Source organism: Saccostrea cucullata, unplaced genomic scaffold (genome assembly GCF_032062105.1).
Source record: "Saccostrea cucullata isolate Sc308-1 unplaced genomic scaffold, CSIRO_AGI_Scuc_v1 ctg17, whole genome shotgun sequence".
NCBI classification, from domain to species: domain Eukaryota; kingdom Metazoa; phylum Mollusca; class Bivalvia; order Ostreida; family Ostreidae; genus Saccostrea; species Saccostrea cuccullata.
Genome location: NW_026932411.1, coordinates 350934 through 495112, shown reverse-complemented (window position 1 = coordinate 495112; position 144179 = coordinate 350934). Strand labels below are relative to the sequence as shown.

Genomic DNA, 144179 nt, shown 5'->3' with positions numbered 1-144179 from the left:
TGTTTTCGGTCACATTTCGCCTTCGTGCAGCTTTTTCAGATGTGGAGAACCCAGGGACATAATATTTAACGATGAGCATCATCATAATAACAGAAATACCACATATAATGATGAATATACTGTACATAATGTGAGAAGTACATAATATATCGTTTTTTTCCACTTCATATAATGTTAGATCTACCGCATATAATGTCAAAAGCACTTCATATTATGATAAAAACACTTCGTATAATGATAGATGTATATAATATTATTACATATCTACATCAAACATCAAATAATGAAAAAAGGTATTGTATATTATGGATATTGCACTAGAAAAACTGTGAAGATATCACGTAGTGAATTATAATATTCAACGTGTCACAGTCCTTGATTACAACAGAGAAAAGGAGTGTAAGGGCCAATATACACGGTAAGGCTTGCCTTATACGTCATGGAACTTAATTTCTAGTCTTATCGTGTATACTCCCTTAATACACGTTTTTCGAGCCTAACAAGTCTGACTTGCGAATAGAGCTCGGCTCTGTTTTTTAATACAAGACTTAGCTGACATTTATTTCTTAACCAATGGAAACGCTTCACCCAAATTTCAATCTATTTTCATAAAGCCATGCGAGTTGGTGTATTGAAGAAAACAAGAAGTATTCAAATAACGTAATGAAAATATCCACAAATACTTCAGTTGACTTCCTCTTCTTTGTTAAGAAGTGTGGATGCACTGGTCGGTAAAACTATTTCAAAGTCACGGCTAGTAATCTCTTATTCCTTTTAATAATGCACACTGTTTATAGCTCAAAAAACACATTAAATTTATGTAAATGTTGCTGATAATATTGTAAGTCTTGCCTTAGCGTGTGGACATCAAGAGTCGCACGTCCTGCAAAACGTAAGGTTTTAGACTTATAAGACAAGCCTTACCGTGTGATGTCCCCCGCCTCAGAAATCAGATTCGCACATCGTATTTTCATACTTTTCTTTATTATTATTAAGTAAAGTTGTATATTAGATTTTGATCATTCCTACAATTAAAAGAAAAATGTCTGTTTTTAAGTTCATTTTGACGCACATATCCTTAAGTTCAGTCATCCTTTCAAACTTCAATTATTATTGAAATAGTTTATTATGACATCAAAGTAGATAAATAATAAACCAGGTAGAGATAAAAGGTTTATAAAAGATAAATGTTTGTTTTTAAAGTTTATTTTGACGCACATTTCACATATCCTTAAGTTCAGTCATGCTTTCCAACCATAGGCGTCGGAAGCAAATTGTAATGGACAAATCAACAAATGAACGATAATGATATCCTTTTGCAGAATGAGCATGGTGACCACCAAAACCCAAGTCCTCTGTCTTTTGAGCGTCGTTTATTTCATGTGGATAAAGTATAGGTGCCTTCACTTTATCATATCTGATATGTTTAAAGTCTAAAGTAAACGATATTTTAGGGGTTTGATAATTATATTATTGTAAAGATATTCATCTATTTTTCTAACTGTAAGTTGGCGATCTTTCAAATTAAATTGCTTAACAAAGGACACGTCTCTCTCCCAGTTTGCTTTCACCGGGCAACAGAACAAACATCATTTTTAAACATCTCCCTTCCTTCACTTAAACAATCAATCCAATTAATGACAAAACTTATGGCAAGTCTTTTGTCTTCATAAACCGTGTACAAATTATTATAAACTTCTACAAAGGAATTTCTAAGATATACGTTTAACTTTACAGCCGTTCGTTTCTCGAATACGACTGGGTCAACCATTTTTTGTCACAAGTGATCTACCTTATGACGTCATTTTCATATTGTGACGTCACAAACATGGGGCAAAACATTCCATTACATATGCTATTTATAGAACATGTGTATGACTCTATGTGTGCCAAATTTCATTCTGATCTGAATTGCAGTTTTGTAAATAAAGAGATAGTTCGCGAACTTCTTTATCACCCCTCGTATTTTGTATTGTTTTATGGACCTTAATTTGGTCTTGAAAACTGTTCGTTATCTCCATATGTTTAATCTAGTGAAATATCCAACTGAACCATTAAAATGAGTTTGTCATCAAGGATATTGTATCGACTTTTATTTGTGTAATTTTATTCAAACGAGAATGTAAATCTTGTATTATCAACTTATTTGTCAATAGCTTACCTCGATCCAGATATTCTACTTACGAAGGATATGCTCTTGTATATTCAATAAAATAGAAGACATAAACTCAATATCCTGATGATATTGATATATCGTCACTTTACTAAGAATGAAACATATGGAAATAGCGAACAGTAATCAAGATCAAAAGTCTACAAATAATTTACAAAATATAGGAGAAGAGCAAACACGGACCTCCAAAATATCAGAGGTTGGATCAGATACCATGGAGGAGTGAGCATCCCCTGCCGACCGGTCACACCCGCCGTGTGCTCCCCGTCATGACTGGGAAATTATGGAAAAATATGTCGTCACTTTAGGTATAAGTAATGGGCAAACAATTAGTATGAAAAACCTGAGTCAGCAATTGACCCAATGATAAATTTCATTTGCTGACAAGGTCATTGTATCGACCATAGTACTTTCGAAATGATGACTTTAAACAAATTGATATTATTCTTTCATCAACATGTTTGTCAATAATTTATCTTGTTTAAGAAATTGTTCATAAGCAGAGCGTTACGACTGAAGGGTAGCTGGCGTTAGAAAAAAATTAAGTCATCACTTTCATCATACATGTATCACTGTATATTTAACCAGCCATTAATGTCTTTCTCTAGCAAAAGATCCAAATATAAAACAGATGTGTCATGCTCTGAAGTGCGTTTTATCGAATCAATGATTGATTAATTGTATCTTGTTTTATGTCCCTCTCGAGAATATTGCACTCGTATATGGAGACGTCACCACATGCCGGTGGAGAGCTGAATTTTTTTTCCAATACTCGGCACTCAGGACCATTGAGCAGGGAGGGATCTTTTTCAACCCAGTACCTACTGCGACACGGGGCATGGGTTTATACGGTCTCATTCAAAGAACCGGTTGCAACGTCTCACAGGGGGATTAGAATCCGCAACGGAAGGATCAACTCCTAACTTTGCGACTCTAGAACAATAGCTCTCACCATTGGGTCACACTGGCGATTCAAATCAATAAATGAATCTAAAAGTATGATTATTCAAGATATACATAATTAAATGGCTAAACCCCACGTTAAATTTTTCTTATCAAACATGATTTCATTATAATTAATCTTTCTCTTCCTATTGAAATCCGTCGATGGAACTTTACTGATAACATTATAATGTCTACAACCTTCCAATTTTCTGTCGAGTTAGCATTGAAAGTGTCGTATACATGTTGTCTGCAATACACATTAATTATTGGTTAATGATTATAAATATGAGGGTGGTTTCAACCTTTCTATCTTCATTATCACCTTTTTCTACCATAAAATGTACTCACTTCTCTTTGCACATTGACAAAGGTATAAAAATTCGTGTTCTTGCAAGAAATATCACAACTAAAGAAAACCTCTACTACATACAATCGTAAGTATCAAACTCTGGTATAAATTGCCTAATATGGAACTTGTTAGAAATTGTTTTGCAAGGTTTTTTCAAAATCCAATTTTTAAATGCTTCTATTATGTTTTACTTGCAGAAGGTGACAGTGCAGAAAAGTGCTGAAGGAAGATGAAATATTTAGAAATCGCAATAATGCTCACGTTATTCATTCAAACATGTTCTTCTCATACTTTGTTTTTTAAAGAACATAAATATCCTATTTCAAAAGAAGCAGCACCAAATATTAAAAATAAACATATTTCAAAACTGACAAACTCTAGCAAGACAAACGTGATCCAGATGAGCAAAAGAAGCGGGATACATTATCAGTCCGTTTGTGGAAAATGTGAGGAGATTCTCGGACTGTCGTGGTCACAGCGATGTCAACACGACTGCTTGAGATGGGGTGTTCCATTCCGCGTGTGCCTGAAACTTACCTCATATAGAGGTCTTCAATGATAAGAAATATTGTTTTCTTCCCCACTTTAAAACATTGGAGAGGACCAAGCTGGAGGGAATATTTCAGCTCACAACTGTAAGAGCTTTACAGTGAAATCTTGATGTGAATCACTCCACTCACCTTTTTAACCTATCTTGATGACTGTTGCCAAATCACGAGACCTGATTCTACCTCAGGAATTTCCAGGCGTCCATGTTGTATGACTTCTTCACAGCTTTGTATTGTTTACAGATTCTTGGGAGGTCGATTGCTGTTTATTATTTTCACCTTTTCCACAGTTGCACAGGTGATAAATATGCATGTATGTTAAACCAGAAATTCTTGCCTTGATTAGTTGCGTCTGCAATTAATATATGTGTAATAAAAGATTGAAATGAAAATTTGTTAGTTTTGTACTAATTAAAATATTTCATTATAAAATTTCTTGGAACAAGAGATGCAGCATTTAAGAGTTTTAATAATTGAAAAGTAAAAATCATCTAGGCTTACACATACTGAAGAAATAAAGTCAGCGTTTTCGTGAATGTTGCAGAATAACCTCCGAGGTCTAGAAATGTTGTTTGAAAGATAAAGGTCGAGGCTTTTATATTTCAAACAACATTTCGATTTCATTTCTATTCTACTGAGCAACTTCATTTCTATTCTACTAAGCATCTCTAGAGTACGACCTATAGAGAGAAGAATTAGGTAATCATTTTGCGATAACGTTGTTCCATTTAGCACCAGAGTGTAAATTTGTTTGTTTACCGGTGAATGGAATGCAGACGATTTCGCCGCATTAAAATTAGCCTTTTATTGTCCCCCGCTTTCGCGAAAGCGAGGGGACATTAAATCTCATTCGTCTGTCCGTCTGTCTGTCCGTCAGTCTGTCCGTCCGTCACAAAAACTTTAACCTTGCCCATAACTTTTGATTCAGTGGAGCTATGACTTTCATATTTCATATGTGTATTCCTTGTGACAATACCTTTCTTTGGGTACCACCAAAGTTGACCTTTTGACCTTGACCTTGGAGTTTGACCCACTTTTACACAAAAATTCCAAACTTGTACTTTGGCCCTAACTTTTGAATGGTAGGTACTAGGATTTTCATATTTCACATATGTATTCTTTGTTTCTTTGTAGCAAGACATTTTATTGGATACCAACAACTTTGACCTTTTGACCTTGACCTTGGAGATTTCCGTACTTATGAAAAAACTTTAACCTTGACCATAACTTTTGAATGGTAAGAGCTAGGGCTTTCAAACTTCATATATATAATTCTTGTGAAAAGACCTTTCATTGAGTACCAAGAACTTTGCCCCTTGGACCTTGACCTTGGAGTTTGACCTACTTTTCAAAAACTTTGAACTTGGCCACAACTTTTGAACAGTAGATACCAGGACTTTCATATTTCACATATGTATTTTTTTGTTGTTGCAAAATCTTTCATTTGATAATAACAACCTTGGTCTTCTGACCTTGACCTTGGAGATTTTTTTGTACTTATGAGAAAACTTTAACCTTGACCATAACTTTTGAATGGTAAGGGCTAGGGCTTTTCTACTTCACATATGTAATGATTTTGAGAAGACTTTTCATTGGATACCAAGAACGTTAACCCTTTGACCTTGACCTTGGAGTTCAGTGATAATTTCTAAATAGATGACTTATGATAGGGCGTTCATATTAGAACAAAATGTCATAAATAAATGACATTTCACCCAAAAAGACACCGAAAGCGGGGGACCACAATTCTTTGAATTTTTTGCTTGTTAATTATAATTCTGCCTGTAGCTTCTAAAGATAACTCTTTTTAAATATACAAAAGCAAAATCAGTTTCCCATTCTACCTCTTTATCACTAAAATCACGTTTAAATATGGCGTTGGGAGGTCCGTTAAACAGACCCGCCTAGTTTTAAAAATCTATACTCATCAGTTACTTTCTGCAATATACAGTGTTTAAATTGCAAAAGACGACACGTCGATGTGGTCTAAATATATATTTCCTCCTTATGTCAACTGTAAATTTCAACTGCACAGGTTTGATACGTGTTTTTGATCCGATAATTTTTCGATGACGTTCGTGATTTATTGGAGAATCATGTCCGAGGCATTTCTTTGATCTCGGCAATAATCGTTGTAGAATGTTTTACAAATTTCATGAAATTTACAATTGTTCTTTCCATTTACATGTCTACACTATAAATCCAAACTTGAAAACAAATATACCATAGAGTCTGACACATCTGTTTCATAACTGGGGTTTTTATGAAAAAAAAACAACTTATATGGTAACCAAACAACAAACCTTTATGATCTTGATTTTACCTTTTCAATCGTCAACTCTCCTTTAATAAGCAGCAATATACTCTTAATAACCTGCAAATGGGGTTTTTCTGTAATTTTAAATCACATATTTTCCAGGGGTCAAATTTTCGAAGTTGATGAAAAAAATATTGGTTTGTTAGGATTTACCATTGAGTCAAGTGCTGACTGACTACTACTACTAATCACCGTCTACCAGTTGAGCTGGGAAGATGGGCATGTATACCACTAAATGAAAGAATATGTACACTTTGTATTGCTAAACATGTTGCTGATGATTTTCATTTTATACTTGAATGTAATGCACTGTCAAATATTAGGAAAAAGTATATTAATGAATATTACTTTACTAGACCAAATATTTTGAAATTTTCCCAACTGATGACAAAATAAGATGCTATGTCACTTATAAAACCTTGTATGTTTATATTAAAAATATATGATTTAGTCTGTCCTCCATAATTTTTTCTCCTCATTTATTTCATTTTGTACACGTATCATACGTGTTTTTTCTCTTTTATCTTTTTCCCACATTGCCATTTTCTGATTATGTATATCATTAACTTATACCTCTGACCTGAATATATATATGCTGTAAATATTTTTCATTGTCCTCATGTACCATGTATTTTAAATGGTTTTGAGAGAATAAATGAACTTGAACTTGAACTTGACGTTTTTCATACTAATTGTTAATCCATTATTCAAACACTGAATTAATGACGGATTTTCCCGTTATTTCCTATTCAGGACAAGGAGCACACGGCGGGTGTGAGCGCTCGGCAGGGGATGCCCACTCCTCCATGGCACCTGATCCCATGTCTGATGTTTTGGAGGTCTGCTCCAGTTTTACACTTTATACAATATATCCTCACGATAAATTAAAATATTTTTTCATAGATCGTATACCACTGCTTCTTATTGCATCTTGTATCAGGTCATCAGCGAAATCGTTTGTTAAAAACCTCTCTGATTGAAAACACAAGCACTGAGAAGTTGATATTAAAAGAATGCTTTACTTCAACATTCAGAACATAGAACTGTAGATCACGCAGTACACTAGACAAAACTGCTAACGCACCACAAAAGATGACGCACGATACAAAGAATAAATATTTTACTTTTAAAACCATGTTTATGATGTTTTTGATATATAAATATGTTATAATAAAAAATAAGGCATATTAATGTCAAACCTTATACATAAATACAATGTTTACTGAAGTGTGACCAATTCATAGAAAAAATAAAATCGTGTCTATTCCATTTTCGAAGAAAAAAATCAATTTTTTTTTTGTATTTGTGTTCTTTATCTTTGTTTTGATTAAAAACTCAGAAAAGAAGTTACACCGTATGCGGCGTTTGACGCCAGAAGAGCGTGCTAAAGCAGACAGTATGGCGTCTGCAGGGGGTTCCTTTGTGATATCTGTAAAAAATGAAAACAGTGAAAAGCTTATGAATTCCACTAATGAAAAATTGTTGCAAATAGAGTAACAGACATAGAAAAGTTTACTATAGATAGCAACGGCATTAAGTTAGAAGCCTACATTAAGTTGAAAATTGATCCACAAAACTTGGTCAACCGGAAGTTGAGTGGATTTGGTATGGAAACTAAGGCACCGGATGATAACTAGACAATATGAGAGTCAATGACTGTCTTATTTGATTTAAAACTGGGGGACCCCTCCTGTGGCAACCTCAAAGATCACCTTTAGTGATCAAGAATTTCATATCTGAGAAAAATGTTGCGCAGTGCACCGCTGGAAATTGGTTTTCGGACAAGAAGGTCATTTAAGAGTCCTGTCATGACATCAACACATTTGTCAATCCCACTGTTTTGGAAATTGTAGCATATTTTATACACTAGTAACAATCTGGAAAATGTTTAATTCAAAAATAAGAATTAACAAGCGGTGCGCTATCAATTTTGTCTAGTGTATATTTTCCCGACAACTATTTTTCGCGGCTTTTTTTATTCGCGATTCTTCAGTTTGAAATAAATCCTCGGCGATTAATTTTCACGAATAAGAAAACATTTTCTACAAAAACAAAGCAAAATAAATGATTCGTGGCGATTAATATTAGCGACTAAAAGTAGGTAGCGAAACTCGCGAATATTTTTCGCACGCGAATAAAAGTTGCTTTACAGTAATAGCGATACAAAGTTTTCGAGAGCTGTGGTTATTGTGACATATAATTCTTTATATTACAAATATTCGCGAGAATAAATTTCTCGAGAGGACAAGCTCGCGTTAATTACACTAAAATTAAGTAATTGCGTGAAAATTAAATTGATGTACAATCTGTAATCTTCGGAGACCAAGGCTTTCTAACAAACTGTTGGGTACTTATTATACGCCTTTATTAACTGACATGTTTTATATTAATTGATTTATGTTATTTGCGTAATGTTATTTAAACGAAAATGAAATAGTGTATTTTAAACTTATTTGTCAATAGCTTGCCGCGATCGAGAAATTCAACTTACGAAGAAAATGTCCTTACATATTCAATCAAATAGAAGACAAATACAGATACAAAGATACAAATATTTTATTGGCACAAGCACAGTTACAACAATTGGCATAGGCACATTGAAATCATTAAATAATATTTCCATTATTTTTATGAAGTATCAAATTATTGACTTCTATGTTCAAAACAGTCTCTAATAAGTTTCCCAATAACTTTCAAAACTTTATGTATATCACTGTTTATATATTATTGTTATATATATTTTTCATTGTCAAGATTTATATTTTTCTTTATTATATTATAAATATTACTAAGGTATCTGTTTCTTAGCTTAGAATAAGATTTACAGTGAAAAAGAAAATGAATTTCATTCTCAATCACATCAGTATTGCAAACATTACAACATCTTACATATCTTGATGCAGAAATATATCTACCACTTTTTGTTGAAAGTTTATGTGCACTTAGTCTAATTCTTCTAAAAGAGGATTTCTCAGATCTTTTTCTGAGTAAATCAACATATGGACTTTCTTAAAGAATTTAAGTTTTTCTGAGCTAAAGATTTTGATCTTTGCTCCTGAGTGCACTGGTCAATTATTCTTTGTTTGATGTTTGGTAAAAGATGTTGAATGGAACCTTTATATTTTGCAATTTTTTTTTCCGTATTCTGGTGATTTTTGTATTTCGCCACATTGCTAAGGGTAGTTGAAGATAGAAAAAGAATGAAGTCATTAATGTCATTATAACACTTTGTTTTTAATTAGCCATTAACGTCTTTCTCAAGCAAAACCACCAAATATGAAACAGGTTTCAGGCTCTGTAGTGCGTTTTATTTCACAAGTAAGGGGATATCGAATCAATAATTGTTTGATTGTATATTGTTTAACGTCCCTCTTCAATATTTTTCACTCAAATGGAGACGCCACCACTTGCCTGTGGAGAGCTGCAAATTTTTTCCAATACTCGGCACTTTAGGCCATTTAGCAGTGAGGGATGCCAGCACCTACTGCAGCACGGTCCCATCCGAAGTACCAGTCTCCGCGTCCAACAGTGGGATTCGAACCCGTGACGTAAAGATCAACTCCATACTTTTCGACTCTAGAACAGAAGCTCTAACCACTGCGCCACAAGGGCGATTCGAATCAATGAAGGAATAATTGAAATAAAGTTATGATTATTCAATACTAGTTTATACATAATCAAATGGCTAAACCCCACGTTTTATTTTTTTCTTATTAAACATGATTTCGTTATATTCAATCTTTCTCTTCCTATTGAAATTCGTCGATGAAACTTTACTGATAACATTATAATGTATACAACCTTCCAATTTTCTGTCGAGTTAGCATTGAAAGTGTCGTATACATATTCTCTGCAATACACATTAATTATTGGTTAATCATTATAAATATGAGGGCGGTTTCAACCTTTCTATCTTCATTATCACCTTTTTCTACCATAAGATGTACTCACTTCTCTTAACACATTGACAAAGGTATAAAAATTCGTGTTCTTGCAAGAAATATCACAAATGAAGAAAACCTCTACTACATACAATCGTAAGTATCAAAGTCTAGTTTAAAATGCCCGATATGGAACTTGTTAGAAATTGCTTTGCAAGGTTTTTTCAAAATCCAATTTTTAAATGCTTCTATTATGTTTTACTTTCAGAAGTTGAGAGTGCAGAAAAGTGCTGAAGGAAGATGAAATATTTAGAAATGGCGATAATGTTCACCTTATTTATTCAAACATGTTCTTCTCATACGTTGTTTTTTAAAGAACACAAATACCCTATTTCAAAAGAAGAAGCACCAAATATTAAATTTAAACATATTTCAAAACTGACAAACTCTAGCAAGACAAATGTGATCCAGATGAGCAAAAGAAGCGGGATACATTGTCAATCCGTTTGTGGAAAATGTGAGGAGATTCTCGGACTGTCCTGGTCACAGCGATGTCAGCACGACTGCTTGAGATGGGGTGTTCCATTCCGCGTGTGCCTGAAACTTACCTCATATAGAGGTCTTCAATGATAAGACATATCTTCCCCGCTTTCAAACATTGCAGAGGGCCAAGCTGGAGGGAATCTTTTAACTCACAACTGTAAGAGCTTTACAGTGAAATCTTGATGTGAATCACTCCATTCACCTTTTTAACCATCTTGATGCAGTGACTGTTGCCAAATCACGAGACCTGATCCTACCTCTGGTATTTCCATGCGTCCATGTTGTATGACCTCTTCACAGCTTCGTATTGTTTACAGATTCTTGGGAGGTCGATTGCTGTTTATTATTTTCACCTGATCCACAGTTGGACAGGTGATAAATGTGCATGTATGTTAAACCAGAAATTCTTGCCTTGATTAATTGCGTCTGCAATTAATATATGTGTAATAAAAGATTGAAATGAAAATTTGTTAGTTTTGTACTAAATACATCATTTTAAAATTTCTTGAAACAAGCTGCGTTCAAGATTCTTATTAAATGACGAGAAAGAATGCATTTAGACTAGCACAGTTTTATGAAATCAACAATACTTCTTTCCATTTACATGTCAACATGATAAATCCCAGCGAACTTGAAAATCATATATCGCAGAGTCTGGCACATCTGTTTCATATTTGGATATTTCACCAGAAAAGATGTTAATGGTTACCTAACAACAAAGCTTTCTGATATACTTGATGATTTAACCTTTTCAATCGTCAACTCTCCCTACTTAAGCAGCAATATAATCTTTATCATCTGCAAATGGGGTTTATAATGTAAATTTAAATAATATGTCAAAATTGTTAGGTTTGAGGGAAAAATATTGGTTAGTGGGTATTTGATTTCGAGGTTGGAAAATGTTAAGTCGTAATTCATATGAAAGTTAATCTTTCGTGGTGGTCATAGATTCATGGGTCTCTCCATATCTCCATAACAACGAAAATTAATCCCTTACGAAAATTATTGATTTCAATTGATTTGATTTCAGTTTGATTTCAGTCCATCAGTAGATTCGATCAAAAGAGCATGGAATACATATGAACAATTAGTAAAACGAGGTAAGTTATGAATTATTAATAAAGCTCTATCATAATGGTTGATACAATCACCCTCTGATTAGCAGATGCAATCAGTCTATCATTTAGTCAAATGCTGACTAACGTTTTTTCATAATTATTGTTAGAGCATTATTTAAACACCAAAATGTCGACTGATTTTTCCGTTATTTCCCATCATGATTATTAGCAAAGGGCGGGTAAATCCGATCTGCAGAGGGTGCACATGCTTTCTCCTCGATGGCACCTGATCCTACCTCTGATGTTTTAGATCCCTGTTTGCTTTGCTTCGTATTGTTTGCATGAGCTTTTGGACTTAAAATACTATTCATTTTTTCCATATATAAATTTCATTCAGAACTTTGAAACTATAAAACAAGTGCGTCATCGCAAACATGACGCAGTGATTAGAGCGTTTACTAGTACTCTTGCGTGGCGTAGAAAGGAGATGATAATTATGTGGTGGGATCGAATCCCACTGAATGGCATGGGGATCGGTCCTTCGGATGAAACCGTATAAACCAAGCTCTCTTGTTCCTTTAGGTACTGGTACAAAAGATATATCCCTTACGGCTCAATGGCCGTTAATCCATATATAGGTCTAAATTTGCAGCCAATAATGCAAATTGTCCCACTTTTCCAACTTTAATTGGTGCTTCTGGCATTCTGTACTCTAACTAGATCCTTAAATGATAACGTTCAGAGCTAATGTTTTGTTTTTTCTCGTTTTATGCACGCTTAAATAATTAAAATTCATATTAATTTCGGTGTTAAAAACGAGGATTTTGAAATTATTTTTGTATCTCTAATTTGAAATATTGGAGTGTGATTCATAAACAAGTTCACTGGATACAATATCAACATTTAAATCGGGATTTATTTAAAGTTTACATCTTTGAATTCTATTAAAAATTTTATTCTTATAGAAAGAAGCAAGATCAAAACAATTTACGAGTACGTTAAAATTAAGTCAGGGCTGAAACCAAAGCTGCAAATTAAAGTCTGTTAAATTGTACCTTTTTAAACGTTTGTTACACAAACAAGTTCACTTTTAATAAAAAAAATATACCCATACCTAATAATTAGGTATGGATATATTTTTTATTAAAAGAAAAATAAGTAACGTCAGGTGCCTGTGGTTTGTTAACATTTTTTGTTAGTCGAGAGTTTTGTCATACAAAAAAATTAAAGGGCAAAGCCGTTTTTGATATTTTTTTTAACACGCAGTCAAATGATTAACTTTAAAGTCAAAAGATTTCTTACCGGCCCAAAACCTTATAATTTCAAAAAGCCGTTGAATACCAAAGCTTATGTTTTATGATTTCTTATAATGAGGTGCCGTTTCGATATTTCATTAAGTGAATTTTTTTGAGTGACCAGATGTTACTAGTATACTCACTTGAATGATAAATCATATTTATCGGGTAACTCCCTCATTTACTGCAGGTTCGATAGAAAACTACTAGTATTTAAAATCTCAAAAACAGCGACGCCATTATTAAGTAAGTTATATTTATTTTGAGACATATATCCTCGGGTGAGGTAGATTTATTTGTTCTAATCATGACACCCTGGATGTAGGATACTGGGGCACGTTGGAGGATCAATGTTTTACATAAGAATACATAGGAAAACTATTTTTAAATCTCTAAAACAGCAAAGCTATGATAAGTTTATATTTTTCTGAAACCGTTCTCATGTAGAATATATTTAATTAAATTTGTTGAAATCATGTCCCAGAGAGATAGGTAGGGAGCAGGGAGAGGCGATAATGGAAGATCAAACATGTAGGAGAATCTTGAAAAATCTTCTGAAGCCCTGATTAGTCCAGGAAACACGGAAACTTCTTAAGTTAGTGTACATTAAATTTTTGTTTATATCAGTTTTGATGTATAATAGGACAGGTGGAATAATTCAATAAGAAATACTCAGGAAAAAACATTGAAATGAAATACCAATTTAATGTTCTTTGATTTAAAAATGATAAATATATTTTTCAAGAACGAAGTTTAAAATTAGGAACTGGCAAGTAAACAAACTAATTATCACACTTAAGGTAGACATTGTAAATGTAGAATGGAAATTTTAAAGGTAAAAAGGGATTCGTACAAAGATAACAAAGCGTAATTAAGTTCAAAAGTCCATGAAAACTAATCACAAATACCTCTAAAAGAGCGAATGTCGGATCCGGTGCCTCGGAGGACTAAACATCCCTGGTCAATCGTTCAATAAATCATTATATACGGAAAGAAAGAAGAAATGTACGTTTTGCTTTAATTCAATTGCTTTTTATCACGATTAAAATGGGTATTGAATTATTTCACCTTCCATGAGGTCAACATTTAGTCCCGAATTGTCTTCAGCTGAGCATTTGTTTGAGGTATGAATCAACAAATTTGACTTTCTAATTCCATTTAAAAAGCTACGAAAGAGCTTTTAATACCTTTTCGAAGAATCAACTATATTTTATGCCGACAATGATACGAGCGACTGTAAATGTTAAATTAGGACACGTAATTACTTGATACCATATACTGACTTTTTAAAAAAAAATTATGTTTTTTAGAATTCAGACCAATCCTCATATTCAAAACGAGCGTTGCTAAAAATCCGTTCATTATGCCTGGAAAATTACAACTGATGAATGAAATATTGCATAAAAGTGTATTTGACTACAAGTATTATAGAATAACATTTTAAATGCTAGGTAATTTTCATTTCAGTAGATTTTTTTTTTACATGTATTTCTTCCCAGTGTTTTCAATTTCCGAAAGTTCTTATAAAATAGAAAAAAAAACTGTGACACTAACTTTATTAAGCAAACTTAATGAACTTTTTTTTACCAAAAGTGGGGGGAATTTTGACTTTTAAAACTTCAAATTTACTTGGAACAAATAGCCAATGCAAGTTCAAGTCGTATGTGCTTGGTTTCAGGACGGTGTAGTTTGTGCACTATTTTTATATTATTTTTTCTAGGTGGATCTAAATACACTCATTTAAATAAAAATTAAAAATCGCTGAAATTAGCACTTTTTTAATTATCACCTTTTACATAAAATATTTGTACAAAGTGCTAATTTCAGAGACTTTTATTTTTATTTTAATGATTGTCTTCAGAAATACCCAGAAAAACATATAGTACATCCTGAAACCAAGCGCCAATAACATTAAATTAAAATTCTAATAAAGGTCAACTCCTAATGAATTCAACGTTTTATAATAAACAACATTATATGGAAACACATACTACATATTACAAAGAATAAATACTTGTAATTCGTTTCATTGCTTAAACTGAAACATCTTTAATTTTTATAGCGACCTTAGTTGTTAGCAAATATAATCAATCAGAGTCGTATATTTCAGCTGACATATTTTAAACTAATTGTTAGCTAGGTCTTTGTTTTGATACCGAACTTGATTACAATATTTCTTCTACTTGATTAATACCAAGGGCTCACGGCAGATGTGACCGGTCGACAGGGGATGTTTACTCCTGTTAAGGACCTGATCCCACCTCTGGAATCTCCAAGGCTCCGTATTTTATGACATTTTTACAGATTTGTATTGTTTATAGATTTATGTTTTGGAAAATGAAAAAAGAGAATTAACATCATGACATGTCGGAATAAAATGTATAAAGGTATGAACGGGTTCTCGGACAAAATGCGTTTTTCACCCCCCCCCCCCCCCAGTTTGCCTGAGGCCGTTCTACAATGCATACAAAAGGAATCCTTCAGTGGTCAATTAGGTCTTTAAAGAAAGTTTATTGGAAGACTACCTGAATCAAAATGTAGATGTGTCATCCCTGCACAGCAGTAACCCCAAGTTGATTTATAATTAACAAATAATTTAAACTCCTAATCCCACCTCTGATGTTTTGGAGGTCCTTGATTGCTCTGCTCTGGATTTGTATTGTTTTATGGACTTTGAGATTGAATACTGTTCGTTATCTCCATATTTCATGTAATACTTGAAAAAATATGGCTGACTCTATAATTGAGAGTACAAGTGCCCAAATACTTCTGCTGGTTGATATCATAAACATATAATTTTTGTCAATTTCAAAAGAAAAAAAAAGTTTCTATGATTTATTTTTACCTTCCTTCTTATTAACTATCAATAATAAATCTAAATTCATTTTGTAACTAAATTTTATTATCATCAAATATATATCTTACAAATTTCGCATCACCAACATATAACAACAATAAGTAACAACATTGGGGCAATTCTAACACCTGTCACCTAATATATCTTCTTCTTCATTTTTCCAATTCAATTGATCAATACAATATTTAAAGACATGATGAAACAATTCCACATAACATACATTATATTAGGATTTAATATACATGCGATTGCTGAAAATGCTTTAATTACTCTCCTTTTAGAAAACAGTCTTTCAATTTTAGAATAGGAGTATTTTACCCTATCTTTGGACTTTATATTGGCGAATAGTAGAGATTCTTTAATTAACAACATACTTAAAATTGTTGTTGATAACGATTTATGCCCCACCTCTGTGCCGTGAGAGAACTTTTAATTGCTTTACTACACCAGTTACTCTCCGCATTTCTATCATATGTATATTTCAACAGTGAGGGGAAGCTGTGTCAATTTTAGAATAATGAAAGTCCAAAGTGAATTCTTCTAATGAATAAAGTGACTAAAATTGTCTGATTTTTTATCATTGACAAGTTTTCAGTGGTAGTACATGTTGATCAGTGTGTAATATTTTTAAGTCTAAAACTAAGTGACTAGTCAGGAAACTGAGTAAAGTTCCTTCAGAGGGATAGAAATCTAAGGCTACAACTTTTTAAAAAATGAAAATTTGACATACAGAAGAGAAAAGGGAAATTTAAGAATATGAGAACATGCATATGAAACAACAACTTTCTTTACGAAATTAGGAGATACTTCCTATAAATAATAGCAAATAAAATTATCAAGCTACCTGTTAGAATATAAAAGTTTCCTCAACTTTAAAGAGGGCATCAAAACATCATTAAACTAATCAAAATTTGAATACATGTACATTTAAATCAAAAAGAAATGCATGTCTCATAACTTTTACTGCAGACCTTGTCTAAGCATGAAAAACATTCTATTTTTTTACCATACCTTGCAGACACAATAAATCATACTTAAAAATTTCAATTTGCAGCAGAAGGATGATGTATTTAGATCTATGATATACTTAAAATAAATGGCACTCAGGGTCAACAACTGTTTAAAGGAATTTGTTAAAAAACAATGTTGCTTTCTCTCATTTTGTCTCACAATAAACCAGTCATCTTTAAAGAATACATTTCTCATATACATGGATCCATTTTACATAAAAAAACTCTGAAATGGACAAAAAAAAAAAGAAAATGAATAGTCAACTATGGATTCATAAAACAAATACTGACACTGGGTGTACAAGGATCAGAAAAAAAATTAACCAGACCTTTGGTTCTGTGTACATGATTCATGGCTTCCAATAAGACCTTGAGCTTGCTACACTTTCTACCGTGCATGGACGGTTTCTGGTGCTCGCAGGTCGCCTCCCTTGTCTTGAAGGTGGCCTCCCATCCAGAGAAAATGGTTCATTACTATTGTTAGCATTAGCTTGAGTCATTTGCCTTGATGAAGAGAAGTCTTGAGGTGCCCAGTTTAGTGGGGCGGGCTTCCTTTTCTTTTCTGCCCATGGAGCTTCAAACGATGGCTCTTCCAGCTTATGACCAAAGAGAGTTTCATCAACAAATGTGGGTTTGTGGTTGTGAAATCTGTACCTCTGTGACTCACTTGTGTGATTGATGCGAGGTTTAAAATTATGGTAATTACTAGGTTTTTGCTCAGATGGGCTAGGAGCCCAGAGCAAGGGTGGGCCTCTCTTCTTTTCCTTTGGAGTTTTTGTTTGGAATGGGAATGTACCACTCTGACTGTCGTGTACCTGTGTAAAATTGTGAGATCTAAACAGAGTTTCGTCCACTTCCGCTGTGTTGCTCACTTTACGGTAGCCGCTGCGAGGCCGACTTCCTGAAGAAGAAGAAGGAGGTCGAGTTCCAGTGATGACAAAAGTGTCTGCCATCTTCCTTGTGTAGTATCTGGTAATCAAGATTAAACAATGACATTCATTTACAATTGTACAAGTGAAAGCAAATGCATTTATGTTTTTTATTAAAAAAAATGAATAAATCATTTTGGACCTGTTAAGAAGGTCCATCACATTCTCCATTCTAAGCTTCAAAACTAAATTATCGATGCAATAATTTGTATTAACTTCATAAATATGCTTGAATTTATGTTTTAATTGGCTATACATGTGAAACAAATAATTTATTTGCATTCATGAACTAGAGGTGATCTATACAAAACTGCTAGCCTGGTTCAGTATGCTCTTATGAAAAGGTTTACAAACGCAAAAAAGGTGTTATGATCAACTGCACAGATGTAGTATAAATAGTAAGCTAATACAATGATTTAAATTAGTTCTCTAGATTAATTTTAGCAAAATTAATTACTTGATATGGAATCTTTTATCTGAAATCTAAAGTCTTGTCATTGCTGCTTGGCTGCATGTCAACAAAAGATCATGGTTCATAAGACGCTTGCTTTGGGTAACAGTAGAACTCGGTACTATATTTAACTCATTTGACTTTTCTAAAGCGAGTCTGCAGGTTCAAAAGATTATTACAAAAAATTCACAGTTTCATTCAAATATTTTACATATGAAAAATATTATCCTCATCTACAAAATATGTCATTTTATTTTTATTATACTGTGGAAAATACATTATTACTAAAATTACACACACCATCTTCCCATGATGCATTGAGTGCAAGATAAGAAAATGGCGTCGGGCATGTGTTGAAGGAGAGTCAGTCGAAAGAGAAAGTGATGTCTTTGTTTTGTAAGTATGCTGTGGTAAAGTAATGTTAAATAACAGGTAGAGAAAAACTTGAATATACAATCCTCTTAATGATTTGAAAGAAATGTTGGCGTCGAGCCATTGTTGAAACGTACAGATAACGATTTTTCCCGGTTAGGTCACGTGTGCTCAAACGTATGCTATTCGTTATTGAAGATTATATATATGTGTTAGGAAGAAACAAGTCATGCTTTTACATTTTTGGAAATTTCTCAGGTCAACATGAATCTCTCAGAGTTCTGCCATGTATGTGCGGCAGCTGGGAAATCCAACCGACTGCGAGTGTATCAAATAAACTTTGATGAGGCTGTGCGATTTTGTGAGGATGACAAGGTATTTATTTATTATTAATTAATTTATTATTATAACTTGGACAATCTCAAGAAAAGAGAAAAATAGATTTTTTTCATCTATGACTCTCTTGGCCCATGCAAAATTTCTTTAGGATATGTATTTCCTTTTTGCTGCTTAAAAATATTTTGAACAGACAATGATGAATGAACAGTTATTTTTAATACAGAATTAACATTTTACCCCCTCCCCCTCTTTTTAAAAAGACTGTCTACCATTTATTTAATCTTAACACTTAAAATTTCTAATAATTTCAGTGTACCTACCCTATTGGCCAGTCCTCCCCAGGGAGTATTATTGTCAACAGAAAGTACACCGAAATATCACCAAGAAAAAGAACTCCTTCCCAAACACCACAGAGAGCACAACCTGTCACTGCCAGTACGAAACACAGAGATGTCATTCCCTGCTCAGCAAATGTAAGGAAAATACTTACTTCTTCAACCAAGCCTTCAACTGTAGAAAAACCTCATACACCATATATACCAGGAAAATTAGGGAAAAATGAGGAGAAGTTTACAAGTAATGGAGCAACTGTTTGCAAGGAGGCCAGGAGTATCAAAACCAAAACACTTTTATTCCCACAGTGGCAGAATAAAGAGGCATTATGCTGGCTTGACGTAGTAATGTGTTTATTTGTTCATTGTAAAAAGCTTCAAGAGCATGTGAAATCTTTTAATAACGATACAGACAAATCAGTACTCACTACCCTACTCACTGCATACAACCAGGCCTGCAACATTCTTAATGCCTCACAGGAATCAATCCCATCTGTAAGAAAGCAACCCATCTCTTTGATGGACCGTAAAGTTCAACCAATGCCTGGACAGGATTTATCTGCAGTACCAAAATCATCTGACATTGTTAACGAGTTCCAGCATCTTTCTGTGATTGATAACGGCATAAAAACAGGTGCAGGGATGAAACTCTGTTCAGAGCTTGTTTCAGAACATTATCCTGTTGAAGATCGATATCATAATGCATTTTGCATTTTACAAAATGTTCGAGAGGCTGTTTTCCAGAAGCTCCAACCAAGTTTGCAGTGTGAGAAGGGTAAAAATGACAGCCCTTTGTTTGCCATTCCTCTATTGATAAAGGGAGACTTTGATGCCCAGAAGCTGATGATGATGAAGTACAGGTTTGATTTTCACTGTAGGGCTTGTGGGTATGAACAGAGTGACTCATATCAACAGGTACTTCCTACCATTCCTAAACCTCCGGAGAACATAGAATCCGCAGAACCGAGTGTGGAACGATCCTGCTTCAAATGTAGGGCACCATGGCAACAACGCAAAATGGTATTTGAAGAGTAAGTAGTTTTCTTGCTCAAGCAACAAAGGCTTTAGCATTCAAGAGAAGTAACTCCTAAAGTACACTGAAGAGAATATGATAAAAATAAATGTAAATTGTTTCTTGATGTGTATTCACATTTAAAACCATAATTAATTCATTATGTATGTAGTCTTTAATATTTACTCTTTTTTTAATTGGATAATTATATTTAATATTATCGTATCTTTCAGGTTATCAGATGTAGTCATCCTCCATTTTGTAGAGGGTCTCAGAAGTAACAGTCTGGAGAAGTTGACTTTTTCCTTTGGAGGGAAACTTTACAAAGTGAGGGGCCTGATCCAATACCTTAATAACCCTGATCATTTTGTTACCTGGATATATGACAGTCAAGGTAAGTGTGTAATGCTCAAATAAATGATATATAAAGGTGGTTCTTTGTTGTTTAATAGACATCTTTTTTTATTTAAAAAACATGCACAGAATTGACTAGAGGCAAATCTATTAAGTATATATGTGATGTATGATGTATTACTCACTGATTCATTTAATTTCTTTAGGTAAGATATTTTTCATACATTTTTAGAGAGAGCTTAGCTGATGTTGAAAAACTTAATTTCCAAAATTGTTAAAACTTGTATCTTTCTTTTTAAGAGTCACTTTGGATGGAATGCGATGATTTAAAATCTCCAGTTTGTCAATTCCATAAACGTCCCTTCAGCGTTCCTGCAGAACAAATTCACATGGTCCTGTGGGAAAGCTCCCTCCAGATGGACACAGATAAGACTTTCAGCAATAAAACAAAACAGAGGATGAAGCTTTCAGAAAAACAGCCAGCTGAAATTGGAGAAAAACATAAGGAAGAGGATTGTCAGCATATATCTGGTAGGAAGTCTCTCACAGCCAATATAGCAGCTTCGCAGATGAAGGATAAAGAGAAGTCGGCAGATGCTGGTTCTAGGGGCACTACAGAGAAGTTTTTATCCCCAGCAGCTCTGAAGCCTTACATGATGGTCAAATTGACCAATACTGGACAAATAGTTCAGGTGCCATCTGAGGTCAAAGGTCAACAACTCCAGTCACCTGGTTTATTGTCAAACACTGGGAAATTCTCTAGAAACAATTGCAAAAGTGGCAGTGAGATATCTAATGTTTGTAACCAAGCTACCATGCAAAACCAAACTGAAATGAAAACTCAGCCACCAGCTTTATCCAGATCTACAAGTGTGTATACACCAGCCTTTCTAAAGTCACTGATTCAAAGGAAATCCAAAAACTCTCTAGTCTTACAAGCAGAAAAGAGGACAGGAAAATCCATTTCTGCTGTATGTGGTGCTAATAATATGACTAAGCCTACTGGATCCAATAGGTCAAACTTTAGAACTCCATTCATAGGGAAAAAGAAATTTGAGGGCTATTTTTCCACCAAGAATTTAAAGTCTGATATGTCCCAATCTTCTAGACTTGTGAGAAGTGCTAGCGTTTATTCAATGTCGGGAGATTCCTCTCGCCCCAACAGCCCAGCTTTAAGTTCCTACAGTGATACGTTTACAATACAGAAGCGGAAGTTGAAGGCAGTGGCAGAAAAAAACACCAAGCGAAGGAAATCCATGTGCAGCGACTCCAGTGTCAGTTCTCCGGAGTCCTTACCTCAGAAAGAAATGATGGATGTGCAAGCTTCTGAAGGATGTGATGTTCTTCAAAGTCTCTACAGTGCTTTAAATCTTACAATGCCTGAAAGTTTAGAGTTACCGAGGGGCACAAATAGTACAAAGACCTCCAGCTTAGATCTAAATGAGGATGAATTAATCCCAGACGTCCAGGATTTAGCCGATTTTATTACCAATCCTGAAAATGAGGCTTCATCTAGTTTAGATGAATTTTTGGCTCAATTGTGAAATTCAGTCTAAAAAAATTTTCCATTTAAAAAAGCCAAGAGTTTTGGTTATGATTTGGTGAATTATTGCTTTCATTGATCATTTTTGATGTGCATTTAGCATGTTTAAGAACTTATTGTTTTCCTTCACTAAAATTTTTATGATGAGATGGCAACAGTTGTGGATGAATGATAATATAATTATTTTTCTTATTTGCTCATACATTAATAATGTCATAAAGATGTGTGTGATATACAGAGTGATTGATCCGAGACCACAAATGTGTTCTTTAAAGTTCTATACATATATTTTGTACCATTGTTAATTTACACTTGTTATCTATACCTTTTGTTTAAATATTACAATTTGTTTTCCAGAAAAAACCCAACATGCAGTAGTTTTCTTTTATATTTTTGAGAAACAAAATATGATTTTGAAATGAGACGGTAGAAATTTCTACTAAAGATTTATTTGCATAGATTTTTAGCATACTCATTTTAAGTCAAATTATAGTCTGTCTTTATCAACACCATGTAATATAAAAATATAATTTGTTAAGTCAAGCATTTAAAGAGCGAAAGATTATCTTATCAGAATCAAACTCTGTAATAGGTCAAGGTATGGTCTCTCACAATCACACATTTTTATGGGTTGAATACTTGTCTGTCTGAACATGATGAATCAAACTGTTATAGATGACATTTGTTTTGTCTGTCTGTTTTATTTTTGATTGTGGTTAAGGTCATTTTTGTATTGCGTGAGAAGGTCTAATTCAATATTGTCTGTCAGTCTGTTGTTTTAAGGTCAATTATTGTTAGTAATATTTATAAATGAGGTCATTACTTTCTCTAGAATTCACTGGAGAGACACTTATGTTTTTTGATATTTTGTAAATAATTGGTTTGAAAGAAACTGGATTATTTAAACCAAACTTATCTGAATGATTGTGTGAAAGAAAAATTGGAAATGTTCGTCATTTGCAATAGTGACTCCCCAGAAAAAATACGACCAGAAACGGGAAAAAAACTTTCTGTCGTCGTGATGTCCGTAGTTAGCATAAGAGTGGTGAACAATGTCCGTTATTAAAAAAAGGGAAACATTGAAGTCTGTCATCAAAAAATGGTACTCGGTGATGTCCGTCGTCAAAAAAAGGAATAAATCGAAGTCTGTCATCCAAAAATGGTGTTATTTGATGTCCGTCGTCAAAAAAGGAATAAAAGGAAGTTTGTCATTCAAAAATGGTGTTATATGATGTCCGTCGTCAAAAAAGGAATAAATCGAAGTCTGTCATCCAAAAATGGTGTTATATGATGTCCGTCGTCAAAAAAGGAATAAATCGAAGTCTGTCATCCAAAAATGGTGTTGTATGATGTCTGTCGTCAAGAAAAGAGGTTTAATTTTGTCTGTCGTCAAGAAAAGGTTGGGTAGAGAACGGTGGAAGGCCCAATCAATGAGACAAATAAGATTTGTAGAGGAGGCTGCCACTGTTGAAAAGATTGGCTTGTAAACAGCTGAGAGCTTGGAAGAGCTTTTCATCAATCTACACATTCCTGATGCTTGCAATTACAGAAAAGAAAATCTGCCTTGTGTAATGTGCGATCTAGGTGTAATATTCAATATTGCAACAAAGGAATTCTACAGTGAACTTGTCAAAAGAATTATCTGTGGTTTTTAACATGCAAAATGAAGGTCTGTCATGATATAATAAGAACCGATAACAATTAAAAAAACCCAGATGTGTTGCAGGTATAACCTCTTTGTGAAAGTAGAAACGAAAGTGAACCAAACTTAAGACATGGAAGAGATATCATTTATGTTCATTTGCTTAATTGTAATAAAATTCATTTTTCTTCATGTGTAATAAGTGAGCATTAGAAGGGTTGTTCCAAAATTAAATTGTAATGAGCATTAAGCCCTCTAGCAAAATTATGAAATGCATGGCCTCGGGATATTTTTGTCCCCCACTTGAAAAGTGGGGGATATTAATTTGGGTCTGTCCGTCCGTCCATCTGTCCTTCATTCTTCTGTCTGTAACGCTTTCATTTTCACACGATATCTCGACCCTTTTTTTGCAAAAAATAGCAACTCCCTATGGACATATTGATTTTGGGGTCAAAAGGTCGAAAAAATTTATATCTGAGAACCCTTTGAGCTTTTGCAATGAAATTTGGCATAACAATCATCCCTATTGATTTTGAGGTCAAAAGGTGTTCAAGGTCATAAATTTATACATTCTGTCATAACACTATCCCTTCTGGGTATATATCAAGAGGATTTTGAGCTTTTGCTATGTAATTTTATGCACAACTCCCTAATACCCCTTTCAAGATTAGTATTTATTGTATTACATGTCACTATTTTTAGCAAATATTAATAAAACAGGTCCTTATAACATCTATTAGAACTGTTTGATAAAGGTTAAATTAGACACCATCCATGCATTGTGTAAAATTTTGACAATATCGAACGTGAATATATACATGTATGTGACTTCAATTTTACCATTTAATTTTCTTTTACGTCAAGCATTTCTGTGGTCTAGTGGTATGTCTCTCGCTTCACATGTGAGGGGTGACGGGTTCAAATCCCGGACGAACCATTTCTTTTTTTTTCGAAATACTTTTTAAAAAATAAATGGTAGCATGTGAAATGAAAAATTTATGAGGACTGGCTTGCATAAACTCATTAAATCATCAATACAGTGTGATAAATATTCCATATACCAGTAAAAAGGATCTTCTATACACATAATAAAGAATAAGCAACCAAATATTTATATCCATATTGGCATATATTTTATTTGCTTCCTTATAGATGTATACATTTAATACTTCTACAATAATGGCATAATAATTCAGTCAGGAGGACCCGCGGGGGAAAATTCTCTGAATTAGCTTGTTAGAAAATGAAAAAGGTGCATAATTATAAACAATTTGGGTGTCTATTCTGAAACTATGGCCCAAGGGACAGGAAATATTTGAAGTACACCAGTAAGATCTGCATACGGTAGTTAGGATTGGAAGATGTGCTTCTTCCAAAAGATGTAATTCTTCCAATAATAAGAAAGTATGAAAGACTTATTCTCGTAGTGCTGTAGCATTTTTATTAGTTCACCAGAGCTGAAGGCTAGAGTGAGCTTTTCTGATAAAAATTAATATGTTAAATGTCTGTTGTGATAAACTTTTCACATATGTTCATCTTCTTCACAAGAACCACTTTTGCTATATCCATATTCATACTAAGTGAGTTTTATTGTATCTTCAAAAAATCTAAATGCTAGTTCAAATGAAGGGCCACACCCTCTTCCAAGGGGAGAAAGTTATGAATAAGTGAAAAATTGATGACAAATTTTTAAAAATCTCATGAACCACTGGACCAAGAAAGATGAAACTTGTGGAGTCATCCTCATATAGTGTAGATTCAAGTATGTTCAAATCATGACCCTTCAGGGGTATAGGATGGTGCCAAATTGGGTAATTGAAGTATTTCACAGAAATCTCAAGAACAGGAAAGCCATTGTTGGTGATGTTAATATGGAAGCATCCTTGAGAAGTGACTAGATTGAAGTTCCTTCATATCATAAGTTCATAACCCCAGGGAAAAGTTGAGGCCATAATGGATGATCAAAGTTTTGCATAGAAATATATAGGAAAATTCTTCTCCAGAACAGCAACCCCAAGATTGGTGATATATGACTGTAATAAGGAAGTATTTCTAGATAGTGAATATTCAAGTTTTCTATTATCAAGACCCCCCGGGGTAGTGGGGCCATAAGTGGCAATATCGATATGGGTAAGGTGTGGCGGCTGTGGCCACAATGAGGAATCGAAGTGTTCAATATTTATAATAAAAAAAATCTCATGAACAGAAAAGCTGTGTTTAGTCATATTGACATGTAAGAAAAGAGTCTTCATGTAGAGAAGTTTCAAATTTGTTTAAATCATGACCTGGGAGAGAGGGTTTGGGAGGTACTACTATGGGAATCAATTTTGTACAGAGTAATAAGTAGAGAAGAAAAATCTTTGAAAATCTTTTCAAGAACAGCAAAGTTATATTAAAAACAGGATTGGTCTCACTTGCTCTGAGGTTAGCTTTGTACCTAATGAGCTTCATATTTAATTTCCCATGCTATCTTTTAAAAAATTGCCCTCTCCCAATGGACATTCTAAAAATAAAATTGGCCCACTCATTTTTTTTAACATCAAGGAATTTAAGCAATTTTTTAATGTACAGCATGCATTCTTAAGGCTGGATAATAGATTCTTATTGCTGTCTGTTTTCATCCTGCGTCATGCATTAACATTTGAACATTTTCAGCCTCTTCTCTGCAACCCCCGAACCAATTTTGGCACAAAGCTTCACTGGTGAAAGGGAACAAAATTTGTGAATTTCATGGTCCCTGCCCTCCCTGGGGCCTGAGGGGTGGGGCCAAAACCACTAAAATTAATTCAATCTTTAAAAATCTTGTCTACTCCTGGACATCAAGCAGGCAAACTGTTGGCATGATTGAAATCAGCATTGAGTCCTCTACCAAAATTTTGAAATTCATGGCCCAGGGGTTAGGGGTTGTAGTGCTAGGGCGGGGCTAAATAGATTATATAGTGATCAAAAATGCTTGAATTCTTTGAAAATTTTCTTCTTTGCTCCTGGGCATTAAATAAACATTTCCCAAGTACATAGTAATATGTTGAATAAGGCTGCCTCTTTCAAAATTGTGATTTCATGGCCCTAAGGGTCAGGGGTTCTGGTGCAAGGGCTAGGCTAAATAGGTTATATAGTGAAATTGCATAAATTCTTTGAAAATCTTCTCTGCTCCTGGGTCTTAAATAAACTAAGTACAAAGTTATGATGAACAAGAATATCTCTTCAAATATTGTGAATTTTATGGCCCTTAGGTCAGGGGTTCTGGTGTAAGGGTGGGGCTCTATTGATGATATTGTACAGTGAAAATACGTTAAAACTTTAAAAATCTTCTTCTCTGCTGTGAGGTATTAAATAGACTAACAAAGTACATGATTATGTTGAATAATTATAAGGCTGCATCTTCTAAAATTGTGAATTTCAGGGCCCCTGGGTCAGGGGTTCTGGTGTTTGGGTGGGGCTCTAATGATTTTACAGGGAAAATGCATGAATTCTTTGAAAATCTTTACCTTTGCTCCTGGGTAATATATATGCCAAGGATCTAAGTACATATTTTTGATGAAGATTGGTGCCTCTTCCAAATTGGTTATTTTTAGGGCCCTCGGGTCAGGGGTAGGGGGAGGGGGGTGTACTTAGTCTGAAAATAAATTAATGCTTTGAAATCTGCTCTTTGGTACATGTATTAATCAATCATTAATGCTGAAATAAAATTTATGATAAATTTTCCAAAATTTTGAAATATTTGCCCCAGGGTCAGTGGTTCCTGTGGGGTGGGGTGCACAACTGGTGGTTATAAAGTGGAAATGCATTTCTCTTTGTTACTCTGATCTACCCCTGGGTATTAAGTAACCAAAGTAAATATGCTAAGTGTATAAATATGATAAACAATGGTGCCTCTTTCAAAATTGTGAATTTTATGGCTTTTGCTTTAAAACAGGAACCAAATACATTGCTTTAAAGTTGTTAAATGATACTCAGGTGACCATAATGAAAGTAGTGAAATAAAAATTTTGATAAAATTTCCAGCATCTTGAAATATTTGCCCCAGGGTCAGTGGTTCCTGTGGGGTGGGGTGCACAACTGGTGGTTATATAGTGGAAATGCATTTCTCTTTGTTACTTTGATCTACCCTCTAGGTATTAAGTAACCAAAATAAGCATGCTAATTAATGATTATGATAAACAATGGTGCCTCTTTCAAAATTGTAAATTTCATGGCTTTTGCTGTAAAACAGGTAACAAATACAATTGCTTTAAAGTTGTTAGATGATACTCAGGTGTCCACAAGGCCCATGGGCCTCCTGTAAAATTAAGCACTAAAATTTTTTTGAGAACAAAATTTTTTCTCATTAACCTATCGACAATTTATTTAATCTTGAGTAGGGGTAATGGTAATGGAACTTACATTATTTTAAAGATGGTCCACTTGTTTTTTTAAACGATCACCTGAGTTGACTCAGGTGACCTACTGCTATATGTTTTCATCCGTTGTTGTTCATCAGTCGTAAACTTTTGAACATTTTTAGCTTCTTCTCTGGAACCACTGAACCAATTTCAGCCAAATTTAGTATACAGCATCTATAGGTGAAAGGGAACAAAATTTTTGAATTTCATGGTCCCCCCCTCTCCTGGGGCCTGAGGGGTGGGGCCAAAACCACTAAAATTAATGCAGTCTTTTAAACTCTTCTTTACTCCTGGACATTAAGCAGGCAAGCTGTTGGCATGATTGAAATCAGCATTGAGTCCTCTACCAAAATTTTGAAATTCATGGGCCCAGGGTAAGAGGTTCTAGTGCCTAGGTAGGGCTATATAAATCATATATAGTAAAAGTGCATTATTTCTTTGAAAATCTTTTCCTCTGCTCCTGTGTATTAAACAAACTAACTAATTATAAGAACATAGTTATGAAAACGGAGAGTGCCCGTCTTCCAAAATTGTGAATTTCATGGTCCTTGGATTAGGGGTTATGGTGTTAGAGCGGGGCTAAATAGATTACATTAATCCTTTGAAAATATTCTCCTCTGCTCCTTGGTATTAAACTAAGTACATACGCACGTAGTTATGATGAACAAGAGTGTGCATGCCTCTTCCAAAATTGTGAATTTCATGGCCCCTGGGTCAGGGTTTTGGTGTAAGGGGGGTGGAGCATACTGACATAGCTAGTAATAATATAGCAGTGACAGACAATGCTGACATGGCCATAGAAATTAATATATAAAAGTGACAGATTGATAGATAGATTGTATGTTGTTTAACGTCCCTGTCGAAAATTTTTCACTCATAATTTTAGTGCGTACTTGATTTGGACTGACAAAGTTTCTAATTCTGTTTTGTTACTAGTGTAAGATTGGTTGTTTGAGAGTTTTTAAAATACAAAAAAAACACACACACAATTCCACCTACGAGCAAGAAAGACACTGGCCAGTAAAAAATTCAGCGCCGATGACCTGGATACAAATTGTTTAGAGGACGTACAAAGTCAAGCTTTACATGCAAATCGTTTGAAAACTCTGTTAGGGTATTTCGCGTGTTGGCATGAGCGTTAGTGTCAAGTGCCTGTATAGAGCGACAAACATAGTTCATGTGTATGGCACGCCAAATTCACAAAAATGAGCTAAACATGTTTCACAGTCGATAAACTAGGTTTATCGAGCGACTGTAAACATAGTTAACAACGTGTGTGTTAATGCGATAATCTATGTTTCACAACCGTAAACTCTTAACACTAAAACAATCATTTGCAATTGCAAAACATTTATCTGACAGTTGAAAAGTAAACATATTTATTGCTGAAATTAAACTATATAGTTTACAAACGTGAATCTATGTTTATCAACAAAATCTGTTGTTAACGCTTATTACAGACAGATAAACTTAAGCTAGATTATCATTCGTAAACTATATAGTTAACAAAAGCAGAATCAGTTAACTTGGTTTGTTGTTTGTAATGTCTCTCTAGTTTATCAAATGAATTTTTCACTCACTGATCAGAGACCAGAAGAGCTTCTGCGATAGTAATGCGTCCGTCGTCTGTCTGTCTTAGTACGTCTGTAAACAATTTTTCAAAATGCTACTCCTCCTACAGTTTTGGTCTGATTTCAGTATAACTTGGCACACAAGTAGACTACACTAAGATAATTTGTTTATCGGTTTTTGATTTCGATGAACGGTGTTGCCGTGGTTATTTTCTTGAAATTCTTTCACAGTTTTGGTCGATTTCAATATAACTTGGTACACAAGTAGACTACACTGAGATACATAATTCTCTATATCGGTTTTTGATTTCGATGAACCGTGTTTTTCGAAATTTCTGTGAAATTCTTTCAAAATGCTACTTCTCCTACAGTTTTGGTCTGATTTCAATATAACTTGGCACACAAGTAGACTACACTAAGATGCATAATTCTATATATCGGTTTTTGATTTCGATGAACGGTGTTGCTGTTGTTATAAAAATAGAAATTTCTATGAAATTCTTTCAAAATGCTACTCCGCCTACAGTTTTGGTCTGATTTCAATATAACTTGGCACACAAGTAATTACATAATTTTATCGGTTTTTGATTTCGATGAACGGTGTTGTTGTTGTTACTAAAAATAGAAATTTCTGTGAAATTCTTTCAAAATGCTACACCTCCTACAGTTTTGGTCTGATTTCAATATAAGTTGGCACACAAGTAGACTACACTTAGGTACATAATTCTGTTTATCAGTTTTTCATTTCAATGAATGGTTATTAAAAATGAAAATTTCTGTTTAATACTCTCAAAATGCTTCTCATATATATATATATATATATATATATATATATATATATATATATATATATATATATATATATATATATATAGATTGATTTGTTGTTTAATGTCTCTCTAGTGAATTTTTCACTCATATGGAGACGCCACCACTTGCCGGTGTAGAGCTGCAAATTTGGCCTATTCTTGACACTCGGGGCCATTGAGAAGTGATGGATATTTTTCGCGCCAGCACCTACTGCGACACGGACCTCGGTTTATACGGTCTCATCCGAAGGACAGTCTCCACGTCCCATGTGTGCAGTGGAATTTGAACCCGCGGCGTAAGACAAAAGCAAGTCCGAGAGCAACTGTCAGACATTTCTAATATGAAACATTACTGAAGGTATATTTATAATTTCTCCTGCATTACTAATTAAGACATTATTTTCGAAAATATATATATATATATATATATATATATATATATATATATATATATATATATATATATATATATATATATATATATATATCCTTTGAAAATTCCAAATAGCAACACAGCGTTAGCGCTTTCATTAATGAAAGCTAACGTTTTAATCTTGGACAATTTTCGAATATAATAAGTTCCTAGAAGAAAACCTGTTCAAAAGCAGCAAGAAGTAGATGTCACGTTGGAAGGCGATAGGTGATGGAGCCATCTAGTCGAATGGGCATCCAACATCTTTTTAGAGTGGACGAAAAAAGCACAAGATTTTGTATTGACTTTCCGATTTGAACATGCAGTGGATGGAAACAGAAAGACGCCCATCATGTACGAATAATCACGATGGTACATTTCATATTATAACTACCGTGAATTTATATTACATAGATCTTCAAACATACCACATTATAATTATAATGTGATTGATCTGTAAATCTTTCGGTGCATGGTTTAGTCAGGATTACTGGTGCATAATCCAAGGTCAAATAAATGAATATAATTAGTTAATCCATTTGGATTGTGGGAGTGGTATTATTGACAAAGTTACTGTACGCACCGTAAACGTGTACTCTTTTGGGGTTAAAATCAACGTCGGTGGGCTTTAAAGTTAATTATTTAATTCAGTTTGAGTGCTTTTTGTTTAAACGGAGGGTAGACACTTATAAATAACTATAATAGTTTATTTTCTGGTAGGTCTTAAGTTTCCAAGTACAGGAATGAGTCTGAATGACCATATACAAGATAATTAGGTTGCCTATAATAATGATTATAAATCATTTAATTTCGTAGGTTATTTTTAATTGTAAACTAAGGACTTAACCATGATAAACCTTTAAATGCTTTGTAAAGTATGGTGATTTATGATAATGTCGTCACCCCACTCCCAACTTCTCACTTTTTTAAACCCTGTGGTAAAACGTTCCTTAACACCGAGATGTTTTGATCAGAATTTCATCCAACGTGAGATGTAGGAGAAGGTTATGATCAGAGTTTCTTACAAAGTGAGATGTGGGAGAAGGTTATGATCAGAGTTTCTTACAAAGTGAGATGTGGGAGAAGGTTATGATCAGAGTTTCTTACAAAGTGAGATGTGGGAGAAGGTTATGATCAGAGTTTCTTACAAAGTGAGATGTGGGAGAAGGTTATGATCAGAGTTTCTTACAAAGTGAGATGTGGAAATAAGAATGATCAGGCTTCCTTTTGATTCAGTGAGATGATAGGATGAACAGAGAGATGTGGAGAATTCAGATCGACCTGAGACTATATCTTACCTCTCGGCATTCTCAGCTTCCGTTTCACTAAGTAATCCCCATAACTTGAACTTCTCATAAATACTAGCTCTAGCATTACCAACAGGGGCTTTGTCATTCTCTTTGTCACTTGTCAACCAAGACAGACGATCGCTGTTTCTTCCCGCCATTGTGTCATAGCTAAGTGCAAGTGTAATCCATCATAGCAAACTAGTAATATTTTGTTAGGGTAGACGACTTTTGGTAATGTGTTAATTTGTAAACACAATCATTCTAATCTTTAGCTGTTTAGGCATTTAATGAAGTAGAGCTCGATTGCACCAAGGAGGCAGGACAACAGATTAAATGTCCCAATCTCTTGTATTAATCTTATATACTTTATTTATACAGTGCAATCATGCAGAATTTACTACTTATGACAAGTCATTATTATTAACTACTCTTCTATTTTTATCTTATATGTTCAGGTTAATGGTTTACAGATTATGAAACTGTTTCCAATGTTGAAGATTTTTATTTCTCGTGTCGTTGGTCATTTTTAGTGCTTTTTATAAATTTCCATCCGTGGCCTTATGTATCTACTTAATAGATCCGACACTAAGGAAATAGATTGTTGCTGGTTTTTAGGATATACTTCAACAATAAACAAACGTGACAAAGACTAAACAGAACTGAGTTGAAGTAAGACGTGACAATTCGCCAGAAATACCAGATTTCTTTTCTATAAAATGATTGAAATGCTTGTTTTATTGGAATGAGGTTTGTTTGCATGGTACATGTAATCATTTAACAAGAGGCCCATGGGCCTTATAGGTCACCTGAGCATTATGCAACAACTTTCCAGTGATTTAATTTGATTCATGTTTTAAGCCAGATGCTATGGCGTTCACAATTTTGAAAGATCATAACAATACACTTAGCAGTTGCTTAGTTTGTTTACTTAATACCCATAGGCAGGGTGGTGGAACAAAAAATGCATTTCAAGCAATCAGTAATATTCAGCAATAATCAGTAATGCCCCTATCACACATGAACCCCTGACCCTTAGGCCTAGATCCACACATTGCACAATTTTTGAAAAGGCACCCTTGCTTTTCAAAAATATTTGATTAATACCAAGGAGCAGATCTCAAACAATTCATCCAGTTTCAGTATATAAGTACACCACCCCCTATGGTAACAAGGAGCAGATCTCAAACAATTCATCCAGTTTCAGTATATAAGTACAATCCCCCCCCCAATGGTACCCCTGACCCTGGGGCCTTGAAATTCACAATTCTAGAAGATTAAGGTCCTTGCTCATCATAACTACATAGGTAGTTCATCTGCTTAATACCCAAGAGCAGAGAAGAAAATTTTCAAAGATTTAATGTATTTTCACTATATGATCAATAGAGCCCTGCCCTATCACTAGAACCCCTGACCCTAGGGCCATAAAATTCACAATTTTGGTAGAGGCACTCTTGCTCATCATAACTATGTACTTAGTTTATTTAATTCCTAGGAGCAGAAAAGAAATTTTTTCAAAGAATTCATGTATTTTCATTATATAATCAATAGAGCCCCGCCCTAACACCCGAACCCTGACCCTGGGGCCATAAAATTCACAATTTTGGTAGAGGTACTCTTGCACATCATAACTATGCACTTAGGCCAAAAAAAAATTAATCAATAGTTTCTCAGGCACCGCCGCATCAGTTCAAAAACGGCCGCATTGATCAATTTTATGGACAGATTGAAAAGGGAAATAACTCAATTTTCTATTTTTCCAAGTTGAAAAAGAAAATCGAGTTATTCCCCTTCTCATGAATGCTAAGATAGACGTTTTTATTAGAAAAACAATATATTTCTTCTAAATTTACAGTGTTTTATGAATTAACTTTTAAATAAATGTTTAGAATAACATTATTTAAAGATGAATACATATTATAACTAATTTCAGAGAACAAAAATTAAGAATTAGAAGATATTATCATTTTATTGAACAAATGGCTTTAAAAAGTTGTAAAACCTGCTACAAAAAAAAAAAAAAAAAAAAAAAAAAAAAAAAAAGCCTGCCTGCCGCATTGAATTTTGATTTTTTTGGCCCGAGAAACTATTAGTTAATTTTTTATTTAATACCCAGGAGCAGAGAAGAAGAATTTCAAAGAATTCATGTATTTTCACTATATAATCTATAGAGCCCCACCCTAACACCAGAACCTCTGATCCTGGGGCCATAAAATTCACAATTTTGGTAGAGGTACTCTTGCTCATCATAACTATGCACTTAGTTAGTTTATTTAATACCCAGGAGCAGAGAAGAAGATTTTCAAAGAATTCATGTATTTTCACTATATAATCTATAGAGCCCCACCCTAACACCAGAACCTCTGACCCTGGGGCCATAAAATTCACAATTTTGGTAGAGGTACTCTTGCTCATCATAACTATGCACTTAGTTAGTTTATTTAATACCCAGGTGCAGAGAAGAAGATTTTCATAAAATTCATGTATTTTCACTATATAATCAATAGAGCCCCGCCCTAACACCAGAACCACAGACCCTAGGGCCATAAAATTCACAATTTTGGTAGAGGTACTCTTGCTCATTATAACTATGCACTTAGTTAGTTTATTTAATACCCAGGAGCAGAGAAGAAGACTTTCAAAGAATTCATGTATTTTCACTATATAAACTATAGAGCCCCACCGTAACACCAGAACCTCTGATCATGGGGCCATAAAATTCACAATTTTGGTAGAGGTACTTTTGCTCATCATAACTATGCACTTAGTTAGTTTATTTAATACCCAGGAGCAGAGAAGAAGATTTTCAAAGAAATAATGCATTTTCACTATATACTTATTTAGCCCCGCCCTAGCTATAGAACCCTTGACCCCAGGGCCATGAATTTCACAATTTTAGTAGAGGACTCAATGCTGATTACAATCATGCAAACAGTTTGACTGCTTGATGTCCAGGAGTAAAGAAGAAGATTTTTAAAGATTGCATTAATATAGTGGTTTTGCCCCCCCCCAAGGCCCCAGGAGGGCAGGGACCATGAAATTCACGATTTTTGTTCCCCTTCATCCATAGATGCTTTGTACCAAATTTGGTTGAAATTGGTTCACTGGCTGCAGAGAAGAAGCTGAAAATGTTCAAATGTTAACGGACAATGCACAACGCACGACGCACAACGCACGACGACGGACGAAAACAGATAGCAATAGGTCACCTGAGTTTACTCAGGTGACCTAAAAATGAACATAATTCGTATAAACAACGTTTCTGCCATTTTTGATCGGCTTCTCACTATCTTTGAGGACCCCTACATATTTATAGGGCCTGATTTAGTCTCTGTTCATTGTGATCAGTCGATACTGGTGTAGACGGATGCATGCTATGCAACATTCGGTAGCGACAAAAACAAGAGGCCCATGGGCCACATCGCTCACCTGAGAAGCTTTGACCATTCTGTTCTTTACCAGATTTTCCCCTTTTAATACATATTGCGACCTCACCCTACCCCACTGATCATGATTTAGACATTTTTAAATCTACAATACCCCAGGATGCTTCGATGTGCACATAAATTTCAGCTTTTCTGGCCAAGTGGTTCTTGAGGAGAAGATTTTCAAAGAATTTTTCTATATATTTCTATGTAAAACTTTGATTCCCCATTGTGGCCCCGCCCTACCCTCGTGGGTCATGATTTGAACAATTTAGAATCTACACCACCCCTGGATGCTTCCACATAAGTTTCAGCTATTCTGGCCCAGTGGTTCTTGAGAAGAAGATTTTCAAAGATTTTTCCTTTATATTTCTATGTAAAACTTTGATTCCGCATTGTGGCCCCGCCCTACCCCCGGGGGTCATGATTTGAACAATTTAGAATCTACTATTTACCCTAGGATGCTTTCACATAAGTTTCAGCTTTTCTTGCCCAGTGGTTCTTGAGGAGAAGATTTTCAAAGAATTTTCCTATATATTTCTATGTAAAACTTTGATTCCCCATTGTGGCCCCGCCCTACCCTCGTGGGTCATAATTTGAACAATTTAGAATCTACACTACCCCTGGATGCTTCCACATAAGTTTCAGCTTTTCTTGCCCAGAGGTTATTGAAAAGAAGATTTTTTAATGACCCCACCCTATTTTTGTCTTTTCTTGATTATCTCCCCTTGTGAGGGGACTTGGCCCTTCATTTTTAACAATTTAAATTTCCCTTCACCCAAGGATACTTCGTACCAAGTTTGGTCAAAATTGGTCCAGTGGTTCTTGAAAAGAAGTCGAAAATGTGAAAAGTTTACAGACGGACGGACGGACGACGGACAAAATGTGATCAGAAAAGCTCACTTGAGCCTTCGGCTCAGGTGAGCTAAAAACTGTAATACTTCGTATAATGCAGGAAAGTAAAATACTGAAGAATGAAACATACGAAGATAACGAACAGTATTCTAGCTCAAAAGTCCATTAAACAATACAAATTAGGAGCAGATCAATCACGGACCTCCAAAACATCTGATTGGATCAGGTGCCATGGAGAAGTGAGCATCCCCTGTCGACCGGTCTGACCCACCTTGTACACCTTGTCATGATCGTGAAATAGGGGAAAATCCGTCAACAATTCAGTGTGTAAATAATGGCCTAACAATTAGTATATGGAAAAGTCAGTCAGCATTTGACTTAATGATAAATTGTAATTCCTGACAAGGTCTTTGTATCGACCATAGAAATTACCATAGAAATTACGAAATGACTTTAAACGATGATTTGAACAATTTAGAATCTACACCACCCCTGGATGCTTCCACATAAGTTTCAGCTATTCTGGCCCAGTGGTTCTTGAGAAGAAGATTTTCAAAGATTTTTCCTTTATATTTCTATGTAAAACTTTGATTCCGCATTGTGGCCCCGCCCTACCCCCGGGGGTCATGATTTGAACAATTTAGAATCTACTATTTACCCTAGGATGCTTTCACATAAGTTTCAGCTTTTCTTGCCCAGTGGTTCTTGAGGAGAAGATTTTCAAAGAATTTTCCTATATATTTCTATGTAAAACTTTGATTCCCCATTGTGGCCCCGCCCTACCCTCGTGGGTCATAATTTGAACAATTTAGAATCTACACTACCCCTGGATGCTTCCACATAAGTTTCAGCTTTTCTTGCCCAGAGGTTATTGAAAAGAAGATTTTTTAATGACCCCACCCTATTTTTGTCTTTTCTTGATTATCTCCCCTTGTGAGGGGTCTTGGCCCTTCATTTTAACAATTTAAATTTCCCTTCACCCAAGGATACTTCGTACCAAGTTTGGTCAAAATTGGTCCAGTGGTTCTTGAAAAGAAGTCGAAAATGTGAAAAGTTTACAGACGGACGGACGGACGACGGACAAAATGTGATCAGAAAAGCTCACTTGAGCCTTCGGCTCAGGTGAGCTAAAAACTGTAATACTTCGTATAATGCAGGAAAGTAAAATACTGAAGAATGAAACATACGAAGATAAGGAACAGTATTCAAGCTCAAAAGTCCATTAAACAATACAAATTATGAGGAGATCAATCACGGACCTCCAAAACATCTGATTGGATCAGGTGCCATGGAGAAGTGAGCATCCCCTGTCGACCGGTCTGACCCTCCTTGTACACCTTGTCATGATCGTGAAATAGGGGAAAATCCGTCAACAATTCAGTGTGTAAATAATGGCCTAACAATTAGTATATGGAAAAGTCAGTCAGCATTTGACTCAATGATAAATTGTAATTCCTGACAAGGTCTTTGTATCGACCATAGAAATTACCATAGAAATTACGAAATGACTTTAAACGAGACTGCTGAAATTCCTATTTCATCAACTCGTTTGCCAATAACTTACCTGTTTTTAGAAATTATACATACGTAGAGCATGATCTTGCATATCGAATCAATTGAGAGATATAAATCCCGTGTGCAGGTAATGATTGATTGTATGTTAGTTTACGTCCAATTCGAGAACTTTTCACTGATGTAGAGACGTCACCATATATCGGTGAAGGGCTTCAAACTTTACTCGGCACTCGGGGCCATTTAGCAGATTTTAAGGTCTCATCCAAAGGACCCGTGACCTTCACTTCAAGTGCCGAGCGCGTGGCGAAGAAAAAGTTGAACTTTTTTATTGACTTCGGTCAGTCGCGGCCGAGATTCGAACGCACGACCTCCCGATCATGGAGCGAGCGCTCTACCGACTAAACTGCTATGAACGGTGTGCAGATGATGAAGGCATGTTGCTGCGTATGTAAGGGAAGTTGACGATTGAAAGGTTAAAATCATCACGTTTATCATACAGCATGGCTGTTAGATTACCATTGACGTTTTCGTCAAGTAAAATATCCAAATATGAAACAGAAGTGTCAGACTCCGTGGTATATTTTTTATCTCAAGCTCACCAGGATCCATCGTATCGACATAAGAATGGAACTGACTATTGTTAATTGACAGTACGTCGTCTATAAATATCGAGTTGAAGGCTACAGCAAATCAGCAAACGTTTTCTTCTTTTTACATACCGATGTTTAAGATTTTGAGCAAATTCTGCTTCATAGAAACTAACATTTGTTATGTAGTGCAGTATACATATAAAGAATTTTAAAATAGTTGAATGTAATGATCTTTGCATTATACAAACAAACACATATATAACTGCAATAAAATTTAAACAAAGGTTATGCAAGATAACCAGCGCGAACACGTGTCACCTTTGCACAGCGATGCACGTGACAATTAAGCAGTCATGCAGGTGTTACGAATGTGAAGAGTATACCCAGAGGCCTGTTCAACATTCGCGAGCGCTCGCTAAAATTACTTATACCTACAACAGAAATGTTTGCGATCGCTCGCTCTGTTCAACAGGCCTCTCTTGTTGATATGGTTTATAATAATATCGAAAATTTCGTATGCCTATTTACGAGTTGTGTTCAGCTTTAAGTAATGTATTACAATTAATATATAAATTCAGAAAGTGCGTTTATAAAAATATGCAAGGATAAAAAGCATAAGAAGTCTTCAAGACTTTAAAATGTAATGCATAATTTACACAAACGTTTTAACCATTTCTTCATGTTATTTAACTGTACAGAAACTGACAACTGTGTAAAAATATAAGGAGATAACGAACAGTATTCAAGATCAAAAGACCATAAAACAATCCAAAATAGGAGCAGAGCAAATACAGACCTTCAAAACACCAGAGGTGGGATTAGGTGCCATTTTCCCAATTTGATAAAAGATTTTTGCTTAGACACAGATTTGATGTGAATTATTCCCAAATTTTCTGTATAATTTCATGACCTAATACAAAACAAAATTGCCCTTTTTTTAAGTATGAAGGAGAAAGTAAAAAATTGTGAAGGTGCAAGGAAGTGTCAATCAAACGCGTCTAGAGATTCAAAGTTTAAGGAGGCTGGAGGGTCAACAAATTAATCACAAATTAACCACCAGATTTAACTTATTTTTTTTAGATACGGTATCTAAAGCTGTCAACTATCATTTAGCAAAGAAAAAATTCATACGTTTTAGTTTTAAAATTTGATCATTTTTATATATCTTCATCATATGGAGCTTTTCTTTTAAAGGATATCGAAATAGTCTGAAAATGGCTGCCACCCCCAGCCTCTTTAAATAACTTCCATCACTTGAATCCATGATCATTTTCGCTTTCATCCCACTTTAACCCTAACCCTGACACTAGCCCTAACCCTAACCCCGCAATCCCGCATCCGCAACACGTCAAGTTGTCTATACCCTAACACTAGCCCTAACCCTAACCCTAACCCTAACCCTCACAATAACCCTAACGCTAACCCCTAACCCTAACCCCAATCCTAATCCTAACACTAACCTTAACCTTAACCCTGATCCTGACACTAACCCTGACTTCAACCCCCTGCAAACACTTACTTTTCCTTTTTTGTTCATATCTTTTGAATGACTGCTCCGATGTCAACGTTCTTGGTGTCGTTGGAAAGGTCTTGAAAATCTTTTTACGGTCATATCATGAACCTGTCTTTCCAAAAGAATAAAAGGAGGATCATAAGCAATTTTTTTCATGGGCTTGCAAACGGCAGAAGATCTTTATTTCGTTATGGATTTTCAAGTTCTTACTCTCGTCAGAAAGCTCTTGATTTTTTTTTTTTATATTTTCGTATGAAATTCAATTGCAACATATAATTTACGAAGTTATGCTGAACATCTGTGAAATATTAACATCAAGATTGTGTCTAAGCACCTTTAATGGGTGTTTCACTGGGTGAACATTCTCTTCTCTCTGACGTCAAAATTGTTTCACTCAGTTTATATGATTGAAATAATGACTACGCAAATTTATAGACTGGAAAGGGATTTTCGTACATTTTGAGTCCCACACACACATGTAGGATTCAACTATGAATATTTCTGTCTATTTATGTTTAGATATGTAAACTTAAGTAGAAATTTATTTTAGTTAAGGATAAGGGAAAAATCTTTTTTAAACAGTTAAAGATTAATAAAAAAATAATGACATCTTACGATGATGATCAAAAATAACAAAATAATGTGCTTATGGATGAGAAAATAAATTCATTGCATACAAATACAATGACAGTCAGTTGTTGTTTTGGAATTTCATAGTAGGGTTTTAAATTATAAAGTTTCCGATTTCAAATTTGCATTGAAAATTTTAAGAATTCAACTAAAATCGGTGAATTATATATTTTCTATTTTATAAGTGATTGCACGAGGAACTGAACTTTGACAAAATACAATCTATTAAAATCTCATTAAACGTTGTCTAAACAATCTATCAGAGTTAAAAGATTTCGACGAAATGCATCACATTAATATACTCTATCTTTAATATATGATAACATTGAGTCTAAATAGATAATTTTACAAAATAAAATTAATGTTAAGTCTGAGTTCAAATTATCTTTAGGCTCATAGTTTTTCTAGATACCTGCAATAATAAAATTATCTTTTAAAATATATTTTTACTCCTGATGATGAATAATAATTTGTATGGTTCAATCAGATTTCCTAACATATACTAGTATACCTTTTTCATATGAAAACCAAATCAGATTTTAAAAAATGATTTCTCTCTTGATTTATTTGTATAATTTAATAGGAAATTTTGCCATTTAAAAGCGTTTTTACGCCTTATTGATGATTTTCCCCCCAAATGCATTCGAACTGAATATTGGAAGGTAACGAGATAACCTTTGTCAGGCCCATGCTTGGATTTGGTTTTACTTTATATATTTTTATTTTATGTTTAATTTTAGGAAGAGTTACGAGAATCGGGACTGAGGTGCATGTACATCAATTTGAGGAGATATCTGTGTCAGGTACATCATATCATCAATCAGCTAGCTATATAGATTTGCCAGTGGCCGATATGTACGGCTGACGATATAAATAACTTGTAAATAGGATTTTCCCGTGAATTCGTTGTGTTTTATTCAGAGACATTTTTTTAAATTTTCTTTTTAAATTTTCTGAAAATCTGTAATTACTTCATATATAAAAATATTAAAAAGGTAAGATAATGGACAGTTATCGATCTAAAAATAATTTTAAACAGTACAAATCTGTGAAAAAGGCGTAAAACATGGACCCCTGGAAATCGAGATGGGATCAGATGACTAGGAAGAGTAAGCATCCCCTGTAGATCGGTCACATCCACCAAGAGTCCTAAACTCTAATTCGGTTCACGGAAAATTCTGCAGTAAAATTCAGCGTAGAGCCAAAAGCTTTACATTGATATGAAACAATATTCCCAAAATACAACCTAATGATTGATTATATTTTTTTAATTTAAACAATATTTTATTCACTGATGGTATCGTGAATAGGATTGGGCAGCAGGCGCAGCCTATTTTAGCCCTCTCCCTACATTTAGGTCAAGGTACAAAACAAATAGTAATAATTAGAGAATGTACAAAAGAAGAGAGAAAAAAAAAACACAAACAAAAATGAACAAAGTAACATAGAGAAAAAAATGCAGAAAAAGTCATATAAAGAAAAATTGTACAAAAGAGAAAAATAAAATGAACAAAATAACAGAAAGGGCAAATTACAGGGAGGGGGGACAAAAAACAAAGTAGTACCGGTTTGGGAGTATTTCTAACAATTAAAAATTACACCTATATATGTATATGACAGTGTTTTATATAAAACGTTTTGTTGCTGCTTTAAATGTATGTACAGCTTCTAATATTTGTATATTAATATCAAGTCCATAGTTAGAACTACCATTATGTTTTTGCAAACTAATTCATTATTAAAGGTCATAGAATTTACGAAAAACTGTCTTTAAACGAGGTTATTTAAATCATTGTAACATCAACCCATCTGTCAGTGACTATATCATCTGCCTTGCTACAAAAAATGATCTTATCAGAGCATGCCTGGAGTATCGAATAAACTAAAATTTGAATCACAAAACATCACGACATTTGAGGATATTTAATTGTCTGACCGATATCTAAGGGAAAAGCGTTTTAAGATAAATAATTAAAGATTTTGTCATTCAAAATTTATATATCTTAAGATTGCTTAGATGAATGTCAGGCTAAAAAATATATTCTATTTAACAACAACAACAAATGTTTGACTAAGCTACATTATTTAGTAAAAAGTGGGAAAATATCTCCAAATTATTCATAATAATTCTTCAAAGTTTTAAAAGTATGAAGTCTCGGTACTTTAAAATTTCTTAGAACATATTAATTTGTCCAATTAAAATCTTATACGTGAAAAGAAGAAAACACTCGCTGTGACCTTCAACTCGACATTTAGTATATCGACGAAATTGTCAAATATTTCCATTCTATTTCGATACGATATATCCCGGTGAGTTTTAGATAAAAGATACCATAGAACCTGTAACATCTGTTTCAAATTTGGATATTTTACTTGAAAAAGACGTTAATGGTAATCTAACAACCATGCTCTATGATGAATATGATGACTTTCACTTTTCAATCGTCAACTTTCCTTACTTATGCAGCAATATACCTTTATCACCTGCATACGAAGTTCATATCTCTTAGTTGATTCGATACGCAAGAGTATGCTCTATGTATGAACAGTTTCTAAAACGAGGTAAATTACAAACAAGTCGATGAAACAAGAATTTCAGCAGTCTCGTTTAAAGCCATCATTTCGTAAGTTCTATGGTCGATACAATGACCTTGTCAGCAAATTCAAATTACCATTGAATTAAATGTTGACTGACGTTTTTCTTGCTTATTTACACACTGAATTGACGACGGATTTTCCCGCTATTTTCCAATCATAACAAGGAGCACACGGCGGATGTGACCGATCGACAGGGGATGCACACTTCTCCATGACACCTGATCCAACCTCTGATGTTTCGGAGGTCCGTCTTTGATCTGCTCCTTTTTTGTATTGTTTTATGGACTTTGCTTGAATACTGTTCGTTATCTCCATATATTTAATTTAAGAGTATTTTTACAATTTATACAATTTGCAAGTTATAATTTGATGGTAAGTTATATTGAATAATTGAAATGTAACTCTTCTGTAAATTAGAATGGGAAAAAATAGTTTTAAGTTTGTATTTTTAAGTTTTATCATGGAATGTATGGTAGGATTGATTGACTGTTTATTATTACATTGTAAACGCCGAGTCGGCAATATTTCAGTCACATGTGGATGACAGGAAAATTTCTATTTAGTTTGTATCTTTAAGATAAATCATAAACAGTTAACAATAAAATGATTTCTTTAATTTCTTAGAATTAGCGTGTTTGTATTAGGTTTGGTCAGAACTGAGGCTTCATCAATTTTAATGCATTTACCGATTTATTTTCTCTTTTTTTCTTTAATCGAGATCTGAGTTTATGCATGAATCATTTTTGCATCTTTTTCCTGTAGAGTTGTGTTTGTATCTCAATGTGTAAATGTATACTTTTTTGAAATGAACATTCCTTATTCCATATATTTGAATTTTTAACAAGACTGTAAACATAAAAAACGAATTGTTTTGCATATTTTAAAAAAAATTGTTCAAATTTCCTAAAATAGCAAAAGTAAGAAATTTTTGAATTTGCAAAATTGAATATATCAGCACATATATGCAAAATGAGGATAAGGAAACTTTATTTGCTAAATTTTATAATATCAATCAAATTTAAATTCAACTCCCTAATGTACTTACCATAACTGGTCCATAAAATGGGAAAGCCAGATATATATAATTTTGGTGTAATTCCGTCTATGAAGAAACGTATAAAAGGGTACGATTAAAGATTCATCAGCAAAATTTTTTTGAAGCAAGTAAGGTAAGTAATTACAATTTTTTTTTTTTTTTTTTTTTTTTTTTACATTTTAAACATTATTAATATTAAAGATAAGTGCTAATAATTTTATTGTAAATGATAAAAGTCAATTTAGCTTAAATAAAACAAAAACTCTTTTGATATTTTTAGAGTCAGACTCGCTCTTTAATTTTTCCTAAATACTCGTGCAAGTCACGAAACATGAAACATGCAAAGAATATATTTAAAAATTCATAACGTACTTTGGTTGTTGATTAAAAGAAAAAACAGGTCATTATCAAAAGGTCATTATGGTTTTACCAAAACAACTCCAAATTGTTTACTTTATGATGCATTCTCACTTTCTAAATAGGCATTGCTTAAATGTTTATCAATAAAAATATTTCAACAATTTCTTTACATTCAATTCCAAATGAATAAACGCAAAAGAAAGACGGCATCTTAAGTAACGATACTTAATCGTATTGTCATGGAGAAATTTTTTAAAAAAATTACAGTTTTGCAATATACTTATTAATCTCTGAAATATGTAATTAATTTTACTTAAATGTTTGACATAAATATCAGTAATTACGAAATATAAAAAAATAATGATAAAACATGTTTTGAATAATTGAAATTAATTACATATTTCAGAGATTAAAAAGTATATTGCGAAATTGTAAGTTTTTCTCCATGACAAATGTCTTTCATTAATTTTCAATCTAATTTGTCATGTAATCATTTTCAACTTCAGATTGAAAATTAATAAAAGACAGTATTATAATGTGCAAAATTATTGAAATCTAATTTATTTCATAAAACTTTTTATTCGACATGGATTCATGTACTGATTTTATAATTTGTAGTTTTATAAATGTCTTAATCTTTTCAAAAACTTTCATGTCTATATTTCAAACCTTATTTTATATATGCATAAACATTTTATAGTCATAAACTTGTATTTACATGCTATCCTCTTTCGATTTATATGCGAAAAGTTGATAGTCAAATTAATGTAAAATGAATATCTAGATATTCGTAAATTTGTAATTATCATACAATTCTCTTTTGATTTATATATGCAAAATGTGATAGTCATATAAAAATTCGTACTTATATGCAAATGCTTCTAATTCGTATTTGATAATCCTGTTAAAGAACAACAATAATAATTCTTCATATTTTCATTTCATTTTAAAATTTTAATGCCAACAGAAAGAACTGGGCTCCCTGTCTCTAATATTTTCAAAATGATAGCATTAAATATGTCATTTTTATATAATGTTTGCACCATCATTGAATGACGCGACTAGTTGAGCTATATGTAAATGAGTAAAATATAGCAAGATTAGTTTAATTTTTTACGATTAGATGTATGATATCTGGACCCTGTAAGCTTAGGTTATAATCAAAATTTTTGAAACTATCCCTTTGGGTGTAAATATAGAAAAGGAAGTAAACTTAAAGTTAAAATATGGTTAGAATCAAGACAAGTCTTTTATGTTAAAGAATGTTACAAAAGTTCGAGGTTATTTCTTTATTTTCAATTCAAGTTTGAGGGATCTATAACTCTAATCTAGCTTCCCCTTTAAATACAAATGACTATCTTGAAAACTTATCAAATATTCTGTGGTAAGCATAAAAGTCGAAAAAATGCTTTTATTTTGTTAAAATAGAAAAAGAAAGACTTTTCATACATATGGACAATAGAGATTCACATGGTTATTATCAGAAACAGCAATGACAAATCCCCGTGTATACACACAGTATACAAGTACACAGAAAGCTAATTGAGTATGTCTTCCTAAATAATACACTTCACAAAATAACTTGAAATACAAGACAAGAGGATTCTTATAAATTTTCTAATAAATATAACAAGAATTCAATTTGAGTGAAATTGGTTCTTCTATACTCAATAAAAGTTAAAAGGAATGAATTTATAAAAGACTCATTTAAAAGAAATATTCTTTTAACGTATTTTTACATTTATTTTTACTTCTGAACTCTAAAACGAAGTCATTAAAACCATATTCAGGGAACATCTCGGCAGATGAAACCTTGACGCTACCGTAAACATTGCAATGTGCAATACGTAACAATGCTTTAAGAACGTTGGAATACATGTTTTAGGGCGTTGACCGAATAAAATTTTTTGTTTAATAGGTTACCTTTATTATGTCAATGCAAGGGGTTGTTGAATGATACCACTTCCAGTAGTCTTCTCAATTTGCATATTTATTATCTTCTTAAGTTGCTTTGAAAAAAGTAAAGCCAAATTCTTTATAGGATGAATTTTGAAAGGCAGCATAAATAGGGAAAAGTGACCTGAAATAAAAAAAAATAATTAACCCCTACAAAAAAAGAATTCTCTTTACTTCAAATTTTGTTTTTCGGTATGGTCAGGTGTTGGGGATTTAGGTCCATCACTGGAAAATCAGCCTACACATATATTTCCAAAACGTCATTAATTTGGAATTTCTAGATCTATTTTTAGACCAATCAAAAAAAATAATAAATCCTCATCTTCACCTGGAAGGTCACGTTCAGGTAATAAGGTAGTATTTTTTCTGCATTGTTGGATCTCAACTAATCAGTTATGAGAGTAATTTAATCATATGATAGAGAATTTAATTATTATGCCGATTTTAATTTAGCAGGTTTATATAATGTTATTCATTATGTTTTTCATTCATAATATCATAAATTTGCAAAACGTTTAGAACCCATAACAAACCCATAAAAATAGCCAGATATTTTAAAAGAGTAAAATTAGCTTTCAATAAATATTCTGAAAATATGAAATCAAAGAAATCTTGAGACCTGATAGAATTAATATTTAAACAATTAGTACAGATGGAGGCGACGATTTTAGCCTGTTTCCTGTTAATGTTTGTGGATTTCCCTTCACATGCTGTTGCACAAGGAGATATTGAATCTATAATACAGAATGCTGTTGATCGAGCATTCGGTGATGTAAGTGGGGGAGGTGGAACACTGGCAGTCGGATCTTTCGGTCCACCAGATGGAGGTTTAGCAAGGCCCGCTCCTCGAGTTCTTGGACAGATTCCAGCATGTAAGTCAAGAAATTATCAGCAGTAAAACTGTTACAGTAAAACATTTCTTTGGGAACATGTCATCTGATAAAAATGTAAATGATATAATATAATTTTGCGATAAGGAAACTAGTTAACAGCTTTCAACGCTTCAGAACTTTATGCAATACAAAATAAAGTTAATCAGTCATTTGATTTTGTAGAAAATTTTTAATATGATGGAAAGTATACAAAACAATGTAGAAGCAATTTATAAAATCTGACTATTGTGACTGAAAAAATAGCATTGTAAGAAATATGATTAAAACTTAAAACATAAATTTGAATTCTGAATGTCAAATAAGCAGATTTGATCTTCACTTTTCTGTCCTTAAAGTTCGAACTACTGAGACAAGACAGGAGCCTAGCGCCGCATCGGGAGCAGCTGGAGCCCTGGCCAGATTCTCCCAGACTAACTCACCGAGTCTGAATGCAATAATCAGCGATCGTTTCAAAAGAACTTTGAATGCTACAATGTTTGCTGCAGAACAATTATCTAGGTTTGTTACCATTTCTAATAAAACGTAAGAATATGCATGGACATCTGCCTTCATGAAAAAAAAATAGTATGCACAATTGTTTCTTTTGATTCACAACCACTCCACCTAATTAATTTTGAATTAACAATAATGTTTTATCATATCTGTGCCAAACTCTGTTCGCATCTAGCACTAAATGGTTTATATGAAAAAAGCTAAAGATATTCATATTTGGATTCTTCAACACCAGTATACAAGGACTGATTATAGATACTAGGATAGATTTCTCCTCAATTAATTTTAGTAGTTTTCGAAATCAAAAAAGACCAAGTCTTGTAAGTCACAATATTTTAAAGTAACATGTAAGATACACATTTTGTATTCATACAAATATCCATCGATATTTGTTTCTAAACTTTTGAGTACAAATTGCCAGATCTACAGTTCCCCTAAAATCAAACACCCATCTGAATTTTTTTTTTTTACGTTTTAGTCATGTATATATCTTAAGGAGGCCGACTGGGGTTCCTATTGCGCAATATTTTGTGCATCATAGTAAATTGAAGCGTTTTTACTGTTTTAAAGAAATGCTTTTCACTTGATAAATAAAACTTTGAAAAATTTAAGAAATTACAGTTTGAAAAATATAATTAAAGTTTTATATAACTGATTTTTAAAACGATTTGTCAACTGATTGGTAGATTGACGTTGTAATACCGTAAATCTGGAAATTTTTGCGTCGATGTTATTTTGCGAATTGGGTTCAAAATGTTGTTGATTAATTTTTACGTTTAAAATTTTTGCGAATGACCACTGCTTTGTTTACATTTTCTTAATGGTAATTTATTTTTAAGAAAAATATTTTTGCGAATGCAATTGAACTCGTAAATTTGCTAAAAATTTATCTTCAGCAAAAATTTCCAGATTTACAGTAGTGTGTTTTTGACTTTATGAAAACGTGGTCTTCAGAAGGGGTAATACATTGTTACTTTGAAATGGCCCCCCTGGAAACAAAATGGTAGAATATTGTGGGGGGTTTTTAACATACATTGTGAGATATAGTATTTCTCACGACATATTATAGTTTGAGCACATGTCTATTGTAGAATTTATATAATTTGCTGTAAAGTGCGAAAAACTGGCACTTTCCTAGTATATAATTCTGTAGTAAATGTTCCTGTAATTTGAGACTGTCCCTTAAAAATATCTGGAAGGTCGATTTTCCCCAAACTTGACATGTACACTGAAGTCAATGTAACTTATGTATGGAATAAAGATAAAGAGTTTATCTATTATAGTTTTAACCCATGCAATCGGCTCCCTTAAATCCTACCTGCCAGGCGCGTCACTACTTGTGACGTAAATATAATTATAAATAAACATTTTATAATAAATAAAAATATTATTATGAATAAAAATACAATTATGAATAAAAATATAATTATAAATAAAAATTTAGATATAATTATAAATATAACTAGAGCCGAGCTCGTTGCAAAGCAACGAGTAGGTCTTCCGTCCTGTTTGACCGGAAGTAACTTTCTTTTAAGAAAAAAAGACAAATGAAGTCCAAAAATGGTTTAATCCTCCAAATTTATGTTAATTATTGCAAAATTAAGCCATTTTTGGCAACTTCCGGTTGGACCGGAAGTACCGTCGACGGACGGAAAATTAAAATTTAAGCTTCCAGTGATATATGATATCCAAAAACCTGTCAAGAACAGCAAAAATATGCAATTTTTGACTACTTCCGGTTTGACCGGAAGTGACATTGCCGAACATATTTCGACGACATCATTAGATAAAGCTTTACATTTTGTACAACTTTGCTTCTTTGACGTATTACAAATTCTCAATACTTTTTGAGATATAAAGGAAATACTTTCGGCCCCTCTAGGCCCTTCATTTTAGGGGCCAGCCCTTTTTTCGAGATATCATTTGAAAGATTGTGTAATTCTAAACTTCTTTTGTTCTACATGTTTTAACAAAATATTTCTAGGTAAAAAGTTATCCTTGAAAAGGTGTCAAAAATTTTGAAATTCTTGATAGGACTATTTTCGGACCATATCGAGCGTCGGCGCTTCGTACTTCCGGTAAAAATGATATACTGAATTCACTTCTCCAAAGGTTGCTCTATCATCACTGAAAATTTCATACTTCTATCTTCAACGGTTTTTGAGAACATTGCCGGACAAAGTGACCCTCTAAAAATGACACCATTGCGAAAATCTCCGAACCGGAAGTGACGTCATAAAAATAAAAAAAAATTATTTCTAGATTTTTTGATGTTCTATCAGACCTGAAAATTTCATGAAAATCCATCGAGCCGTTTCCGAGAACTCGCGTGCACAAAATCGGTAAGAAAAGAAATAATAAGAAGAAAAATAGTGGAAAAGAAACCTAAGAAAAACAATAAGGTCTTCCGCTGAAGACGGAAGACCTTAACTAAAGCCGAGCTCGTTGCAAAGCAACGAGTAGGTCTTCCGTCGTGTTTGACCGGAAGTGCATGTGTAACTTTCATTTAAAAAAAATTGAGTAATGGAGTCCAAAAATGATTTAATCCTCCAAATCTATAGTAATTATAGCAATATTAAGCCGTTCTTTGCTACTTCCGGTTTGACCGGAAGTGACGTCGACGGACGGAAAATTAAGATTTAAGCTTCCAGTGACATATGTTACCCCAAAACCTGTCAAGAACGGCAAAAATATGCAATTTTTGACTACTTCCGGTTTGACCGGAAGTGACGTCGCCGGACATATTTTGATGACCTCATTAGATAAAGCTTGGCATTTTGAACAACTTTGCTTCTTTGACATATTACAAATTCTCAATACTTTTTGAGATATTAAGAAAAAGCTTTCGGCCCATCTGGGCCCTTTATAATAGGGGCCAGCCGCTTTTCGTTGATATCCTTAGAAAGATCGTCACATTCTCTACAACTTTTGTTCTATATGTTTTCACAAAATATTTGTAGGTGTAAAGATATCAAAGAAAAAGCGTTAGAATTTTTAAAATTCTCAACATGCCTTTTTTCGGACCATAGCGAGCGTCGTCGTGCAGCACTTCCGGTGAAAATGGAATACGTATGTCACATCTACATATATTGCTCTATCATTGCTGAAAATCTCAAGTTTCTATCCTAAGCCGTTTTTGAGAAAACTCGCGGACAAACTGACCCCTTGAAAATCACTAAATTGCGAAAATCTCAAAACCGGAAGTGACGTCATCAAAACAAAAAATTACATATCAGGTTTGTTTGGTGTTATATTAGTCATGAAAGTTTCATGAAAATCGATCGAGCCGTTTCTGAGAAATCGTGCACACAAAATCGGTAAGAAAAAAAACAATAATAATAATGACGACGGCGGACGTTTTTTGATGGCTCAAATAGATTAAGCTTGACATTTTGAACAACTTTGCTTCTTGGACGTATTACAAATTCTCAATACTTTTTGAGATATAAAGAAAAAACTTTTGGCCCCTCTAGTCCCTTAATTTTAGGGGCCAGCCCTTTTTTCGAGATATCATTTGAAAGATCTTGGAATTCTACACTTCTTTTGTTCTACATCCTTTAACAAAATATTTCCAGGTAAAAAGATATCGTAGAAAAGGTGATAAAAATTTTGAAATTCGCGATAGGACTATTTTTGCGCCATAGCGAGCGCCGACGTGCGGCACTTCAGATAAAAATGAAATAAATTTTACATATCTATAGACTTTGGACTATCATACCTGAAATTTTCACGTTTCTATCTATAGCCATTTTTTAGAACGTTCGAGGACAATCTGACCCTTCAAAAATCATAAAATCGACAATATCTTAAAACCGGAAGTGACGTCATCAAATCGGAAAAAAATGCATAAGGTTCAAGTAATGTTACATAAGTCCTGAAAGTTTCATGGAAATCCATCGAGCCGTTTCCGAGAAATCGCGTGCACAAAATCGGTAAGAAAAAAAAGAATAATAATAATAATAACTAGAGCAAAGCTCGTTGCACAGCAACGAGTAGGTCTTCCGTCCTGTTTGACCGGAAGTAGCTTTCATTTTTAACAAAAATGAGAAAAAACGCCCAAAAATGCTTTGAATCCTCTAAAGCTATGTTAATTAATGCAAAAATAAGCCATTTTTTGCTACTTCCGGTTTGACCGGAAGTGACGACAACGCACGGAAAATTAATTTTTAAGCTCCCAGAGACATATATGTTACCCCAAAACTTGTCAAAAACGGCAAAAATACGCGTTTTCCGACTACTTCCGGTTTGGCCGGAAGTGACGACGCTGGGCGTATTTTGACGACTCCATTAGATTAAGCTTGACATTTTAAACAACTTTGCTTCTTTGATGTATAACAAATTCTCAATACTTTTTGAGATATCTGGAAAAAACTTTTGGCCCCTCTAGATCCCTTAATTTTGGGGTCAGCCCTTTTTCCGACATATCATTTGAAAGATCTTCTAATTTTGCACAAATTATGTTCTATATATTTTAACAAAATATTTTTAGTTTAAAAGATAAAAAGCAAAATATGAGTAATTTTTGGCTCTTTTAAGCGTTCTAATTTATGACAGCTATATAGCGCCATTTTGAATAGAGAAATCGAAAAACAAAAACCGATGTGCACAACTTCAATCCTTATTTTATCTAAAATCAGTAGAATTTCTGCTCCACCTTTAGCCGTCTCTGAGCCTTTGTCTGGAAACGAAAGCCTATAAATTTTCGTTTAAAGGGAAATAACTCAAAACCGGAAGTGACTTTTTGAAATTTTAGTCAGCATTCTGATAGAGTTTATAAACGTCTATAACCTCTGAAAATTTGAGCGAAATCCGTTGAGAAATGAGTGAGATATGAGGCCTCAAAGTTGTGGTCTAGGAAGCAGAAGAAAAAAAAGAATAACTAGAGCAAAGCTCGTTGCAAAGCAACGAGTAGGTCTTCCGTCCTGTTTGACCGGAAGTAGCTTTCATTTTTAACAAAAAATAAGAAATAACGCCTAAAAATGTTTGAATAATCTAAAGCTATGTTGATTAATGCAGAAATAAGCAAATTTTGCTACTTCCAGTTAAACCGGAAGTGACAAGGACGGACGGAAAATCAAGTTTTAGGCTTCCAGTGACATATGTTACCCCAAAACTTGTCAAGAATGGCAAAAATACGCGTTTTTCGACTACTTCCGGTTTGACCGGAAGTGACGACGCCGGAGGAAGTGAAAACAACGGACGGAAAATTAAGTTTTAAGTCTTCCAGTTACATCTGTTACCCCAAAACATGTCAAGAATGGCAAAAATACGCGTTTTTCGACTACTTCCGGTTTGGCCGGAAGTGACGACGCCGGACGTATCATATTGACTTTAATAGATTAATCTTGACATTTTGAACAACTTTGCTTCTTCGAGGTATTACAAATTCTCATTACTTTTTGGGGTATAAAGGAAAAACTTTCGGCCCCCCTTGGCCCTTAATTATAGGGGCCAGCCCTTTTTTCGAGATATCATTTGAAAGATCTTTAAATTCTACACTTCTTTTGTTCTACATGTTTTTACAAAATATTTCTAAATAAAAGGTTATCGTAGAAAAGGTGTTAAAAATTTTGAAATTCTTTATTGGACTGTTTTCGGACCATAGCCAGCGTCGGCGCTTCGTACTTCCGGTGGTTGAGATATACCAAATACATATCTCCAAAGGTTGCTTTATCAGCACTGAAAATTTCATGCTTCTGCGTTGAGTGCTTTTTGAGAAAACTGCCGGACAAAATGACCCTCTAAAACTCACTAAATCGCGAAAAACTCCGAACCGGAAGTGACGTCATCAAATTAAAAAAAACGCCTTAAGTTCATATCATTTGTCATCAATGCTGAAAGTTTCATGAAAATCCATCGACGCATTTACGAGAAATCGCGTGCACAAAATCGGTAAGAATAATAATAATAAGAAAAGTTGAAAAGAAACAACAGAAAAATAAGAAGGTCTTCCGTTGAAACGGAAGACCTTAATAAAAGTGAAAAAGAAACCTAAGAATAACAAGAAGGTCTTCCGCTGAAGACGGAAGACCTTAATTATAAAAACTATTATTTAAAAAATGACCTTAAATCACTTATTTGAAAAGGGTCAATATTTTGGAAACATCGATTTTTTAACATGCGTAAAATATCGTAATGAAATATAAAGGAAACGAACATGAATCAAGCTCGTAAATCCGTTAAAAACAATGTAAATCGAGTGCAGAGCATACTAAGAGATCCACATACAATGACTTTGTAAGGAAATACCTATCCTTAAATCAATCGTTAACCGACATTTTTAATTCTAATTGACAATTCTCTAATTTTTTTACGCATATTTTGTTAGACCAATCATGACGAGCAAAAACAGGGGGGGGGGGGTAAAGGGTTGGGGGTTGGGGGTTGGGGAGGGGAGCAGGCAACAGGGCGTGATTTCTTTTCTATCGAACCTGATCCGTTCATTGATAAAATGTTTGCTCTGCATCCAGCTGTATTATTTTAATTGAAGTTTAACCTTAGTTATAATTCGTAAAAATTATATTTATATCATCAAATGAATATTTTAATAAAAATCTTACCTAAAATTTTGTTCAAGCTCATCTATAAAAAATATGAACCTGAAATAACTACACATTCTATTTATATTACAGTGGACCCATGGGTTTGCGAGAATCTTTAAATCGCGTGACAAGCGATCCAAGTGTCACAGAAATATTTCAACGTTTAGTGACCAAATTCTGTTTTGCACGACCCACCTGCGATATTGGTAATCCTTACCGACGAGTAGATGGACAATGTAACAATTTGCGGGACCCTTTACTTGGATCATCAGGCACACCACAGCAACGTGTTCTAAGCCCAGCATACGAAAGTAGGTATTATTATGCAATTATTGACTGGGTATGAGAACAACGTATATTTTGTTGGACCTGAAGATGTAAATGTGGCCCGAGGCGGCAGGCCAAGGGCGACATTCTCACCTTTCGGTCCAATAAATTATATATTGCCCGAATCCTAGTCAAAACTGTTAAACCCTTCACTAAAGATTTTAGATTAATCAATACAGACTGTATTATTTTCAATAACTTCATATGTACAACTTTGGCTTAATCAATAAAAATGAAATGTGACATAGTGCATTGAGGATATTGATAAAATAAGACAATGTTTAGTTCAAAATGATATTAAGGTGAATAATACACAAAGAGAGTGGTCAGCATCGTATTACAATAATTCAAGGTAAAGAATAATAAACAATTCAAATTTCTAAAATGACTTTGAGTTTTAGAATGTTAATATATTAGTTTAGATTTTTAAATTTCAAAAAGTCATACTGATTTGGTGAATATTGAAATTCAATATTTTAGTTCAAAAATCTAAATTTCAAATTTCTAAATAGGTTTTAGAATTTTAATATTTTAGATTTTTACCTTAAATACTCAAAATTCAAATTTCCAAAAACGATTTTTGTATTTCAAACTTTTGAGTTTTTAGTCTGCCGGTTTTTCCAGAAAGTTTACACTTAACAATCTATAGGTCAGTAACATTTTTCGTCTTTTGATTATATAAAATTTACTTCGAACTTTGAAAAGCTTTAGATTTTTAGAAATTTGGAATTTTGATTCAAATGTCCTAATTTCAAATAACTTTAACACTGATTTTAGAATTTTACTTTAAATATCCAAAATATCAAATTTCCAAACCCGATTTGAATACTGAATATCAGTTCAATATTCTAACTAACTAAATACTCTTTTGCTTAACCAAAAGTATTTTTGAAATTTTCAAAATTCAAACCAGGTTAATAATTTGGAATTTGATATTTTGGATATTTGATGTAAAAATCTGAAAGCTCAAAGTGTTTTTGTTCTTTAAAATTTGAATGCTTGAACCAAAATTCTAAATTTCTAAAAATCTAATCGTTTGTAAGATCAAATTTAGAAGTTTGAAGAAAATTTTAAAATTTAAAAAGACGTAAATCTGTATTGAAATTAATTTTCTTTAGCGTAAACTTTCTGAAGAAACGGTAGATTAAAAACTCAAAGATTTAAAATACCAATATCGTTTTGGAAATGTGAATTTTGAACAATCAAAATGTTTAAACCTGTTTGGAAATTTGAAAGTTTAGGTTTTTTGAACTATAATATTAAATTCTAATATACAAAATCAGTTTGAGTTTTTGAAATTTAGAAATTTGAACTATTATATTAACATTCTAAAAATTTATTCATTTTAGAAATTTGAATTGTTAAGTGTTACACGGACCGTTCAGTGATGAAAAATCAGGCAGCAGACTCACAAGAGACAAGATCAAACATCCCTCTCTTTTTCTTAAAAAATAACGGGGGTTCCAATCCCCGGACCTCCCTCCCCCTTTGCATCTGCCAATGTAATTGTAGGCATGGGTAGCCCTAGAAGACGCTCTGTAACTGGTGAAGACCTTCCAAACGCTAGAATAGTCAGTAACAACGTCTTCCAGTACCTGGGATGGGACATGACCCCAGTCAGCGCCGTGTTCTCCACCTACCTCACTCATCACGGCCAGTTCATTGATCATGACGTCATCGCCACGCCCTTACCAAAAGGTACAGATTGTGTCAATTTTGAACTGTCATCTATGATGGCATATTTCAACCCCCTACATGCAAGATAAATTAAGTTAACATGCATCTTTATTATATTTATACATGTGACTTATTTGTGTCAACATGCAAGATAATTAAGTTGACATGCAAGTTACCGATGTCTTTAGAGAATCTAATTTTAATGTTGTTAAACTTGCTTACTATCGCCATTATTACCATCATACGTACAGGATTTTTTGATTTAAACATATTCTATTGAATACAATCAATGGGATTGGAACAAGTTAAACCAACTTCGATTGTCCTCTCCAATACAAACAAAATTATATACACGTGATATACATACAGTATGCAACAGGATTGTGTTAACATGCAATTTATCTAAATTCAAAGAATGAATTAAATAGCTACCCAATTTACACCGTTTAACTTAAGTAGCTATTAATTTCATTCCTTATATTTTAAGTTCCTTTCATTTAGTGTAAGAAAAAAGATGATTGACCCTTAAAAATGACTACAAATTGTACAAAATAAATGTAACGTCAGGCTGATCGATACGGCTTTTGACGTAAGTCATTGTGACGTAGGCAACCCAATTTATACGATATAATTTTTTTTTATCTAATCAGAAACCGCGCTATCAACAGAACTTTATTATATTAAGATGCACGGAAGCGTAAATGGCTCTACACTTGTTATAACTTTGTATATTGTCATATTTTATCGTCTTATCAACATATAAGGTGTTATATAACTCCTTATTTATATAGGCTACATATTTTGAATTGTATTAAGATGCTTCTACATAATTAATTTGATTTTCAGATATCGATCGAAACAAGATAGTAAATCATATCTATATAGTATTGTCGATATGAAATATATCGATATAGATATCTGAATATTTTCGGGAAGAAGTCAGAAAATAGTGTTTTTGAATTAACTTCGCGGGGCAGGAATTCTAATGAATCTTCACTTTATTCAGGATTCAGTGAACGCTTATGTACCACGTTTTTGCTATCGTGTACGATTATAGGCTGAAACAAATTCAAAAATATTTGAAAAAGGGAGGTGGAGAGACATCAACAGTTAGATTATAACCATTGTCATAGAGGGTTATTGTACCCATCATCACTTTTGAAGAGGGGATCTGATATATTCTATCATGGTTCACTGTTTGTATCTCTTGAATTCAGTGGGGGATTGTAAATCGCTTATGACGCAAAATGAACAGTAACAGTATTTTAAAACATTTTTGTGACGTCATCTTTTGTTAAACCTAGTTCAATAAATTTATTATTGTCCTGCTCCCCGTCCAATAAGTTACCTGTAGGTGTCCAATAAGATTCAACTTATTGGACAGGTACAGGTAACGTTAAAATGAGAACAAAGGGCGAGGCAAATAAGTAAACAGCACTTAAAAGGCAATGACAAATCAAACAATTTAATATGAACAATGTAAGAAATTAGTGGCGTTACATGTTAATATTTCACAAAAAATCCTACTGAAAATGGCACAAATAATCCAGTGAATTGAATGTCTCAGATTCATTATTGTAGACGCACCCGTGGCTCCGATCATGAATTTCCTAAATTCACCGTTCATTGCTATATAATAGATTCCTTTCACAATGTTTGATTCACAGAACATATATAGAATCCAATGGACACAAAAGATGAATGAGAAGCGTGAGTTTTCTTACACACAACCTTGGGCATTTTGTTTCTTGAAATATCCATTTTTTCCGCATTTAGCACAAAATTTAGCTCACGTAATATCAACGGAATCTGTAATTTTGTTCGGTGATTTATGACCATTTGTCCACAAAGTCTGGCGTCGTTTGAGCGAGTGTCTGTCGTTGTTTGAAGGAGTGGCTGGAGTAAAATCCTTCCGAGTTCGAAACCTGCACACATAAGAGAAACTGTTGCATTTTTAAAAAATACATCTGAAATAATCTTCCAATATCATAGAAAATGCTTAAACAGTTATTGGAGTAAAATCCTTCAAATCCTATTGCTTTACAAAAATTACCTGTTAATGGGAAATGTTTCTTGCAAATTCCGAAACATAAGAATATATATCCGGATTTCGCAGTAGAAAACTTGAACTGAGGCATCTTGGCGTAATCGATAAATGGAATCCTCAAAACATCCGATTCTGAAGGTTTTTTTTCGAAATAAAAATGTACGTCGTCATCCTTGGTCCTTGCGTTGTAAAATGAATAAATTGTAAAGAATTTAGTAGAACTGACTTTAACGCATGCGTAGTATATATAAAAAATGTCGCAATGCGGATAAATAAGACTAAACAAAGTTAATGTTCATATTTATCGATATAAAATACCTCTCGATGATTCCTACTATTAATAAAGACAGAAGAAAAACCAAAACTGTTTTTCTTTGGCCTAACTTGATGAACAGTGCCAGGTAGTCATCCAAGCAGAACGAGACCTTACCTGTGGCTGTCCAATAAGTTAACAATGGAAGTGTTCGACAGTGGTAAAATGTTTTAAGTAAGTTATAAGCCTCAAACTGACCATTATGTCAGATATTAGACTCTCCTCGGCGCTAACGCGCCTCGGGTCGTCTAATATCTGACATAATGGACAGTTTTCGGCTTATAACCATTACATAATTTGTTATTTCTGCAAATCTGTAACGTGGAAGGGTGTGCCAGCCAAATGAAATATATAACAAGAAAAAAAAGCCTAGAGATTTCATAATCCAACTGCGAGAATATTTTTATACCCCCGTTCCGAAGGAGAGGGGGGTATACTGTTTTACCCTTGTGTGTCTGTCTGTCTGTCTGTTTGTCCGTAACAAATTTTCGTCGCACTTTTCTCAGCAACCACTCATCGCAGATGCTTGAAATTTAAACACAATCTTCTATGAGGCATGTCATACGGTGAGATACATTTGTGGTCAAATCCGATGTCAACTTCCTGTTTGTCTGTGCGTCTGTCCGTTTCATACATAACAAACTTTTGTCGCACTTTTCTCAACAACTACTCATCGCAGATGCTTGAAATTTTAACACAATCTTCTCTGAGGCATGCCATACGGTGGGATACCTATTGGTCAAATCCAATATCAACTTCCTGTTTGTCTGTGCGTCTGTCCGTTTCATACATAACAAATTTTTGTCGCACTTTTCTCAGCAACTACTCATTGCAGATGTTTGAAATTTTAACACAATCTTCCCTGAGACATGCCATACGGTGCGATACATTTTTGGTCAAATCCGATGTCAACTTCCTGTTTGTCTGTGCGTCTGTCTGTTTCATACATAACAAATTTTTCGTCGCAGTTTTCTCGTCAACTAATCATAACTGATGCTTGAAACTTTAGTACACTCTTTGTTGAGGCATGCAATATGGTGGGATTAATTTTTATATGAATCTGATGTCAATTTCATATTTTTCTGTGCATCTGTCCATAATTGAACTTGTGTATATTAACATGATGGTGTTCATTCACATCAGAGCGGGGGTATTCCTAGTGAGCATTGGCTCACAGATTTCTTGTTTATTTTGGTGATATATTAGTGAATCTCTGCTGTTCTCAGATATCTTTAAAGCTGAATGAGGGGCACAAATACTCTTGCCTCTTCCCTTCAAAAGTGGAGATCGGTACAATAGCCTTCTATGAATTTAACTGTTGATGTGTTTCTATCTCCCCTTTCCAAAATATTTTTGAATTTGATTCAGCCTTTAATCGTACACGCTAGCAAATACCTGGTACATAAGTTTTCACTGAATCCTGAGTGAAGAGAAGATTCATTGGAATTCCTGCCCCCAGCGAAGTTAATTCAAAAACACTTAACAGTCTAAACCAATCAAATTTTAGTACACTGTACTTAACATGAAAAATAATAATTATTTCTATTTTACAGATGAAAAAGGCGAGGACATTTTAGACTGCTGCAATAAAACAAGGTTCTTCTCTTTTTATCTACTTTTGATTACTTTTGATACTCTCAAGTAACAATTTGATAAAATTGAATAACATCTTTTTTGCACTACCAATGTATTTACTATGGTGGCATATTTCTGCCCCCTACATGCAAGATAAAATATGTTAACATGCAACATAATTATGTAGACATGCAACAATTTATGTCAACGTGCGGATAAATTATGTAGGTTTGCGACATATTTATGTAAACATGCAAGACTGATTATGATGTTAACATGCCAGTTACCATTCTTGTTAGAAAATATTAGTTAAATATATATATAGGGGAAGTTTACTAACTAGCGCCCGTATTTGTCATCATACATGCAAAATCCAACATAATGGTGTAGACATGCGACTAACACATGTCAACATGCAGAATAGTTATGTAGACATGCAACATATTCATGTCGACATGAAAGATAATTATGTCATCATGCGACTTATTTATGCCTACGTGAAAGAGAACTATGTTATCATGCGAGATATATATGTTGATGCGCGACTTTTTATCTTACATGTTGACATAAATATCTTGTATGCCATTTGTAATTAACTCGCGTGTTATTCTGTTGCATGTTAACATATTTATCTTGCATCTAGGGTGCAGAAATATGCCACCATAATAAACCATCTTCATAAGAGTTTATTATTAATTTCAGACTTCTATATCAGTCTGTCATTTCTGAATTATTCCTGAAAACTGCTCTTAAAGCTCTTAAATGGCTTTTATAACTTGAAAGATAATGATAAAAAAGAACTGAAACTGCTTTGTGGCATCAATTTACATTCCTCCGATGTAATGTTTTCTTTTTTTCAAATACTATATGCAGAAATGAATAGTGTTCAGTTAATTAACAAAAGCAACCTGGTTTGATATTTTGCATCATGATTAACTAATTGATCGATTTTGATAAATTATCATCTTTTCAAAATACACAGTGTATTAAAAAGGTCGGCTCAAAATTTGTAATTACTTTTACTTACCATTCAATTAAAAATGTTTTTAATTTAAATACAAAAACACATCTTTTATAGGAATTATCCTGAACATTGCTTCAATATCGAAATAAGTAAGGAAGATCCCTTTTACCGAGGAAAAACGTGTATGAATTTTGTCCGTCATTTTGGTGGACCCTCATTAAATTGTGCTGCAGGTAGGAATCTTTTTATTATCAGAAAGATTCTGAAAAAAAAGAATAAGAATACAAGCTGAAATTCTATACAGCACTTTTAGGTTATTGATGTAAATTTCTAGGTACCGATGTCCGTGAGCAGATGAACGATAGAACAGCCTTTGTGGATGGCTCTATGGTCTATGGATCTACTTGTATCGATGAAAGGAAATTAAGGGGAGGATTACGTAAGATTTTTTCTTCGAGTAACATATGGAGATAACGAACAGCATGGAAGCTTGAAGTGTATCTAAACAATACAAATCGGAAGCAAAACAAGTACAGACCTCCAGAAACATCACAGGTGGGATCGGATACCATGCTCAACTGAGCAAAATTAGTAAAATGAGAAAATTATGAAAATTAACTGTTTAAATGTGCAAGGGAAAGTAGAACTGACATGGTTGAAATATTCACTTCAGGTTCATTTGGTGGGAGACTTGCGGTAAACTATCAAAATCTTCCTCCACGTCGCGAGAAAGGATGTCCTAGGGGAATTGTTACAAAATACACTTGTTTCATGGCTGGTAAAGTAATATTATTGTTATATTTAAACTTTAAAGAAACTATTATAAAATCTTAAATTTCACTCTTTACTTCGATCAACTATTACTGTGTGTCACTTTGTGTACTGTATTACTAATCTAAAAGTAAACAAGTTTACCCTTTTCTCTTGAACTATCAAGCAATTTTCATTTAAATTTAGAAAAAAAAATTACAATAGAATATTCTTTTATTTTACCTGTATATCTGTTAACCTGAAACAGTCATAATAAAAATTTCTAAAATTCCTGACAACTAAGTAAAATTTATATTAAAAAGTACCAATTTACAACATCTAATGTGCATAATTCCTCCCCCTATCAAAAGTCAAATCATGAATATTACAACTTCTATAAGTGCCTTATCTAATTATTCCTATGATTTTTTGTTTACAATTTTTACAGGCGATCACAGGCCAAGTGAAACACCTACATTAACTGTTCCTCATATCACGTGGTTAAGACGTCATAACCTCATTGCCGACGCGTTAAGACAAGCTACGGGGATTCAAGATGATGAACTTCTTTTTCAAGAAGCTAAAAGAATTGTAGTTGCAGAGCTTCAGCACGTTACCTATAACGAATTTTTGGCTGTATTACTTGATAAGTACACGAGGAATTTTTTCAATCTTCGTTCACGACGAAGGGGACACAACGATATATATAATAGTAGAATTGATCCCAGAACCATTAATGCTTTTGGCGTTGCAGCTTATCGTATGGGTCATAGTTTAGTCAGAAATGTTGTAGGTCACGACTATGGCACTGGGCATGTCAAAGAATTTGAAGTGAGTAAGCATTTTGAACGTCCTGACCTGATGTATAATGGAGGATATGAGTACATGGCTCGTTGGATGTCAAGAGCACAAAAATCCAGGTCAGACAGGTTCTTGGTCGATGGAATCAGAAATAGATTGTTTGAATTTCCAGAGTTTGATGGAATGCCTCCATCAGAAACACTGTCGTTTGATCTGGGAGCTTTGAACATCCAGAGAGGCCGAGATCACGGCATACCTTCCTACAACGCTTACAGAGAGTTCTGTGGACTCCCGAGAGCGCGTTTCTTTGCCACTGTCCGTGGGGGACTGGTCGATCATTCTCGGCAGGCCGTAGCAGCGCTTCAGAGAACTTACAGGTAAGTGTCTATTGTCAGGTATAACCTGAAAAAAAAAATAAATTCAGACCACTGAAAAGATTCAGAATTCGTGTCATCGAAGGGATATATTATATTATGACCAGTATTTGCCCCCTCTCTTAAAAACCACACTAGTACTTCAGCTTGCAGAAACTTACAAGAAACAAAATACCCCGGTACAATTTACACAATTTAGCACAAACAAGAGATTTTTGAGACTCTGACTCTTGTTGGCATTGCAATATGCATATACCATATAAAGTTTTGTAATAATTATTCTTTAACATTAACATTATATCTTACCAGGGCCTCAGATTGGGGTCGTAATCATCGGATAACCGGACACCGGGGTAAACTCTCACTACACCGTCCTCCGTCATCAAATAATAAGCCTAAAAGTAGAATTGATTACATATTCACTTCCGAGAATTTATGTTATCCTGTCGAAAAAATATAACTTAGAAAACCTCCAGATGTTTCAAATACTAGAATGAGTGACCATAGGTCTTTTATTTTTTACTGCACCCTCTCAAAAAATGAAAGAGGTAATGGTTTTTGGAAATTGAATACGTCAATTTTACAGGATGTTGAATTTTGTAACATTATCAAAACCTTTTTCGAAAATCTGCCTGAAAATATTAATAACCAACCAGATCCACAAATACGTTGGGAAATGATTAAATATGAAATAAAAGAGTTATGCATTGAATATTCAAAAAAGAAAAACAAAGGCATAAACAATCGTATTAAAGTAATAGAAAAGGAAATTGAAGAAATTGAAATGTCTAAGTCAAATGATATAAATATGCTACATAAAAAGCAATTGGAAAAAGAATTAGACAATTTATACACATATAAATCAAAAGGAGCAAGGGTGAGATACAAAGCGCGTTGGATCGATGACGGTGAAAAAAAACACCTCCTATTTTTTAAGACTAGAAAATAAACACCAATCACATAATGTCATAAATAAATTATCGGTAGGAGATAAATGTGTATATGAAACAGAAGAAATTTTAAATACACTTAGTTCATACTATGAAAAACTATACTCGTCTAGCAATGTATCAATTAACGATGTAAAAAGATATTTACAAGAAACCGAACTTACTAACTACCTATCTGATGTAGATAGAGAAAATTGCGATAAAGTTATAACAATGGAAGAATGTGCAGAAGCTGTTTATAATATGAAATTAAACAAATCACCGGGATTAGACGGAATTCCCGTGGAATTTTACAAAATGTTTTGGAAATATGTAAAATTTTATTTATATGAAAGCCTAGTGAGATCATTTGAAAAAGGCGAATTATCTTCTTCACAAAGATCTTCTGTTTTATCACTCATACACAAAAAAGGGAGCTTGACAAATCTTGATAACTATCGCCCTATTAGTTTAACGAATTGCGATTATAAGATTTTAGCTTTCGTATTTGCAAAAAGACTACAAACTATTATGGACAAACTCATTAATGATAATCAAACGGGGTATATTAAGGGAAGATTTATCGGTGAAAATGCAAGATTAATACAGGATATATATAATTATTGCGAAGAAAATAATGAGGAAGGAATATTATTGTTTGCTGATTTTCAAAAGGCATTTGATTCAGTTGAATGGACTTTCTTGTTTCAAACTCTTAAAAGGTTCAACTTTGGAGAGAATTTCCTTCGATGGATCAAAATTTTATACACAAATCCTTATTTTCATGTTAAAAATAATAACTGGTTAACTAGAAAATGTACAATGTCAAGAGGCATTCGACAAGGGTGTCCCGTCTCAGCATTGCTTTTTCTTTTTGTTATTGAAATCCTGGTGTTAAAATTAAATGCTTCTGAAAATATACAAGTTTCAAAATCGGACAATCAAGTGAAATAAAATGTTTACAACATGCAGATGACTGCACATTGCCAATGAAAAATCAGGAATCCTTAAAAGAATCTATTAAAGTAATAAAATCTTTTGGGGAAATGTCTGGTACAAAGTTAAATTTAGAAAAAACAGAGGGTATTCTCTTAGGACCGCTTAAAAACACATGGGAAGAGGTAGAAGGAATTAAAATGACAAATAAACCTATTAAATTATTGGGAATTATCTTAGGACATGACAAAGTATCTAATAATGAAAGAAATTGGCTAAACAAGCTTAAGGAATTTGAAAAAATATTAGATTCATGGAGAACTAGAAGTTTAACTTTTTTCGGAAAATGTACCGTTATTAATTCACTTATAGTATCTAAATTAGTATATGCATTCACAGTTCTTGAAAATCCAGATGTTGACTACATTAAGAATTTAAATAGAATTATTTACAATTTTTTATGGAATAAGAGAGAGCGAATTAAGCGGAATTCACTCATAAGACCAGTAAATGAAGGCGGTATTGGTCTAATTGATATAGAATGCAAACTTAAAAGCGTAAAAGCGGGATGGATCAAAAGACTATATAATAAAAATTCCTCACTTAGAATTTTCCTAGATAACGCTTTAAAATCTTATGGAATAAATTTTGAATATCTGCTACGCAGCAATATAAAAAATCCGACTGATTTCAATATTTTAAATAAATTCCCAAATTTTTATAAAGAAATCTTCTGTAGTTTTAACGAGTGTAAAATGTTGACATCACCACGAAATAAAATAACAGAAAACCTATGGTTTAATAGTTTCATTACACAAAATAACAAACCATTATACTTAAAAAATTGGGCAAAAAGTGGTATTTTATATGTAAAAGATATGTTTACAACGGAAGGTATGAAAAATGTTACGGAAGTAAAAGAGATCATTAAATCAAAGAGTAATTACTTGTGTGAATATCTTATCATGAAAAAAGCAATTAAAAAACTACATATAGATTATTGTAATGTAAAGAACACTAATATACAAAACCCGTATTTTTATTTTCAAGGGAAAAGTATAAATCCAAAATTTGAAAAATCGGGATTTTATTATAAAATTTTACTTTCTAAAAAGAAACAAAAACCAATAATGGAAACTAAATGGTCAAAAGAATTCAATATAATGAATGGTCAATGGAAAGATGTCTATACAGCTAAGATACTAAATATTTTTGATAAACAGATAGCAGAATTCAATTTTAAACTTTTACACAACCAACTGAATTGTAATTATCATGTTAGTAAATGGAAGAAAGAAGTGGCAAAAAATTGTACATCTTGCGGACAAGTAGAATATATTAAACACTTAATTTTTGAATGTACGGACTCAAAAGGAGTATGGGAAAAAATATCTCAAATATTGAATTTAAATCTATCCTGGAAACATATTGTTGTAGGATTTTATAATGAGTTCAATAACACAACATTGATTTTTAATAATGTCATATCAATTGTGGGATACAAAATATATAAATATAAAATGAAATGTAGGTTGCAAAACGAAATAGTGAATGCAAATGCAATGTTTTTTTTTTGAAATCGTCTTTGTATCAGTATTATGTAATAGCAAAGAGTGCAAAAAGTGTTAAATCTAACTACTATCTTTTGAAAAAGTTAGCAGACGAATTATAATCTTTATTTTTCTATATACGTTGTAATTAAATTGATATTTTATCTATATATCTATTAAATATGAAATGTTTTTTTACTGAAATATTTATGTCTTTTTGTGAAAATGAAATATTAGTTTTTCTCTATTGTAAACTTTTGTAAATTGAAAAATATACCGATCCAGGGAGCTCCTGGCACCCCAGGTGAGGTATTAACCGAGGGCTTCTGAGGAAGTTTTGCCTCAAAATTCGTTGTATGTTATTGGAAATAAATGTATTAAAAAAAAAAAAAAAAAAAAAAAAATTATTCTTTAAAAGTTACTTCGAGTTTGTAAGCCATTTAGTCTACATTCAAGTGACAATAATGTATTATAAGCGCATGTTAAAATCTTTTTCTGAATTTTATTTGGTTTTTGCCATTATCAATTTTAACGTTAAATTTCCTGGTTGTCCATGTCGACATAAACCCGGTTAGGGTTTTCTATTTACAAACATTACTTTCAGTAAATTCGGTGGAAATGTTCTGCCATTTCTTTGTTTTCAATAAACTCAATTTATTTAAATAAAAAAATCTATTGTATTTTTAAAGGATTTCATACTTAATACTTAAATTCAATTTCTCACATTTAAACCCAAGAACAGCTCACCTGATCATAGTATCAATCACTGAGCAGAGGTCATCTCAAATAAAATGTGAAGTTAACAATGCACATTCTTAAAACTTAAGATACCCAACAGGCCAAAGGTGATTCAAGATGAAACCTTTATGCACGGTTGTTATATTTTTAAAATGAAGCTAAATTTTCATTCGTCCAATAGACATCCAGACGATATTGATCTTTATGCTGGAGGTTTGTCTGAGACGCCTCGACAGCGGACAAGCATTCTAGGACCCACCTTCCAATGTCTTATTGGTCTTCAGTTCCATCTTTATAAACATGGTGATCGCTTTTGGTACGAAAGACAATTTCCAGAAAACCGGTTAGCTGCTTTTACACAAGGTAAACTGATGAATGCATGTTAGAAAACATTTACAAAAAATTCTTTGATTTATGAAACAAAGAATACTTTACAACTTTTTTTTAGGTCACCTGAGTAACTCAGGTGACCTATTGCTATCCGTTTTCGTCCGTCGTCCGTCGTCCGTCGTGCGTCGTCCGTCGTGTGTTAACATTTGAACATTTTCATCTTCTCCTCTGAAACCACGGAACCAATTTCAACCAAATTTTATATACAACATCTATGGGTGAAGGGGAACAAAAATTGTGAATTTTATGGCCCTTGCCCCCCTGGGGCCGGAGGGGTGGGGCCAAAAAACCAAAATTATTGCAATCTTTAAAAATCTTCTTCTTTACTCCTGGACATCAAGCAGGCAAACTGTTGGCATGAATGTAATGAGCATTGAGTCCTCTACCAAAATTGTGAAATTCATGGCCCTAGGATTGGGGTTCTAGTGCTAGGACGGGGCTCTATTGATCATATAGTGAAAATGCAATATTTCTTTGAAAATCTTCTTCTCTGCTTCTGGGTATTAAATAAACTAACTAAGCACATAGTAATGATGAGCAAGAGTGCTTCTTCCAAAATTGTGAATTTAATGGCCCCAGGGTCAGGGGTTCTGGTGTTAGGGCGGGGCTCTATTGATCATATAGTGAAGATGCATTTATTCTTGGAAAATCTTTTTCTCTGCTTCTGGGTATTAAATAAACTAACTAAGCACATAGTTATGATAAGCAAGAGTGCCACTTCCAAAATTATGAATTTTATGGCCCCAGGGTCAGGGGTCCTGGTGTTAGGGCGGGGCTCTATTGATTATATAGTGAAAATGCATTATTTCTTTGAAAATCTTCTTCTCTGCTTCTGGGTATTAAATAAACTAACTAAGCAAATAGTTATGATGAGCAAAAGTACCACTTCCAAAATTGTGAATTTAATGGCCCCAGGATCAGGGGTTCTGGTGTTAGAGTGGGCTCTATTGATCTTATAGTGAAAATGCATTAATTCTTTGAAAATCTTCTTCTCTGCTTCTGGGTATTAAATAAACAAACTAAGCCTATAGTTATGATGAGCAAGAGTGTTTCTTCCAAAATTGTGAATTTAATGGCCCCAGGGTCAGGGTTTCTGGTGTTAGGGCAGGGCTCTATTGATTATATAGCTAAAATGCATTAATTATTCTTTGAAAATCTTCTTCTCTGCTTCTGGGTATTAAATAAACAAACTAAGTACATAGTTATGATGAGCAAGAGTGTCACTTCCAAAATTATGAATATTATGGCCCCAGGGTCAGGGGCTCTGGTGTTAGGGCGGGGCTCTATTGATTATATAGTGAAAATGCATTAACTCTTTGAAAATCTTTACCTTTGCTCCTGGGTTTTATGCCAATGATCCAGATATATATATTTATGATGAAGAAAGGTGCATCTAGCAAAATGGTTATTTTTTATGCCCCCTGGGTCGGGAGGGGGGGGGTACATAATCTGAAAATAAATTAATGCTTTGAAATCTGCTCTTTAGTTTTAATCAACCATTTTATGATAAAATTTGCAAAATTTGAAATATGTGACCCCTGGGTCAGTGGTTCCTTTGGGGTGAGGTGCACAACTGGTTATAAAGTGGAAGTGCATTTTCTCTTTGTTACTCTGATCTACTTCTGGGTATTAAGTAAATAGAGTAAGCATGCTAAGTTTATAATTACCGATATGATAAGCAATGGTGCCTCTTTCAAAATTGTGAATTGTGAATTTCATGGCCTTTGGTTTAAAACACGAACCAGTTTTAATTGTTTGGAAGTTGTTACATGATACTCAGGTGACCTATAAGGCCCGTGGGCCTCTTGTTTATATAAAAGATCAAAATTATTTGTGTGGATGAAACTTATGTTTAAATAAGCTGTTGCACATATTTGATTTTTATGAATCTTTTTAATCATACTTTGTTAATTCATTTTACAATTATAAGTCCTTTAATATTTGAATTTTTACGATTATGACCTATATCTAAGAATATTTACTTTTTTTAATTAGCTGAACTGGCACAAATAAAACAAACAACATACTCCAAGATCATGTGTTCAGTTTTAAAAAACATTAATGGCCGCTCCAATTCTTTCCAAAGAAATTTGCTTCTACGTCCTCACAGAATCAGGTATGTCTCTTGCATACACAAATACCCTACTTTAAACACCCTCACACACACTTCACACTTACCTCACACTCACGGAGGTGTAGAAAGAGAGAATAAAAGGGGGACGTAATTAAAATCTGGGTCTTGCTATAAACAAGAAATAAAACTAAAATTAAAAATAGAAGATATCTAAAATCGTAAAATAAATCAAAAATTTTCTTTTTAACTGGAGAATATATTCATTCAAGGTCAGCTAAAAAAATGGAATATTAAGGTATTGATCAACGATCATTATTTAACTTTAGTATAGCTCGTAAACAGTACAATTTAAAAGCAGAGCCAAGATGACTTTGAAAACGGAGATTGGATAAAGTATTGTGGTTTGGAAACAAAACCCTGTAGACAGGTCACTCTCACAGTGCAATCCCTGTCATAATTCAAAAAATCGGCGCCTATAGATAAATCAGTTTGGAAAATACCCTCACTATTTATGAAAAAGCCGCTAATATTTGATTAAGTTTTATTGACCACGGAAATTGCAAAATGCTGTTTTAAAGGATATCACTGGAAGCCTTGTATAACCAACCTGTTAATTGATTACATGTCTTGTTTAGGGATTTTTTTTTATACCTAAAACATGTTCATATAATTATACTGTGTGAACTGAAAGAAATGAACGTCAAATGAAATAAAACGTACTAGATTGCTACAAAAAACTAGGAAGTTATTCATTGGGCGCAGTTATTCATTGGATGCAGTTGTTAGAGAGCTTGCTCTAGAGTCACAGAGGAAGGAGTTGATCCTTTAGCGGATATGATTCCCACTTTCAGATGTTTAGACCGGTCCTTACAGGGCCGTTTATGCCGAGTATAGGTCGAATTTTCAGCCTATCATAGACAAGTGGTGGCTTCATAAGATGAGTGAAATTTTCTCGAAGAGGCGTCAAACAAAAAAAAAATAATAACACGATCAAACAAACAAACGTAATGGAAAGTAATGAAAACAAATGAGTCATCACTTTAATGATAGATTTCAGTATCCAGTTTCTTATTAATGTATCCCTTAAGTAAACTTATCGAAACCCGAAAAAGTATGCATATACAGCATGGTATCTGTTATTTGAATGAAAAACAAACGTACAAATCAACACATTTCATTTGTTAAAATGGAAAGTGATATTGTCTTAAGTTAGTTTTGTTAAAATAAGGACGAATTTCGTAATTTCATAGTAATTTGGTAATTCTGTTGAATGGAATTGAACATATTTTAAGGTAGGATTCTTCTCTAGTTTCTGACTAGATGGAATATTCAAAGTACAATTGTTGATATGTCTTATATATATTTAGATGTAAGAGATTTAAAATATCATATTTTTCTTTCCTCATCACAATTATACAATTAAACTGCGTTTGAAAACTAGCAGGGACTATATTTTTGGCGGAATGGTGGCGTATGAAAATATCTTCTTTTCTGCCTCTCAAAATTATTATAGAACATTGACTTTAGTTATTATTTTTACGCAATCAAAGACTACACGAATTTTTCAAATGTAAGTTAAACTAATAATAAGGGACTAAAGTTTCAAATATATCAAATAAATAAGATTTTTCACACATATTAGAAGTATGTTGGCTTTTAAATGCATTAAATCTAAGTACAGATTTGAGCCAAAAATCCCCAAAAAGTGTTATTTCTCTCTTAGTAAATGATCAAAACTTTTAGTTTTTGTATCATTTTGTACCTTTATGTGACAACTCTACAATTTTTGAAAATTGGGAAAAGTTAAATATAGGAAGCATATAAAACTAACTAATAAATCCTAAAAATATAAGAAAAGTAGAGGAAATTTGGATTAGCAAATATCCATTTTATTAAAATTATCCATGTCAATTTGGTAATATCATCATGTAGGCCCTATATGGTAGGGCCTACATATCACTATATCACTTAGTGATATTGTCCTCTTGATTCTGTGAAAATTTCATTAATTTTTAAATAGAAGAAATGTGAGAAGAATCCTACCTTAAAGACAAAGAGTTCTGTTGAATGGAATTGAACATATTTTAAAGACAAAGAGTCACAAGAATTAGACACAGGTTCAAAACCTTAGCTAGTCTTCTCCTATTTCGTAATTGGTAATTCTATTGAATGCTGATTTAACTGTATCAACGCAAGAAAATGAATTCATCACAACTAGGCGTGACTTTCAGAAATAACAATTCAAGCATCCGTGTGCCTCAGCATAAAAATATAATTCATGTCAAAGTAAATTTACAAAATTAATTGTGATTTTATTCTCCTTTTAAAGTAATCCAGTACAATCCTGCAGGCGTATTTTACGAGGAAGTAGGCTTGGATTCGACATTAGACCATTTGCACGACAGCTTTTGAGCTTGGGACGCCTACGATACTCAGCTTCACGGGCGTCTTCATGCATGGCTAGAGACAGAGGAAGAGTCCCTGATAGACCACCACCTGCCTTCCCTTTACCTGCCTTCCCTTCCCCGATCAACCCAGGAAGTGTTCTCCCCATACGAAGAAGAATAATGTTCCGTCGCCCCGGTAGAACTATATGATTCTATTGTATCAAAATATGATGGACTTGTTTGTTGTTAACAAGAGCTATATTTGACATTGACCTACAATAACTATTAAATGCATGTTTTCAATTATTAACAAATTAGATATATAAAGGTTCCGCTAAATGAAACTGGAATGCTTTTTTCAATAATAATAATGAAAAAATTCGTTTTCTTTTTTTTAATCACATAAACACATTTTTAAAAAATTTTCTTGGTATCTACTATATAATATAATTATAATGGTATGTCACTTCAGCTGTTGGAAAACATGAGGTTCAAGGGTAGCCTTCTGGACACTTGAGGTAATACAATAATATAATTGATCCAATGAAGTACAATATAACACCCACCCACCCTTCCCGAACACATATGCTGTACAAAAGCAAGAGAAGTAGCATAATCTAGGATCAACAAAAAAGTTTAAAGTCCAGCACTAAATAATGGTCTCCTGCATGACACAGTAGCTAAGCTTTTGCTTCCGAGTAGCAGAGAAAGCAGTTGGATCCGAACATCCCAAGTTTGAATCCCATTGCGGGACATGGAGACGGGTCTTTCTTTTTTTTTTTTTTTTTTGGAAAAGGCAAACTTGCTCATCGTAATCATGTTCTAAGTTTATCTGCTTAATACCAAGAGACGAAAAGACAAAATTCAAAAAATTCTCAGAAGAAAAGAAGATTTTAAAGTTTTTTTTCTGATTTTTTTCTATGTTTAGTTAATAGAGTTCTGATTGGAATTAGATTGGAATCCAGCCGAGGAGTGAATTGTATCTTAAAAACTGGAGAAAATAAACAAGGCACGTTAAACGTGATTTCAACTTTTCAATCGTTAACGTTTCTTACATGTGTAACTGTACAACCTTATAGCCTATATATGATTATTATGCCTCCCAGTAAGTCCAAGACATGCGTTATGTCCTGTGTATTGCCTCTTCATGTCAATGAGAAAAAGTCAATCAATATAGGAATAAAAATTGACAATTGATAACACGTTGTCAATTTATATTATGGCGAACTGAGAGTCAAAACAAGATGTTTTACATGTAGAGGGCCTTACATTTATCCTGCTTCACAAGAATATGAAAACAGATCTGCATGTAGATTATAACATTAATGGACATAATAAGTACCCATGAAATTCCCATCGATTGTTCGCAGACCTGAAAGTATGTTTAAGAAGCTACCTCAGGGTATAAACCCCTACATTATTCCTAGGAGTCGTTTCACGTATTAGCAAGATTTTCAAAAGTATCATATCATAAAAAATCCTAGAATTTTTTCTGAAATACCAGTATAACTTTATTTTAAGAAAGCTACACTGTACTAACGTACACTGAATTAATTATTTTTTTCTTACAAAAAATGGTCTTAATTGAATTTATTTTGGTTTATCGAGATGCTTTAGAAAATCAAAGTATTCTATATAAAAAAAACTAACTATAACTATGAATATATAAATATTACCTGTATGAAGGTTAAAGTAAAAAGTTAAAGTATCAAGTAAATTCACAATTTCCATTTCAATTTTATTTTCTATTCAAAAGCAGAGGGCAGAGGGCACAGAAATTCATTTTATAATATTGTCTATAGATACTTTTTACAGATCCCAGTCAGCTCTAATTTACTTGCCTTCTAGTTTTCTTCCCTGAATTTATCTTAGGATCTTTCGTAGAACAATAAAAGCTGTGTAAACATACCTGCTGGTTTGAAAGTGAAGATTACATACATATTGTCAATGAGAAACTCAAGCATCTTTTTTATATCAACCATGAAGTATTTTGTAAAAATACGATCTTTGTATTCATATTTGAGATAATTGTATAAAATGTTAATAAGTCATACATTTAATGCTTCCGCAGAGCTATTAAATTCAGTTATTGCCATACATAGATAAATTGTAACATATTTCAAATATAGATATTTATTTTCAATAAAAAATGTAACAAAAGAAATATTACAATACTATGCATTCACGTGTATATCATGACAAACAGATTCAAATCAAAACAACATAATAAAAATATACAAAAAATATATCAAAATATTTGCTCTTTAATTTAATTTTGCTAGAAAAAATGTTCAGACCTTGATACCATCTGACTCTTCTATTAGATTTATGTGAAATGTCACGGATGCAGAGGTTCGTTTAAAATCCTGGACAAATGTAGCAAAGAATAGAAGGAACACAATGCAAGTCAGCCACTCACTGATAGCTGCTGTCACGTGTGCTGGGTATCCCTGAATAAAAATAAATATAGATTTCAACTCTAAGCAGAAATGCTATATATTACTTTAATATATTTCTTTCAAAATCTTAATTCTGATTGTGATAAAGTTTGAAATGTATATTTTTAATAATATAAAAATTAATTGATATTGCTTTGATTTAAACAAAGTTTCCAATAGTAAAAGGGTATTTTCAAAATATCCTGGTAATGGTGATATTTTTTTCTGAAAGATAAAATTATGTGACATTCAATATTTAACCTAAGTTTCTCACCTTATCAGATGATTTCCAATGTAAAGGATCGGTGGCGGAGGAACGCTGGGATTTAGCAACCAAAGTGGCGATTAAGACTTTAAATTTGTTAAAGAATGTGAAATATTTATATTACCTTTTTCAAATATTGATTTTTTTTGTATATTGGATTGAACAAAACATTTTTAAAAATAAACATAATATTTTTATTTGGCGTAATTGTCCTCATGAAAGTTACAAAAAATAATACCCAGCTTCTTTTACATGCTACACCTCCCCCTCCCCTTAAATCTTGTCATGCACAATATTATTTGAATGCAGAAATTATATGCAATTGTAATTTAGAACTCAAAAATGTACATTGCTCATTTTGATTGAAACAATAATTCTATTTTATTACAGTAAAACATTAATAATAAAAGATTTTTTTGGGCTCCAAGAATCGTTTACATTATTTAAATTTCTACGTCGACTAGTCTGAAGAAGAAAATTTCATGCTGAAGCTCCTGTAACATCAACTTATCTACCATTAGTGCATCGGCTTCAAAATTGATCGTACTTGTGGCATGCTTTTGAGTATCGAATAAGTTTGTAGAAATTATTACCATTTGCAGGTAAAAGTGGTGTAATCGTGGAATATAAATTTCAATTGGGGAAAGTTGAAGATAAAAGCTGAAATAATCTAGTTTATTAAACAATTAAGTTTTTTTAGTTGATCTTTATCGTCAATTACTCAGTAAAACATTCAAATATAATACAAAAGTGGTACACTCTTCTTTTTTTTTAATTTGTCTAGTAGTCAACATAGGAATGGAAATAAATATTTTTCATTGATAATATGTCATCAAAATATCTAAAAGTCGAGGAGATAATACAATGATTCAGTAATTTTTATTCTTAAAGATTATAAATCTTTTTTTTTCGTTAAAATCATTGCGACGTTATAACGATTGTTATGAGACTGATACCTACTGTACAAATGCGTCAACATGTGGTTAAGTAAATTTCTTCTATTATATTATATGAATTTCGGATGATTTACAGTATCAAATAGAACCATTTGTAGGAATGCCGTTTTATTCATAAATGAATCAAATTGATAACTTTTAATGTAGAATCGCTAACTATTTCAAAGGATACATGAAGCTGCTGTTACTGTACATGATATGGCCATTACGAGGCGGACTCTACTCAGGGCCGGCGTGTCGGACATTTTGTATGATAGAGCAGTGTGTAGATACATGTACAGAATACCGAAACCAATCGTCATTGCTGCGCCAGTCATGTGAACGCCCTCTAAGTTTGTTTCCTGTTAAAAGACATTTAGATACGTTATGCAGTTTATTCATTTTTGGACCCTAAAATATGTATAAATGTATTTCAACAGTTTCAAAGCAAGCATTCTAGGAAAAAGACTTGATATGAATGGCCCATCGTACGATAAAACATATTGAAGAAAACTGATTATTTTCTTACATTTATTACAACTACTTTGTACTTAAGTAGTTTGTGTAATTTTTAACGTCCTGTCTCTATCGAAAAATTTTTCACTCATTTAGAGACGCAACCACTTGTCAATAGAGAGCTGCAAATTTTGTTCTATACTGGACACGTACGGCCATTGAGCAATGCGGGATCTCTTTCATGTCAGCATCGACTGTGATGCAGGTCCTCGGTTTATAGGGTCTCATCCGAAGGTCCGGCATTGATGTTCCTCATTGGGATACGAATCCTGGACGTAATTAAGGATCTAATTAAAGTTACCTGAAAATTTGCAACAAGCCCGAGGCCCAGGGCGGAGAACCATCCGGAGACCAGCCCCAGAATGTTATAACACCGGAGTGACCTTTCTTCGTTAGACACCAAACGAATCCAGCGGTATCTGATGTACATTGTGCAAAAAGCTGAAACATTATTTTTTCTGATAATTTACATGATTTATTGTAGAAAGTAATATTATAAACAAATATTATAAATACATGTAAATTGATTTTAATGAATTTTGGCAAGTTTTCTTCGAATTAAAAAGTTTCAAAATAAATATTATCAGGTATGCATGAGTGAATAAGAATTTCAATATTTTTTTTTTACATTTATTGTAAGAGAATACCGAAGACTTACCAGCAATGGCGGAAATATTAAGGAAAAAACTAAATAAGCAACTTTCATATGGAGTTGTTCCTGTGTCACTATGAAAGAAAAGTTTAATTAATTAAATACAGGTATATACAACTTATTTTGCAATGAATTATTGTGAAGAAACAAAATATAAAAGATAAGAAACATAAATTAAGAATAAGAATATTCCTTTTTTAGGTACCTGTAACATTACCTGATGTATGGTAAAACTGGGTTTACATCGTTTCTCACGACTGACAAAATATAGGTCACACAAAACGTTGTCAAGGAGACAAGAACAACACAAACTGGGAAAAAGTGTAATCCATAACACATTTTTCCTAAAAAAAAAAAAAATAATCAAAACTATTTAAGTAAAAAAAATGAAAATTTTCAGAAAAAGGTGCAATTTAAAGGGTTATTGTGATTACCTTTTGTAATGATCATCAAATACAAATGTAATCTGAACAGATTGATATTTAGCATACTTACAATTGTCTGTTTGTCTGTATGTATGTCGTTGAAACAGCAACGCTTGTAGTTTCTATGTCAATGTTCCGAACATTTTATATAGCACCATTTAATATTCAGCAATTTCACGTGAAAACTCATGGTGATATGATTCATTTCTATTTTTAACTATAAAATGTAAACACAAGGAATGCCTTAGCTGTTTCATTCACATAGATATCGAGAGATAACGTGGGAACACTAAGAGGCATGTGACACAGGTCAATATTAAATCTGTCATTGGATATCGATTATAAAATAATCAACATAGTGCACATCTGCATCTTAGATTTAACAATTATTGCAAAAATTAATATTTGAATATTACCATGAGTTGCCTAATATATATCATGTATATATTTACTCTTGCTAATAATGTAGATGGCAAAGAGAGATAACCTTGGAAGCTGAATCAATATTATAATCATGTGAGAATTGCGTACAAGAAAATTTCATAATGAAAAATAAAATATCTACATCTCTATTCATATTACAGAGAAACGTGGACGCTGACGATTCATATGCTAACACTTTAAAAAAATATTTCATTCACAAATAATAAAGCACATGATTTTTCTTACAGTTATACATATTTCATTCATATATCTTATAGTCTTTAACATATGTCACCGGTAAGCTTTAAATTTGGAGAAAGGTGTGTCCAAACCTCTAATTTGGAAATTATTTATTACCATTCAATTTTTGAAACGCATATTTTTATATTTAATTAAGTGAAATAAAAAATGCTAACAAATAAACTTCAAATTAAACAAGTTTTAAGAGGGACTTCTATGTTTAGGAAATACATTTAGTAGAATTATTTTTTAAATCTATATACATTGGTAATTAATTTTGTGCACTACATATTTATACTATAAGAATTGATTTCTACTTACTTTATTCTAAGAGTTTTAAAAAAGAGCTTTCAATTATTTTTTTTTTAATTTTACACTTCGCTTAGCGAATGAATTCAGCGTTTAAATAAAAAGAATACATGTACATGTATAATAAAGAAGTACTTATAAAGTTTTACCTTCTTGAACCTAAATATCGGAAATTTAGACGTCTCACAATTTACATTATGGGTCACAACTTTTTGTCTTTATTTTAAACTAAGCATTACTACCAACCAGTCAATATTTAAGTCATAAAACCGGATATAAGAAAATATATTTTATGTTCTGTTTAGATTTTTAATACCCGAGAAATTATATTTTTGTTAGATGATACGGTCTCACGTGCCTTAGCGTTGATGTTTTTTTTAAAATGATTTTTATAACCATGTTCTAATAAAAGAAAAAGTGTATAAGCTAACTGTCATTAAATTTGTTCAATGGTACCATGTTTATCGTACTGTTGCTCAGTAAAAAGGCACAGTGACCGAAAATTTCCTTTGTTATTTCATCATTATCTTAAATACACTGTATATTTCTCAAAAATATTATAATCTTATAAAACTCGTGTGATGAGGAAAATATTTTAAGGAACTGTCGGTATTTATCTATTTTTTTTTTTACTATAAGATAAGATAAGATAAGATAAGATATTCTTTATTTCCTCCAAATTAATGGAGAGTTTGTATGAATTAACAGATAATTAACTAATTAACAACAAAAATTGCAAAAAAGAAAACATATATATATATGTACAATTTTCTGCTAGGACATTACAGGTTTCGACAGTCTATGGCAAACAGACTTTTGTTTTTATAAACTGTTGAGGCAACTATTATCATTATGCATTTCCATTTTGTGAATGATATGTTTTCAAAACATGTGCCTTGAACACACCCCATTAAAGATAAAAACTGTAGTTCAGGATCTTGATCCTCAAACAAAACATACTCATTTACATCAAGTATATCTAAAATGTCCTCAAACATATTTTCTCTGTCGTCTAATAGTGTAAAGCAACTTAACATCAAGTGCATATTATAGTTACTTGTTACCTTATTACAAAATTGACAAAATTTACAAACAATTTTCATCGATGAAACCTGAATCAAAAAATTGATTAATAATCTTTTTGAGGGATCTTCTCTAGCAATCTGCCACAATTTATTTGGGTTCAACATAGTATGTATTTTACTGAAAAAAGACATATCAGGATCTACAGACAGAGCAGCACGCCATTGATTTTCCTCTGCTGTCCATATTGTTTTGATAATCATTCTTGAAAATTCCTTTTTACTGTATAGAATGCTACAATTGTTTTCAAACATATCTAAGAGATTGTATTTCCTAGCCGTTTGTAACATGTTTTTGGTTACAAAAAATTTTTCAGATACATGAATATCAGAAATAAACTTATAGATCTGATAATGTACAGAGTTTTGTTCTGACCTATGGAGTCTACCAAGGAAAAGTAGGCGACATTTATCAATGTAGCCCTGTATGGTCCACAGTCCAATATTCGATATGCTTGAAAGCGATGGAGAAAACTTTGAGAATCCTTGAATAATCCTGGCGAAGTGTCTTTGAACATATTCAAGTTGTTGCATGTCTGTTAGTGGTAATAAAGGCCATATCTCGCAAGAGTAGAGGGCAGACGGTAGCACGACCCGTTTCCATATTTTTGCGGATACAACGGGATGAATGTCAGAGTTATTAACACCAATAGAATATAAAGAGTGGATTTTTGATCTCGCAGTTTTACACACTCGTTCTGTAAGTTTGTCACTTTTCATATTTGCCTGGAGAAGACAACCAGCATACACTGTACTTTCAGACTGAGGTATTTCACTGCCAAAAAGCGTAGCGCTACAAGATATGTAACATTTTTTGGTTTTTCTAAATACAATAAAAACACTTTTACTTGGATTATAATGGAGTCTCCAGGTAAATGCATAGTTTTCTACAAGGTTAAGTAAACACTGTAATGATGTTGGTGAATTGCTCATTAAAGCAGTATCATCTGCTAATAGAATACCTGGAATGTGTAAATCACCCAGTAAAAGGCCTTTGCCATTTTTGCATAGCTCATATAATAAATCATTAATATACACAAGAAACATAAAAGCACTAAGTACTCTTCCTTGTCCTACACCTTGTGAAATTTTAAACAAATTGGAGTTTACACCACAAAATGAAACAAAACACTTGCTGTCATTATATCAGTATTTTAAAATTTGCCAAAATCTGGGATCTAATCCAAGATTATACAACTTAAATAACAAACCATTGTGCCAGATTCTGTCAAAGGCTTTTTCATTGTCTAAAAATGCACAGAAAACTGGAGAATCTCTATGTACATAGTAACTAATAGCTTCTTTTAGAACATAGCAAGCTGGAATTGATCCGTAATCATTTCTAAACCCAAACTGTAAATCATGTGGAAATGATTTGCCACTTCTAACTAAATCATCTTCAATTTTTGACAAAAGTATTTTTTCGAATAATTTACTTACTACAGATGTCAATGTAATACCTCTGTAATTGGTAGGAGTACCTTTATCTTTGTTTTTACCTTTATAGATAGATATAATTTTTCCTACTTTAAAAATTTCAGGGACGTATTTTTCTCTAATTATAGCATTAAAAAGTAAGCACAGTTGTTCTGCTACAAAATGACCACTGTATATGAGGTGTTCGTTGGTGAGAAAATCTGGTCCAGGAGCTTTCCCTTTGGTAAGCTGATCAATTTGGTGTTTGACTTCTTCGATGGATATTACGACTCCGTCCGTGAATAAGTTCTCGTTGTTCTGTAGATCATTGTCGATGTTCTGCACAGCTTCATCTATAAAGTCTTTAAAATTTTCATCAAATTTATCTGGATGGTACTCTTCATTAGCAAGGTCAGAATAATATTCTTGCCATAAATTACACATGTCATTAATGTTCTCAGCGGTTTTTCCTTTATAACTAAGTTTGGATGGAAAAGATGAACCTGATCGTTTTTTATTTTTCCAAGCTGTCCTATAGAAGGTTCCTATGTCAATTTCAGCAGCTTTGTCAATTTCGTCAAATATTGAATTGTGCCAATCTTTTTGTGCAAGTCTGTGTAGTTTTCTGAATTTACGTTTTGACTTTTTATAGTTTTCATAATATTCATTTTGTTTATCTCTAGGAGATCCCATAGATTTCCAAGTCCTTCTAGAACATCTCATTTCATAATGGGCGTTGTTTAGCTCGGATTTTTTCCAGTATGGTTTTAAATGCGGGTTAAATTTTCCATGTGGTATATGTTGGTCGGAGGATGCTAACAATGAAGCTGTAATATGGACAAGGAAAGTATCGATATTATCCTTATGTAGGGAACTTGTATTTACTGGGTTTAAAAGATTAGCAAACGAATTTTTGAACGCTTCTAGTTTGGTGGAGTCAGCTAATTTCCATTTTGGAACGATTCTTGAATAGTCGGGAGGTAACTGAGCGAAAACACTAGCTATGTCAATTTCACAAAGCAAGGGAAAATGGTCAGAAACTTTATAGGCAAAGTCTTGATATACTTCTTTATATTTTACTTCTTGAGAAAGACATTCAGGAACAAAAATGTAATCTAAAAGTGACTTAATTTTTTTATCCTTTGTTTGAAATGTATGTTCGATTTGGTTACCAGTCGAAAATATACTACAAAGGTTTCTGTCTAGCATATTTTCCGTGAGCAGCTTTGATTTTGGACTGCCAGGTTTATTTTTAATATCTGTATTAAAATCACCACATAAAATTACAGGACCAGTTTCACTAAGTTCATCAAAAAAGTCGAATACATCCTGCATCACACGTTTATATTCCTCATAATGATGGTTTGTTGAGGGAAGGAGGCATCCTATAATAAACAACTGATTCGATCCGTAGGCAATTTCAATTCCCATTATTCTTTCATTCGTTATCTGAACATCCTTTACAGAAAAGTCACTGTTATTTCGAATCAGAAATGCAGTTCCTCCTCTGGTGATGTTATTTTTGGTTGTTCCCGGTGTTGCTAAGCTTGTAATATTATCTGGCATTGACGTATGTAAACATGATAAACAGTTTTTCGGTAGCCAATGTTCCGATATAAAAACGATATCTGCAAATTTTGTTAAATCAGATAGCTCTGATAGGCAGGTGAAAACGCCATGAACATTCCAGCAAGACAGGATCATGAGGATTATTATGAAAAGTGTCACTGTCATTATGGATCGTCTGTGTTTTCAGGGTCAGCTTCAGTGTTTCTCTCATTGCGAATTATCCATTCTCTGGCAGAAATAGTTTCTGGCCAGAAGTCTGGGTCCTGTGTTTTTTCGTAGTCATCTTCATCAATGCTTGCACGAATTACAAATGTGGGAAATCTTCTTTCTGAATGATGTGCTAGAAGAAATATGCCCGACACTTTAACATCTCTTTCTTCACACCATTCACGAATATCCTTTTTGACCTCCTCGAAGGTTGTTCCTCGTGCTTTTATGTTAGCTAACACAATTCGTTTAGTACGTTGTTTTCTGCGAACGAACGTGTAGCCTGTAAAAATTGATTTTGGTTCCTTATTTTCATATTCATTTGCAGTTGATACCCACTCATTGTCTTTTTTTTCAGATGTGAGGACGCTTGCAAAGGTTTTCCTTTTACTTATATTTTCTTTACTTTTTGCACCATCTACAATGCCCAGATCTACTGAACACCTTAAAATAGGCGAGGAATCTCGTACCCCAACTTTTTCGTTTGTTTCGTCTGTTTCATATGTCGGTGACACTGCAGGAATGTGAATCTCAGCATTTGTAATCACTGTATGATCACTCTTACCACCATTCTGGTTGTAAGGGCGGACTTCATCTTCATCACTCCTGCTTGTAGAAAAGCCTGTTGTTCTTGCATGGTCATGTTCTGGTTTTTCGAGTCGTGTATTCTTTTTATCAAAAGCTCTTGGTTTGGACTGCTTATTTGTATTTGTATTTTGCTGCGATTTTTGAATCTTCTTTAGTTCTTTTAAAATTTCTCCATTCGAGTCATTCGCTTCTTCACAAGATTTCAGTTTTTGCCGTAAATATTTTATTTCAGATTTAAGTTGTGTTGTAAAATCTGCTAGTCTGTTTTTTTCCTCTTCATGTGATGACATTTCCGTTTGAATACGGTTGTTCTCTGCGCGCAGTTGACGAATTTCATTGTTTTTTGATCGGATTTCACAGGCAAACACTGCTTTTAGTTCTGTTAGTGCTTCTCTTATAGGTTGTAGCTCATCCTGCAAGCATCCTTTTATGGTTTGCAGAGTTATCCCATTTAAAGCGTCTTCTTCACACAAGGTCCTGTTTACAATCTGCGACGAGTCTTGTGAAACTGAGTTCTTCATTTTATATTTACTCATAACTTCTCTTTGGAACTCAGCGGACGACACAATGCCTTCTATAAAAGCATAAATATAGTATACATCAGATGCATACTTTTCCGTTATTGACTTCCCGGAACCTCTTTGTCGCCGTTCTGTTAGGAAACCTGCGGGGAATTCTTCGAGTACGGATTTTGCATAATCATACACACTTTGTCTTATTTCATTTAACTGAACTGGATTTTCCACGTACCTTTCCACCATGTTCTCTATAAAAGTCTCCTTATCGTATTGACCAAACTGATCTTTAATTTCCTCAAAAATTTCATTTTCGATCTCTTCTGCATTTTGAGTGCAGTAGACATTATTTTCAATGTTACTGTCACTCTCGCAGTCGTTTTTCTCATCTTTTTTATTACTCATATCCAAGAAAAGCGAAAGACAAACATGTTATCATGAACTTTTGGAAACACCCTGTACTTGTCAGACAGTCTAGCGTGACCTCGTTACTGGACAGAATTCGGTTACACCTGAGTGATTTTATACAGGTTTCATGCAGGTAAACAGAAAATGATCAACCGGAACTGTTGATAACTTCAAAATTAAACACTTTTTTGATAAGCTGCCTTCATAGACATTTAAACAATGAATCAATGTCATAAAATACCTATTTTTCTATGGTTTTCAATATCTGCATACACGTATTCGAAGCATTCAGCAGGTGCATCGGTCACTCGCCCGTTCCACGTCGAGGGGAATTCTATTCATATTACAGAGAAACGTGGACGCTGACAATTCATATGCTAACACTTTAAAAAAATATTTCATTCACAAATAATAAAGCACATGATTTTTCTTACAGTTATACATTTTTCATTCATATATCTTATAGTCTTTAACATATGTCACCGGAAAGCTTTAAATTTGGAGAAAGGTGTGTCCAAACCTCTTATTTGGAAATTATTTATTACCATTCAATTTCTGAAACGCATATTTTTATATTTAATTAAGTAAAATAAAAAATGCTAACAAATAAACTTCAAATTAAACAAGATTTAATAGGGACTTCTATGTTTAGGAAATACATTTAGTAGAATTATTTTTTTAAATCTATATACATTGGCAATTAATTTTGTGCACTACATATTTATACTATAAGAATTGATTTATACTTACTTTATTCTAAGAGTTTTAAAAAAGAGCTTTCAATTATTTTTTTTTTATTTTACACTTCGCTTAGCGAATGAATTCAGCGTTTAAATAAAAAGAATACATGTATAATAAAGAAGCACTTATAAAGTTTTACCTTCTTGAACCTAAATATCGGAAATTTAGACGTCTCACAATTTACATTATGGGTCACAACTTTTTGTCTTTATTTTAAACTATGCATTACTACCAACCAGTCAATATTTAAGTCATAAAACCTGATATAAGAAAATATATTTTATGTTCTGTTTAGATTTTTAATACCCGAGAAATTATATTTTTGTTAGATGATACGGTCTCACGTGCCTTAGCGTTGATGTTTTTTTTTTTAATGATTTTTATAACCATGTTCTAATAAAAGAAAAAAGTATATAAGCTTACTGTCATTAAATTTGTTCAATGGGACCATGTTTATCGTACTGTTGCTCAGTAAAAAGGCACAGTGACCGAAAATTTCCTTTGTTATTATATCATTATCTTAAATATATTTCTCAAAAATATTATAGTCTTATAAAACTCGTGTGATGAGGAAAATATTTTAAGGAACTGTCGGTATTTATCTATTTTTTTTTTACTATAAGGTAAATTTAATCCCATAATCTTAATAATAAAAGCATGAGATTTGCACTTACTGTAAAATTGTTAACAAAGAAAAAAAAACGGACAAGATGTTCGATCGTAAAAACAAACGACTTCTTAACTTTTACGTTTTAAACTTTAATTAGCAAGAATTAAAAATATCTCATTTCCTTGCAAACGAAGATTGTTGGGCATTGTGTTGATCAAATGTAGTTGTTTTATTTGTCCTTTCCATTTTGTATCTATGTTGATATTGTTTTTACTTTGATGGTTTTCACAGAAAAATGTAAGTTCTATCCATTTGTTGGCGACTTTCATGTCAGTGATTGTTCTGTCACTTGTATTAAACAAGTAATTTTCCTTCTTCGAAAAAGTCATGCTATTTTCTATAAAATTTTGGCCAATGGGTTTGAAAGATTGCTCGTGTAAATTGAGTTCTTTGCGTGAGACTTTACTCCATCATGAAGTGTAAATTTGCAGTTACGGAATAATTAGACCAGTAAGCACTCTGTTTCAATTTTCATTTTTGTCGTTTGTCTCCTAGAAGTTTGGGTGTAAAATAAATACTATATAATGTATTATTAATTCTAATTTATATCTAACTTGGACCAATCCTTATTTAAGAAAACCTCTCAAGGTTTTGCTAGTAATAATTATTGTCATTATGCTAAACATACACTTATCTTCTTATTTTGGTTATTTGGATATTTTACTTTAAAAAGACGTCAATGGTAATCTAACAACCAAGCTCTATGATAAACGTGATGACTTAAACTTTTCAATCGTAAACATCCCTCACAGCGATAAACCTTCATAACCCGCACACGGGGTTTATATCTCTCAATTGATTCGATACTCAAGAGCCTGCTCTACGCATGTACAATTTCTAAAACGAGGTAAATTATTAACAAACAAGTTGATGAAACAAGAATATCAGCAGTCTCGTTCAAAGTCATCATTTCATAAATTCTATGGTTGATACAATGGCCTTGTCAGTAAATACAATTTATCATTGAGTCAAATGCTTACTGAAATTTTTCATACTAATTGTTATTCCATTATTTACACACTGAATTGACGAGGAGTTTTTCCGTTATTGCCGATCATGACAAGGAGCACACGGCAGGTGTGACCGGTGGGCAGGGGATGCTCACTCCTCCATGGCACCTGATCCCACCTCTGAGGAGGTAGGAGGTCCGTGTTTACTCTGTTCCTATTTTGTATTGTTTTATGGACTTTTGAACTCGAATACTGTTCGTCATCTCCATATATTTAATTTCTTACCATATCAAAATCTCACAATTCAAAAAAATACTTAAAGCGGCAATACGGCTGCAAATCGTGTGCTTTTTCATTCAAATTTACCCAATATATCTGAAACCGGGTGGAAATAAGCAACAAAAACAATCCAACTGGTTTATAATACTCGTGGGTTTATTGTGATGGTGTCATTGCCCATTACAGTAGATGATAAAGATGACATAGATGACCCTCTAACATGTATTAAAATTATAAATACAAAGAACAATAACTCTGCATGCAAATTTTCACGAGCAAAGCAGTTATGGTATAAAATAAAACCAAAATTTCCAATATTAACTATTATCCTTTCATACAACAATACTTGTCATAAACTCATTATAAATAAACTTACTAGAATATTCATAGTTTCTGATGAACACAAATTAAATAAATTTAAAATAACAGATAACTTCATGCAAAACTCTCAAATTACATGAATCAAACAAATAAAGAAAAATGATTTTAAATTCTTTCAAAAATATCTTGTAATTATCAATATTTAAAATTAACGCTTAATTCATTTTTATACCAACACACAATTAACCTTACCTCCCATGAGGTGCAAAGGTCAGGTGAAAACAAAACTCAGCTGTCTAGCTGACTGAATAATATGGTACGTGTTCTAAATGCAAAAAGAAATGATATATTGTTCAATGTAGGGAATTGTTTAGAAAAAATGAATACTTTAGGAATTTGTTTACTTCAAAACTTTATAACTTAAAAGCACTCATTTTCTCCATTCTAATTTTAACAAATTATTTAGAAATAAAATAAACTCTATTTAATACTATTATATTTACATAACTTATTTACAGCTTTCATACAAATCTCACAAAACATTCACTCCCTCATACTGCCTAACATTCAAACATCCACACAAAGTAGATAAAGTGGGGAAAATAAAGAAATTATGAAAACCTAAATTAAACACTAACCTGGTAATGGAATATTGACTCAGCCCAGAAATAATTCAATCGGAGAATATCAAAACTGCACAAACAAAACCTCTAAAATTGATTCAGAAAACACTCACACCCATCTGAGTACTTGGGCATGAAAAACAAGAAAACAATTCCCTCCTAAAATCACCTGACCAATCCAAAATGATCACTTTCTAACCAGATCTACAAATAGCTACAAATCTACAGGTAAACCCAAAAGAAAGATAACTAAATATCTTACCTGTAAGACTTCATAAATAATAAAATAACAAAACACATACTTTAATTTATAGTTTGAATGTAATAAATCTTTATTTACATATTTCAATTTAAACTCTGAAAATGATAATTAAATCAAAGAAAACTCCTGAAAAATAAAATTTATTAAAAACATGTAAAATTTCACTCTTTTAATCATTCAGGAATAAGGTAAAAAGTTGAAGTAAGCATTTCGAGAAAAATAAATATTCTCTCCCCATGCAAAATTAACGCAATTAGAATCTGCCAGAAAATCAAGGGTCGTAAAACTTAGATCTGTTTAATGCAATATTAGGTAAAAGCAATTCTCAGAATCAAAATATCTTAACTCTCCGGTAAATTAATAATAGTTAACATTTTAGTCTGCATTCGAATTAAACATGATTAAGTACAAATGTTGACGTTTTGTGTATTGGGGTGCAGGAAAGGAAAATCCACCAAATCATACGTCATCGCGGAAAATGTCAAAAAAATATCTTTTTGCTGTTCCAACACAATTTGCACTTCAAATGGCAATCATTTTTATATGTCATAAGTGCATTTTTATGTTGAGTTTACTTTAATTTGTTTCTTTGAAAGCCATGGAGATACGAGAAATGATAGCATGTTTCAACAATCCTGTAGGGTAGAACCGTCGCGAGCCTCACGTGAATGTCGCAGAGATCCCGCTTCTTTTAAATCCAATGATTATATTAATCTCCCAACTAAATTTTTGTCAGGAAAATTGCTTTTTAATTTCAAGCCCTTTTTTGGTTTTGTTTTTGTCACTTTGTCAATGTAGCAGGCATACCGGGCTTCCCTCTCTTACCATGCTGTTTTGTTTATGAAAACTATACGCATGCGTGCTAAGCATGGAATGTGGAACCTCGAACACGTTGCGATGTATATATTTATGTGCCATAGATAATTATTAATTTTAATGAAATAATCAGAATTATTTACATATGAAATTTGTAATTTTCTGAATGTGTATTAATTTATGAGTATGAAAAAATTTCCAAATCCTATAGGAAAATTTTAACAAGTCTGTTTTTGAAGAGATGTCACTTTAAATTATGCATTGAATGTTCGCATTGCTAAATATATTTCTTTATTTCTACTTGATTTAATTCTCACATCACTAAGAATATGCTCTTATTGTGCATTGAGGGCTTGTAATCTGATTTGCTCTTTTTCAACTACAGTCCTACTCGATACATCAATACTGGGTTCAGTCATTCAATCTTTCCTCCATTCTGAGATGTGATAATTAAAACATCAGTTTAAACATATCTACATTAAGCAATGAGTTTTTTTAAAAATGCGCTATGAAGATACAAGGGCAATCATTGTAAAATGTCCGAAATATTGGCGTCAATTATGAATTCTGTCGAAGATTATGCAATACCTTTGGCTAAATATGAAATGGAAGATCTGAACACTTTGTTAGAATAAATTTAGTCTTAAAAAATAATAATGGATTGTATAAAAAAAAAAATTCAAAGGACAATATATACGCCAACTATGTATCCTTCCGTTTTCACGAAATCGTTGGTGATGAAAGATTTGAAAGGCTACTTCATCATTATGTTTTAGCTCCAATAGAAAATAAAAGGTTTTTAACAATATCGTCTTTGTTTGCGAGGCTCATTATTATAACTGTGATTCAGAAGAAAAACGTGGGTTTGATCAACGACTCGAAATCCAATTTATATTCGCATGAACTGAATAAAATTGAAATTCTTTACATTGACATTATATTACATAAAACGTTTTACTGTCCAGTCGACCAAACTGAGTTTGATTTACTCAACAAGTACTGCCACTAGACCATAAACTGTAAATAGACATAGGTAAAAATTCCAAATCAATGTAACTTTTGAAATAATTTTGAGAAAATGACAAAGTTTTTAACATATGTTTACATGGAATATTATATAGACCTGCAAATTTTTCATGACGAATGTGTTATAAATGACAAGCTATTCAAAATTAAACTTTGACTTAAGTCTGTTCTCAGTTTATGGCTTCCAGGCCTGGATTCCTTTGCGTCATATAAAAATTTTACAAACAGAACTGTATATAACTGTCGTTACTCCGAATAAAACTAATAACAAGCTTACTGTAAAAAAGAAAAAACCAGTTCGGAGGAATTCTGACTGAATTATTAATGAAATATAATATATAAAAAAGCAAATAAACATGGAATATGATATAAAGATTTGATTGCTCCTTTATCCCTCTTGGAACATTTAATACACTGTATTGCCATGATTTGTGCACAATAATGTAGTAAAATAACAAAAAAGAAAAAGTGTATAACCTAACTGTCATTAAATTTGTTCAATGGGGCCATGTTTATCGTACCGCTGCTCAATAAAAAGGCACACTGACCGACAATTTCCTTTGTCATTATATCATTATCTTAAATATATTTCTCAAAAATATTATAGTCTTATAAAACTCGTGTTATAAGGAATATACCTCCTCATGCCCCTGAAAAATACAACGGTATTAAAATTTTTACTGTAAAGTAAAATTAACCCAATAATTTTAATGATAAAAGTTCATGTCTGAGATTTGCATTTACTGAAAAAAGGTTTACAAAAAACGGACAAGATGTTCGATCTTAAAAACAAACGACCTAATTCTTAATTTTACGTTTTAAAAATCTATTTAGCAAGAATTAAAAATATCTCATTTCCTTGCAAAGGAAGATTGTTGGGCATTGTGTTGATCAAATTTAGTTGTTTTATTTGTCCTTTCCATTTTGAAGCAATGTTTTTGTTGTTTTTACTTTGATAGTTTTCACAGAAAAATGTAAGTTTTATCCATTTGTTGGCAACTTTCATGTCAATGATGGTCCTGTCACTTGTATTAAACAAGTAATTTTCCTTCTTTGAAAAAGTCTTACTTATTTTCTAAATAATTTTGGCCATGGGTTCTGAAAAATAGCCATCGCCATGATCACAATAATGTAGTAAAGTAACAAAAAAGAAAAAGTGCATAACCTGTCATTAAATTTGTTCAATGTACTTGTTTATCGTGCAGTTACAATAAAAAATAGCCTTTGTCATTATATCATTATCTTAAATATATTTCTCAAAAATATTATAGTCTTATAAAACTCGTGTTATAAGGAATATCCCTTCAGGAACTACCAGTATTTATTTTTTTTTTACTGTAAAGTGAAATTAACCCCATAATTTTAATGATAAAAGTTCATAATTTGCATTTACTGAAAAAAGGTTAAAAAAACGGACTTATTTTAAAAAAAAACGACTCAATGCTATGCTAAAAGTAATATAATTTATTGTCATTATGCTAAACATACACTTATTTTCTTCTGTATGTAACGCTTTCGTTTCCACATCCATAAAATATTTAAATTTTGCAATGAAATTTAGCATAGCAAATCCCTATGGACTAAAGAAGAAACCTATTGATTTTGAGGTCAAAAGGTCAAAGGTCAAGGTCATAAATAAGCAAATTTTGTCTGTTGTAACATTTTCGTTTCCACACGATATCTCTAGAACCATTTGAGCTATTGCAATGAAATTTTACATAACAACTGTGTATAAAGTGCTATCGATTTTGAGGTCAAAAGGTCAAAGTTCAAGGTAAATTTACACATTCTGTCTGTGTGTAACACTATCATTTCCGGGCGATATTTCAAGAAGATTTTGAGCTTATTCAATGTAATTTTATACCAAAAACTTTCTCTCCCTCTCTCAAAGTAGATGTTTGTTTTATTAGTATTTAAGTATTACATGTCGCTTTTTTTAGCACAGGGGCATGAGGAGAGTTATTGCGTATAAAACATCAATGGCGGAGATGTTTTATTACATAAAAACTGTTAATAAAGGCTAAATAAATCAAACACCATGGATTGTGTAAAATTTTGACAATACCACATGAATATATATACGTATTTTATTCTGCATATACTTGACTTCAAGTAAAGCGATATCCCTATTAAATTATGTTTTCGCTTGCAATGTGAGAGGTCCAATATTTCGCTCTTAATTTTTATTTTTTGAAATACTTTTTTTTTTATTTAATGTATTCATCAGAAAATGAAAAATTTACGATTTGGCTTGTATCCAAATTTGATGCATAAAATCATCATTACAGTGTGATAAATATTCCATATAAAAAGAATGCAATACATAATAAAGATCTGAGCTAAAATCTTTATATCCATAATGGTATATTTTATTTGCTTCAAATTTTTTACATTTAAAATTCTACAAATTCAGTGAGAATCCTCCCTCCCCCCCCCCCCCCCCCCCCAACTATGTTTACTTTTTCCTAATTTTTTTTAAAATCTATTTAGCAAGAATTAAAAATATCTCATTTCCTTGCAAAGGAAGATTGTTTGGCATTGTGTTGATCAAATTTAGTTGTTTTATTTGTCCTTTCCAATTTGAAGCAATCTTTTTGTTGTTTTTACTTTGATAGTTTTCACAGAAAAATGTAAGTTTTATCCATTTGTTGGAAACTTTCACATCAATGATTGTCCTGTCACTTGTATTAAACAAGTAATTTTCCTTCTTTGAAAAAGTCTTACTTATTTTCTAAATAATTTTGGCCAGTGGGTTTGAAAGATTGCGCGTGAAATTTGAGTTTTCAAGACAATCTGACTTTAAAACACCATGACTTGTAAACTTGCAGTTACAGAAAAAATAGCTCAGTAAGTACTCAATTGCCATTTTCATATATTTGTCTCCCAGAAGGAGGAGTAAATAAATACCATACACTGTATTATAAATTCTAATTTATGACTAGCTTGGTTAAATCCTTATTTTAAAAAAAAACGCTCAATGCTATGCTAGTAATGATAATTTATTGTCATTATGCTAAACATACACTTATTTTCTTACTGTATCAAATTTCCCACAATCCAAAAAATATTTAAATTGAATGTTCGCATTGTTAAATATAATTTTTTGATTGTACTTTTCTCAATTCTCACCATACTTAGGACATGTACATGCCCTATGCATGTGCATTGGGTTATTGTAATTTTGTGGACTTGTTTTTTTTTCATCTTTCAACTACAGTGCCCTAGACACGTCAATACTGGTTCATTCATTCAATTCATTCAACCTTTCCTCCATTAAGAGATGTGATAAACAAAATTAACTACCAGTTACAACATATCTATATCAATGAGAATTTTAAAACTGTGATATGAAAGACATTTTTTTCATAGATCTTTAAGATATCTCTATTAAATTATGGATTCAGCATTGAGAAGCCAATATTAGCTCTTAATCATTTTATGTATTTTGTCAAAGAAAATGAAAAAAAATTATATCCAAATTTGATGCTTTACAGTTAAATGTTTGCCGTAAATGAATGCATCATATGAATATCTTATAAAATATGTAAAAGCCGTATAGATGTTTAAAAATTTTTGATAAAAAATATCTATGAAAATAAAGTACATTATTTGTAAATATTTTTTTTAAAACTGTGATTAAAATCTTCGCAAAACCAGTCACATCTGGGGAGAACATGTTAGTTAATCATATCTATAAAAGAAATTGATATGAAATTGCCGAATGTTAGAGAAATTATTGTATTTTTTAAAATTTTGGTCAATCCCGATCAAAATTAAACCGACCCCAACAAGATTTGTACAATGATTGGAAATAAATAATATTTCCCAAGAATACTGGTTTGATTAGGTGTAATAAGAGTTAAAAAATAATTGAACCTGACAATCAAATAGATTTCTTAATTGTAAATATATGAAGGAGGCAATAAAGTAGTATTTTATTCATTTTGTGTTAATTTTGATCTTGATCAGTTTAATTTTGACATGGAACGGTCTGATATTAAAAAAAATAATTTGTCTAAAATTTCGCAATTTCATTTTAAATTCTTTTAAAAATATGATTGACAGACATATTCTCCTTAGTTGAGACTAGTTTTGTGGTGTTTTTAACCAAAGGTTTAAATAAATATTTACAAATAATGTGTTTAATTATAATTAATAATTTTTTTATAAAAAAAAATAAAAAATCTATCCAGCCATTCTTTACATATTTTATTAATCAGATATTCATATAATGCCTTCATTTACAGTAAACTTTTAACTCGAAAGCATCTTATTTGGATACAAATAATTTTTTTTTTTCATTTTCTTTGAAAAAATACAAAAAAATCATATAAAATAATAAAGAGCTAATAGTCATTGCCGAGACCATTTTTTTTTAAATCTCATTTAAGAGATCTTTAAAAAGAAAAGTGGGTGTGGCATTCCTCCTTAAAGGCAATTATTGTAAAATGTCAGACATATCGGTGTCTATTATGAATTCTGTCGAAGACTATATGTCATACGTTTGGCTAAATATGAAAAGGAAGATCTGAACACTTTGTAAGAATGAATCAAGTCTTAAAAAACATTAATGGATTGCATGAAAAAATTCAAAAGGCAATATATATGCAGAAAATGTATCCTTCCTTTTTCGCTTTATCTTCGTTGATGAAAGAGTTCGAAAGAGTACGTCAATATAATGTTTTTGGCTTTAGTCAAAAAAGGTTTTTAACGATATCGTCTTTGTTTGCAAGGCTCATTATAAAGATCTTGCTTTTGATCTACATTTGGAAATCCAACTAAAGTAACAATTTTAAATATAACTTTTGAAATAATCTTGAAAAGATCTTGCTTTTGATCTACATTTGGAAATCCAACTAAATTAACAATTTTAAATCAATATAACTTTTGAAATAATTTCGATAACATAACGAACTTTTTACCACATGTTTAAATTGGAATAATATATAGACCTGCAAATTTTTGATAACATCTTTGTTATAAATGACAAGCTATTCAAAAACAAAATGCTGAATAAAGTTCGTTTTCAGTTTTCAGTTTATGGTTTCCAGACCTGGCTTCCTTAACTTCATATACAAATCTTATAAACAGATCTGGTTCTAGCAAATACTCTTACCAAGCCTCTACTAACTGTCTTTACTCTAAATAAAACAAATAATTACTGTAAAGGACAAACATATAGTAAGTAAGGCTTCTTCTGACATTTGTATCCAAAGTGCATTAGCTATTCTGTCGTACACATATGTATTTAGATGAAATAATTAAAAATAACGAACAGTATTCAAGCTGAAAAGTCCATTACACATAACAAACTTGAAGCAGAAGATTCACTGTCTTAAAAATTATCAGAGGTGCAATGGGATCAGGTGCCGAGAAGGATTTTAAAGATCATATTGTTTTCCTTTTCATTACTATACACTTTGAATAGAAATGGTAAACTTAGTTTTAACCTAGCAAAATTACATTTCTGACGAAATAGCAGCGAACATGTATGAAAATATCTCCTTTCTGCTTCTTAAAAATATTTACTGAACATTGATTTTAGTTATACTTTTTTAGAATCAAAAATTGAATGATTTTTTAAATAGTTTAATTAATGACTATGATTACTATGGACTAAAATTTTCAAATATATTTTTAAAAAAAAAATGATTTTCTACCTAAACTTCAACTTTTCTGGCTTTTAAAAGCTTCATATCTATGACCAGGATTTGAGCAACAACAACAACAAATCAATCAAAAGTGTTTTCTCTCTCGTATTAAACGATCAATTTTTTAAATTAAATTTTAAATTACATTTTGATAAGCCTATTTCACCACAACTATCATTTGTACAATTAAGAATTTAAATATTCAAAATATCTATTTTTTCCTAAAAATTTGAATAAAAATTGGGGAACTTCGGATTTACACATATTAACTTTAATTCAAATTTTAATCTAAATTTAATAGTCTCATATGATAATCCTTATATGTGGTGAGATCTTTTAATAGATAGAGAAAAGATGAAAAAGTGTGAAATAGAAGTGTCGTTCCCCAAAGATGCCCATGTTTCTCATTATGGGTTTTTTTGTCCCTACTCTGTACAGGTCTTTTATTTGTTTTATGGTAATGACTCTAAAATGGATATAGAAAAAGTCTTATGTCTATTTATCATTTTACTGCATTAGTGTCTATTTATCATTTTACTGAATTAGTGTGCGCAATCAGAACACTCCTAACGTTTACGTTGCTGCTCCTTCCAGGTTGTTTAATGACTGATTCAATGATTAATACGTGTATGCACGATAATCTTATTATTAAGATTGATTTATTGTCAATTCGGCATTATTTCAGCTGACTGCACTATTAAAAAAATAGATTAAATACTCATTGCATATTCTTTGACTTAAGAAGAATAATCAAGAAAAGGTGTACTTTGTCTGCTTACAACCATCGATCATGGAATGATTGGTGATAAGAAGCGTACATGCACTACATATGAACTTTTTATTTTCTTATTAAACTCTGATTGAGTTTGTTGATTGTTTCTAGATATTATTTTACTTTTACCAATGTCTGTAAAATCATTACAAGGCCAGAAAACTCGTGGGTTATACCTTTAAAACAATATCGCATGATGCATGACTTCTGTTTTTTGTCTTTTCGTTCTATATTTATTATTTCCCGATAATGACAAGTATCACATGGCGGGTGTGAAATGTCGGCAAGGAATGCACATCCTCCATGGCACCATCTATTTTTAGGTCTTTGTTTGCTCAGCTCCAAAGTCGTATTGTTTAAGGGACTTTGGAGCTTGAAAACTGTTTGTTATCTCCTTATATTTGCATATCCACTGCTTTCTGCCATTATGAACATGCAGTCATCAATTGCATTCATAGGACTATAGATGCAACTGCTTCTGCAATTGCTATTCACACTCATGTAGTACAAGCTCAACTACACTTATATCATGTGCTGAGAAGTATATATATGAAATATTTTGCAAAAGGAATAAATATAAGTTTTTAATAACATTCTTTGGAAAATAAGAAATTCAGAATAATTTAAAATTGCTGATTTACATCTTTAAAAAAATTATTTTAGTCAATGTTTTTAATTGTATAATAAAACTTTTTAAAAATTGAAGAGAACTGCCATATTTTTTTTTTTATCTTATCATATTTTTGCATATTTCTACAAAGAACGATAACTCTTCACGCATGGGCGTTTTAACATTTAAAAAAGCAACATTTCTTTAACAGTATATCTATTTCAAGAAGGATTTCCGCTCCAAAATAAATATAAGCACTAAAAAAAAAAATCATATATAAAGCATTCTGGAGTTATAATCTGTATTACAGCTTTGCCTTTTTTCATCTGTAGTGTTAAATTATTGATTTTTGTCATAGGGTTTCAATAACGTTGATCGATGACGTCACAACTACATGAAAACAAAATTTAAGAGAATGTGACGACGGCGTAGCTTGTATCCAGATAACTATGTTTAAAAGGCAAATACTTTATAAATTGTTTGTGATTTATAAGAAAAAAGGTACAATGATCAGGTATACTGATTTTATAGCTGTGAGTTTTTATTTACTGAAGACAACAAGCCGCAACCTTATGTAAGCCAGGATTTCCTCTGATATTCTTGACAACATCAAAGAATGCAAATATTAAACAACGATTATTCAATGAACATGGCATTATGAATAGCAAAGCATATTTTCCATATGGAATATGCCAGCAGAGCAATTGCTATTCATAACGCCATGTTCACTGAATAACGTTGTTTATTTCTTAAATATATTCCATTGTAGTAGTCATACCGTGAAAATATGTGTCTAATGAATAAAGCAAGTGATACAGAATAAAGTTATTTTTCCTTGCCATTTTGTAACTGTGGTAATGTTGTTTTACTTTGATACTGTGAAATCACAAATTTTCGTGAGGGTTTAATTTCCAATGTTTTCGAGGTACGAAGAGACCCACAAATTTATGTCCACCACGAAATGTAAAATGTTACAAAGATAACTACTACAAAGTTCTCCATCCACGAAATCAAATCCCCATGAGCCAAGATTTTTTTCTTCAAACCACGAAAATTTGACCCCACGAAAATATGTGATTTTACAGTAGTTTACACAGGTACAAGAAGCTGTTATGTTGGCTCTTCCATTAACTGAAGCTTACACGAAGGATACTACTTATAATGTTTATGATATGAATCACATTTGTAGTCAAAGCAGAGAGTTAAAAATGTAAATATAAGCAATGAATCATTTTTTTAAGGATTTATCATATAAATCACAAATTTTCATAAGCGCTAACGCGCGTCAAGTTTACACACACCGCTGCAGAGAGTTAAAAAAATAATGATTCTTGTAAATATAAACAAATTGTGTATTTCGAGACTTTTTTAAAAAATTGTTCAAGGATTTGATGTGTCTTTACAGCACTTTTGTATTTCACTACTGATTCAGGTACTGTAACTTAGAATTATATTCACGTAGCTACAAAGAAAGTGATTAAACTGAGAAGAATGTTACGTGTTTTCATGACCAAAATAGAAATTACAAACTTTTTATAAAGCAATATCCATAAATTATTCCCAATTTTCCAATCAAGAAATGTTTTTAACAAAACGAATAAAAAGAAAATCCCAAAACAAGTGCATTTCATTTAAATATTTCAATCAACAGTGTATAAATAATTCTCGTCATCGTTGTTTTTATCAAGAAACAGACAGTTATTACTCGGCACTTGACAGCTGATTTGTGTGATTGTTAATTTATCATCTAATCACGGTTCACTTAACAATGTAAAGAAATATATGTTTAATAAAAAAACCCTATTATGCTTCCTGATAATTAGCAATCTAAATAATATTTTCTTCCTCTTTGTTGATTTAATTCCTTTGGGGTTTTTAGGATTTGGTAAGTAGAAATGCAAAAATTAGAACTACTTGAGTGTGGTGATGTGTATCATATAGTTTTAAGAGGACTGGGTGGTTGCGGAAATGATCAAATTTCCAAATGATCTGATGAGAATTAAAAGCTTAAGATATAAAATTTAAAAGATTAAGTTAATTATATCTGACCCAAAGCCTCCTTTTTTTCATGGATACATGTTATAATAAATCAAAATATGTTCAGCAGCTTTCTGCATATGTTATTATGCATTGATAATGTTAATTTTTTTGACTTGAACAAAGTAAATAGAAGTTTTGATTAGATTTGTGTGATTCAATTTTAGACTAGCTGTACTTACTTATGCAACAACAAACCTTCATCACCTGCATATGGAATTTCGTTCTCTCAGTTGATTCAATACACAAGAGCATGCGCTACGTATGAACATTTTCTAAAAAGAAGTAAATTATTGACAAACACCTTGATGAAACAAGAATATCAGCAGTCTCGTTTAAAGTCATCATTTCGGAGGTTCTATGGTCATTGCACGACAATGACCTTGTCAGCAAATACAATATATCATAGAGTATAATGCTCACTGATGTTTTTCATACCAATTGTTAGTTTATTATTTATACACTTAATTGACGACGGCTTTTTCTGTTATTTCTCGATCATGACAAGAAGAACACGGCGGGTGTAACCATTCGTAAGGAGATACTCATTCCTCAATGGTACCTGGTACCACCTCTGATGTTTTGGAGGTCCGTGTGTTTGCTCTGCTCCTATTTTGTATTGTTTTATGGACTTTTGAGCTAGAATACTGTTTGCTATCTCCATATATTTCATTGGTAATCAGGGCCAATAAGCAGTGACAGGATTTTATGGTCCGACCGCTAATCATAGCTTGAATGACATATTTCATGCACAAGCCGAATAATCAGTGACTGTCACTTTTAATAATGGGCGGTTGGCCCTACTTTGTTTGCGTTTTAAGATTTCCAATTGACCCGTTGCGGTAAGCGAGAATCAAATACAATTAATCCACGCTACTGTTACCAGTTAGATAAGTGGAACATGTTCATTTTTAAATAGTCAGCAGATTATAAATTTTTACTTACAGTTTTGCAAGATTGGTTGATTGACACTAATATGGAGACGTCACCGTATGCCGGTGAAGGGCTTTACATTTTGACCTTTACTCGGCACTAAATTTTTCAGCAGTGCATAGCCTGACGTTACCGTATGCTAGGTTTTGAAGGGCTTTAAATTTTGACCTTGCACTTCAAGTGCACTTAGTGCCATTGAGCAGTTGCTACCCATTTTTTATCGACTTAGGTCGTGCCAACGAGCCTGCGCTCTACACGGGACCTGAATTTTTAATGTTAATAACAGTGCCTACCTTTTCTTCAACATTGACAAAATTTTCCCTCTTTAAGGTTTTAAAAAATCTCAATGCATTTTAAATTTTTTCCTTCAAATGATATAATAGTTATCGAAAAATGTCTGAGTACAGCATGTCAGCTAGATGTAAAAGGTATTTATAAGGACATTCTTTGCAAATTAAACATGTCATTGGAATGTTTATTCCATTATGACAAACAGATAACTTTCAGCTGCTAAATACATGTATATCGGGGCTTGACAGGTGAAATTACTCGACAGTGGATGTTGATTCCATACCTTTTTCAATTCTGATTTTTCTGCTGCTGTTTTTGTCCTGTTCATGAATCGTATTCATTACAAGATTTGTGAATTGGATAATTGTTCATTTACCCATCTTCACATTTTAAATTCTCTCAAGTTTATGTCGAAACCAGAAATAAAACCCGGGGAGCATGTCTGTTATTTAACTTGCAAAGAAATAGATAATATTTTTGTTGACAACGTTTGATTAATTAATAATTAATAATTTCAATATAAATTGTCTTTCTGAAAAATATGTACAAAATTTTCACTCTTTAAGGTTTTAAAAAAAAGTTCATAATAGTTATCGAAAAATATCGAAGTACACATCTCAGCTACATGTAAAAAGTAATGTGTAAATACATGTTCTTTGCAAATTAAACATGAATCTATCACACCTTTTTTATCGTTTTTTATCCTGGAATGTTATGACAATAAAAACTTTTTTCAGCTTTTTCGACCTCAATTCTCCTCATCTATTTAAAAATATTCTAATTTTAACCTGCAAATGATGTTTCAATTTTTTCGGCAGCCGCTAAATACGTTTATATTTTTGAAACAAGGGGCGTGACAGGTGAAATTATCTCAACAATCGTGTTTCAAATCAGCAAATTTAATGTCGTGGTGTTATTATAAGCTACCTTTTTGCAGACATCAAAGAAATTTTCTGTTGCTGTTTTTTCAAAAAATTATCAGTTCAGAAACACGTATCAAACCTCTTGAAATAAATATTCTCTTTATCTATTTGAAAGTATTCTTTTGCATCTTAACCTGCATCAAGTTGATTTCGTTTTTATAGCCTCTCAATTTGTTAAACAGCATGATTTTGTTAATATTCATAAAATTAATCAGTACTATGAGGACAAATTTTTTAAAAAGGCTATTTCTACTGGTACAAATGGTCAAATTGACTGCATTCCATACACATGTAAGCAAACAAGTTAGGCTATAGCGATCTCAACAACCGTGTTTCAAATCAGCAAATTTAATGTCATGGTGTTATTATATGCTATTACAACCCACCAATGGGCTCACTGTAGTACATTGCCTGATACATACATATCATGCCAATAGTTAGGCTTAAAACTATATTATTACTATATTACTATACTAACTTTGCCATTCAAGACGGGATATTTAACTCACCAATCCGAAGTGTTCAAGGCGGGTATGCCAGCTCGACAGGGGATGGTCACCTAATCAACCGGATTTCCAAGAGATCCATGTTTTGTGCCCTTTTTATGTATATTTGGATAATAGATCACAAAGACTTGAATTGATGAAGAATTGGTCATTATAAAAAGTGTGATAAGATTGATTATAAAATTATTGAAATCTCAATTTTATCAACACGGATTAAAACAATTTCAATTGCACAAATGTCATAAAACACCTTCGAAAGGCTAAATATTAGTTATTTTTATCATCTCTATGATATATTTTAGTTCACTGTGCTCTGATCATGAATTCGTTAATAGACTTTGGTGTTTTTTTTTTAAATTTTCAAAATCCTTTTTCAACAGTTTGAATTGGTAGGGAGACCACGAATAAATGTCATTTTATATAAATACATTTTTTCTTCAGTCTTACTGTCAGATAATCGGTCTTTCTATTTAACAAATGTTAATGATGTGCATAAGATATTTGTAGGCAGGGAGTATCAATCAAATAGTTCATCTTCAAACAGAACTGTGACACAGAGGAACGATAAATGCACCATTAAAAACGACACATACAACGTAGTGCAATTAGGTACAATTTACAGTTTTTATTGGGCATTAATCTTTTCTTAATTATTAATGTTATTTCCATTTTTTATGGGGAAATCACTGCAATGAAATTTACAACTGAATAGGAGAACGCGAGTGCGAAACAAAGAGAAATGTAACCATTCATGATTTTGCAATTTCTTTTGCTATAGCGTCATTTAAAAAAACATAATAAGGATCTCTTTTCAGCGGACTGATGTGAAAAGACGAGAAGGGAAGCCTTCTCTTTAATGACAACATATCACATCCAATGTTTTTTGGAGATACATGTTTGCTCTTATTCCGATTTTTTAATTCACCTGTAAGCTTAATTATTGATATCTCTTTGTACTCTAATCAATTGAATACCATTAGAATAGGAATTTTTAAACTCTATTTATATTCATGTCAGTCTTCTGTAATTTTCAAAAATCATAAAATACACAATTATTAATCAGGAAAATCCTCTTTTAGGGAAACAATGTAAACTAACAACGCACTTAAAGTTTGGAAATTTTATCTGGAAAGATATTGACGCATCAATCAAATGGAAATTCGTCTCATTAAAATTCAAATATCAATAAACGTATAAGAAAAGAGAAAATAGCCGCCTATGCTAATAATTTTGGATATAAATAAAAAAAGAAAAAAAAAACAAAGATTTTCTTTCTGTGAACTTGTAAGGTAATGTGTTCAACACGTCCTTTTTCTGTCCAAGTTTTTTTTTTTTGATAGTGGTCTTTTTTCTGGAACAGTGTTGGGGTTAAATTGTCACAATCTTCATGTTATCTTGTTCTTTCTTGATTTAATTAATCAGAACAGGTCACGTGACTAATTATTTGTTACATTTTGCTTAATTCCGGGATTATATGTCATTAAGGAATCATAACTCTGTCAGGTAAGGTTTCAGTTTAATTGTTCTTAATGAAATTTTATCTTTTGATTTATGTTTTTATTGAATAAATTTTTTTCCAAACTACGAAAGAAAAGAAATTTTAAATAAAAGTATAAAATGTTCTTAATAATGTTTAAAAGAAAAAAAAAAGTCATTTAAATAAATTGATTCCTGTAATATTTAGAAAATCAAATTATCTTAGTATATAAAACTTTTGATATATATCGTAAAATAATATTTTTGCGTTATTTATCAACAGGGTATGTTTGAATTTTAAAAGTCATAATTTTTTTTTCAATATTGACAGAAAAATGTATCCAATTCATGTGGGAAACTTCTAGATATATTTATTGTTAATTCAGTAGCCTTAAAACATTAAAGCTTTGTATGTAACATGTCCAAAGTTAATTTTTTATTGTTCATTGACTAGCAAGTAATTATAATCTAAGGAAGTGACAAAAACAAAACAAAAATATTTTTTATGATCGAGTTGTTAATAAAACATTCATGTGGCACATTATAGGGAAAATTTTACTAAATAAATGTTTCTCATTGCTTAACTTTTGTGTTCAGGAATAAATTTCAGATGTGGATATATACGATCCATTTATTTAGCCAACTACAGAAAAATCGTGAAATTCAGACAAACTGTATTTAAATGTTAAATAAGTTTCTAATGCACAGATACTTATTATAGCTTAAAAATTACCCCTGAGTCAATTCACACATTTTTCTAACATTGCACAAATAGCTCTGTCGTATATAGGGGATAAATTTTTGTCAAGGTATAAAGGCTTTAAAGCATCGACAATTACAAAGTATTTGCGGTTCTAGATAAAACAAAATTCATGAAGATACATCGACGACGCATTGTAAATTAATAATGATTATTTCCCCTCTTATGTCGACATATCATGTCTCATGTCGGAATATGTCCCGGTGAGCTTAAAATTAAAGATACTACAAAGTTTGACACATCTATTTCATATAATATTTTACTTTAAAAAGACATGAATGGTAATGTGACAAAAATTCTTTATGATAAACATGATGAGTTTTACTTTTCAAACGCCATTTTCCCTTATTTATCCAACAATATAACTTTTTCAAAGGTATACGGGGTTTATATGTCTCCGTTAATTCGATTTCATCATCAGCATACGGGGTTTGTATCACTCAGTTGATTTGATACGAAAGAGCATGCTCTACGCATTTACAATATCTAAAACGAGGTAAATTATTGACGAACAAGTTGATGGAGCAAGAATATCAACAGTCATGTTTGAAGATATGACTTCGTACGTTCTATGATCGATTCAATGATTTTTCAGGAAATTCTATTTATCATTGAGTCAAATGCTGACCAACGTTTTCATACTAATTGTTAGGTTATTTTTTACATTGTACATACTGAATTGTTGACAGATTTTTTTCCCGTTATTTCCCGATCATGATAAGAAGCAAACTGTGTTGTCACCGATCGGCAAGGGATTCTTACCTGAACCCACCTTTGATGTTTAAGAGGTCTTTGTTTCCTCTGTTTTCGATTTGTATCGTTTGAATAAACTTTTGATCTTAAATGTTGATTGTTATCTCCATATATTTCATAGCGGAGATTCTGATGCATATTTTTTCAGATTAGGCAATAATCACTAGAAAACTACGTCATTTCTCCATCGTAAACGTCTCTTATTGATCAGGTAGTTATTAACGCATAGTAGCAAATACTCCATCTGAGAATTGTATTGTTCCCCGGATTTACGAGAACTTTGTGTAAAACAACTGTATAAAAGCACATTTAGCACATGAAATTGGTTCCATCTAATTTTAAAATTATATTTTCCATCTATTAACGTCCATGTTATTTACATTACAAATTGTAACTGATAAACAGATATAACAGAAAAAAAGTTATAAGTTTTTCATGTTCCGCAAGCGTAAACCAACACGAAATTTAATCTGGAAACGAAACTTTGATTGTGAATTGTTAAAAGATTTTTAACTGAAATAAATTAATGACAACATCAAACGTACATCATTATTTTGATGTCTAAATTACATTTTCAACATTTTTTCTAATGTTTCCCAATCATAAGAATACACTATAGTGGCAAATTTTGAAAAATAAGTCAACTTATATATTCTTGACAACTTCATGCATATAAAATTAGAATAGGTTGATTTTGGTCCTTTGAACTTTTTTTTCTGTGCAACAAGTCGATTAATGTCACGCAATATCTGAATACTAACAGTTTTTGGTTTTAAAACAAATAAAATGAATATTCTTGACTTGTTTAATAGATTTTAACGGGTGTTTGGATGTTGAGTAGATAAAAGGGAACTGTACATGTATCTTGTGTTGAAAAGAAACCCTCGTACATCATTATTTTGATGCTTTTTTCTACTCCTTCTTCATGCATGGCACCTAATCTCAACTCTCATGTTCTAAGATGTTCCTGATTTGAATTGTTTTAATGGTCTTTTTTGCTTAATAATTATTTGTTATCTCTATATTTAACCTTAAAATACATTACCTTGTATTCAGCTATATAGACACTTTTTCGACTCTTTCTAAAATTCTTTTAACTTTCTTTATATTTTTTCTGTGGTAATTGTTTACAAAACCATATTTAATTCAATGAAATGGTTTTATGTAGTATGGTAGGTGTTATCTTTTAAACATGTAAGAAACAAAGAAAAAGTCACTGCACGAGATACAGCGGTAATGGGAGGAAATAAATTCCAGCACTGCCTGGTTTATAAAGTTTATTTGGTGTAGAACGAGCATTTTCACTTTCTAGCATTATAATCAATTTTTATTTTTATCATATAGAACAATTCTGGAATATCAGATAACCGATCTTCGTTTATTTTCAACGGTATTTTTTCGTGTAATTAAACGAGACAGGTGACAAACCATACATTTCATGACTTGTAAGTAGATTTCTTATAGTCTAAACACTATCAGGACAATTACTTTGGAAAATGTTAAATGTGGTTTTCTTTGATAATTAATAACCAAATTAGGTACTTTTTTTATTTTCATTTAGTCAATTTTTTATTTTCATTTTTTTTTTTTGAGGAATTTTAAATGACAAAAAATTGTAAAGAGTTCGTTTAACTCTTTAAAAAAAGATAACGAATTGATTATGTCACTATGCTGACAACTGTTCATTTTTCGTATTAATTGTTGGGCCGTTGTTTGCACGGGTTTCGGTTTTTATGATCATAACAAGATGCACACGGCCGGTGTGACTGGTCGGCAGCGGATTCTCACTCCTTCATGGCACCTGATCCCACCTTTGACGTTTTTGAGGCGCTTGCTTTGGTCAAAATTTTTATTGTTTAATGGACTTAGAGCTCTTTTTTTCCCATATATTTCATCCAAATTTTCGATGTCAGCAGTTTTTCTATGGAAACCGGACATAATATAAGACAATCCAGCCAAAGTCATGTTTGCAAAGCACTTATCAATCTTTTTTTTCATACAATCACAAAAGATCTCAATATAACTAATATAAAGAACTTTTCTTTGTTCCAAAAAGTAGAATATAAGAACAAAACCAAACAGACAAGCAAGATGAAACAATAAAGTTTTTTTTCTTTTAATACACAATTATTAGACTGTTTTTCATATATATTTATCAAAGAAATTTTCTCAAAAAAAAAATTTAAAAAGTGGGGAATTTTCCCCCCATCTTATTTTGAGTTCAAGCCATACCAAAGTATTCAAAATGAAGAAAAAATCTTTACCAGAAAAGTAACTATACTACTTATGCTAGTTCCTTTCTTATTGAAATGGACACGCATTGGTTCCTGTAACCAATTTGATGTCCTTTTTCATAGGAAATTTAAATGGATGCTCAATATTCTCTGTAACTTTTCGCCTGTGTGATTTCCTATGTTACAAGTGCTGCAGATCGATGCTCTGTGTTCCCCCAAAATTTTCATCTGTTTGATTTTCCTGTGTTACAGGTGATTGAGATGGACGCGCGATGCTGCGTGTTACTTTTCATGTGTATGGTCTCCTGTGTTACTGGTCAGAGTATTGATGCTATTGTAAATGAAGCTGTGGATACTGCATTTGGTGGTGGAGCTGGAGGGTTAGGTGGGACTGGTGGGGCTGGTCTGGCCGCCTTTGGGGCTCCAGCAGGGGGCGCCCCAGCATTTGAGGCTGCGCCAACAGCAGGGCAAATTCCAGCAAGTAAGGATTTAATGAAAAAAGATTCGTCATGATTGTGATATTAACATACCTAGTGATTTATTTCAGGATATGCTTTTACTACAAAACTGTAATAAATAGTGTGGTTATTGGTGAATAAAATGATAAATCATCATCAAGTTGAAATCTTATAAATCAATATTAACACCTTTTTTTCAAAATCGCATGACCAACTTTTAGGATTTTGAAAACAAATCGTACTTCAATATCAAAAGATAGTAATAATAGTTTGTTGCAAAGTTGAAACATTCTTGATAAAATAACAATTAAATACCAGAAGTCTGTCTGAATCAATTGAGAATTATTCCATTTACATGTATCATAAATCATTATATTAGATATGTATCTTCTTTATCTGACATTGAAATATTGAAATAACGATTGATCTTTCATAAGACTAAATCTAAATCCCCTTCACTGAAGACAACACTTGTAGCAAATTTGAATGAAATTAATGCAGTGATCCTTGAGAACACATCGAAAATGTGCAAAATTTGCAAACAGATGGACGGATGACAAACAAAAAAAAATATCAGAAAAAATCACTTAGCTTTCGGTTCAAGTATACTTGCACTTGAAAGGTTTTGTCGTTTGAATAGTTTGCATTTTATTGAATCAAGACAATTTATAAAATTAAATTTATTGTTTGCAAAAATATGTCACAAATAGTAGCGATTTGTCGAAATATTTAACATTCAAGAAGTATATAAATAAACCTGATAAAATACCTGTGGTGGAAGCTATAAAAATGATACTTGACGTCCTTTTAATTATACCACAATGAATTAATTTGTGGACGTATATTTTTTAAGGTCGAACTGCTACCGGGCCGGCCCCCAGACCTGAAGGCGGTAGAGGCTCGGGGGCAGCCAGGGCACTATCCAGATTCTCCCAGAGTAACTCCCCGGCGACAAATGCTCTCCTCAGCGACCGATCAACAAGGGCGTCGTTTGCTTCCAGGAGAATCGCACAAAAGTAGGTACATGTATCAACCGGTAAAAGGTAGACAAACTTGCAAATTTTGATTCACTGGAGCAAAAAGAAGAATCCAATAACAAGGTTAAAAATGATAAGACAAATCAATCATAATCCTTAAACTGGCTCAGAAATTTACACTTGACCTAAATTTAGGTTGAATGGAGTATTCCTTTATTGTTTGACACACTCTAGTTAATGGGAAATCATCGACTTTTATTGAGCAACTAAGCTACATTTGCTTAGCCATAAAACTTGATAAAGTATAAGCATATGTACCTTTGGAACAACGATGCATTCACTAAGCTCTTTGGGGGACCTCTCTGAGTCTGTTCGTCCGTCTTACTGTCCCACTGGCTATCTGTCAGTCTGCACCACTTGTTTTTCCACACTGTTTTTAAACACTTCCTTACTGAGCTGATTTTCGTATGTGAATGTATCTTGACGTTTGCATTTCGTTCCGTTTTCAAAGAATTCAAAGAGTTTAAAGAATTTAACAGAATTAGTATATTTATATGTGATTTATTAACTTAAATCAAATTTTCAACCTACTCAACTCAGGTCATCATCCATACTTAAAGAGAGAAAGAAAGAAATATTTAGGGGTCAACAATTTAATACAGTTTTAATTCCACCCAATTGAAAATGTTTTAACATGACCCATTCATATGCATTTTATTTGTTTTTATTTCTTTAATTCTTAAATTTCGTACAAAATAAACCTACTCTTTTTCACATAAAAAATTGTACTTTCGATCACAAGGTTTAGCCATCCAGTGATAAGAAAACCCACTAACCAGATGGACACAGTCCTCATTGTGGGCTGCATCATTTGGTTCGCCGGAACCCCAACAAGTAAATCCTGGGGTCCTCTGGGTAGTCTCCCACACCCAGTGCCCTTTCACTAGAGCAGCAGTCAGACCAATCCAATAATTACCTTCAATATATATTTGACAACAAATTAACATACCTAAGTAAATGTTGAACCTGAATTGAAAAGTCGGTTAGCAGCCAGATCTAGAGATTGATCACATTTCCGAACAAAATTATTCGTAGAACTTATGCAGCAATATACCATCATCACATGCACACGGTGTTTATGTGTCTCAGTTGATTCGATGCACAAGTACATGCTCTATGTACATGTATGAACAATTTCTAAAACGAGGTAAATTGTTGACGAACAAGTTGATGAAACAAGAAAATCAGCAGTCTCGTTTAAAGTCATCATTTCGTAAGTTCTATGGCCGATACAATGACCTTGTCAGCAAATACAATTTATCATTGAGCCGAATGTCGACTGACGTTTTCATACTAATTGTTACTCCATTATTTATACACTGAACTGACGACGGATTTTCCCGTCATTTCCCGATCATGACAAGGAGCACACGGCGGGTATGACCGGTCGGCAGGGGATGCTCACTCCTTCATGGCACCTGATCCCACAACTGATGATTTGGAGGTCTGTGTTTGCTTGCTCTGCTCCTATAATGTTTTGTTTTATGGACTTTTGATCTTGAATACTGTTCCTTTCTCCATACGTTTCGACGATTTATTTTAAAAGCACAATTTTCAAAGTACATTATCATATTCATCGTCTTGGCAGAGATCATTAATAAACATTTTCAGCTTAGTGTAGTAACTATGCATACTTATGGATTTCTTGGTTTGGGAGAAAAAGGAAAAAAATAGGGTTTCTGTGATTAGGAGCCCTTTAATGGTAATTTTCAACTGTGAAAAATAAAATGAAATACTGTATATTGTGTTACTAATTGAACGACCCTCGTAGTTTGCAAATATTGACATGCATACATTGAAAAATAAAATACATGTTGAAGCACAAAATTTTTGTATGCAATTTGTTGGCTCTAATTATGTTTTATGTAGACACATCGATCAACAAAAAATACCATGCTTAAGCTCTCTTACGTAAAGAAAGCAGAATTGTATACATTGTTTTACAAGGATTTAGGAGAGGAAGAATAAATGTAAAGACTGCATGCAGAAATAGCACAATTCTGTTGGAGCATCATTCTCTATCCTAGAATAGTCGCTTGTGTGACCTCGAACCAACGTCTCTGTCAACATTTGTTGTAAAAGATTCTTTGAAAAATTGTAAGTGGTGAAAATTGTACTCTTTATAGATTTTTTAATTATATTTTTCTCAGAAAACACAATATATCTCAATCAATTAGAACTTAAAGTGATCCATATATATACCCCGAAAAATGGATCTCTCAAATTAAACTTTAACATAAATAGTCTAAATGAAAACTATGGAGATAACGAACAGTATTTAAGATCAAAAGTCCATAAAACAATGCAAAAAAAGGAGCAGAGCGAACACGGACCTTCAGAACATCAGAGGTGAGATCAGGTGCCATGGAGGAGTGAAGTATTTGATAATAGAATTAAGGATTATACTCTTAATGAAAAATTCCAGACATTATTACGATTTAAATATCAGATTGTCTACATTTTATAAACTATACAAGAATCTTGTAACACGAGTGTAGACAGAGGTAATCGGAGGGAAGCGGCAGACAACCCTAAATAAAGAATGGTTCGGCAGCAGAGTATTTAAAGTATCTTGAACGCAAACATCTTCACAACATCAGGGGTTTGAGTCAACACGTTGTCATTAGACTAATGGCAACGTGTTGACTCAGGACCTTTTTCTTTGCGAGGATGGAACACAAATAGACAAATTCTTTTTACAGATTTAATGTATTGAAAAAAAAATCTATAATTTAGGATAGTTCGAGACTCAACAAAGTTATAATTTTACACATTGTTATACGAAATAAGATATTTTAAAATAATATATATACATTAAGAAACCACTAAATATCAAACAAGTAGTTGCACTTTCATAATTATTCTGCCAAAATCAATACTGATAGACCGCGGTCGATGACGAAAGAAAAACGTTTCTTTCTTAATTTTATAGATATACATGCTGATAGGTATAATAAGAATGGAATTAAGAAAAGTAATCTATGAAGCCCGACACTATTACACAAACGTAATTTTTAGCAAAGAAGACTATGTCCATTTTTACCATTTACAAACGAAATCAGATGACGTACAAAGATTAAAAAAAAAAGCTCATACTTGTTACCGTCAAATAAATTGTCAGGAATTTTATATCCATTGGATTGTTCATTTTCCAGAAACGCCATAAGTTTGTATTGATAAGGGAAAAAAAACGCAGCTTGATTAAATTCAAGGATACCTTTATCTTATGAAGAACTAGTGTATAAGATATTTTTCTCATGCAGTGCTACATTGTAAGATCTGTTGTAAAATGTGCTTTATAAATATATGAAAATTATTTCATGAAATGAATATCGACAACGGCTTTCTAATAGATTATTGTTCAGATAATTGTATTTCACTTCCGTTCTTAATGACGTCTACTGTAAGGCGGCGGTTCGAGAATTCGATCGGCATCGAACATGAATAGCCCATATGACCGCTTATTATAATGTCCAAAAAACTGTTTCTCACCTCCAATCTCAATGACCGTTTAGTGTAGGACGGCGCTTCGAGAATTTCATTCCAGTTTTTGTCTGTGGTACTGTATTTTGCAAATCTTTGTAATATGACTGTGAAATGTTTCTTTTACATGATCAATACTTATATAGCTCAAAGCTGGATGTAGGACGATTTTACTTTTCCTATTCCTAGACAACTAATCCCACCTCTGAAGTTTCCAGGAGTCATTGTTTTAGTGCCCTGTTCACAAATTTGTTTGAAGTATTTATGAGATCAATCATTGTTCTTAATCTTTACCATTTTTATAATATAAATTGAGTTATATAGGTTCAAACAAAATAACAAAATAACTGTTCATTCTTATATTGTTTCCTCCTTATATAATAGTTTAGCTGGAGGTACGACAGCAGCTTTTCAGGGAGGCATGGGAGGAACGGGTGACATGGGAGTGGCCTTACAGAGGGCTGCCCAAGATGAAGAAATCGCAGCAAGCTTTCAGCGAGCGTTTGAGCGTTACTGCTATGAGAGACCCCTTTGTGATGTGAGTGATCCTTACCGGAGAACAGACGGACAATGTAATAATTTGTTCGAACCTTTGCTAGGATCAGCCCTTACGCCTCAACAGCGTGTTCTACCTGCAGCGTATGACGACTGTGAGTATAGTATTAGGTTATAAAATACTGGTAAATTATTTTGAGAATATTTTCATTAATTCTCTAAATATTGAAAAAAAAATGAAGTCTATATTATAAAACATCTTTTCTCAGTCATTGACACTCCTAGAACCCGCTCTGTCACCGGCGGAATCCTGCCTAGTGCGAGAACAGTCAGTAACAACGTCTTCCAGTACCTGGGAGGGGGCATGACCCCAGTCAGTGCCGTGTTCTCCACCTACCTCACTCATCACGGACAGTTCATTGATCATGACGTCATCGCCACTCCCTCTGAACAACGTAAGAGTAAGAAGAATTATTCTAAAAATATCAAATATTATCAATAAAAAAAGAATAAGTTTAATTATTTGTATTTACAGTTGGAACTCCAGAAAACCCCAGGGCTATTTTAGACTGTTGTTTTCCGGTGAAGTAAGTTTACATACGTATACCTTAACTCATAGGATCTGCATTGTTTTGAAATTTTTTTTCTGGAAACATATAACGCATGCTTGTTTCATCCTTTTTTTTATTCATGTACCTTGTAATTAATTTTATTAGTAATGATATTGACTATCTCTTCTTAACATTATAATGGGTAATATTCTGCACATTGGTTTTTGTCGTGTATTGATAATATGTTGTCAGAGAGAAAGAAAGTAAGAAAGAATAGAGACATTTTCCAAAAAATTTGCCACTATCTATATCTTTTGCTAAATATTTGCCATGCAACAAAATAATATTTATTTATTGCTGTGAAAGTTTGAAAACAGGTAACCCTACAAGGGCGTTTTAAAATAGGGAATTGTATGCATTACATGGAGAAATTGGTTAAACACTACTGAAACACAATGCATTGGTTCACTATACAGTGGCAAAATTATTGTTCTATTTTGTGGATAGTGAGAAGCCAGATGCCTGTTTTAACATATTTGTACCTCAACCAGATCCATTTTTCCCGCCTAACCGATACTGTATGAACTTTGTTCGTCACGCAGGTGCTCCTCCGTTGAGATGTGAAAACGGTATGTAACTTTTCTTTGGTTTTCTGAACTAATGGTAACGATATCTGCTGCTGTCGATCGCCAGTCAAATTGTCATTTCGTGCACATATATTTTTTTTAATACATTCTTGGATTAAATAGATTGAAATAATTGAAAACAGACGGGTTAAATTTGTCAAATGAATCTTTCTTTTAATAGTTTTATAAATAAAATGAAAAAATTACGCAAGATTCCATTGTCCTTTTGATTTTTTTATAATCATTTTAAATTACAATACACATGCATATATTTAGGTGTCCGCCAACAAATCAATCAGAGAACAGCATTCGTCGATGGTTCTATGATCTATGGATCTGACCTCATTCTTGAGGGAAACTTGAGATTAGGAGGTAAATATTGATTAGCTTTCAACCATCTCTAAAAAGTAGTGGCGTTTCAAATATGTAGAAAAATTCTCAAAGAGATGTCAAACAAACACAAAAACCTCTATATATTTCACTTGTCTAACCGAAACAAAGGATGCCCTGCGGAGTGCAAGTGATCGGCAGTGGATGCTTAATACTTCTTATCATTGGACTTAACTTCTTGTGTTTTCAGATGTCAGTAATACTCTCTGTTTATAATTTGTATTTTATTAAAGAATTTATTAGATTAGCAACGTTTGTTATCTTCATTTGTTTTTGTGTTTAAATGTCAAACTGAATACTGAAGCTCATATTTATTTTAAGCTTTTGGAAGACTCGCAGAAAATTTCCAGAATCTTCTGCCGCCTCACCCAGAAGGATGCCCTGCCGAAATCATGACTAGGTTTCACTGTTTCATAGCAGGTATTCTTATTGCAGCATTTTTAAAAAAATGAAGCATGCTTATTTTTAAACATTTTCTTCTCTGGAATTTTTAGTTTTATTTTAACTTTAGCATTAACTTTGAATATTTATTAAGTTTTGTTGACATTTGGCATCTCCAAATTTGCGAAAAATTCTCGAGTGGGACGTTAAATAACATATAACAAATAAAAAAACTTTCTGACAAATGAGTCACTGTTTGTAAAAGCTATTAGAACCATGTTTATTCAAATTTTTAGCAATTATAATTTACATCTTTAAAATACAAATACGAGGGTTGTCTGGTAAAATCATTGACAAAGCGTTTTTCTCCGAGTCGGAAAAAAATTGGGCGCACTTCGAAGAAATTTTTAGCAAATACTTATTATATTTTAGTGCATATTAAATGTTTTGATAAAATATAAACATGAATAAAGATTTTTTTATACTTAAATGTGTACAGTTCCAGTTACCAATAAAGTCACATGAGGTTCCTGAACAAATATATTTTTGATAATCGGAGAGCTACAGTACCCATTGAAATAACTGTATATTTATTGCGCACAAAAAAAGTGCTTGCACGCAAGGATTTATTTCTCCATGTTTTTAAAACTGTAATCTCAAAACTATTACTAACCGTGTGTTCCTAAATGACATATAAATGAAAAATATACAAACATATGCATAATTGTTGTTTCCATATTAACAATATATAATTGTAATCATCGAACATTTCGCTTATTTATACTGCCATTTTGGGTTCAAAGATAATTCGGTCCAATATGCTTCGTTCAGACGTCAACTACTAGAGTAATTGATTGGGATAAAGGAATCTTTTGAAATATTTCTTTTTTTGCAATTGAGGTAAGAATTTGGAAAAATTAATCAAGAACTGAGCGCACTTTTTTGTGCGCAATAAATATACAGTTTTTTCAATGGGTGGCACTGTAGCTCTCCGGTCTATCAATATATTTTTTCGGAGAGCTACAGATCTGCAGCTAGTAAAGGGTACGGTCTAACGGCGCACGATAAACAAACCAGGGTTTCATAAGAGATTAATACACAATTTTGATTTCGAAATTAAAGTTAGATAGATAAGATTGAAGTAATACGAGGGTTGATCCAAAAGTTCGTGGAATTTCTTTCTAAAATTTTATCTTGGTGTGATAAAAGCAAACAATAGGCATATTTATAAAATGGTGCTACTTTGCAATAATACTGGAAAATTTCACCTCGTTCCAGTTACCAATAAAGTCACATGAGGTTCCTGAACATGGATAGTTTTGAAATCAGGGGAGACTTCGACGTAACGTTGAGTTAGATATGTCATGTCATGTTTTAGGAGCATCTTGCACGCAAGGATTTTTTCATGAAGCGCTAGTGTGCTTTGTGAAATGTGCCTACGTGACAGTTCAACCAAAACTTTAAAACATTCCTTAAATGACAATATAAATGAAAAATATACAAACATATGCATATGCATATTTCCATATTAACAATATATAATTGACTAAAGCCACACTGTTTATTTTCTGAATGAAAATAACTATATGTTGATTAATGTATCAAGACACAGTACAGAAAAGCATCATATCAAGTACTGAAGCTAAATTATGAGAAATTAAAATAAATTGGTATTTTACATGTACCAATAACTCGTTCAAATTTAGCTCTTAAGAAAAGTTTCTTAACAAAAATCTATTCTTTTTATTTGTTATAGGATATATTACAAAAATTGAACAATTTGCTAAAAAGGATCGAAATATATAAACACATTTAATGGACAATTAACAGAGCACGTCAGTCAACTCATTAGGAACTTTTTAACAGCCTTTAATTAACTTCAGATATGATTTTAAAGAGTTGTTTTCATAAATTTATACGAGGTATCAATCTTTTACTCTAAAAGTCCATTGTTTAATCATTCTTTAATTTATTCTTACATTTGATAGATAGCACAGCGATGCATCTTCGGTAAGATGGTGCAATATGTCATCAAACCCCTTGTGTGGTTATGCACTCCTGTAATAATGTTAATCATTCGATATGAATTCAAAAAATAATACAGAGTCTGTCATATCTGCTTCAAATTTGGAAATTTAGTGACAATAGACGATTTGGCCCAAATTAATAGCTAGATTATGTGACAAAAAATGGCCTTCAACTCTCCTTTTTATGCAGTTATATACATATATCGTACTAACAACTGCATATGTTGTTTACATTCCCCAACTTATTCGATACAAAATAACTTAAGAACTCAAGGCCATTTACTAAAAGTCAATACATCCATTTGACAGTCATTACCTTAACCTACATCTTATTCTCCAGACTTACCCATTTTTGATTTCTTGGCAGGAGACCACAGACCAAGCGAGACACCAACTCTTACTATTCCACACATCACGTGGTTAAGACGTCATAATCTCATTGCTGATGCATTAAGACAGGCTACTGGCATCCAAGATGACGAAATTCTTTTTCAGGAAGCAAAAAGAATAGTGATAGCAGAGCTTCAACATGTGACATACAACGAATTTTTACCCGCCGTTCTTGATAATTTCCACATGACTTCTTTTAATTTAAGATCAAGCCCATTCGGACATGCTAATGTTTACAGTCCTCAAATTGATCCAAGAACGATCAATGCTTTTGGTGTAGCTGCCTATCGAATGGGTCACAGTTTGGTAAGAAACACAGTAGGTCACGACAGGGGAGTAGGGGGTGTTCAGTCATTTCCTGTAAGTCAACATTTTGAGCGTCCTGATCTCATGTTTAATAACGGATATGAATATATGGCTCGTTGGATGTCCCGTGAACCTAAATCTAGGGGTGATAGATTCCTGGTTGACGGAATCAGAAATAGATTGTTTGAATTCCCACCGGTTGATGGAATGCATCCATCAGAAACCCTGTCCTTTGATCTGGGAGCGTTGAATGTCCAGAGAGGCCGAGATCACGGCATACCTTCTTACAACGCTTACAGACAATTCTGTGGACTTCAAAGAGCGGTCTTCTTTGCTAATGTCCCAGGAGGACTTGTTGACCACTCCCCTCAGGCAGCAGCTGCTCTGCAGCAAACTTACAGGTATACTTAATTGGTCTTTTAAGTTCAATAACTGTTCGATATGTCTTCTTCTCTTTCTTTTATAGTATTGAATTTATTTTTTTTACATCACAACATATTTGATTTGCTTCTCCTTGGGACTTGTTACCCACTCCCCTAACCAAGATTTAGAGGTCATTGTTTACTCTGCTCAGTTTTGGTATTGTTAGCTAGTTTAATGGTCATTATCTTCTTATAAACTGTTTGTTATCTACTATATTTCATTATTATATAAGCTCAGACAACCGTGCTTCAAGAGATACAGATTTATATCGAAAAGAATATTTTAGAAAATAATGTCCTTTAGAAGTTACAACGTCAAATAACTAGCAGTTAGGAAGAGGCACATGTATCTCACCGCTGATGAGTGAAGGGCAAGCAAAATTTTACATAAGAATACATAGGAACGATTTAGATAAGAACCTTCTATGAAGACTCACAAATACACACCACTCTCATGGCTTTAATTTTATTTTATACTATCCGAAGATGCTTCTTTATAAACTCGATCAAATTTAAGATTTCCTTATGTTTTTTCCTGTAAAATCGTGATTAGCACTTGAGGTAATAATTTGAACAAATTAAACCTACACTCTGTAAGGGAAACCTTTAAATATTATTATGTTCATCTTTATTTGCTCAGTTGTTCGTTTTGAAGATTTTTAAATGACCTTCATCCATTTATTTTTTTTTTTTTTATAGATTTTTTAGCATTACTTAAGTATCCTCACCCTAGGAATAAGGTGTAACCATTAATTTGAACAAGTCTGAAACACTTCACCTAAAATATCCCTTTTCGAAAATATGCTTTGTGCAAAGTTTGCCCGATAGGTTTTGAATAGCAGAAAAAATTAAAGGTTTCCGACAATGTCGGAAATTACGGATATATTTTGATTGCAAAGTTCTCTTGATGCTGCGACTCACATGTGCTAAAATCTTACCTGTTATGAGGAGTGAATTTTCAATATATTTTCTTTGATTTTGTTTTCTTTTTTACAATTATCAAGACATGAGGTATATTGATAGGTATTTCTTTTTTCTCGATAAGAATATATTAAGAATTTTTACAACTAATGCTATTTGCATCACAATTATTGCCATCATTGAATTGATTTTTTTTCTTTCGCCAGTCACCCTGACGATCTTGACCTCTTTGCCGGTGGTATGTCTGAAACTCCTCGACAAGGAAGCATTCTAGGACCTACGTTCCAATGTCTTATAGCATTCCAATTTAGTCTTTACAAACACGGTGACCGATTTTGGTATGAACGCACCTTCCAAGAAAATCCACTGGCCGCTTTTACACCAGGTAAATTTGTATTGAAGACACAAATTTCAACTGTTTACGATCAGGAATTCAATACAGTTATCAAGCTTCTCCGTGGTTTGAAAAAAAATAAAACAACACAAATTAAGGTTATAATATATAGTTTTCTCAATTGAAAGAGAAGAGGTTAAACTACGGTTTAAACAGTATTGTATATTGTACATTCAAGTTTGTTCAAAACATGTTTCTGGGAGAGGGGGGTAAGATGGGACTTCAATAGGCGATCAAAATCAAAGTTCAGCAAATAATGAATTGTCATATTGATACTGAAGGATCCCCAGGAAGTGTGTATTCGGATTTATTTAAATCATGGTGGTTGGGACTTCTAAAAAGCAAAAAAAAAAGATACATACAAAAATATATTGGACAATATCTCTTTAATCTTCTTTTCATGAAAGTCAAAGACTTGTTTGGTTAGGCATATTAATATAAGATCCTTTTCTAGTAAGTACATTCGATTTTTTAATGCTGACTCATGGGGGTAGAGGAAAGATACAATTGGTGATGAAATTTTACATAGGAATGCTTGAGAAAAATAAGTCTATCGATGAAAAAAGTTGGATGTAGTATCCAAATGGAACTCGTGTTTTTATTCGACTGTTTTCATGCATTTAGGTATCTGATCTTCTTCTTTCAGCTGAACTAGCACAAATTAAGCAAACAAGATACTCAAAGATTCTGTGTTCAGTTGTGAAGAACATTCCTGGCACTGTCCATTCCTTTCAACCAAATCTGATGTTACGTCCTAACATCCAAGGGTAATCTCTGTCTCTCATGTTAATGTTGCTTTGTGCATAAAGCAGTAAAATAATTTTTTTTTTTGAATTTCCTTCGTCCACCTGTTCGTCAATAAACATTTTAAAATTGATAATTCTCTTGCAATTTTAGTCCATTGTTTGGAAAAGCTTAAGCACAAGTAGAATGCTTCATAATGCTTATCCTTTTAAACGTTTTATAAGACTTCAACATCAAATACAGTCTGTATAGTGAATGAAAACTTTAAAAAAAATCAAATGCAGGTGCAGTTTACATTCCTCTATTTCAACTACAAACCACATATCCTATTTTCTAATCAAAGTGTCCCTGTATGTGTATTTTAAGTCTGATAGAAGAGGTGTTTTGTCCATCGCCTTAATTATACCAAATTGAAAGGCTTTACAGCAACGTTATATCCATTGAAGGTAATTCTCATATATTTCTTTTAATAGGAATTCTCCACTCCCATGCAATGTCATTTTACAAGGAAACCCGCTAGGGTTTGACATCACACCATTTGCACGACAGCTTTTACGATTAGGCGGCCGAAGACGTCGACGTCAAACATTGCGGGGACCCAGTCCATTTAATCCGGGCATGCGCGGTATTCTTCAGACTGCTACTTTGCAAAATGATGCAGCAATTTTATCTTCGATTAACACCAGAGGTTCTATCCCAAGCGGAAGAAGAGAAATACAGAGAACCAAAGTATATTAAAAATAAAAAAAAAAATAGCGTCACTATCCTTTCTGTTCTTACAAAAAATTGTTGGGGTTTAGGATTTGGATGTGTTTTAATGTGTTTGAATTGAGAATCTTTATACTTACCATAGCCCTGAAGTATTCCATCTTTTAACAGTAAGAGAAAAAATGATTGAATCTAACGAGATTTTACTATTTTGTTAGTTTTATAATCGATTTGAAAAGAATTAACTTCTGTCGACAAATGAAATCTTTGAAATGATATATATTGAAAGAATAAACTTAAACAATTTACTTACGGAAAAACTAGCCATAATATTTTATTACTTCTTTTGTGTTGCACAGTGTTTTGTATTAATAAACTGTTTTGTTTGCACCGATGACTTGTGGTATATATCTTTGAATGAAAAAATAAAATTACGTAATAATCGTCTTTTATTTACCGGTATTTTATTGTACACCAATCAGATATAACAAAATAATTTCTTTGAACCGAATAACACATGAATGTACATTAAAGATGAAAGGGAGTATGTAAATGAAATGAAATCATTAAATCATACGGGAAAGTTTACTTCAGAACTTATGTCAAAAATTCCATTGTAAACATTGTTCAAAACATATACAATTTTCAGTCACTTGATGTAATATCATTTTTTTTCTCTACGGATTTATAAATGTCAAATTTTGATTTTAAAAAGCACAAACAAAGCTATATTTATTGAAAGGTGGAAGGATCGAATAGCTTGTGAAAAAAGGACAATTTATGTACGTTCATTGCTACGTATAATAAGGTAAAAACAACATTAATTTCAATACTGATTCATACAGATGGCTCGTTTCCCACATCCATTAATCAGTGATCATAGGTTTTTATCCATTCAGCCAACATTTGTCAGTTAAGTGGTATACAGTTTAAGGAAATGATTCCGATATTGCCCTGATTTATCTATTCAGCAGCAAATCAGAAAAGGAAAACATATTTGATATAAGATAATATAATCTCTTAGAAAAACCCATTGTTCTTCTGTTTTGAAATGCCTAAGATTATTATGTTCCCCAAACGAAGTTGGGGAACATATTGTTTTTACTCTGTTTCTTATTATTATTATTATTATTATTATTATTATTCTTTTTTCTTCTTATTTCTTCTCCGGTACTTTTTTGTCCGGAAGTGTTCTCAGAAACTGTTCACCAAACTAAGTTAAAACCTTTTTAGGGTTAGTAGGCATGTTGTGTAGATGTGCTGAACGAAGGTCATTTTGCGCGCATTCGCATGCACGTGCGGGCGCGTGCAATGAGTAAAATGACTGATATATTTAATATGGTTGTAACTTTTATATTTTTTGATAAAATGTTTTGAAACTCATTATATAATGATATATAAGATGTGTAGACAAGATGACATGGTCATATTTGCATAAACTCACGCGCATGCACGTGCGCTTTGCTCTGATTGGCTGAAACAGAAATCTTAATATCTTTTTTGTTTTATGATGAAATGCTTTGAAATTTCTAACATAGACATGCATTAGGATGTACTACAATACGATATACAAAATTTTTCATGAAATCACGCGCATGCACGTGCACTGCAATCTGATTGGCTGAAACTTTAAATGACTATAACTCCCTTGGTTTTCAACCAAACAGCATGAGATTTAGAACATAGATAGACATAAAGAACTCCTACAAGATGGTATGGTCACCATTCACATGCATGCACGTGCGTGCACGTGTGCTTTGCTCTGATTGGCTGAAACAAAAATCTAATATCTTTTCTGTTTTTTTACCAAATTTTGAAATTTAAAACATAGGCATACTTTAAGATGTCCTACAATAAGATATGTAATAATTGTCATGAAAACACGCGCATGCACGTGCGCTGCAATCTGATTGGCTTAAACTTTAAATGGCTATAACTCCCTTGTTTTTCAACCAAACAGGATGGGATTAAGAACATAGACAGACATAATGGACACCTAAAAGAAGGTATGGTCATCATGCACGTGCGTGCACGTGCAATGAGTAAAAAGTGTAGACAAGATGATATCGTCATTACGCTCATGCAATCACATGCGCACGCCTGCATTGCTTAAATTTGAAATAATTGGTATACTTTTGGGAAAACTTTGTTTACGTCTTAAAAGCATAGATTTTGCCTTCTTTTATGAAACTTACAGGGAATATGGCACGAGAAGGGAGTTGGGGAGCGTTTGGGGAAATCTGTATCCAGAGGCAATGGTTTCACTTTTGCCAAAAGAACGTAGCGCAAGATAGTAAGGACAACAGCTAAATAAAATTAATACATCTCTATATTCTATAACGTATTGTCAATTTTCAATGTCTCTTACTATTCTTATGCTGATACCATATATCCCGGTAAGTCTCATACATATGTTTCATGTTTGGATATTTATTAGAAAATGACGTTAATATGGTAATCTTACAATCAAACTTTGTATTGACTTAACTTTCCAATCATCAATTTTCCTTATTCATTCAGCATTATACCTTCATCACCTGCATACGGTGTTTACGTCTCTCAGTTGATTCAAAACGTTACAGCTTGCTCTAAGTAAGAACAATTCCTAAAACGAGTTCAGTTGTTAACAAACAAATTGATGAAACAACGAGGCCCATGGGCCACATCGCTCACCTGAGTAGCTTTGACCTTGCTGTTTTTTACCAGATATCCCCCTTCTAATAACCCATTGTGATTCCAAATTATGGACCCGTCCTACCCCAGGGGGTCATGATTTGAACAATTTAGAATCTACACTATCCCAGGATGCTTCCACATAAGTTTCAGAATTTCTGGCCCAGTGGTTCTTGGGAAGATTTATTCAAGACCCCACACTATTTTTGTCTTTTCTTGATTATCTCCCCATTTGGAGGAAACTTGGCCCTTTTTCGGACAATTCGAACTCCCCTTTACCCAAGGATGCTTTGTACCAAGTTTGGTTAAAATTGGCCCAGTGGTTCTTGAGAAGAAGTCAAAAATGTGAAAAGTTTACAGATGGACGGACAGCTAGACAGACGGACGGGCGTACGGACGACGGATAAAATGTGATCAGAAAAGCTCACTCGAGCCGTCGGCTCAGGTGAGCTATAAATAAATTAGCAGTCTCGTTTAAATCATCATTTCGTAAGTTCTATTGTCGATACAATGCCCTTGTCAGCATATACAATCTATCATTGAGTCAAATGGTGATCGACATTTTTTTCATACTAATTGTTTTTTAGTTGATATAATGACCTTGTCAGCAAATACAATATATCAAATGCTGACTGACGTTTTTTTTTTCATATATATTGTTAGACCATTATTTATCCAGGGAATTGTGAACAGATTTTCCATTATTTCCGGGTCATGACAAAAAGCACACGGTGGACGTGACTTCCCATTTCTCATGTCACCTGATCCCACCTCTGATGTTTTAGGTCCGTTTGTTTAGCTCTAAAAATTTTATTGACTTTTATGCTTGAATTAACTGCCGATTAAAACGTCTTACTTCTGAATTATTGAAAATCTTCATTAGTAAGAGATGGGGTATCAATATAAGTTTGAAGTATTAGAAGGTTAGGGTAAAATAACATACAAATAAGCATTTATAAATATGATTATAAAATAAAATATATATTGAAACGAAACAATTTACTTTCTTTCGTTCCTCTTTTGTCCTATATTCTTTTCATAATCAATGAAATTTATTTAAACTCTATGAAAACTCTGTCTCTTGTTTTTTGTAATAGACCAACAATGAGCCCTAAAGTCTTCAAAGGTTTTTAGTCTCGTGTTTTGTTCCTACAAATATAGGTCAATGTTCTTGTCCTTAAAAGGATTGCTAGGAAAAGAAATAAAATGAAATTATTGCAATATTAAAAATGGCTTCTGAGTGACGAGGAAAAAAGGTTAATCTAGTGTCTAAAGGTTGGATTTAGCACATAATTAGTTTTACATGAGTTCTAATAAAGAAGGAAGGAGACCAAACCAGTTCTGATATGCGAAATTTACATCCACCATTTGAATTAATGATGTGCACCATTCGAAATGAGCGACAAACCATGAAGGATACAACCACCACACTGCCTTTAGTTTTATAGATTAATTTTTATTATATTAATTTTTCAAAAGCCGGACTGATTTTGGGATATTTTGTTTATCAAAAAAAAAAAAAAAAAAAAAAAAAAAAATCAACAATTGTGTAAAAAGTTATGTTACTAATTATAAATAATGCATGTTTTATTAATAAATGAGTTCTAAGAATTAAGTGGTTAAAAATTTTATGCTAATGTACGTATCGAAGGTCAACTTATTTTAAAAAAAAACTTTGAAAAAAAAATCATGTACAATCGATGATGCAGTCATGGTCTTAAATCAAAAAGAAATTATATCGAAATGAAAAGTGTTGATGAAGTAAATTGTAAGAAATAGTTTTTAACTTACTAATGCCTCTTTGAAAACAGGATGTGAAAGAAAGGAATAACCTTCTGGTGGTCGGAAATATTCAAACGTGGGTTGAATCTTAATATTTTAAAATTTAAAAAGGGCGGAGCAACAAGTTGTTTAACATTCATTTTAAAATTGATTCTGTTGGTTTTAGTTCTATACACTCCACCTTTGTGAATCTAAAAATACAAAAAGCCTTTATTTTATTGGTCATAAATCTACATTTACAAAAAATGCCTTATGCATACAGACAATGTCTTCTTCAAAATGATTTGCAATTAAAATACCTTGCGATTGGTCAATAAACAAAATTCGCATTCGATTAAAATGTTAAAACTGAATTCTCAGAACTATTGAGACACAGATGACAGGATGAAGGAAGTGTATGTAGTATTTATTTGTACAGCCTTGGTTTACCATTGTGATGCTCAGGGAACCGTTGATTCTATTGTGAACGATGCTGTTCAGGCAGCTTTCGGTGGAGGCGGAGGGGGAGGAGCACCCACATCAGCCTTTGGGGGACTTGGAGGGGTCACCTTCGCTCCCGGGGGTGTAGGACAAATTCCAGCAAGTTAGTTTATTTTTTTTTGTGTATTATGAAAAGTGGTTCTCAGAGGCGTAGACGATTAAACATTGTTTAGTCGATTTTTGTAGCTTATCATTAATGTATTTATATTTAAATCAAAATATTTGTAACATCTAGAGCTAATTGTTGAAATGTTTCCGGATTGTCAGCTGTCTCCACGCTATACTTATTTGAATTTTTTGTAATGTTTTCTTCCTTAATTAATTTCATGTAAAAAAAAATCTTAAAACATAATGTCTTTAGATAATTTTCTATTTGACAATCTATATTTACAATTAATGTATTTTTCTACTAAATCAAATCTGAAATAGGTTTGACATGTTGCGCTAGGAATACACTCACGACAAAAAAAATGCGTCACAATAAGACTACCGACACAGAAAGAGAGAAATACGGATAAAGAGGAGCTTAAAATCCATACCTTTGGTTTATTTTCATTAGTTTAGAATAAGTTAAAGGATAAATTTAAGGGATTTTCTTCGTTTGTAAAGTTTGAATTATTCTGGTGTATAACAAATCGGGGAATTTTTCTTGAAGCACTACCATTTGACAACGTAAAATGTCTGATAAACTCACCAATAACATGACCAAAACTTTTTTAAAAAAAACTCTCGAATATATAATTATACAAAATTAAGATTTGAAAATGCAATTTTACCATTGCTTCGTTTTAAGATCCAAACAATCAAAAGAAAGCTTTAAAAAAAAATTACAAAAAACATGTATCCACTAAAACAAATAAGATAATTGAAACAAATTACAAACAAACGTATAATGCCGGCAAAATTTTTTCCCCAACAAACAAACTGTACAAGATAGTCTTATCGATAAACTTTTATCCGTAATAATTAAATTAAAATTCATGTAATGCAATATAAACAACATCTGTCTGAATGAAAACATCAACCCTCGCGGGCAAATAACTGAAATATAAACTTTCTGTTAAAAAAAAATGAACAATTTTAAACCACATGTCTATAGATAGTTTTTTATTCAACAATCTATATCTACTTACAAATAAAGTATTTTTCTTCTAAATCAAAATGAAATAGACTTGATTATTGTAACGCTAGGTAATACACTCAGAGAAATCGCGACAAAAAATGACGTCACAATACACATGTAACACTATCGAGACAGAAAGAGAATTATACGGATAACGGGTAGCTAAAAATTCACACCGTTGGTGTATTTTCATCAGTAAAGAATAAGTTTAATGATAATTTGAAGGGTTTTTGTGTTTGTTAAGTTTCAATTATTCTGGGGTTGACAAATCGGGGAACTTTTCTTGAAGAACTACAATTTGCAAACGTAAAATGTGTGATTAACTCACCTACAACACTATCAAAACTTAAAAAAAAAAAATTTCTCGAATATATAATCATACAAAATTCAGATTTGAAAATGCAATTTAACCGTTGCTTTGTTCTTTGGAGCCCAACAACCAAAAGGAAGCCCACAAAAATAAATCAAACCAATTGATAAACAAATAGATCAACTAACACAGATATAATAATTGAAAAAAACAAAAGTATAAATCTGGCATCAGGGCGTTTTTCACCAACAAATAAACAATACAAGATAGTCTTATCAATAACCTTTTTCCCGTAATAATTAAATTAACTAATTCATGCAATGCATATAAACCGCATCAGGTTGAATGGAACCATCATCCCTCGCGGGCAATTGAAAAAGGACATGATTGAAATATAAATGTGTCCTTTTCTTGTGTTATTACCTCTGACTTCAGAATAACTCAATATTGGACATGAGACCTTGTTTTATGCTGTAGCTAATTGTCTAACAGGCTTTGAAACAACATTTGTCCTAAAACAGTTTCATAAATTTCAGAGGAATGTTAACTGTTCGACTAATATACTATAAGGTTCTTTTACGGAAATGATTGTGTCCAGGATTTAAACGCACTTATATAATAAAAAATTATGTAAATCTACTCTTTCAATGAATATACATGTATGCTTCTTTGAAAGAATTGTTATTCAGGGGTCCACGAAGACTCCTGTATCTTTAATATCCTGAACATAAATGTAGAAAAACCTGTCTTATCGGAACAATCTGGAGTTTAACTTCATTGAATGTAAAAAAAAAAATCACCTAAATTGTACTATGAAGTAAGTCTGTCCATCTAATGCTATAAAATATAAAGTGACTTTTGTTTAAAATGTCAACATTTTGTAATGGAAGTAGACATTGTATTGTTTGTGTTTTTTTTTTCAAGCTTAAAACGTAAATGTCAAAGTTGCAAAGTCGAAATTTTATATTAATATAGTTTATCACTGAAGAGTAATTCTTCAAAATCGGGGAAGGGGAGGGGTTGGTTGAACAAATAAATTTTCTTTTTCACTGGAGTTTTTATCTGGTCTTTTTTCCCGAGGAATTCGTTTATAAAAAGTGGAAAAAAAAGGTACCTTTAGCAGATAAACTATAATTACTTTTGAAATATTTTTTCATCTCAAAGGCTCTTTAAAGTATTTTTTATAGAATATGTTGCAACACACTATCTCTGAGGACTCTCCTTTACAGCAGTAAATATGAGGAGTTTTTGTAGAGCCATTTAAGAAATCATCAATGTTTAATATCTTTTATAGATGATGACAGATTGTATTCCTTTAAGAAATGGTTTACTCATTGTATTTCATATAAATGTCAAAGAATCTATTTTTATGAAGAGCGCAATTTTAAGGCAATAAATGTTTTGGTTTTCTTCATTTGTATTTGTGGTTAACAACAAATACAATTGATTGTGCGAATTTAATTAGAGGGACAGACTGGGCTCTTATTGCGCAAAACGTTATGTGAAAACAGAAATAAAACGTATTTATAGGTACAAACTGTTAATTTCATTATTAAAACCAAATTTTTAATTGATTAAATAAAAAAAAGTTTGAAGACAAATTTATAGCTGCACTTTTTTAGTTGAAAATCCAAAATAAAAGGTTGAATTACAAATTTTAAAGTTTGAAAAGCCAAGAATAAAATTGGCTTTTTCAACTTTGAAATTTGTTTGACCAATTTTTAAGTTGTAATCTCAAACTTAAAATAATATATATCATGAAACCAAAATGCTCACGTAAATAAATGGATTTTTTTTAAAAGCAAGGAATGCAAAATCATCATTTAATTATATAGATAATTTTGTATATTTGTCATAAAATTATTAAGGCTTATGAAAAGAAATATAAATAAAACACAGTTTACAATATTTTTTTCGTTTTTATAGAGAATAAATGTAAAGAGATCTGTCTTATCGGAACAATCTTGATTTTAACTTCATTGAATGTAAAAAAAATCAGTTAAATTGTACCATAACAAGAAAAAAAGTAAGTCTGTCTATCTAATGCTATAAAATATAAAGTGACTCCATTTTGTATAAAATGTTAACATTTTCTGATGGAAATAGACATAGTGTGTTTTCTTTTCTTGCTTAAATCGCAAAATCAAAATGTTATATTAATACAGTTTATCACTGAATATTTATTGTTTAAAATCAGGGTTTTTACGAACAAATAAACTTTCTTTTTCATTGGACAAGTTTTATCTGGTCTTCATTTTTTTCCCGAGGAATTCGTTTATAAAGTGTGAAAAAAGTGGTACGTTTTGCAGTTAAACTATACATGTACTTACTTTTGAAAAAAAAATGTTCATTTCAAAGTTTCTTTAAAGTTTTTAAGAATATGTTGCAGTACAGTATGTCTGAGGACTCTCCTGCAGAGCGGTAAATATGAGGGGGTTTTGTAGAGCCATTTTAAAAATCATCAATGTTTTAGTATCTTTTATAAAGATAAAAAATTGTATTCCTTAAAAAATGGCTTACTCATTGTATTTCATATAGATGTCAAAGAATCTATTTTTATGAAGAGCGCAATTTTAAGGCAATAAATGTTTTGGTTTTCTTCATTTGTATTTGTGGTTAACAACAAATACAATTGATTGTGAGTGTTAAATTCAAGGGGCAGATTGGGTTCTTATTGCGTTATACGTTATATAAGAAGATAAAAATAATACGCTGCTATAGGTATAAAATGTTAATTTCATGTTTAAAAACTTATTTTTTAATTATTTGATTTAAAAAAGTTTGAAGACAAATTCATAGTCGCAATTATAAACTTTTTTGAGTTGGAAAGCCCATAATTACGTACAGTTGGAATTACCAATTTTATAGCTTGAAACGTCAAGAATAAAACTGGCTTTTCAAACTTTAAAGGTGCATGGACGGTTTGAAGTTAATATTTTCTGTATAACGTTACAACTAATATATTTTGATAGCATTTCACACAAAAATAAATTAAAAATCTTATTTCATTTAAAAGTTATGAAACATTTGAATTTTTTTAGGAAATTCAGAGTAGAAATGTTCGAAAGCAAATCATACACACAGTATATTGTCACTTTGTGGTGACAAATTTTAATTTTATTCTTCACGAACATCAATAACAGAGCTCGAGACAAACTGTGTATACGTTTCACGGGTGTGATCAATTTGCTAAACTACACAACACTTTACCCGGAAAAATTTTAAAACTATAATTTCTACTCAGAATATAATTATTTTTCTGTATTAAACAGGTAGAAATGTTCCTACGTAGCTATTAATAGCAAATCATACACACATCATTGATGATGGATATGACAAAAATTTGGCCATAAAATGATTACTTCTTATATTATCAATGATCTTGCATAGAAACTAATGTAAAATTGTCAATTCAGGAAATAATCATTTCTTGACCAAATTTTTGTTGTATTCATCATCAATGTGAGTGTATCAAAATATATGGTATTCACCATGTTGTGCCGTTGGTCTTTTGGTCATAAAATGCATATAATACAAAAAATAGGCAAAAATAGCTACTTTGGGTAGGTTTAAATACCTACGTAGCTATTAATAGCTACGTAGGTAGAAATAGTCTTTGGACTGGACCTGTTAAAGTTTTAATATTTTTCATTAATACACAACAAGATTGCCACTTTTCCTAAGTATTAAGAATAAAAGTAAAATTTGTGAGAGTGCAAGGATGTGTCAATCAAACCCATCCAAAAATTTGAAGTTTCAATAACTTTAAGATGAAATAAAATTTTTAATATATTTTTGTGTGAAATGCTATTAAAATATATAAGCCGTGGATTATAAAGAAAATACTAACTTAAAATCTGTGTCCATGCTTTTTTAAAATTAGTATTACCAACTTTAAAGTTGTAATCGCAAACTTATCAAAACACATAACATGGCACTATTCTGCCCCGTAAATAAATGTTTTTCTTTAAGAGCAAAGAATTCAAAATCATCTTTTAATTATATGGATAATTTATATATTTGTCACAAAATTATCAAGGCTTAATTATTAAAAGAAATATTGATGATACACAATTACAATTTTTTTTTCATTTTTATGGAGATGGAAATCTCATAACTCATTCTCGTAATGTCAATTTGTGATTTCTTAACTCTACACAAACCCTTGGCATAAGTCGCTTTTTGTAAATTGGGCTAGAAAGCTACACTTTTTCATTTGATCCTGATCTAGGACTTGAACAAATCAGAAAACAGCTTTTATTTTATGTAATTATTACATAATAATATAATACATTATTTCATGTAATTTGTTAACAAATCTGAATGGTCTTTAAAATAGAAAGTGTCGATATTGTAGGATTTGCGACTAGTTACTTTAAATGAAACATTGGAAATATATATTTAAAAGATCGTTCTCCTTACAATCACAAAAGATAAGCTGTGGAATTGGCCCATGTGAAAATTACAAATTTGAAATAGATATATATTATAATTGGTTAATTTACTATTACCCATAACGTCATATTTAACCACAAACCCAACTTTTAAGTAACTACTTAAGTCAAAGGTTTGTCCGGGGTTCTGAAATCACAAAATCTTGATATTGTGAGGATACATAATTGCAAGTGGAGTATTCTGTACATATTTAAATTTTATTTCATAGTTTTTTTTTATTAGAGTACTTGTGATGCTAAAATAATTATCCTCTAATGCTAGTTTTAGTCTCTGATTCAGAAGTTGCGACCCCTTGCCTCAATCAGTTTTATTGACGTTGTGATTAATTGAAGTTCTTTCAGGTCAATGAAAAAACTAAAACATATGTTATTGAAATTTTAAACACAAAACTGATAATATGTAACTATATTTTGTGGTGGCCTCCAAAATACTAATCCTTAAACATTGCATGTATATTGAAGTCAGACAAATCTATACACGGTGTAACGTTAAATATTTTTTCTAATTGAAGTTTTTGCACAATGAAAACCCCTTAAAAGACCGTTAAGTTCCAGTACTTGATACACTTTGTAACTTTACATGGCATATGAATCCCTACTGGAGAGGGAAATGAATTCTCTATTGATAATACAATTCATTCTTCTATAAAATCTATAAAAAAAAATGTCAATTCCCGAAATGACGTTCCTATGCTGTATTTTTCCACAGAATTTTAATGTTTAAACATGTATTTCCTTTTAAGTGATTTTAAGTCAATTCATTCATTGAAGAGATACATGTGTTTGCTTAGCAAACAATGACACTGAATTTAAAGGGTATAGAGTAATATTCCATGAAAATAAAAATATTTCTAAAATTAATCATATTGTAATTCGGAAACATGTTCATCGATAAACGATCTGCAGTTCTTGTACGTATAAATACTAAGTATATCTGCTCATTTGCCCTTGTAGGTCGAACAGCTAGCGGGGGGATAGCTCCGTTCCCCACACCTGGCGGGTCTGGCGCCGCCGCCGCCTTAGCGCGGTTCTCTCAGAGTAACGCGCCAGCTACCACTGCCCTCCTCAACGACAGGTCATCGAGAGCTTCCTTTGCATCGAGAACCATAGCTCAAAAGTTGGTATCAAAATGAATAGATGTACACATTGATTACTTTAAATGGTGATTCTCATGTTGAGAGACTAGTACTGTGTGTTTATATGGGTTTACATCCCAATCAACAACAACTTTACGAACGCGTTGAATTGGTTTATTGAATCTTGTAACCTACGAAATTCTGTCTCCCAAAGCAGTAAAATTTTGATCGAGAACAGCCATCGACTGTCACTCTTAAAAATGATTGAATAGTATGTGAAAAAAAGTTGTTTTAAATTTTCTTTCTATCATTCTTTGACCTTTAGTCCAGAAATTGGAGGCGGAACTGCGGCCGGTTTCCAGAGAGCAGTGTCAGATCCTGAGGTTACAGCAAGTTTTCAGCGAGCCTTCGATCCATTCTGTTTTGAGAGACCAGTCTGTGACGTCAGTGAACCTTATCGAAGGACAGACGGACAATGTAACAATTTAATCGACCCCATCTTGGGAGCAGCGCAAACTCCACAACAACGAGTCCTCCCCGCCGCATACGACAACTGTTAAGTACCTTTTGTCAACATTTTATAAATCAACTTTCAAATTATCTCAAAACGAATACTGCATCTAGAAAAGCTACTCTTTTGGCATATTTAAAAGAATGTCACATAATGTTTACTATGCAGACATGAAGATGAAGAAGTCTGTCTGTTTGTCTCTCCATGTTGTCCTAAACACATTTTTTTTTACACTCAACCAGAATGGATTGAAACATATGTTGTTGCCAAGACCTGTATGTTTGTGTGTGAAATAACTATGATGAACAAATAGTTCTTAATAATTCTCTTCAAAAGTTTGTGCATAAAATATACAATATTTCCTTTAAAAAGATTACATAATTTTCATATAATGTTTATCAAAAAGTAATGAAAAAAAAATTTGGTCTTAACTCAGGGTGTAATGGCCTAATATTTTGTATGAAAAAGGTCAGTCAGCATTTGACATAATGATAAATAGTATAATTGCTGACAAGATCATTATATTGACCATTGTACTTGTATTATGATTTAGATACAAGGTCATATTTTAAAGACCAAGCTCAAGCCTCAATGAAATAGAGAAGTGACGTCTTGGTTCTGACTTTAGAACACTGATTTGAATGAAGTCAAACTCAAATATATTACACTCTCAGTAGCCTGAAGGTGTTTCCAAATTCTCACTTAAAGTTGAATTTCATTGATCATTCTCACTGTACAAAGATATCCATATTTAAACATGTCCATACAATTTTGTTGGAACCTTTGTTATTAATTCAACCATAGAATGAAACATATGGAGATAACGAACAGTATTCAAGATTAAAAGTCCACAAAACAATACAAAATAGGAGCAGAGCAAACATGGAGACAAATGGTTGAATTCTTTAAAAACAAAAATCATACCATCAATATATCAATTGTAACTTAGATTATAATTCAAGTCTGACTATATACAGTGATCAACACTCCACGAGTTAGGTCTGTTAGGCCCGGAGCTTTTTTACCGAGTGCTCGAACTGTCAGTAACAACGTGTTCCAGTTTACGTTTGGGGGCATGACCCCTGTCAGTGCTGCATTCTCCACCTACCTCACCCATCACGGACAGTTCATTGATCATGACGTCATCGCCACGCCCTCCGAACAATGTACGTACTCTCAAATATTTTATAATATTAGTTCAATTCTCAAAATCGAAAGTTTGAAAATTGAGCATTATATATCTTGATTACATTGGCAATATTTTTTGATTTCAGTGACTGTGAATGACTGTTGTATGCCAATGATGTGAGTAAACAGAAAATGGTGTTGAGAAGATTGCAATGAAATGAAAACTTTCTAGTGAATGTTCAAATTCATAGCTTATTAACATTATCTAAATAGATCAGAAAATGAAAATCTACCGAAGATTCATAAGTTTTTTGCATTATTTTCATGTTATTTTCATAACTATGGATGAAATTACTATGCATGCACATTCTAATATTCGTTAATTCAAATTTTGCTTCTTTTTAACATCTCCGTATGAGTGAAAAATTCTTGAATGGGACGTTAAACAGTATATAATCAATCAATCAATTTTTAGGATAAGAAGGACTTAAACAAAATTAAGCAAACTTAAAAATATTTGGTTTGAATACCTAAATCAGATTTATGCAGTTTACAAAAAACAAATCAGTTGATCAGGTAACAATAATTTTAACTAAAATCTTTTTAAGGAACCAGCAGAATCCAGAGGCCTGCTTTAGCATAATCATACAACCAGGCGATCCGTTTTTCCCGCCAGATAAAACCTGCATGAATGTCGTTCGTCACGCCGGATCACCGCCCATCCGATGTGAAAACGGTTAGTAAAGACTCTGAAAAATCAAATAAAATAATCAGTAATATGCGGTTCCTGAAACGTTCATCTTAGGTAGGATTTTTTTTCAAAAATCTGACAGGAATGCGAGAGTTTGACCTGTTTTGTCCAATTGGGAGACATGATTATTTCAAATGCTCGTGAAATACAAAATAAAAAGCGAAATATGATTGAATTCAGGCTTGGGTCTAAGTTTATTATACATTGAAGATGCAGTGTGCGATCTTTCTTCCATTAAATTATTTCTGTAATTTATATGAAACTTTCAAGCATAAAAGTTTTACAATCAGATTTTGTGTACGATGATTGCGTTATATACTAGCAGTGTCTTTGTATACTTGGACCTAGGTCATAGAATTTTGCTAAGTAGATAATATTTTTTATCGGTTTTTCACTTTATTTTTAGAAAGCTTGTTTTCTCCTTTTAATCTGGGAACCAAGTTTTCTCCAAAACATTATCAAAATTGAGTTTTCGGCAATTTGTAAAATTTATCTGTTTTCAAAAAAAATATTTGTATGTAGAAATTTGTTTTAGAGGTGACTATTACAATTATCTTTTGTAGGTGTCCGTGAGCAAATCAACCAGAGAACAGCTTTCGTTGACGGCTCCATGATCTATGATTCTGATGTCACCAAAGAGCTTCAATTAAGAGCACGAGGTAAAATACACTTAGATAATATTCTCGGAACGTATGAAATATATAAAGTTTCATACTTTATATCATTTTATTTTATTTAAAGGAATGTAAAAATTCGGTTTTGAAATTTTCTAATTTAAATACAGTTAAGTAAAGTTTACAAAATTCTTTTGTTTTCGTTGAAAAAAAAAACTGAAACCCATTTATTCTAACACTAGTCGGAGGACGAATGGCTGAGAATGAACAAAATCTGTTGCCACCGCACCCGCAGGGCTGTCCTCCCTTGGTGCCTCCGGCGCAGCGCCAATGTTTTGTGGCAGGTATTGAAACATGTTCATGCATATAATTTACTGAATGGAAGATTGAAGGAGTACTTTGTAGTAAATGTGCTGTTTTCTCTTTGACAGGAGATCACAGACCCAGCGAAACGCCAACTTTAACTATTCCACACATCACGTGGTTACGACGTCATAATCTCATTGCTGACGCATTAAGGCTGGCCACTGGCATCACAGATGACGAAACTCTTTTCCAAGAAGCAAAGAGAATAGTGATAGCAGAGCTTCAACATGTGACATACAACGAATTTTTACCCGCCGTCCTAGACGATTTTCATATGAATGCCTTCAATCTTAGATCAAGGCCATTTGGACATGCTGAAACTTACAATCCCAGACTAGATCCTAGAACAATTAATGCCTTCGGTGTGGCGGCCTATCGTATGGGCCACAGCTTAGTGAGGAACACTGTCGGTCATGTTCTAGGTGACGGCGCCTCTTTCAGTTTCCCCGTCCACAGACATTTTGAGCGCCCAGATTTAATGTATGACAGAGGGTATGAATTTATGACACGTTGGATGTCAAGGGAACCTAAATCAAGATCAGATAGATTTTTGGTCGACGGAATAAGGAACAGACTGTTTGAATTTCCACCAGGGAATCAACCGACAACAGAGACTTCCTCGTTTGATCTGGGAGCTTTGAACATCCAGAGAGGCCGAGATCACGGTATACCTTCCTACAACGCCTACAGACAATTCTGTGGACTTCGTAGAGCGGTCTTCTTTGCTACAGTCCCAGGAGGTCTTGTTGACCATTCCCCACAGGCAGCAGCTGCGCTTCAGCAAAGTTACCTGTAAGTTAATGGTTCAGTTAGGGGCTCCTCCATGTGTATACATGTACATATGGATTAGTTACCCTAGAAGAAGTTTGCATGAACGATCCAGTGTTTATAGCAAAAGCTAAAATTAAACAAACTTTTTAGAACAAGAAAGACAAAACTTATATTCTTTGAAATTAATTTAGCATATCTTTTTCAAAGAGAACCAGATGATATTGACCTCTTTGCTGGAGGTTTGTCTGAAACTCCTCGTCCAGGAAGCATTTTAGGACCCACCTTCCAATGTCTTATAGCCCTCCAGTTCAGTCTCTATAAACATGGAGATCGTTTCTGGTACGAGCGCACCTTTCCTGAAAATCCACTGGCCGCTTTCACACCAGGTATCATTTTTATTCTCCTGTTTGAAAATCAAATGTAGAAATTAAAACACGATATGGATAAACATAAAAATCTGGCGGACAAGTGTCTTTTACAAAAATAGTTTTCCATGTTCTCTTGTGTTTTCTTTTAAAGCCCAGCTTGCTCAGATTAAACAGACCACATACTCGAAGATTTTGTGTTCAGTTGTGAAGGATATTCCTGGTGCTATTCATTCCTTCCAACCAAGTCTGATGATACGTCCAGATATACCGGGGTAATCTTTTAAGCTTTAAGTATACTCTCTCTCTCTCTCTCTCTCTCTCTCTCTCTCTCTCTCTCTCTCTCTCTCTCTCTCTCTCTCTCTCTCTCTCTCTCTCTCTCTCTCTCTCTTTCTCGTAGCAGAGGAGGTGTATGTAGCCATGAATTGAAAATGAAAGGATTTGCACTAACCATCACACAGTTTCTTAATTCTAAGATCTTGGTTGTTTTAAACAGAAATTCACTTCAACCATGCCCAGCATTGCTAGGAGGAACTCGTCTCGGTTTCGACATTAGGCCATTTGCACAACAGCTATTGGCATTGGGTGGCCGACGACGGAGAATGGCGTTAATGCCCAGCCCACTTAACCCGGGCATGATGGGAATGCTCCCGACTTTCAACAGATGACGAGGGATAGACTGCAACGTGTGTAATTCCAGGAATAATGATGAAGAGAAAAAAGGGGGAATAAATAAAGTTCTGTGTATTATATAATGTGTTTGTGCGATGTTTGATACATATTAAAATGATATATATTTTTATGGATCATTTTTTTTTAAAAATCTCCAATGATTTTCCTTACAATAAACATACATACCATTGGTGTTTCTATTCTTCGTGTGGCCTGCGTTGCGTACTGGTTAGAGCGTCTGCTCTAGAGTGGCGAAGTTACGAGTTGATCCTTACGTCGCGGGTTCGAATCCCACTGTGAGACTTGGAGACCGGTCCTTCGGGTGAGACCGTATAAACCGAGGTTCCGTATCGCAGTAGGTGCTGGCAAGAAGAAGACCCCTCACTGCTCCTTGGCCCTAAGTGCCGAGTATAGGACAAAATTTGTAGCTCTCCACTGGCAGTGGTGGCGTCTCCATATGAGTGAAAAAATCTCGAGAGGGGCGTTAAACAACATACAATCATTCAATCAATTTAATCTTCGTTATTGAAATTATATTAAAAAGCAATTGACAAAAATAACTATGTATTTATCCCTTTACCCCTCAATTAAACCATATTAAATAGACAAAATTGACTCGACTTCATAACTTTGCTTTCAGAAGATTTGCAGAAATTGTTTTGCCCATTTGTGCAGTAATCTGAATGTGCATTCTCTTCATTACCAAATAAATCAAAAAGAAAAAAAAACTTTCAAAATTAAGAGCTCAATTTGTTTAGCTGAATTAAAACATGTTGCATTGTATGTCTTATCAAGATTTCACACTTGAACAATAATTATTGCTTCATCAAGAGTCCAACGTAGTTCATAAAAATATTGTTTAAAAAAATAAGTTTAATCATGATAGTTTAAATATTTTGCCGATTTCTTTTAGATTTTCTGGCATGCTTGAAACAGTAAAAACAAATTGTCCCCTTTTTAAAAATTAATATTCTAAACAAATTTCAAAAAAACTTACAAAAATTTCCAGCGGAAATAACGAAAGACATAAAAAATAGAGCAAAACCATTAATCAAAGTCAGTATAAAAGATGCATCTGGATTTCCTCTTAATCATTACATCAGTATACTATTAGTGATGCCTGTCAAAAGACAAAAAAATTATATTTAATATATGTCATTTATCAAACTGTCCAATAAAAAATTGACTTTGATACTGAATTAGAAATGCATTTAAAACAATAAATAACAAAATATAAACTTCCTAGACATTAATAGGGGTCACCTTGTCAACCATCAATCAACGACAATCCTGAATTTAGAAGTGTTGCAATTCATCGTAAGGAGAATCAATTTTTCTTGAGCTGGATTGATTAAGGAAACATTCAGAATAATTTGACCTACTTAACAGAACTTGTTGATAAATACATGTAGATTTGAAGAAAAGGTATCTAAAAATCTTTAAAATATGTTTTACTCATATTGAGCAATATTTTGCATTTTGCAGCAGAATACATTGTGTATTTCTAATTTTAGCTTTTGTTTGTTTCTTTAATTGAACATTGATCAGTGATGCTAAAACTAGATTTCTGAAACTATTCCAAGACGAACAATGAAAGGAAAACATGCTAGCAATAAAATCGAGTGAAATACATGTATACATGAATGAAGTATAATATAAATCGAAGATTGATGATGCATGATGCATCATGTTTGATCTTAATTCTTGAAAGTCTTTTCTAGAACGCCCTTGTTGGATCGTTTTTGGTTTTTTCATACAGAATGTTTGGCTTCCGTTTTTATACTAGATTTGACTATGTAGTACATCAATGTTCAATTCTTACGGTTTGATGGATTTTGACCGGCCTACAAGGAATGATTACTCGTCCTAGGTATTTGACCTCACCACTGGAAATTCCAGGGGCCCGTATATTGTGCACCCAACATTTATTTGTATTGCTAATGTATTTTTTCAGATTGATCACTATTCGTTATTCTCACCCTTTACATCTTGAAAACATGTCTAAATTCTAAATTTGTCTCCTGTACAAAAGTAAACATTTTCAGTAAATGTTATTATGAGGAACAATTATACAGAGTGTAAATTGAACTAAACACTGATCCCTGGAGTGTTCAGATGTGGGATCCCGTGCCTAAGAGGAGTAAACAGCTTCTGTCGTCTGATCGAACCCGTCATGAATTATCAACTATTTAAATTACTGTAGATTTAGATACGTCTTGCATAGCTTCCAACACCCATCGAAGAGGGAGCGTTGAAAACAGGCATACAAAAAATTTCAGGACATAGGACATACTTGCGTACGTATTTCAAGTTACATGATGGTTTAATAAATGTCAAAAGATTGAAAGCGAAAATTCTCCAGAATTTTGGTAGTTTTTTTTTTACATAGACTATATATTATCAAAAAAATGGATTATGTACCATCTGTCTACGGATTTCCTATGAAAGAAATATATGGAGATAACGAACAATATTCAAGCTCAAAATTACATAAAAGAATACAAATCAGAACAGAGCAAACACGGACCTCCAAACATCAGAGGTCGGATCAGGTGTCATAGAGGAGTGAGCATCCCCTGTCAACCAGTCACACTCGCCTTTGCTCCTAGCGGTGATCGGTAAATAACGGAAGAAACGGTGTGTAAATAATGGACTAACACTTACTATAAAAACTTCAGTCAACATTTGACTTAATGATAGATTACGAACTTACGAAATGACGACTTTAAACAAGACTACTGATATTGTTTCAGATGTAAACGGGAGAATGACGGTCAATGGGGCTGTTTTCTCCTACGTGGTGCCTTATCATATATCCGATGTTCTAGAGGTTCGCATAAATTACCAATTGTATTTTTGTTGGACTTTTCAGTATTACTGTTTTTTTTTTTTTTTTTTTTTTTTTTTTTTTTTTTTTTTTAATTTTATTCATAATTGATTTGCCCTCGACGACCGTTTTTCTAGTAGATCTCAGGTGACGTTCATATTCATGTTAGATTGTAATTAGACACCTGATTTTGTTTACTTGGTTCAAAATTTTATGCATGTTTAGCTTGTATTTTTGTCGTTCTAATTAAATATTTCCGCTGATTGTCCTTAGGGAACTTGTTACCTGCATTTTTTAAACAGGAAACACCACGCAGGCAATGGGGATATGCACTAATAATTAGTTATTTTTACCAGAGATGTGGTAAATAAATATTATATCTTACAAGAAATTACACATTAATTATTTGTAAGGATTTTTTCCAAGAAATTGATTTTTAAAATCAAAGTAAATTTACCAGTCTTTAACTTATCTGCGCACTAATTTTTGGCACTTTTTAAATTAAATACAGGAAAATTACGCTTTTAAAGATATTTTTAGATCTTATTTACGAAATGAAAAAAAGGAAAGAAACACTAAAAAGATAAAGGAAAGCATTTACCTTAACGAATAAAAAATAATATTAAGTGGACTTAGTCATCACAGAGCAGCAAACGCTCTGCAAACTGCGCTACCGTGACGGCGGCTTTTGACTTTATTATAAAGCGAAAGTACAAGTACTCTACGATTTGCATTTTATCTCTTGGCAAAATTTATATTTATTCTTTTCTTCCATTGTTTCACATTTCGAAGTTTTAAGTAATATAGATATTGTTCTTGATGGTACACTAACAATTAAACGAATCAGTGTAAAGAATATGAGTTTTAAAAACTCAATTCAAATAGTGACAATTCCAATTTAGCGTCAGGATGTAACTTGTCTGTACTGCTTCGATACGGAAATATTTTTACATTTCAAATGTTTGGGGGTTTTTTTCGAGATAAAATTCCAAATAGTCAATGTTCTTGATTTCTACATAAATGTACTGGATCATCAATAGGCGAAGTTAAAAAAAATCACTTGCGGGGCGGGACAAATAGAGACAGAAGCGGGGCATAGAGACAGAAGCGTGGATTGGCGCAATCAATAGCATGTAAATATAAGGAATAATTGTCAGATTTTCATATTTCATGACCATGAACAATCAATTGGCTTGCGTGATAATTTTGTGCATAAACGCCTCGGCATTTATGCAAATTATCAAACAAGCCAATCGGTTGAATACATTATGAAATCGAAAAATAGCCAGTTATTCCTGGAGACCTTGTTCTCAAACAAATTATTCCCCATGCGATTTTTGGGAGGCTTTGGAGGTCCGTGTTTGCTCTGCTCCTATTTTGTATTTTTTCATTGATTTTTAAATGTTGAATACTATTTGGTATCTCCATATGTTTCATTGTGATTTTTTTTTTACTTCTTAATACTTATTTTATTATATTTAAAGTTGTTTTTATACCTGATACACATGAACAAAAACAATAAGACTGCACATCCTTTTCGCAAAAGATTGATAAAATTCAATTTTGAAAAAAGGTCCCGCAGAATCTTCTTGAGAAATAGTTTCCATTCCAGTCCACTCCCGAGGAAGTAAAGAATACTTTAAAGGTTAAATTTAGAACTTCTTTAAAATGAAGAGGTATGTATATCAGAATCAAATTAATGGAGGATGTGACTGGTCGGAGGGGAAGCGGAAGCTCACTCCTCTATGGCATCTAATCCATCTGTGGTTTTATAGAAGTCCGTGTTGACTAGGCTCCCGATTTGTATTGATAACATGGTTTTTTAAGATTTTTTATTTCAATATTCGTATTTCATTGTACAATGAATTTATTCTCATAAACTGACATAAGTACAGTGTTGAGAAAGATTACAAGTATAGTTAAACATATGTGCATGCGTGAAAAAGAAAAAAGTACAAAGTAACAAAACTAACAATGAGCTAACAGGAGAGCCAACTCTCTCAAAAATAATTTTTATAAATTTACACAGTTTTGTCAATTTAACTGGACTTTTTGTATTAAAAAGTTGATCAAACTTATACACATTTGGATGTGAATAGTAATATTTTGATAATAATAATAACCTTGAATTCAAGATAAGTGAATCATTACAATTAAATAAATAGTGAAATTCATCACCAATTTCATTTTTGGAACATAATTTACAAATTCGGTTTTCTCTTGGTACATTATGCCATCTTCCAACTTCAACTGGTAATTTATTATTACAAGTTCTAAACTTACAAAATATTTTCCAGTATTTAAAGGGCAAGGATACTAAATACTTTTCTAGACAAAATGAAGTTTTATATATTCTATAATTAAGACCTTTAGACGAGTTAAACATTTCACTATACCACTTCTGTTTAAAGTGATCATACAGAGTGTTAAACATTTTTTCTTCAGCCATGATATATTTACAGGTTGACAAGTATGCCAAATATAAGAAAGTCCACATTCATTCAATATAGATTTGACAAAGTTACACCATGGATTATTGTAGTTCTTTAAAACACTTAACAAATTCGATGATAATTTATCCCTTTGTAAAAAAGATAGTTTACACCAAAAACTTATCATTCTAACCTTTATATTAATTGAAATAGGGTATCTACCTAATTCGCCATATACCAAAAAATTTGGTGTTGATGACTTTCCATGCAAAATATGCTTACAAAATTTTAAATGCAATTTTTCAATCAATGGTGACTGATTAAAAACTGATAAGTCTATGTGGCAAATAATTGAATAATAAAAATACTTATGATTAACTTAATGATTGATTTAACTTTAAAGTGTTAGTCTTAAAAGATGTTATGTGCGATTAAAACGTATATTAAACATATATTTCTTACATAATAAAATCGTTCGTGTATGCATGAAGTGATTCAAAATAAAACATTTATCTATGATTTTCGGTTTGTAAAAACTGGCAAAACGAACAGACTTTGAATCTTTAAATGGACCGTAACCTCAAAAGAGAAACATTATATATATATATATATATATATATATATATATATATATATATATATATATATATATATATATATATATATATATATATATATATATATAGATATAGATATATTTTTCAACACTCTCACCCCCCAAAAAAAAAATTCGACTTCTTAAAAGTCACTGCAAATGCGCAACTTTGCTCTATTTTTATGTGACCTAACAAAAGTTACAGTTAAGTTCTATATATCATTGTCTCTAATAGTCCCTTCAAACAAAAGCCTTATTTCTACTTTGTATGGAAGATGAACATAAGCAATTTATTTATGATTTTAATACTAATCAAAATGTTATTGATCTAGGAATATAAGTTGATGAAGTTCTCGTGCAATTTTAGTATAATTTGTATTATTAATGCTTAATTTCAATAATCTATTTTTATCAGAAAATATTAAGCGCATACATGCATAAAAAATGAATATTTTCAGCAAGGGTGTATCAAATCAAAACTACAAGTAGTTACTGTCAGGAAAAAAATCTTTTTCATGTTCCGGAATTCCTTATTTCTTATTTCCAAGCTTCTCAAGAGTAAGAACTTATTTTATGTAACGTGTATACGTGTATATAACGCTGTGAAATATTATTCAACAGTTTAAATAGGTTAATGAGAGAACCTG

The 144179-nt window shown here is 32.6% G+C and overlaps 8 protein-coding genes across 8 annotated transcripts; 6 read left to right on the top strand and 2 right to left on the bottom strand.

Annotated features, from left to right (window-relative positions):
• Positions 1 to 17102: 17102 nt before the first annotated feature.
• On the bottom strand, positions 17103 to 32608 carry LOC134235069 (RBPJ-interacting and tubulin-associated protein 1-like). Its single transcript, XM_062717156.1, has 2 exons — positions 32423 to 32608; positions 17103 to 17945 (listed from the first exon to the last, which is right to left on the bottom strand). Exons 1-2 carry the CDS (start codon positions 32569 to 32571, stop codon positions 17327 to 17329), a joined length of 768 nt encoding a protein of 255 aa, XP_062573140.1. The 5' UTR covers positions 32572 to 32608; the 3' UTR covers positions 17103 to 17326.
• On the top strand, positions 18659 to 24144 carry LOC134235068 (SUMO-specific isopeptidase USPL1-like). The gene is made up of 5 exons (XM_062717155.1): positions 18659 to 18752; positions 18987 to 19103; positions 19379 to 20430; positions 20645 to 20805; positions 21066 to 24144. Exons 2-5 carry the CDS (start codon positions 18993 to 18995, stop codon positions 22307 to 22309), a joined length of 2568 nt encoding a protein of 855 aa, XP_062573139.1. The 5' UTR covers positions 18659 to 18752; positions 18987 to 18992; the 3' UTR covers positions 22310 to 24144.
• A 14921-nt stretch (positions 32609 to 47529) lies between the features above and the next one.
• On the top strand, positions 47530 to 55161 carry LOC134235051 (uncharacterized). Its single transcript, XM_062717131.1, has 3 exons — positions 47530 to 47760; positions 48117 to 48279; positions 54906 to 55161. The coding sequence occupies exons 1-3, from the start codon at positions 47541 to 47543 to the stop codon at positions 55159 to 55161; spliced, it is 639 nt and encodes a 212-aa protein (XP_062573115.1). The 5' UTR covers positions 47530 to 47540.
• Positions 55162 to 56656: 1495 nt separating this feature from the next.
• Positions 56657 to 62010, top strand: LOC134235050 (peroxidase-like protein). Its single transcript, XM_062717130.1, has 3 exons — positions 56657 to 56840; positions 60733 to 60775; positions 61833 to 62010. The coding sequence occupies exons 1-3, from the start codon at positions 56657 to 56659 to the stop codon at positions 62008 to 62010; spliced, it is 405 nt and encodes a 134-aa protein (XP_062573114.1).
• Positions 62011 to 62065: 55 nt separating this feature from the next.
• On the top strand, positions 62066 to 72960 carry LOC134235066 (peroxidase-like protein). The gene is made up of 6 exons (XM_062717153.1): positions 62066 to 62157; positions 62392 to 62496; positions 62917 to 63646; positions 67978 to 68159; positions 70182 to 70302; positions 72590 to 72960. Exons 1-6 carry the CDS (start codon positions 62073 to 62075, stop codon positions 72855 to 72857), a joined length of 1491 nt encoding a protein of 496 aa, XP_062573137.1. The 5' UTR covers positions 62066 to 62072; the 3' UTR covers positions 72858 to 72960.
• Positions 72961 to 74764: 1804 nt separating this feature from the next.
• On the bottom strand, positions 74765 to 78033 carry LOC134235067 (DNA damage-regulated autophagy modulator protein 2-like). The gene is made up of 7 exons (XM_062717154.1): positions 77949 to 78033; positions 77671 to 77797; positions 77460 to 77527; positions 77103 to 77242; positions 76479 to 76647; positions 75360 to 75436; positions 74765 to 75097 (listed from the first exon to the last, which is right to left on the bottom strand). The coding sequence occupies exons 2-7, from the start codon at positions 77790 to 77792 to the stop codon at positions 74939 to 74941; spliced, it is 735 nt and encodes a 244-aa protein (XP_062573138.1). The 5' UTR covers positions 77793 to 77797; positions 77949 to 78033; the 3' UTR covers positions 74765 to 74938.
• A 25388-nt stretch (positions 78034 to 103421) lies between these two features.
• On the top strand, positions 103422 to 121049 carry LOC134235064 (peroxidase-like protein). The gene is made up of 13 exons (XM_062717151.1): positions 103422 to 103549; positions 107522 to 107750; positions 108581 to 108743; positions 112632 to 112897; positions 113012 to 113197; positions 113278 to 113329; positions 113801 to 113922; positions 114196 to 114291; positions 114631 to 114729; positions 117085 to 117814; positions 118963 to 119141; positions 119797 to 119917; positions 120368 to 121049. Exons 2-13 carry the CDS (start codon positions 107531 to 107533, stop codon positions 120630 to 120632), a joined length of 2499 nt encoding a protein of 832 aa, XP_062573135.1. The 5' UTR covers positions 103422 to 103549; positions 107522 to 107530; the 3' UTR covers positions 120633 to 121049.
• Positions 121050 to 125404: 4355 nt separating this feature from the next.
• Positions 125405 to 137721, top strand: LOC134235065 (peroxidase-like protein). The gene is made up of 12 exons (XM_062717152.1): positions 125405 to 125640; positions 132379 to 132541; positions 132826 to 133055; positions 133989 to 134177; positions 134286 to 134316; positions 134748 to 134875; positions 135454 to 135549; positions 135747 to 135848; positions 135936 to 136662; positions 136849 to 137027; positions 137161 to 137281; positions 137503 to 137721. Exons 1-12 carry the CDS (start codon positions 125442 to 125444, stop codon positions 137672 to 137674), a joined length of 2337 nt encoding a protein of 778 aa, XP_062573136.1. The 5' UTR covers positions 125405 to 125441; the 3' UTR covers positions 137675 to 137721.
• Positions 137722 to 144179: the final 6458 nt, after the last annotated feature.

Bases quoted from the DNA above. Each gene is read 5' to 3' on its own strand.
- LOC134235068 (XM_062717155.1), top strand. From the start codon at position 18,993: ATGAATCTCTCAGAGTTCTGCCATGTATGTGCGGCAGCTGGGAAATCC. The intron at 20,431-20,644 runs GTAAGTAGTTTT...CGTATCTTTCAG, and splicing joins CGCAAAATGGTATTTGAAGA to GTTATCAGATGTAGTCATCC. The intron at 20,806-21,065 runs GTAAGTGTGTAA...TTTCTTTTTAAG, and splicing joins CTGGATATATGACAGTCAAG to AGTCACTTTGGATGGAATGC.
- LOC134235069 (XM_062717156.1), bottom strand. From the start codon at position 32,571: ATGGCGGGAAGAAACAGCGATCGTCTGTCTTGGTTGACAAGTGACAAA. The intron at 17,946-32,422 runs GTAAGATATAGT...CTTGATTACCAG, and splicing joins GAAGCTGAGAATGCCGAGAG to ATACTACACAAGGAAGATGG.
- LOC134235051 (XM_062717131.1), top strand. From the start codon at position 47,541: ATGGAGGCGACGATTTTAGCCTGTTTCCTGTTAATGTTTGTGGATTTC. The intron at 47,761-48,116 runs GTAAGTCAAGAA...CTGTCCTTAAAG, and splicing joins TCTTGGACAGATTCCAGCAT to TTCGAACTACTGAGACAAGA. The intron at 48,280-54,905 runs GTTTGTTACCAT...TTTATATTACAG, and splicing joins GCTGCAGAACAATTATCTAG to TGGACCCATGGGTTTGCGAG.
- LOC134235050 (XM_062717130.1), top strand. From the start codon at position 56,657: ATGGGTAGCCCTAGAAGACGCTCTGTAACTGGTGAAGACCTTCCAAAC. The intron at 56,841-60,732 runs GTACAGATTGTG...TCTATTTTACAG, and splicing joins CGCCACGCCCTTACCAAAAG to ATGAAAAAGGCGAGGACATT. The intron at 60,776-61,832 runs GTTCTTCTCTTT...CATCTTTTATAG, and splicing joins GACTGCTGCAATAAAACAAG to GAATTATCCTGAACATTGCT.
- LOC134235066 (XM_062717153.1), top strand. From the start codon at position 62,073: ATGAACGATAGAACAGCCTTTGTGGATGGCTCTATGGTCTATGGATCT. The intron at 63,647-67,977 runs GTAAGTGTCTAT...TTCGTCCAATAG, and splicing joins GCGCTTCAGAGAACTTACAG to ACATCCAGACGATATTGATC. The intron at 68,160-70,181 runs GTAAACTGATGA...TTTTTTAATTAG, and splicing joins GTTAGCTGCTTTTACACAAG to CTGAACTGGCACAAATAAAA.
- LOC134235067 (XM_062717154.1), bottom strand. From the start codon at position 77,792: ATGTGTTATGGATTACACTTTTTCCCAGTTTGTGTTGTTCTTGTCTCC. The intron at 77,243-77,459 runs GTAAGTCTTCGG...ATAATGTTTCAG, and splicing joins TAATATTTCCGCCATTGCTG to CTTTTTGCACAATGTACATC. The intron at 75,098-75,359 runs GTGAGAAACTTA...ATTTTTATTCAG, and splicing joins ATTGGAAATCATCTGATAAG to GGATACCCAGCACACGTGAC.
- LOC134235064 (XM_062717151.1), top strand. From the start codon at position 107,531: ATGGACGCGCGATGCTGCGTGTTACTTTTCATGTGTATGGTCTCCTGT. The intron at 112,898-113,011 runs GTGAGTATAGTA...ATCTTTTCTCAG, and splicing joins ACCTGCAGCGTATGACGACT to TCATTGACACTCCTAGAACC. The intron at 114,730-117,084 runs GTATTCTTATTG...ATTTCTTGGCAG, and splicing joins GTTTCACTGTTTCATAGCAG to GAGACCACAGACCAAGCGAG.
- LOC134235065 (XM_062717152.1), top strand. From the start codon at position 125,442: ATGAAGGAAGTGTATGTAGTATTTATTTGTACAGCCTTGGTTTACCAT. The intron at 134,317-134,747 runs GTGAGTAAACAG...AATCTTTTTAAG, and splicing joins GACTGTTGTATGCCAATGAT to GAACCAGCAGAATCCAGAGG. The intron at 136,663-136,848 runs GTAAGTTAATGG...TCTTTTTCAAAG, and splicing joins GCGCTTCAGCAAAGTTACCT to AGAACCAGATGATATTGACC.